Below are 133,096 nucleotides of genomic sequence, written 5' to 3'. Positions count from 1 at the left end.
AAATTTGTTTTTTTAAGATAAATGATTGGTGTGGTCTTTCACACGTCAATGATAGAAAGGGGCAGGATAGATTAAGGGCCGAATTCAGTTAGCCCCATTAATTTACCGGGGGGGGGGGGGGGAGGAGTAGGGCCATTAGCCACGGGCCTGGGGCTATTCATTTTCAGCCCCTTTTTCACCCGAGCCCTTTTTAATGCTTGTTAAAGTAATGCTTTAACGGGTGTTCACATACAAGTCTGTGAACTTATCATGGATTCTATGTGTTAACAAGGCCTTTTAACCCATTAATATGCTCTTTAACGTGGATTTCTTTTCGGGTTGAGTGCAGCCTGTGAGAGCTGCCTTCAGGTCTTATTTAATTGCCCCGGGGGATCTATTAGCTGCTGTAATTTACCGTGGGCTAACTGAATTCTCCCTAAGGAGCCATCAAAGATGGGAAGAGGGTGCCATCTCCTCCAGTGTGCGACTCTGCAGTGGAACTTGCTTGGCAATTCTCTAACCTGTTGTAGTATATACCAGGAAATAGAAAAAAACAAAAACTTATTTTCTAGTAAAGCACATTTCTACTTCAGGGTCCACAGGGTTGACCTTGGGGTATAGGTTGGGGACCAAATCCGGGCACCACGCAGTTAAAGCTTTCAGCTCCCAGGATGCACTGGGTCCACTCTCCCTGTAACACTGCCCCAAACCAGAGGCACCTCAGTTTAAGTTGGTGCCCGGCCGGAGTCGGGTCACCGTTAACGCAGGGGGGGCTGATTAGCAGCCCCTAAGCTTGTTTTTATTGAGAGTTTTTAGTTTTATTTTACTTTTAAAACTCGTCAGAGCAGCAGCGTTGGACGTCCAAGCTGCCGCTCCTCCACCCCGCCGGCGCTGCAACGCCAGTACAGATCTGGGGATTTCGGTGGGACCCCAGAGTCGGTGCTAGCCAGGCGGCTCTGCGGGCGCCCAGGACTGCTGCTGGATCGACAGGGACAGGTAAGGTCACGGATCACTGCTTGCAGTGATCCGCGTATTTATGCAGTCTCTTGCCTCCGGTTGTTGGGGACACACCAGAGGCGTTATCCTATCAGGAGGCATACTCTGCGTGTCCACTAGACCACCAGGGACTTAACGTTCGGCAGCGGGAGCCGGCATCCCGGGGGTTAATAGCCGGCCAGGGGAGGCAGCCTTCCGTTACAACGGCTCCTCCGTTCAGCGCGCCCTTCCAGCGTTAGGTCTGGCCTCCCTGAGCTGCTTCCTCCGTGGGCCTCGCTTCCTCTGAGGTCTCCGGGTGGCCATTTTAATTCTGTGGTGCGGCAGCAGATCTCCTAGGATGACAGTTGGTCCAGTCCCCCTGCGTACCTCACCATTTGGGTGAGTGTACACAGCGCTATAGCCTTCCCAGACACTGAATCTGGGCAGTTGAATGTAGTGCCATTTGCAGAATATTATATGTAATGTTTATGTATATATATTCCTGCATTGCATGTGACGTATGCTAGTGCTGACTGTCTGTGCTGTATTCTCTAACCTGCCAGTGTATATCTATCCCTTTTCTTTACAATCTGCCCTTATACGGGTGTACCTAAGGTGGTTTTGAGACCTCACACACATATATATATATACACACACATACATGTCAATATTTGTGAGGTTGGTCACATACTGTTGCGTGCTGCACGTTGCCATATTTTAGATGGAATTGTGTGTTGCATACGCTGATAATGGGTCCCTGCAGCTAATCTTAGCCACAGTCAGGACCAGTATAGCACTGCTTAATATTTCCACAATGATTGTTAGTCACATATGTCTGACCAGGAAATACAATAAGATACTGCACCCATTTTGGATATCCTGCAAGTCATGTGTTACAGGTTTGAGTACGGAGGATTTGACCCAGGAAGGGTTATGTATAAGGTGCCATCAGGTGCCAGGCCCCTTACAGGACCCCCTTGGGCGGTTTATTTCTCAAGACCCTGGCCTCCATTGCGGATCGCCTGACAGCCCCCATAGTTGTAATTCACTTGGGGTTACTTCAACATGCTACCCTTCCCTCTCAGGGTATCTCGCGGTTCTTGCGGTTTACCCCTGTGACACAGACTATTGCTCCTCACAGTGCATGCCTCAGGTACCACAACAGTCTGTCATTTCCCTTGCAGGGATTACCACAACAGCCACCCTTGTGGATGTTGTTTCTAAGAAACACAGCATGGCGTAATGCTGTCTAACACAGATAGTCAGCCAAGGGTGAACTGGATGATGTATCGGACTCCTATCCCTTTCACACGAGGGGGAGCCTAAATCAAGTATTATTATGCCTGCTTGGGTGCTGGCGGTCAAGTCCATCCTAGTTATAGAGGATGTCGAACCTACACCTAAATCAAATCACCCTCAATTTAAGCATTAAAGTGTTTTCCCCTTCTCTGACCAGTGGGTGGATCACATGGCGGGGGTCTGGCAATCGCCAGATAAGAGGTATCACAAAAGCGTTTGGCCTCATGTTTCCCATTCCCTGAGGGTCATTGCAAGTAATAGGAATCACCTCCTGGGGTGGATTTTCATGTTACTCGTCTGATTTAAGAGCGCTACTACGCCTCCCATCCCTGCCCGGATGTATTCTACGGATCGGTAGGTGGTAACTTGGCCTGAAATCAATATACTCGCTTTCAGGGGCTGTTGCCCATCCAACCATGGCTATCGCATGGGTGGCTAATGCTATGGAGTGCTGGGCTGATGCATTTGTTGAGCTTTTTCCCTCAAAATCTTCTGGGGATCAGATGCCTTTTATTGATCACATTCAAAATGCAGTTTCATATGTTGGAGTAACAACATTGGATGCCAGTCTCCTAACCTTCAGGGTTTCTGCTGCGACTGTATCCGCCGCCATACCCTATGGCTGCGCTCATGGAAGGCAGAGGTGGACTCCCAAGATAGGCCTTCAAATGGATACCCTATATTGGGGAGATCTTGTTTGGTCCTGACCTTGACAAGTTTGTAGCACCATTGGCAGTTTCACTAACGGCAAATTTCCGCCTTCAGCTACTCCCACTACAAGGCCTCGGACTAAGTCTGTTAAGTCTTTTGGACCTCAGGGACAGCCTAACGGCCAGTCTTTTCCTAGGCTGTCGGCCTCCACGAGGGCCGCCATACCCGGTGCTGAGCAGACCTGGACATCCAGACGCCCTGCTTCTAAACCTAAGGATAAACCTTTGGCCTGACTGGACAGGTCTTCATCTGGGGGATCCCAGAGTGAGATAACGACTTTATCAGTTCGCCCAGTGCTGGTGTCAAGTCACCACGGATGCTTGGGAAAGAGTTGAAGTCTCTCACGGGTACACACTCTCATTGCTCAGACTGCCTCCCCACATATTTTGCTACACAGGCCCTTCTTCAGACCCGAACAAGGCCTTACAAATCCAGAACGCTATCCAGTCCTTGCGGTAAGCAGGGGTAATTATGCCAGCCCCACTATCTCAGCGAGGGACTAGTTATTCTACTTTTTCTGGTGCAGAGGCCGAATGGTCTTCATTAGCCTATCCTCTATCTCAAATCCCTGAACCAATTCCTAAAGGTGCCTCGGTTCAGGAGAGAACCCCTACGCTCCATCATCCGAACTATGGAACCTGGGGACTTTATGGTATCACTGGCTATTCAGGACACATACCTACGGGTACCTATAGAGTTCTCTCATCAGCGTTAGCTCAGGTTTGCTGTACCACAGCAACACTTCCAATATTCGGGCTCTGCCCTTTGGACTGTCCACAGCTCCACCGGGGTTTACCAGATTTATGGCTCTTATGACAGCCCATCTGTTCAGGGTATCCGACTGCTCCTGTATCTGGACGGCCTCCTGCTCTTAGCAGGATCACCAAGGTACTTTAACCATTCGTGCTTGTGAAGAAAGCAATGGTTAACTGGAAATGGCTTTAATCAACTGGGAAAAAGTCCTCTGCATCCCTCACAGGGTATGATTCATCTGGGAGCCCTGCTGGATTCTCAGAATCGGAGAATCCTTCTGACAAAAAACAAGATCTACACTCTCCAACTACGAGTGCGCGGATGTCTCCACAGTCGACAAGTATCATTACACTCTGTAATGCAGGTTCTGAAATCCAGGGTGTCTACCTTCGGAAGGGTGGAATATGCTCAGATCCATTCCAGGCCTTTGCAAAAACTAATCCTCTCCAGATGGAACGGGTTTCTCCATTGGATCACTGTTCAGATGATGATTCTCTCTCCGGAAGTGCGTCTGTCTCTATCTGGGTGGCTATGGCCATCTCATCTAGGGTACTCTTTACAACAGACGCCAGTCTCCGGTCCGCACTCCTTTCTGGGCAGTTGGATGTCTGTCGATTCCACCCTGCCAATCAACTTATTGGAACTTCAAGCTGTCTTGGGCCCTCGCTCTGGCCTAACACATACTTCACGGTAAACCTGTAAAGGTTCAGTCCAACAATGTCACAACAGTGGCTTACATCTAGGAGACACTCGTAGTTGGGCAGCAATGACAGAAGTGTCACACATTCTGACATAGCCGAAGATTCTCCTCCCGGCCATCTCTGCAGTGTTCATTCCGAAGTTCTCCATTGGGAAGCGGACTTCCTTAGCCATCACAACGTGCATTCCGGGGACTGGTCTCTTCTCCAAGAGAGGTTTCAACTTCTAGTGAGCAGAGGGGGCCTCCCAGAGGTGGTCCTCATGGCCTCCTGACTATCACACACTGCCGGTGTTAGGGTCCAGAACTAGAGGTACTGAAGCAACCTTCGGTGACGCGTTGTCAGAGAAGTGGACCTTCAAATTTGTGTACCTGTTTCCTCCGGTCTCCCTCCTCGAGTTCTTCGGAAGTTCAATTGAGACGGAGGTACTGTCCTGCTGGTGGCTCCAGATTGACCCAGACGTCACTGGTACTTAGATTTTCGGAGTCCCTCCATCGACACTCCGTTCCTGCTGCCTCAATATCTGGACCTGTTGTCTCAGGGTTCTTGCCTTTCCCTGGACCGTTTGTCTTTGACTGCGTCCTTACTGTGGTCCTAAGGCTTCTCTGGCTCTGTCATCATCGGGATGTTTAGAGCGTGTAGGCCAGCTTTTGCTGGGATCTACCACAGAATGTGGCATACATATTTCTTATGGTATCGTACATGCAGCTACGATCCTCAGATGTTTAGGATTTCCAGAAGTTCTGGCATTTCTTCCAGCTGGCTTGGGTCTAGCCCTCCACCTGGCCTCCCTGAAAGTGCGGGTTTCTGCACTGTCCAAATGGTTCGTATGTGGAATTGCGCCACTTTTGGGTATCCAGACCCTCCTTTAGGGTGTTTTCTGGATTCTACCTCCCTTTATCCCCCCTAGGGGCTCCTTGGGTTTTGGCAGTGGTTCTTCGTGCACTCCTGGGGCCTCCATTTGAACTAGTTTTGATAGCCCTTAAGCGGTTTATGGCTTAGACTCTTTCTTATGGCGTTTGCATCTGCCAGGAGAGTGTCGGAATTGGGAGTGTTCTCATGTGGCTCCCTCTTCTAGATATTTCACCAAGACAGGGTTGTGAGTCGCGCTTGCCCTGTGTCTTCCTAAAGTGGTTTTTAAGTTCCATATTATTCAGGAACTTATTGTATTGACATTTCAGTCTCCAGCTCTCTTGGCTGGGGAGGCCTCATTGACTGTGGTCCGTTCAAGTTCCTTCAGGAAATCAGACTCCTTATTTGTGGTCTATGGATTTCACAGGAAAGGATGGCCAGCCAATAAACAGACATTGGCTGGATGGCTTTGTATGACTATCTCAGGGGCCTACACATAGGAAGGCCTTTTTGTTTCTGTTGATGCTTATTCTACTCGGGCTGTGGGCCCCTCGCTGTGGCACCTCGGCTGTTCTTCCTTGCAAGGTGGCCACGCGATCTTCTGTCCAGACCGTTGTAAGGTTCTATGCATTGGAATCCTTTGCCTCTCAGGATGCTTCCTTTGGGCGACGGATTCTCCTCTCAGGACAGGAGCGTCTCCACCCTTATCAGGACTGCTTTGGGACATCCCCAAGGTCAACCCTGTGGATCCCCTATGGACCCTGAAGTAGAAAACACGAGATATGGTAAGAACTTACCATAGTTATGTTTCTGCGCAGTCCACAGGGCGTCCGCCATGACGTACCTGGCTTCATATGGGCTGTGTGGCTGGTCACCGGTTTCCCGTCTCCTTTACTGTGAGTATGGTTCTTGAGTGTTCTAGTCTTCTCTCTTTCTTTCCTCCTCCGGCCTTTGGCTACTTACAAACTGAGGTGCTCCTGGCTTGGGGGTGGGGTTATAAGGAGAGTGGACCCAGTACATCCTGGGAGCTGAAAGCTTTAACTGCGTGGTGCCCGGATTTGGTACCCAACCTATACCCCAAGGTCAACCCTGTGGACTTCGTAGAAACAGAGATAACAAGAGATAAGGTAAGTTCTTACCTTTGTTATCAGGTTAAAAGAGAAGTTACATTTAGTAGGTATCCTCAAAGGGATAGAATTGTGATATTTTCTCCTGTATGGTGTGTATTAACTACTTCAGAGCACCCATCTCACATAAAAATTGTTTTGACAGTACAAATGATCTATAAGCATAAGGGTAGTGTGAGATTTACTGATATACTTAGTGCTATAGGTATCCTTTCTTTCTGCATTACTGGTCTTGAGGTGATGACTGTCTTCCAATGCTGTAAATGAAGAGACAAAGCTTAGAAAGTGGTGAATCACAATGTAAAAGAAAAAAAACTTCTTGACCTGAAATGCTTCTCACTGAATATTCAAACTATCTAGATACTTAGTATGGCAATAAAGTTAGTGCTACCGGTACCTAATAAGCTGTATCCCACAATGTGGGTGCTATCCTTGGATGTAGGAGACTGGTTATATACCCTAATCACCCTCATAGACAGAGCAGTGGCGGATCGACTTTACTTTTATGGGGGGGTGGGGGGGCGGCGGGCGACTCCCTTCTGTATTCATTACAAAGGCTTCCCCCAGCCCATCATGTGCACCAGACCCTCCCTCCCAACCCAACTGATATACTTCACAGAGACAGACTGACAGCACTCTTCTGAAAAAGTGACAGGCGGGACCAGACCACCCCCAAATAATAATTTGTTGCACAGAGGCTCCCTCCAGCCCCACATGTGCACCAGACCCCACCCCCACTAAAATGCTCCACAAATACTCTCAGAACTCTTCTGAAAACATGACAGTAGGGCCGGTGCTAGTGTGTTTGGCACCCCCTGCAACCTATAAATGTGCACCCTCCTTCAAATTGGAGAGGCAGTGGGTAACATTGGGCAGAGGCAGTAGGGGACACGAAGTGGGTGACACTGGGAAAAGGCGGTGGGTGACACTGGTGAGAGGCAGTAGGTGACAGTAAATAGGTGACAGGCAGTGGGTGACACTGCAGCGAGGCAGTGGTCAATGCTGGGGAGAGGAAGTGGCTGACTAGGAGAGGCAGTGGGTGACAGAGGATGACGGGGAGAGACAGTGGGTAACAGGGAGAGGGTGTGACAGAGAGAGGCAGTGGGTGATGTCAGTAGGTGAAAGGCAGTGGGGTGACAGAGTGTGATGGGGAGATAGTGACACCAAGGAGAATCAGAGGATGAGGCAGTGGATGAGGTAAAAAGATAATGGGAGGTAGTGGGTGACAGGAAGATGCAGAGGGTGTCAGGAAAGAGTGATGGGTAGAGGCAGTGGGCGACCCCAGGGGAACACTAGGCTGAATGAGGGGGGACACCGACAAGACTGTCTGGGTGTTCTTGCCGAGGGGCAGTAAGATGGGGCGATGGGGGCGTGAAGGGAGGAGACACTGGCAGGATGGGAGTCACTGCAATGAGGGGGTCAGTCAGATAGTGGGGAACACTGGGCTGGATGGGGGTCACATTCTGGATAGGGAGACTGGGAAGGGGCAGTGATATAGGAGTGGGAGGTGGCAACACTAGCCTGAATGAGGGGGGATCACTGTGACTGGCTGGGGGTTTTAGGTATGGGGCAGTGGGCTGGTTGGGGAGTGTCAGGCAGCAACAGTTGGTGATTGGCTGGGCTGAGAGTATAGAAGGCGGAGCCTCACTCCAGCTCCGTTTCAGCTTAGGGGCAGAGGCAGACACAGCTCATTGCCTGGCTGCCATACAATTTGACAGCGCAGGCTCAGGCACAGAGAGGGGGGGGAGGGGGCGAGGGGAACAAGATCGGCGGTGCTGGTGGTGGTGAGGAACCGCTTAGCCAGGCAGGCTCAGCCCACTGCCTGGGTGTCATGTCATTTAAGGTTCAGCGCAGCAGGAGGATATGAGGAGAGGAAGGGCCAGGAGAGGGATCAGCAAGGGGTGGGAGTATGTATAAAGAGCCGCTCAGACTCAATCAGCTGCACTTCTCAGGCTGCTGCTGTCTGTCATAGCATTTGACAGGTGCTACTTGATCTGCTGAGCGGGTTCCCCTGGCATTGTGCGACAGGCAGGAGAAGAGTAAGACCCGACCACATTGTCAGCCCATGCAAGGAGGACAGGGGTTGCCAGTCTGCTGATTAAAATGATATGCAGCTTCAATATTCTGTGTGCAACTGTATTTGTATATTTATTAGTGTCACAGCTGCTGATGCTGTAACGTAGCATTTGGCGTGCAGATACACCTGCAGTAGCACACAGAATATAGGCATGCCATATAACATTGTAATCAGCAGAAGCTGCTTGTGCATCCCATTCACATTGCTGTGTAAATAAGATGCATTTGAAAGTAAAAAGTTGCATAAAAAGATGCTCAGCGCTACCAAATTGCATGGCGCTCACGTGTTATGCTTAACATGACTTGTAGCAGACAGAGGTAAAATGTATGTGGACACATCTGTAATAAGATATGACAAAGCAAGAACTCTGCAGCCACTACAAGCATACAAGGTGCGTGATTTAGTGTGCTGCGTTGGTTTGTGTGACTATGTACTTATGTGCTGCCATAGAAGTTGGATTTTTCTTCTTTGTAAGTAATGCCAAAACAGAGGCACATTTTAAGCCTACTAAATGAAGGAATGATTGTGTAAGCACATACATAAAACAGGATATTGTATTTAGCATTGAAGGCACATTCCAAAGAGACCAAATTCAGAAGATTAAAAAAAAAAAAAAAAAAAAAAGAAGTCTTGTCAACAGCTAAATTTGTGTCATTAAATGTTATTTATTTCCCTTGTAACTTCAGTTCTGACATTTCTATTAATGTGCAATGGGTGTCTGACATTAGTCACATGTTCTAGTCAAGTTTAATTGAAAAACCCCAGGGGCTTTATTCAGCAATTTGAGAATTTTTTTTTCAATTTCAACATTTAACAATGCGTAAGTTGGTACATATAGTAGTCTAAAGTTAATATAAACATGTCCCCTGGAAAGTGGCAAAGGCAGCCTCCTGGAGGGGGTCTGAGCTACATCAGCCCAGACCCTCGTGCAGGGGCAAATTGGCCATAGGGCTCTCCAGGAAGATTCCTAGTGGGCTGATGCGCCTGTCGGCCAGGTTTTTAATTTTTCTCGCTGGTGCCTGTTAGGTGAGCAGCTGGCATGGGGCTCTATGATAATACTTGGGTGCATCCAGCAGCAGCTCCAATTGTGCTTATGCACGCTGTGGAAGTTGGATCCTGGCTGCCACTGCAAGCAGCTGTGGAGCAGGCACAAAATTTCACAGAGATATACACTAAAAGACTGCTCCCAGGATGGGTTGTACCATGCTGCACATAAAGGGGATGTTACAAAGGGTTAATTCCTGGCTTCCAAGCAGCTGCCTGATTGCGAGATGACTGAGTCTGAACGCGGTCTTCAAGGCTCCCTAACAGTTTAAGTTTTAGAGAGATCCTTGGTTGTGCACAGGTGACTTAATTAGTACCTCAGTAAATTTGGTTTTACCACCTGCGCTCAACCATGAATTTCGCTAAATTCAGTCCTGTTGGGGAGCCCTGAGGATCGAGTTTGGGAACCTCTGGTGTACAGTCATGGCCCAAAGGTTTGAGAATGACTGAAGTATTGGTTTTCACAAAGTTTGCCGCTTCAGTGTTTTTAGACCTTTTTGTCAGATGTTACTATGGTATACTGAAGTAAAATGACAAGTATTTCATAAGTGTCAAAGGCTTTTATTGAACATTACATAAAGTTTATGCAAAAAGTCAATATTTGCAGTGTTGACCCTTCTTTTTCAAGACCTCTGCAGTTCTCCCTGGCATGCTGTCATTCAACTTCTGGGCCACATACTGACTGATGGCCGCCCATTCTTGCCTAATCAATGCTTGGAGTTTGTCAGAATTTGTGGGGTTTTGTTTGTCCACCGGCTCTTGAGGATTGACCACAAGTTCTCAATGGGATTAAGGGTCTGGGGAGTTTCCTGGCCAAGGATCCAAAATTTCGATGTTTTGTTCCCCAAGCCACTTAGTTATCACTTTTGCCTTATGGCAAGGTGCTCCATCATGCTGGAAAAGGCATTGTTCGTCACCAAACTGTTCTTGGATGGTTGGGAGAAGTTGCTCTTGGAGGATGTTTTGGTACCATTCTTTATTCATGGCTGTGTTCTTAGGCAAAATTGTGAGTACTCCCTTGGCTGAGAAGCAACCCACACATGAATTGTCTCAGGATAAGTGATAACCAAGTGGCTTGGGGAACAAAACATTGACATTTTGGGTCCATGGCCAGGAAACTCCCCAGACCTTAATCCCATTGAGAACTTGTGGTGAATCCTCAAGAGCCGGTGGACAAACAAAACCCCATAAACTCTAAGCATTGATTAGGCAAGAATGGGTGGCCATCACTCAGTATGTGGCCCAGATGTTGATTGACTGCATGCCAGGGCAAATTGCAGAGATCTTGAAGAAGACGGGTCAGCACTGCAAATATTGACTCTTTGCATAAACTTAATGTAACTGTCAATAAAAGCCTTTGACACTTATGAAATGCTTGTAATTTTACCTTAGTATAAAATAGTAACATCTGACAAAAGGTCTAAAAACACTGAAGCAGCAGACTTTGTAAAAACCAATACTTGTATCATTCTCAAACCTTTGGGCCATCGCTGTAGTGAGCGGTGTCATGTCTGTCATACAGAGGTCAAATAGAAGGGAGTGACTTACAAACATGTGGCTAGGAACCCCCATCAGGGAAGGCTGGGTGGAACACGCCGGTGCAGGCTCTCTGGCTGTGGAAGGAGATGTGCAACATGAGGAGAAGCAAGGTGATGGTCCTGTCCACCTCTCTGTGCTCCTTCATACTTGTCATATTCTACTTCCAGAGCAGCCTGAACGTGGGTAAGCATCCCCCCCGTTTGACTCCTTAAAGGTGTGTGATGGGGGTTGGGTGTTACTGCAGGGAGCAGAGGCATGTAGAATGTAAGCTGTGCTGGTCAGTAACCATCCATTCTGCTATTACACCTATTCAGCACAATTCATTTTTATTTTATTGGAGCTTTTGCTGCAGTACATAGGATTGTGTGTGTGTGTGTGTGTGTGTGTGTGTGTCTCACAGTCAGTCACTGAGCTTAAGCTCTTTGGCCCAGGACAGATCCTACTCCCCTTGTGCTAGAATTGTCACTACCCTATTTCTGTATATGGATTCTTTATTATCTGGTTCCTGCTACCCTTTGAAATGACTTTTATATTACAACTGCTCAGGCTGTCCCTATTCCCTCTCTAGCCAATAACTGATTAATCTACTGTATGGAGGTCACTGGGATGCATGTTTTTTTGTTTGTCAGTAACTGGGATGCATTATGTACTGTATAGTGGCCACTGGGATGGTCTTTGTACTGTATGCATACCTCCCAATTTTTGAAGGGCAGGCCCATTTTCTTGGCCCTGTCCCACCACCCCATTTGGGAGGTATGGTGTTCACTGAGATGCTGTTGGTACTTTGGCTAATTGTCTGCTAATCCCACCAACATTGCTTTTGACCATGGTTATATAGGGCAATTATTAGATATTTTAAAGGGCCATTTTAAATTCCCAATCCACCCCTATATAAGTGTAAATGTTGATAGTGATGACTGCATTGCAACTGTGAGAAACACCCTTTTATTAAAATGTAGTAAACAGCAGGAGCAGTGTGTAACAAGTCTTTTTACACTGCAAGTAATACTTGGTTTTCAGCAATAAAGACTGCTTCATGCACAGAAAACCTGCTCATATATTTAGAAGTGTTTTTTTAAACATGCATCTGTTTTGCAGAGCAAGTCTGATGCTCCAAACAACTGGGGTACGTAGTAGCTGCAGAGTCCGGCCATTAACTTCAGTACATATTGTGCACTACAGTAACATTTTTACCATTTTCTGTACGGTCCATGAAGCCAGACCTCCAGCAGCAATACAGTCTCATCTCAGCCAGCTACAGCAAAGGGAGGGGTGTAGCAGCCTGCATTTTGCAGATACACACACAGTGAATAGGCAGGAGGTGTAAAAAAAAATAAAAATAATATATATATATTTTTTTTTTTTCCCACACAAATGGCGATTACATTTTAAGCTGAATAAGGGGTTAATATATCAAGCAGTGAAAAGTAAAGCAAAATAGCCCATAGCAACCAATCAGCTCCCACCTGTCATTCTATAGCCTGTACTTGAGAAACGCTACATCAACACCAGTTGGTTGCTATGAGCGACTTCTTCAGCTTTTCAGTTTGATACATCAACCCCTAAGACTGCTAAACAGTTCATACATTCATCTTAACAGCACAGAAACATGGTTATATGTCAAACTAAATAATTCTGTTGTAGTTGCAGGTTCCATATCAATATGAGAAGGCCTAAAGATTGAACTTTAGCCAAAAGCCTTAAGGTTTAAATCAGTGAATAGTACAGTCTGATTACAGCTTGTGATTTATAGTAGAAAAACATTCACCCAGTTGCAGTAGAAATAATTCAACTTTACAGCATAAACCTGAACTATTCCTTAAACATATTTCAGCTAATTAGATATCTATCTCTAAAGTACCCAGTGTTGCTCTGATTTAAATTGTTAAGTTTCATTATGTTATCCAAATCCATCCAGCGGAAGGCCCAGAACAGACTCCCCGAGTCAAAGTTCTGTTCAGTGTACACCAACGGGAGGTCTGACCAGGACCCTAAGCTACTCAGAGAAATGCAGCACTGCCAGAAGTACAAATATCTGACAGAAAAAGAGTCAGATTTACAACATCCCTCAAAGGACCGGACATCAATCCTACCACAGATGATTGTTTATAATGATGATTTCTTCAAAGAACTTGAACAGGACCTTTCTATAGATAGTTATGTCACTCCTGGATGTATGATCATTCATGCCTTGTGCGTATATCAAAGCGAATGCACACTCAAGAGTGGTATAACTATTACATATTCCACACGTCTTATGGCAGAACTGCACAAGAAATCACTACAAGTTGTTGAAACCAAGAGGATAGATCTTTTTCCATGTTGTGCTTGTGGTTTAGTTTAGGCTTTGCAGCTTGCCCATTAAATATCACACTATGGGGTCAATTCTGCATTTATGTAAAAAAAAAAAAAATGCTGAACTATCATTTCCACATTTTTTTTTTTTTTTTTAAAATGTAAATCCTCTATTCATCAAAGGGATAATGGAGAAGATAATTATCTTCAATAATTCCCATATTGCAGAGAATCGCACTGTAGGAATCAGCCATTGATCTCTACCGTGTTATAATGCTTTTTGCTATTCAGCAAAGGAAAAAGTTGGACTTACCCTCAGCGGTCAACGCAACGCAGAGAGAGACTATTCGCAAGCACATGACTGCGCAGAAGCACAAAGTATTGTTTTAGGAAATCATGCCTTCTGTAACATCGCAGGGACAGCGTGTTACCGCAACCGCAGTCACTGCATTAAAAAAATTGCTGAATAGCAGCAATAAAGTTTAATAATCAATTTAAAAAAATGATGTTGCCTGATAATATTTGGGGCAACATCATCACTGTTACTGAATAGACCCCTATGAAATGCTTGCAAAACATTAAGCTAAGTTGCATGATAAATCTTTGTGAAGTCTCATTAGATAAATTTTGCATTCCTGCTCTACAGTAACCCTCAATGTTTTTTTTGCATACTTGTGTAGTCACTGTGTCCATTATAGCCCATAGACACTTAATACTTTTAAACCTCACGCAATAGTGTTTCAATTACTAAGCACATAAATGTTGCAGATCACCCCCTATGAATCAAGTTGCTGCACAGTAGGCAAACATTTGTGTAGTATACTGTAGCCCTTATGGCATTATGTGTAACCTGACCAAACAAAAAACAGACATGGACAGTAAAGGTACTACAAAGCAGGAAACAGTTATTTCCTGTATTCCCAGCCTTTGGTGTACACCAGTGCTGTCAAACTCAGGCCCTCCAGCTGCTATGGGACTACATATCCCAGCATGCCCTGCCACAGTTTTAGCATGCCCTAATAGCAAAACTCTGGCAATGTATGCTGGGACGTCTAGTTCCACTGCAGCTGAAGGGCCTGAGTTTAACACCACTGGTGTACACAGTATATTAACTTCATACCCTTGTGGTTTGGGCAAAATATTAGAGTTCAGTTTGTAGGAGTTTTCAGAATGGTTTCCTCTACACACCCACACAGAGCAGACTCTTCCCAAAAAAATATTTAAGGGTTTTCTTGAATGCAATTACTAGGTTCTCTTGGCATTCCAAAATCATTAATACCTTTCCATTATGTGTCTATCCATGGACTTCAAGGAAAACATCTACAAAAGTACAAAACAAAACCTACTATAAAACAATACAAATGCAGACAAATCACTAAAAATATTTATACGCTTGGGACAGTTTATAAGGAGTATGACATTTTGCATGAAGCATAAGTTAACCTGATGCCAAGCAATTGATTAGGGTATGTTAAACATGGTATAGTGAACTAACAGTGGCTAAGATACTAATATAGGAGGTAATAATTGCACAAGTTACAATATTATAGAATACACACACAAACAAAACCTTGGTACAGCTGCTTTTAAATTCAGTTGGCAGAATCCTTCATGATCAACAGCTCATCAATAAGCAGCAGTGGTAGCACCAAGTTGGATCAACAAATGAGCACCTGACTGACCTCAATCTGGTAAGGTAATTTAGGCAACATACCACATTCCATGGTATGAGGTGTGGATTTCTCCAGACTCTCCGATGTTACTCAGCAGTACAGAAGCATCTTCTGTTATTCCATCAAGCCCCTCGTGTATGTGCCAGGTCCTGTAATCAGGTCCCAACAGCATCTGCGCTACAAATCTGCCATAGAAGTTGCTCTTCAGAAAAGCATACCTCAACCACATACAAGCTATGCAGACAACATTACGTAACAATGAGTTTCATGTAAAATATCATACTCCTAGGTTTATTGTCAAGCTTATAAATATTTGAATGGTGCCAGTAAAAAAAAAAAAAAAAAAAATTCTATAGAAAGAAAATCCTCTTTATCCGTCATCTAATCTCAGGTTTCATAGCAGGCCAGACATTGATATAAGGAAAACCAACACGTAACCATGATAGTGAGAATTAGAGTGACTGCTGCTGGAGGAGGTATCATGCAAACAGCTGGGGAAAGAAAAGTACAAACCAATTCCAAATATCAGTATCTCCTCTTTTTTTTTTTAAGCAGCACAATTGAGGCAAATCCCTGTATGACGTGTACTTCTAGCTGGAGCGCAGTGAGGGCAGCCAAAGACATAACAGAAACGAAACAGACGCTGCTGGAAATGGAGTCACAGCTCCAGTGTTGAAACCGCATCATACAGTTTATTTATGGACACTTACCCTGGACACATTTTCTTTACTATTTTTTTTTTTTATTATTATTGTTTTTTTGTTTCTTTCTTGATGTTTGGAATTTCTTTCTTTTCTAAGGGGGGACTTTAACAGCAGCCGTTGCCATTTAAACATACACAATATTAAGCAAGATATTTTTTTTGTCTCATTTTTTTTTTTTTTTTTTTAAACCTTAGAAGTAAAAGGGGAAGGGAGGAGGGTGGCAAATGGGTAAATGGGTAAATTAGGCCAGGGCACAGAGATAAGAAGGGAACCAGGAGTTAAGTGCAGCTCTGATCAAAATGGATAGCAGTTTCTTTACAATTTGTTAAATGTCTCTTAGTTTTTTTTTCTTTTTCTTTTCTTCTTCCCAAAAGTCTATTACATGCAATGCTCAAAAGAAGCATTTGATCACCACACATGGTAGGAAAGAAACCCCCCCCCATAAATCTTCGTTCAAAGTATCAGGCTAAAATACAGGGGGAAAAAAAGTGTAACGCGGTTTTTATCTGGACAAATATATAAAATGGTAAATAAAGGGATAAGTGTTGGGGGAAACCAAAACAAACAAACAAAAAAAATCTACATTCAGTTGTTAAAAAAACAAAACAAAATAAAAAACAGACAACCTCACTGAGAACTTTCTTTTGAAGAAAAATGAGAATATGGAAGTAACTGGAAACTCTGAAATGTATGACCCATTTGCATCTCTACCGGAAAAGTAAAAGGTTACATCCGGAAGTGTACAGCAAAACAAATTCACTAGGTAGATAGGACGACCCTTTCACAGCCAAGACATTGGTCTTTGGAGACTTTGAAAGGGTAGAAGTGGAGCTAGCTGCCAATAGTTACCCTTAAAGGAAATACAATTACTTCTAATCCAGTCCACACCAAGCACTCACCATGCTTGCTGCAATAATGTGCTCAGTTCATAAAAAAAAAAAAAAAAAAAAAAGACCATAAATGTCTACTGATTCTTTAAAAGTCATCGATTTCTGCACATGTCCGTACATCTTGGTATGTACTAAAGCAGCAGGAAAAGGGACAACTTTACGATGACCAGGTAAAAAAGAAAAAAAAATGCTTTATTTGTATATTATTTTTTTGAGAGTTGTTAAACGTGGTTTTCTAAGGCCACCTGTGTTAATTCAGTGCTGTTCTAGAAAGTCATTTGTCTTTTCACAGGGCCCCCCTTTTGTAAGATGAGACAGTGTTTGCTTTTGGCACCTTTGAGTTTCCTAAAGGTATGTAACTTCCAGAAACAGGGAAAGAACGAAGAAAAGAAAAAGAAACGGTGCGTGGTTCCTATTTTTGGTTGTCTTGTTTATTTGACGCTGCGGTTCCCTCTGTTTGGGCGTTTTCATTCACAGCTATCACTAGACTCTCTCGCTCTTCTGTTTTGCCTCTCTTGAGGTCCGGCTGATCACTCTGGTCTCCGTTCTGCCGCTTGGTCGGAAGGGAGGCGGATGCAGAGGCGTGTGTAGCCAGCATGTGTAGGGGGCTGGCTGCAGCTGCAAGGGGAGAGGGGCAAAAGATCATGTTAATTGCCAGGTAAAGAGCAGGCTGAATACACGGATTCAACAGGCGCTCACACAAATGATTACATGGCATTCCAGGGATTAATGAGATCAATTTGTGTAATCCAACATTTCAATCAATAGGATTAAAACAAACATGTTCAGGTTAATCTTGTCCCCTACTACCAAGCATAGGTGAACAGAAGTATCTATATCCTACCAGTGTAACAGGACTGCCATGCTCCTGCCTCATTCATACTTTAAACAAATTGCATAATCTTTCCAATGGAGCCTTGTAATGATTAAAGATTTGTAATCCCAAATTAAATTTAACACCACCAAGATATCAAGTTATCATAAAGAAGTGCTCAACCCTTAAATATACAACAGTAAACCACCATTCCACCAAAGAGATACAGGGGTCCGATGCCCAGGACCTGGCGTTGGGAGATACTTGCCTCTGCTGTGGGTGGCAGGAGCATTTTGTACGTCTCCAGTGCTGACACTTGTGTTGAGCTTGATTGCCTCGGCAGGTGAATAAACCATTAGAGACACCTGGAGGTCTCCCGAGCGGCTTGGGTCCCGCACATCGAACCCCCGGCGTTCTGCTAGTTAGGGGGAGGGGGGGTTACTGTAAAAAACCTTTAGTATGGGTAGAGTTCTTCACTCTGGTGCATGTCACATATTTAGGGTACAATCATTTCAAGAAAAACACACGCAAGCTAGTTTCTCCTAACTAGCTGTTCAGTTAAATTGTCAGTGTATTTAAGTCCTTCCTATATGAAAGTGATGAGCATTTCACAGCATTTAAGGAGTGATAATTCTGTCCATATGTACATGCCTTTAGGGGACTATTCTCCTAGCAGTGAAATTGTGTGATAACACGGTGCTGCAGCGTAGAAGGAAAAATTTCATTTTCAAAAATGCTGATGGTTAATAATGGTGAAATATCTATGATATGTTAATTGCAATTCTCACTAAACCTTCTCAGGCATAAAAATTTTGATAAAGTGCTTTGTGTAGTTCTACCGTGTTTCCCCGATAATAAGACACCGTCTTATTTTTTTTTTTTGGTTCCAAAAAACACCATAGGGCTTATTTTCGGGTAGGGCTTATTTTAACTAACATTGACAGCAGTGCCCCTTATGCAGGCCCCCCTGTAGCAGTGACCCTTATGCAGGCCCCCCTGTAGCAGTGCCCCTTATGCAGGCCCCCCTGTAGCAGTGCCCCTTATGCAGGCCCCCCTGTAGCAGTGCCCCTTATGCAGGCCCTCCCCTGTAGCAGTGCCCCTTATGCAGGCCCCCCCTGTAGCAGTGCCCCTTATGCAGGCCCCCCCCTGTAGCAGTGCCCCTTATGCAGGCCCCCCCCTGTAGCAGTGCCCCTTATGCAGGCCCCCCCCTGTAGCAGTGCCCCTTATGCAGGCCCCCCCCTGTAGCAGTGCCCCTTATGCAGGCCCCCCCCTGTAGCAGTGCCCCTTATGCAGGCCCCCCCCTGTAGCAGTGCCCCTTATGCAGGCCCCCCCCTGTAGCAGTGACCCTTATGCAGGCCCCCCTGTAGCAGTGACCCTTATGCAGGCCCCCCCCTGTAGCAGTGCCCCTTATGCAGGCCCCCCCCCTGTAGCAGTGCCCCTTATGCAGGCCCCCCCCTGTAGCAGTGCCCCTTATGCAGGCCCCCCCCTGTAGCAGTGCCCCTTATGCAGGCCCCCCTGTAGCAGTGCCCCTTATGCAGGCCCCCCTGTAGCAGTGCCCCTTATGCAGGCCCCCCTGTAGCAGTGCCCCTTATGCAGGCCCCCCTGTAGCAGTGCCCCTTATGCAGGCCTCCCCCTGTAGCAGTGCCCCTTATGCAGGCCCCCCTGTAGCAGTGCCCCTTATGCAGGCCCCCCTGTAGCAGTGCCCCTTATGCAGGCCTCCCCCTGTAGCAGTGCCCCTTATGCAGGCCTCCCCCTGTAGCAGTGCCCCTTATGCAGCCTCCCTTGTGTAGAAGTGCCCCTTATGCAGGCCCCCCTGTAGCAGTGCCCCTTATGCAGGCCCCCCTGTAGCAGTGCCCCTTATGCAGGCCCCCCTGTAGCAGTGCCCCTTATGCAGGCCTCCCCCTGTAGCAGTGCCCCTTATGCAGCCTCCCTTGTGTAGAAGTGCCCCTTATGCAGGCCTCCCCCTGTAGCAGTGTCCATTATGCAGGCCCCCTTATTGCAGTGCAAGCCCCCCCTGTAATTGATCCCCCACCAGTACAGTACTTACCTGAGTCGCCGCCGTCCGGGATGTAGCTCTCACTTGCGACATCCCGGATCTAACTGGATCTAACATGATCCAGCAGGCGCGGCCGCACAGGATCCTCAGCGCGCGGGTGACGTCATGACGTCACCCGCGCACTGCATGACTGGGAACGCTGGTCTCTGCAGCGTTCCCAGCTCCAAAAGAGATTCCGGTAGGTCTTATTTTCGGGGTAGGGCTTATTTTAGACAGGGCTACAAAAGTAGGGGTAGGGCTTATTTTCAGGGTAGGTCTTATTATCGGGGAAACACGGTAAGTGGCAATAGGAACACTTGTGGGTGCTATATATAAACCAAAAGCTGCAAACCATCCGTGAGCCTACAAATATGTAGCACATCCTCCTCCACCACCTACACTGCCTGACCTCAGTGCTGTCATCCACGTTGCACAGTGGCATCCAATGCAGGGAACCGCAACAGATATTTTTTTATCACAGGGCAAAAAACAACTGGCCAAATACAAAAAATGGTTCATGGAAAACAAAAGGAAGAACAATGTATTGTATGTGAAGGTGGTCATGTAAAAGCAGATACATTCAGATAACCAAATCTGCAGTGCAAATGAACACACTAAACGGGGCGGTACCCACCTTCATCAAAATGGCTGTTTAAGGCAAACACCACACTACATTATACCTATACATACCCTGCAGAATGATCATATTCAGAATTATTACGCTCTTGGATAAAGATAACGACCAACATGCCATGGAGACAACACAACACTGGAACGGAAAACAGACAATGGATCCTACCTCTGGTTCCATTTCCTCTCCACTGCCAGGGGCTCTCAATCAGGGAGTAGCTGGAGTTTGCTGAAAAAAATATCCAGCTAAAGTTTTGGATCTGAAAACGGGACGAATCAGCCGTCCCGGGATACTTATCATATTTTGGAGGGGGTAGGGGGAGTGGGAGGGATTGGACATTTGATATGATATTGACAGACATGCATTGAAAACAGAAATACAAGCCAAGGCTCAATAATTTACTTGTGTTAACGCAGACCTCTGCTAGTTGCACACAAGAGTAACATACATGATGTTGAAGCTGGAGGATGTTGCTCTCCTGCTATTAAATTCACTATTCCCTGTCTATTGATGAAAGTTACAATTAAAAAAAAAAAAAAAAAAAAAACTGTTCCGCAGCTGTTGCGAGGCCTATGCTAATGTAGTGAGGAAACTATTGCTGTACTTCACAAAACCAAGGTAAGGATGAAATGATGCAGAGCAAAATTCCAGCACAGACAACAAGAAAGTAAAAGAGGCAGGCCAGGGGGCCGATAGACAGCGAGGCCGCAGGCCAGGGCAACACACCAGAGAGGAAGTGCATGGACAAGAGGTAGCAAGCAGGGATAGGACAGGAGCGGCAGATTGATGCTGGAAGTCAATGGCTAGGAGCAGTTATCTGAGTAAGCGGAGTTGCTATTAAATCTATAGCTCCATTCACATACATTTTTCCAATTCAGCTTCTATTTCACTTCCCTGCATCTTTCTCATTTCTCACAAATAAGGAATTTAGTCAATAACGAGCTCTTACCTGTGGTGACCTGTCCTTGGATGGTCGTGGTGATGGGCACAACGTGGGTTCCATTCTGTGTTACTGCTTTAATAGGGAGCTGGTGTTGACCTAGAGGAGCCTGCTGAACTATAGTAACTGTCTGGAGGGGAGTAGACGAAGAGGTCTGGATAATCCGACTTGCTGTTGTGAGTGCTGGGTGACTTATTGCAGGAATGGCTTCTACTTTCACTGCAGGAAGATACAAACAAGCAACAGCTGGTAACATGACAGTGATATGCTGAGAGACCAGGCTACATAAATAAAACCACCAACAGCATACACAATTCCCATACGCTGGATAACACAATACATCTGGTTAATGTAAACCGCTGAATGATTCTTGGTATAATGTGTAGCTTAGGCGATATTACCAGTGATTGAGCAATCTACCCACATATACCCATGAGGTCAGTGCCGCCTAGAACCATACTACCTACCTTTCATTTCTTTGTGGTCTCCATTCTCCTGAGGCTCTAGCTTAGGTTGGGCTACCATTGCAGCCTGTGCCACCACTGTCTGCCCAGCGACTGTGTAGGTATTGACAGGAGTCAGGCCCGATACATTTGTGACTGATACTGCTGGGATCTGATGGACCACGTGCACCGTCTGCATGACTGTCTGTGATGTGGAGGTGGTGACGGGGGTGGCCACTGTGTATGTAACCGGTTTTATAGACTGAGGAAGCTGCCGTTGCACAGTGATGAGGACCGGTTGGCTGGATAGGGGGGATACTGCCCAAACAAAAATGGGAGGAAAAAAAAAACCAAATATACAAAACGCTTTAAATTTTTTTAAAAAAAATGTGACATACATATAATTTATTAAGACCAGGATCCCGTATGCCCACCATGATCCACTAGGATCAGTTTCTGAGAATTAGTCCTTACAATAGCATAGCTATAGGGAAAAATATCCATCACCATGTCATCTCTGCTACAATGTAAATTCATATATTTTATTTCAATACATTGAACTGCAATCCTATTGTATGCATACACACCTCGTGCTGGGAGATTGGGAATTTTCCTTTACATCACAAGTGCCAAGATGTATATTGGGCTCAATGTATTTTTTGCATATCAGTCTCCCCCATTGTGTGGTATGTAATGTATTTAGGTTAGCCACATTACATCCAACACACAAGATATTTTAAATATGGTGGCCACTGTAAGGTATGCCATGTGCCGAAATCAGCTCCTATTTTGTGTGATGCTGAAAGATTACAAAATTGCCAATTTGTATATTTAGAGATAAAGAAAAAAAAGATTGTTCTAATCTCTCAAAAACCGGGAGCCATTCCCTTCTTCCCTACCATCTACTGTCACTTATGGCCGAACCCCTCCAGCCTCCTCCAATTTCTATTTACTGTCCACAGAAACATACACACATACAAAAAGTGGTTTACCTGGAGCGCTCTGTGCAAACCGTGCTTCCTGGATCACTGCAAGCTTTGGCTGGATGGTGCTAGGTTCAGGATCCATAGGGACAGGGGAGCCCTCCCGGGACAGGCTTTCTGGGGTCTGGACACCACTTGAGTGTGCAGACAATACACCAGAGTGGTTTGGGGATGCTGGTGCACTCCTGAAAATCAGACTCGCATCAAACATGGATGTCTCCCAAAGTTTAACATTATAAAGAAGTCTAATTAATTCATAGTAGTAAAATAGTGTCAAAGAGTTTCTAGTGCAGTGGTCACCGACCTTAACTGAGGTGTGAGCTACTTTAGTAAAGTGAAACCTCCTGAAGAGCTACTAAAATTGTAAAAAAAAAAATCTGGCTAATAACCAAACAATTGAAGGTCATTTAAGGAAAAAAAAAATAAAAAAAAATGTTTCATAGAAAACAACAATGCATTTAATTATTACAGTGATATTATTGTAGTTTGTTAATAAAATTTAAACACATGCACATTTCAGTTAATTATTACCAGCTCCAAGAAAGTACGAGCAGTAGAGAAGCAAAATATATAGACAGGGCTGCTGTGTGCTTTTCCAGCAGGGCTGGGCGGGAGTCACTCGCTCGGCTATAGCATAGAAGCCGTGGGTGGAAGCACAGCTACGGCAATAACCTGATGTGGTTCCCTGTGGCTCCACCCACTGCGTCGACACCATGGGGGAGCACGCATCAGAGGTTACTTCCTCCTAGTTTACTCAGCAGTACTGCAGGTAGGAGAGCTACCAAAATGAAGACCGCGAGCTACGGGCTGGAAACCACTGTTCTAGTGTATTCAATATGTTGGATGGAGCAGCAGTAAAGCAAAACTTCTATAATGTGCAAATACAGGCCAATATGTCTCCAATTCTAATGCCCACATTCACTGTGGTGGAACCAAGCAATTCATACTTGGTCAAATGGCCTCCATACTACAGTGATTTATCACCATTACAATTATGTAGGAAGTTAATAAGTCATCTGATCAAGGATAGGGTGAGATATAGATATCTATATCTCACCATCTAGTGCAGGCATCACTTCAGTTGAGGTTCCTTTCAAAGCATGTCTAGGAAATCTTAGTGTTATTAGCTGAATCCACCACTAACCATATTTATTCTCCATTTGTATCTGTCTAATGCAAATATTTATGAATTAATATAGGATTAGTATTCTCAGTCTAGTATATTACCTAGATTCTAATGCCGGGTACACACTAGACTGTATGTCATCCAATCCGGCAGATCGGACGACATATAGAGCACATCGACCAGTGTGTACCATCTATGTCGCTGCCAACGCGCGCTCGCACACGTCGTCACCGACACCACCCATTGGACCTGATGCCGGTCAATAATACACACCGGAGTTGATGAAAAAAAAAAAAAAAAGTACACGGGAAATAAAGTGCTATAACCAACTGCAACCAATGAGACATTTACACTCACTGTATTAGAATAAATGGGGCAACTGCAGGACATGGCAGTCTTTCAAGTGCCGTTAGGCAGGTAGTAACCAGTACGGCAGTGGGAAAGTGAGAACGTTATCTGACAAGATACACTGCTGAATGTCATCTGATATTACTGTGTTCTTTAAGTCCAAACGTCTTATATAGAAATAAATTACTTAGTGAATAAGATCTGATGATTTTGATGTTCTGTGAATGAAATGATGCACACCTTCAAAACAATCCATTTTAATTCCAGGTTGTGCGGCAACAAAACATGAAAAATGCAAAGGGGGGTGTGCAAAGGCACTGTGTGTATATATGTATGTGTATATCATACACACACGAATATCACTTCAGCACTCGCTCTGTCAGAGAAGTAATCGTACTCGGGTGCCTCCTGAATGCACTGTTGATGTAGATAGAAAATAACCAGCGGCACTCCGAGATTTGTGAAAATGCAAAATGTTATATTAAGGACCATTTGTCAAAAATAGGCCGACGTTTCGGGGCTCACAAGCCACCTTGACAAAGGGACGTGTGAGCCCTGAAACGTCGGCCTTTTTTTTTAAATCCAATAATTTATTGATTTTAGTTTTGAAATTACATAAACATTTGCATTAATAAAACATTGTAAATTTACATTAATGCATAAACATTAAGAAACAACAAAAGCTGTACATGTGTGGTCTCTCTTCTTACTATTTAATTACAAATGTAGATAACATTCCTTCTTCCGCATACAGGTCAAATGTTGAATCTACTTATTCTGACATATAAAAACATGCTAAAGACATCAATCACAGCACCGCATATACATCTATGTGCTCTTATGTCTTTCTACCGAGTAGATACAAGAATTAAGTCTGCCGCCCCCGTTCGATTATAGGGGGAATCTAGCCATCTATCCCATACTCTATAGTACTTCTGTGTTATGTCCCTAGTGGTATAAATATATTTTTCATGTGTGGCAACCGCACCAACCAGGGATATCCAGGTTTCCATATTTGGCCCTGTGTTAGCCATCCATTCCCTTGCTATACAGACTTTAGCAAGCGTGCAAAGGTTATTAGTATAGCGTATAGCAGGCTTGTCCATAGCATCTACATTTATTACAGCCCATATACATGCTGCAGGGGTAAGAATATCCTGAGGTATGCCTGTAGAGACAATCACCCTAAACACGCTGTGCCGGAAGGAGTTTATTATAGGACATAACCACAGTAGATGCCAAAAATTACCGTCTGGTGAATTGCATTTGGGACACTTTGAATTCGTCCTTCCCCCTATTCTCATTAACCGAACAGGAGTCATGTATACTCTATGTAATGTTGTATCTGCTGATACCTTACAGACATAGTATATAGCCTGACGAGAACTGGCAAGTGCTACACTCCATTCCTCCTCTGACAATACCCCAACATCAATTTCCCATTGCTGTTTTATGGAAACTAAGTCAGACTTATGAGGTTTGTTCAATAAGTTGGTATAAATCACAGATATCAAGCGATGTCGGCCTATTGTTGATAAATGGTCTTAATAGAACAATTAGCATTTTCACAAATCTCGGAGTGCCGCTGGTTATTTCCTATCTATATATATATTACATACACTATTTATATCAGGCATGTCAAACTCAAAATACCAACCGGGCCGAATATCCAAGGTCTACAAGTGTGTGGGCCGCAAAAAAAAAAGTCTTATATGCAATTTTATTAATAAAAACCAATGCAGTGCTCCCTGTAGTAGTGCCCCTTATGCAATACTACCCTGTATTACAGCCCCTTTTGCAATGCCCCCTGAATTTGTGCCCAGCCCAGTATGCAGTGCCCCAGTAATGCCCATTATGTTGTTCCCCCAATAATGTCCTTAGTAGTGTCCCTTTATGCAGAGCCCCCAGTAATGCCCCCTATAATGCCACTTATGCAGAGCCCCTAGTAATGCCCTCATTAATGCCCCTTATGCAGAGCCCCCAGTAATGCCCTTAGTAGTGCCCCCAGTAATGCGTCTTATGCAGAGCCCCCAGTAATGCCCCTTTCTGCAGAGCCCCCTGTAATGCCCCTTTAATGACATCACCCACGCGATGCATCACTGGGAACGCTGGCCTCTGAAGCGATCAGAAGCTTCTGATTGCTTCAGAGACCACTGTTGCCAGCCTGTACTGCCCGATTGGAGCTGTGCTCCGATCGTGGCAGGGGTGTGGGCCGCATATTATATGTATGTGAGCCCACACTCTGGGGCCGCAGAAATTGTTTATTCGGGCCGCATGTCTGATGTGCCTGATTTATATCAATACCATGCAATGCTGGTGCCTTTGTGCAAAAGGGATTCCACTCATACCACTAGGGGTACAGAGATTTAATTCCATGTATGGCTGACTGAGAAATACCAGAGGGGAACAAGAGAACTGCAGGCAATGTGTAGAGCAGCTATGATCAGTTATGACACATACTACTGCAACACTCATCCAAGCAAAATGGTGGCTGGGAGACAAATGTAATCACCATATCTAGGGGTGTACGATTACAATACTTCCTATGCCAGTGTTTACTCAGAGTATTGAGTGTTAAGAATATATAAAATTTAAACACAGACATAACATGTCACTAGTTCTTAGTAAATGGATAGCAGCACCCATAAAAAATGGCTAATGGCTGCCTCCACTATGTACAGCTGACAGATCACCTCACCTGTAATGAGATGGTAAGCAGTCAATATGCAGTCTGGCAGACTGCAGAGCGTACTGTAAGCAGTAAAGCTGGGTACACATCGTGTGAAGGGACCCAGCATCGGCAAGTGCATACACACTTGCCCATGTCGGGAGCGACAGTAGTGAAGGCCTGGTACACAGGGTAAGACAGTACGGCTTTGTCACAAACTTTCAAACTGGAAGAATATGTAACAAGTGTGTAACCTCTGCATGACACAAATAAGCTCTGCTTACCTTGATGAAAGGGGTCCTAAGGGGGTCCTGAAACATGGCACACCCCGGGGCCTTCGTTTCCTAAAAGCTTGCTCTATAAGTTTGCTCTCAGAGGCGGGATCTATCCTCCAAAAAGAACCCTTGCCAGGCTCTTCTTGAGAACGTGGGACTTTGATGAAATATCGGTTGAGAGAGAGGTTGTGCCGGATAGAGTTCTGCAGAAAGAAGTAGTGTTACACACATCAGGGAACTGCACATATGTATCAACATGTTTTCACTACATCACTTCTATGAAGGTCTCTAAGCACCGGTATATATGATTCAGCATTTATCCTCATACGCTGGACCTCCGGGTAAGGAAAAACTTACGACTAAGTTGAACTGAAGTTTTTTGTTGCCCTTAAATAGCACTGGTAGACCCATGTGTACTGTATACAATCGCGTTAGCACAGACCTAATTTAGTAAATCTAAAGACAACATAAATAGCTTTATGCTGGAATGCAATGGCTTCTGGGACTGGAGTTCCCCTTTAATGGTGACCGGAACAAGTCAATACATGTAGGAAGATTTGTCCATTTGCAGTCCAGGTGGAGGAGACCCACCACGTCACAATGAACATGGATGACACGGGGAGACTGAAACACAGTGTTAATGTCTAATCTAGTTGTTCCCAAACTGGGTGCAGTGGTACCCTGGGGAGCCTTGGGGCACTTACAGGTGTGCCAGGGGTTGAAGGTTCAAGACCAAATCAAATTACTAATGGTCAATGTGACAGGCAAAACCAGTGTTGGTAGCTGCCAATGATAAATTATGTGACAAACCGAAGTGGAACCCTGACCACCACCAGATAACTGACCCTAATGGTGACATGTGAGCACAAATTACTTCATTATTTTTTTTCCCCCCCAATATGAAACTTTTGACCTAGGGGTGCCATGAAAAAAGATATGGTAAGAACTTACCCTTGTTATCTCTATTTCTACGAAGTCCATAGGGTTCCACAGGATACCTTGGGGGTATAGGTGTGACGTCAGTCGCAGGGCACCAAAGAGTTAAGCTTTCAGCCTCCCAGGATGCACTAGGTCCCCCTCCTATACCCCGCCCCCGGGCCAAGGCACCTCAGTTAGTTACCAAGCCATAGGCCGGAGGAGGAGAAGGAAGAGAGAGAACAAAGATCTGGACACATACAAGAATCACATTCTCACCAGAGGGAGACGGAAAACCGGTGACCAGAGCAAAGCCCATCTGCAGCACAGGTGCGACAGGGCGGGAGTCCTGTGGAACCCTATGGACTTCGTAGAAATAGAGATAACAAGGGTAAGTTCTTACCATATCTCATATTTTCTACTTCAGGGTCCATAGGGTATCCACAGGATACCTTGGGGATGTCCCAAAGCAGTATCCTTTAAGGGTGGGGACGCTCCTGTGCAGAAAGGAGAATCCGCCGCCCGAAGGAAGCATCCTGAGAGGCGAAGGTGTCAAACCTGTAATACCTCACGAAGGTATGGACAGAAGACCACGTAGCAGCCTTGCAGATCTGAACTGCCGAGGCACCACGTCGAGCTGCCCACGAAGGACCCACAGACCTAGTGGAATGAGCCTTCAGAGAAGGAGGGACCGGTAGGCCTTCATGAAGATAAGCTTCAGAAATAGCCATACGGATCCAGGCTGCCAAAGTTTGCTTTGAAGCAGGCCAACCCTTTTTACGGAAGCCAAAGAGGACAAACAAAGCGTCCGACTTCCTAAACGAAGAAGTGCGGTCAACATAAGTCCTTAAGGCCCGCACAACATCCAAAGAGGCCTCACCCACGGAAAGACCCGGTGAGTTAAAGGCCGGAACAACTATTTCCTCGTTAATATGAAACTGGGAAACAACTTTGGGAAGAAACTCGGGCCGAGTGCGGAGCACTGCCCTGTTCCCATAAAAAACCAAGAAAGGGGGTCTACAAGAAAGAGCCCCTAACTCAGAAACACGTCTGGCCGAAGCAATGGCCAGAAGGAAAACAGTCTTAGCTGTTAGCCATTTAAGATCCACTGAGCCCAGTGGTTCAAACGGCGGTCCTTGGAGAGCCCTCAGGACCACAGCCAAATCCCAAGGCGCCACAGGTGGAACAAAGGGCGGCTGAATGCGGAGAACACCCTGCATAAAGGTGCGCACATCCGGGATTGTAGCAATCCTACGGTGAAACCAGACAGATAGGGCCGAAACCTGTACCTTCAAAGAAGCAAGGCGAAGCCCATGATCTAGTCCCGCTTGCAGGAAGGCGAGAATCCGAGACAGACGAAACTCCCGCGGTGCATAACCTCTCGGTCGACACCTCTGGAAGAACGTATGCCACACGCGATGGTATATCCTCGCGGAAGACGGTTTCCGAGCTCGTAACATGGTACGCACCACAGAGCTGGAAAACCCCCGGGACCTCAGCATGGCCGTCTCAACAGCCACGCCGTCAAAGATAGCCGAGTCAGGTCCGGGTGAAGGCAAGGACCCTGAGACAGAAGGTCCGGTCGTAGCGGCAACCGCAGAGGAATGTCCACGGACAGACCCTGAAGGTCTGAGAACCAGTGCCGTCTGGGCCATGCGGGAGCTATCAACAGGAGCGTCCCTCCTTCCTGTTTGAATTTCCGGATTACCCGTGGAAGAAGGGAGACCGGAGGGAACAGGTATGCGAACCGGAACGTCCACCGGACGGACAGAGCATCCACCAGAGACGCCCCTTCGTCTCTTGTGCGAGACCCGTACACCGGCAACTTGTTGTTGTGCCGGGACGCCATGAGGTCGATTTCTGGAAGACCCCACCTGTCCACCAGTAGTTGAAAAACATCCGGGTGCAGGGACCATTCCCCCGGATGAACGTCCTGGCGACTTAGAAAGTCCGCCTCCCAATTGAGCACTCCCGGGATGAAGACCGCTGATATGGCCGGAAGATTGCGCTCCGCCCAAACCAGGATCCGAGAGACCTCTACGAGAGCCGCCCGACTGCGAGTTCCTCCTTGCCTGTTTATGTAGGCCACGGTGGTAGCGTTGTCCGACTGGACCTGCACCGGGCGACCCTGGAGAAACCGCTGTGCCTGCTGGAGAGCATTGAAGACCGCACGGAGTTCCAAGATATTTATTGGAAGCTCCGCTTCTGTCGGCGTACACCTGCCCTGGAACAAGTGTGGACCCGAAACTGCTCCCCAGCCCCGAAGACTGGCGTCCGTTGTCAACAGGACCCAATTTGGAACCCAGAACGGACGTCCCTTGTTGAGGTGGGTCGTCTGTAACCACCACGTAAGGGATAGGCGAACCTCCTGGGTGAGCACAATCGTCTGGGACTTCAGAGACTGAGTCAGCCCGTTCCACTTGGACAGGATCAGGTGCTGCAGAGGTCTGGAGTGAAACTGGGCGTATTCCACCATGTCGAACACCGACACCATGGAGCCCAGTAACCTCATCGCCGAGTGTAAGGACACCCGGCGGCTGTGCAGACAACTGCGCACCCTTGACTGTAAAGCAGAGATCTTGTCCTCCGTCACGAAGATCCTTTGCTGTCCAGAGACCAATAAGGCTCCAAGATGCAGAATCCTCCGAGACGGGATTAGAGTGGACTTCTGCCAGTTGATTAGCCAGCCGTGCCGTTGCAGCAGTGCAATGGTCAGGTCCAAGTGGCGTAACAGGAGCTCTGGAGATCCTGCCACCAATAACAGGTCGTCCAAATACGGCAACATGCGGACTCCCTGCAGCCGCAGAGAAGCCGCCATGACCGCCATCACCTTGGTGAAAACACGTGGTGCTGTTGCCAGGCCAAAAGGTAACGCCCGAAACTGGAAGTGGTCGCTGCTGATTGCAAACCTGAGGAACTGTTGATGGCGCCAAAGAATAGGGACATGCAGGTAAGCGTCCTGTATGTCCAATGACACCAAGTAGTCCCCAGGTTCCAGCGCCAGAATGATGGACCGTAGGGTCTCCATCCGAAACTTCGGGACCCGCAAAGACTTGTTGAGTGCTTTGAGGTTGAGAATCGGACGATATGACCCATTGGGTTTCTGTACCAAAAATAGATTTGAATAGAAACCCTGGCCCCTCTGGGAGAATGGAACCGCCACTATAACTCCAGCCTGGAGCATAGTGTGCAATACCTTCCGCAGCTCCGTAGCCTTGTTCCGGTCTGATGGGAGACCCGTGGTGAAGAAGCGAGCCGGGGGTCTGTGCCGGAAGGAGAGGGCGTATCCGTGGGAAACCACCTCCAGAACCCAAGTGTCTGTCGTAGTGGTCGACCAACACTGGGCGAACTGTAGCAGGCGGCCTCCCACCCTGGGATCCCCCAAAGGGAGGCCCGGACCGTCAGGCCGCAGGCTTGTCATCTGGCTTGGGGGCCGGACGTCTGGTACTCCATGCCTGCTTCCGGGGCTTGACCGATTTCTTAGGGCCAGCCTGTCGAGGAAACGACTGTGGTTTGGGCCTGCCCTGGGCCCTAGATGACCGAAAGGACGATGGTCCCGAACCAGAAGGAGCAGCGGCCGACGGGAGACAGGCAGATTTGGCTGCCGCCAGCGTGGCCACAATCTTATCCAGATCCGGACCGAAGAGAACTTCTCCGGTAAACGGCAACGCTTCCAGACCTTTCTTGGAATCTGCGTCCGCCTTCCAGGATCGCAGCCACAAGGTGCGACGAGCAGCTACCGCTGCTGAAGAAATTCTAGACACCAGAGTACTAATGTCTAGAGCCGCCTCGTTGATGTAGGTGGCCGAATCACGGAGATTGCCAATCAACTCCGCCTGATCGGCCGGACAGTCGGATTCAAAAGAAGCCTCTAATGAATCCGCCCAGCGCTCCATCGCTCTGGCAACCCAGCAAATGGCCATAGCCGGCCGTGCTGCCCCCCCTGCAAGGGAATAAGCGGACTTCAGGCAGATTTCTACCTTGCGGTCCGTAGCATCCTTAAGGGAGGACATGGATGGCATCGGCAATGTGGCACTACGGACAAGACGGGTCACGTGAGAATCCACCTGTGGAGGGGATTCCCACTTAGCAAAATAATTATCCGCGAACGGATAAGCCACCGCCAGGCGTCTCTGCGGCTGGTATCTTTTGCCAGGTTGTTTCCACGCCTCCTCTAAATGGTCCACCAACTGACCCGAAAGAGGAAAGACTGTGGCATCGCCCTTCACATCTTTGAAAAAGGCATACTTAGATTTAGCCGCTGGGGGAACTTCGTCCTCAATCACCAAGGCTGTGCGGACCGCCCGAATAAGTCCAGGAATATATACTTTGGACTTAGCATCAGCGTCCTTAGTATGGAGAGGTTCCTGATCGTAAGGATCTAGAATCTCCCCATCATCAGACGTCCCTTCGTCATCCTCATAAGGAGCGGACAGAGACGCCACCGGCCTTTTATGAGACCGCATCACAGACTCCCCTTGCAACACATCCGACAAGTGCTGTACAGAACTCGTCAGGGAGTTAACCCACGCTGGCTCCTGAGAACCCGGGAGCGGGGAAATAGGGAGACTATGGGGTACCACCAATTGTCGTGGGAACCCCTGCATGGGTGACGACACCACAGACTGCTGGGACAAACCCATCGGAGTAAACGCGGGCTGCGGAGCTAACTGGCCCACTAAAGCTGTTAACGCCTGAGCGAAACAAGCCCAGGGCGGCTCCTGTACCGGTGCTGTAACCGTAATAGGCCGCGCCATGGACAAACACTGCCGGCAAAGGCCCTCCGCGCTACCCTCCCCCTCCGCTAACGGTACTTTGCACGTGGTACACTGTAGCCGGAGGGGAAAATCACTTTCAGACATGATGGCACCACGTATGTGACCTCTCTCACCAATTAAGTATTAAATAGGCGAGAGACCACCCTGCAGCACCGCACCGCAAGGGCTTTAGCAGAAAGAACAGGGACAGTAATAAAGCTGACAGTTTAGAGAAGAAAAGTTACAGGCAGCAGTGCTAGCACAGTCACATACAATGCAGAGAAATAACAATTCCTGCACTAACAGCGCTGATCACTCAACTACACAGACACAGGGCCTGGTAGGACACAGCGCTGCATACACAGACCTGACCACAGCGGAGGAGAGGTATGCGGGGGGACCCAGACCACGATGCTTCCGTCCAGCGCTTCCAGCAGCGTTCACCATGCGTTCTGGAGAAGATGGCCGCCGAGGAGCAGAGAGGAGGCTGGCCTGGGGGAGGAGCGCTGCCACAGGACCAGTCGGCAGCATGCAGAGAGGGCTGTGTGCAGCGGGGGAGGCGTCGGCTGTGAGACAGGGAAGGCGCGCTCCCCTGGCATGCATTTAACCCCTGGGACGCCGCAGCGCTACCGCTCTGCTGCGGTCCGCTGTCCCAGGGGGTAGTGGAAGCGCAGGTTGGTCGCCTGGCTCCACGCTGCAGCCAGTCCCCAGGGAGCCCCCTGCCTGGGGACTTAGGACCATGTGATCAGCGGGGACCCACCGCGGGACCCCGCTGCTTACCTCTGTCCCCCTTGAATCCGGCCATGGTCCGGAGCATCTGGGGTCACCGCTAGCTGTGACCCCAGACGCCCACCAGCATCCCCGGATCAGTACCGGCGTTCTGGTACCGGCGGGGTGTAGGGAAGACAGCATGGACGTCAGGACTGACTGTCCATGCTGTTCATCCAGATGTGCAGCCACAGCTGCATGAAGAATAAGCTTCAGGGGCTCTTCTAGCCCCCACTCCAACAGGTGCACCCGACTCCGGCCGGGTACCAAACTAAACTGAGGTGCCTTGGCCCGGGGGCGGGGTATAGGAGGGGGACCTAGTGCATCCTGGGAGGCTGAAAGCTTAACTCTTTGGTGCCCTGCGACTGACGTCACACCTATACCCCCAAGGTATCCTGTGGATACCCTATGGACCCTGAAGTAGAAATATACTGACACTCTAGGGTGCCATGATTCAAGAAAGTGTGGGAACCACTGGTCTTATCTAAAACCAATAAAACATGGGCATTATATATGAGAATTTATTACCAAATATGTCAATGACATTTCAAGCATCTTCTCATTCATAAAAACAGAGGAGATTGAAGGGAAGTGAAGCTGGAAAGTGCGGATATATGAGGATTTCACAAGCCTCTACTGGGAGGCTCAGTCGTGCAGCCTGCAAGAGAGAAGCTGTTGGGTTCCCGGTATGTGTGCCCTCCTATCCAATACAGTATCATACAGCTGAAACAAAATTCACTCCCTACATCATCATACATATAGACTGGGGCAAACAGCAACATTATGGAAGTATAATGCTCAGTCAGAATCCAAAATTAGAAACATGACATGGGACCCTTGGAGATATGAAGGGAGGCGGTTAAAGAAATTACACTGTGAAGCTGAGCAGACGATCAGCTAAAATAAACAGTCTTGTCTGTATGTAAACTACATTACGGGAATTACACCATCATAGCTTTGCAGACAGAAGAGACACAGCGTTCTGCTTCCTTATTATAGTAGGTTTCTGGTGCTTCTGGAATTTTACTTTTAGATATAGCATTCACACATTATCCACATGAAGATTTTTTTATAAGGAACATTTTATATGTAATGAGACATTACAAAAACAATGTATATTAACCACTATTCATTATAAATGAACAGACAATGGAAATTCTCAGAAAGATGATCTCACAAAATAATCCCTTTGGTCACCCACTACCCAGCTGCTGAAGTGCTCTAGATTTACAGCAACACTATCAAAAAATAAAGCCAACTTTATTCAAAGAAAAGCATAACATAGCAAAATATTAAATAAAGTAGTAAAAAAAAAATAGTGAATAATGTGTTTAAAATTGGCAAGTAACTGAATATTTAAAATAGGTTACCTAGAGCAGGGTTATATACTACACCAGTGGTTAAGAGATTCACATAGTGTGAGATAGAGATAGAGATATATATATATATACACACACACACACCCCCAATGGACCGGCACTCAATAGGCTGTGCTTTAGCACGTAAATTGCTCCGGTGTGTGTGTGTGTGTGTGTGTGTGTGTGTGTGTATTATATATATATATATATATATATATATATATATATATATATATATATATATGCATACACACACACAATGGTGTGGCACTCAAGGCAGCAAACTAATAATGCAGACACAGGCTCCAACAAGTGGCTTCAACGTTTCAGTTATAATCAACTGTCGTCAGGAAAAACAGTCGACAGTTGATTATAACTGAAACGTTGAAGCCACTTGTTGGAGCCTGTGTCTGCATTATTAGTTTGCTGCCTTGAGTGCCACACCATTGCGTTGTTTGTATTCCCTTTAGTGAGGACACCGGCACGAGTTTGTTTATTTATTGGGAGTGCCTTGCCTAAAGGTGTGTGTGTGTGTGTGTGTGTATATATATATATATATATATATATATATATATATATATATATTATATATATATATATATATATATATATATATATATATATATATATATATATACACACATATACATATACACACACACACACACACATACAGACAATGACCCGGCACTCAATAGGCTGTGCTTTAGCACGTAAATTGCTCCGGTGCCCTCCTTTAGGGTATAGCAAAACTCCAAATATCTGTCCAGGAAGGCGGCACTCAGACTTCAAATCATGGTGAAACAAACTCCAGTTTGGATAATATTGATATATGTTGATTTTTTTGAACATGCTGTTCTTATGATGAGAATATCTTGTTGATGCATTTAGTGATTTTGCGATCATTTACCTTTATGCAGTGTGTGACATATTAGTTGTTAAAATATAAATAAAACAAATCGAAAACAATATCATATGGAAATTATGATTGTTCAATTTGTTGTAATTAACCACACGTTATATGTGGGATTCACTAGTTTACTCCCTAGGACAGATTATGGCATTTCTATTTATTTGTATGTATATGCTTTTTGTGATCATTCCAACAGTATTCAATAACATATTCATGTTTTTTTGTGGGTGTTATATGTATGTGGTTCTGCGGTCTGTGCACATTGGCTCCCGTCTTTTAGATGGTTGATATGAGCACATTCCTAGCGAACTAAGTCATCGGTGAGACACAGGCGCTTCCTTGTGACATCTACGGGGGTGCGGCATTAGGATCAAGCGTCTCTCGCCGGAAGTGCGGCTGGCGTCTCTTGTTTGCGGGGAGGAGGAACTGTGCTGTCTGGTCAGGTATTTAACCAGTATATGTGCATAGAGATGGGTGGATTGTTCCCAAGATGTCAAGTCTCAGAGAAGGCATAAGGAAGGGGCATAGTTTCCTGAGTGACCCCACTCAAGCTGGCTGCAGGCTGCTTGCTTACAACAGTGTGTGCTTATAATCTTAAATAGGACTTTCAGGGGTCATTGATGGGAGACTGAACCGCCCTGCAACACGAGGCCACTCTACAGTAAAGGACAATGGAAGGTCAAATAATGCTTCTATACTACAAGAGTAACACGACTGCCATTCATGTGAAAATCACATATAAATATAAAGAGGTGTACGGCCTTTGGAGCAATATAAGCAAAGCTGCAACAAATCAGGACAGTATTAAGTAATTAAAGTGAAGCTGAACATTGCAGGTACACTCAGAGAATATGCTATCAAACCTAGAATTCTACTTAATTCAACGTCATACTTTTGGTGGGATGGAGTCATTCAGAGAATTAGCCGCTCAGTCAGCAGGGCTGTATATTAAATAAATAAAAATATATATTTTGTTATTGTAGAGCCCCCGCTTACATTTTGTTGCCATTTTCTTTGGACTTTAATCGTGTTAATTCCTCTTATTGGCTGGAGGTATGGCCTGCCTTGTGGGTGATGTAATGATCCAATAGGGTACATATTGGTCCACTGAATATTCCAATGTTCTGACAGGCTTCAGGGGCAGTTCTAATGCTCCGAGTGGAGCATTCTTATGATGCCCACACACTGGATGACTCACTAGAGATGCAATGTCATCAACGATTTCCCTTGAACTCCCCGCGAAGCCACCGGCACTCCTGGACAGACGATATTTTGCTAAACTGGGCAATGTGACTAACGACCTATCGTGCGTCCTTAATGATTCCCAGTGCATCATTAAGGAGATTGCCAGATCTTACCTGCAGTAGGTAAGATCTGAAGATACGACAAATGACCCGTGGGACCGCGCATGGGATAGTTATCGTTCCTGGAAGCTGCACGATTTGCACGTTTTTAAATGAAGTATTTTTCTGATGCATCGTTTTCGTGCAAATGGTGTCTAATATCATCCAGTGTGTGGACACCTTTAGAGCTGGACCAACCTGTAGCCGAAGATCCAGTCGGTGACAGCTTAATTAAGCCTTGGGAACATCATAGCCTGCTCCACTTTGATTAATCAATACTGAAGTACATTCATCTAGCTCTTCCAGTACTAGAAAGAAATACAATGTATGCATACTGAAATGTCTAAAGCTGGGTACACTGTATGCAGTCTTACAACAGGTCTTTCCAACAGGGATTGGAACGATATATAGTGCAGATTGTATAGTGTGTATGCCAAATCGCGTGTGCATGGCTGTCATTCATCTCATCTGCTGTGCAGCTCAACGGATGTGCCAATGCGATGAATGACCGCTGCTGGTTATTATCTACATTAAGGTTTGAGTGATGTGCCAAATGTAACTTTACTTAGTAACCCGGACACCTACCTGCCAGCCTTTGTCTGCTGTCCTGTAGTAAGGGTAGTTTTTCGTTATGTGCGTATAGATTCCATTCAATGTGAGCTGCTTGTCAGGGGCCATTGTAATTGCTTGGACTATAAGTTGTGCATAAGAGTATGGGGGCTTAGAGTCGTCCTGCAAAGAGACAGATATTAGCTGATGTACATATAATTCAAACATATGAAAGCAGGAAAGTTTTAAGTAGCACACAGAGGTAAGAAATAATATGTACCTTGGGGCTGTCTCCACCAGAAGCCTCCTTGTCATTCTCCAACTGGGAATTATCAGCCATTAAGTGTAGGTCTGCAGCGATGACGCGGCCCATCTTATACCCTGATGAGCCGGCTCCGCGTGGACTAGAAGGGCAGGAGTTTGCAGCACTGGTTGAAAAAAAACAAAAAAAAAAAAACATAGCAATTCATGTAGCTTTAATAACACAACTCAGCACGATCATAAACTCACTCACAATCGTACATGACTAATGGGGCTTTGGTTCATGGATTGAGCAGTGCATTTGAACCTGCAGCCCTGTCAATTATCGACAGTCTGCTGCCATTTGTGGGAGGAGACTGCCTCCTTTTCCCAAAATGGAGGCGTGTTGCCGCCGTTGGGGGGGAATTGGAAAGGCCAGGATCTGTGTCGGCTGACGGAGTTATCGTGGCCTCTGCGGCTACCGGTTAGGGTGACCGCATGGGTCACTTAGCCAGCAGATGTTATCGCAGATTGTCTGATGCGGTGTCCTTGGATGCAGCTCGGATAAGTAATGCATGCAGGAGGCATGACACCTCCTGCTGCATTACCATAATAACAAGGACGGGATGGCTAAGCTGCTTGAGTGCAGCATAGAGGTAGGATTCTTACCCAAAGCCCTGATCTCAGTCAAATCGAGAATCTATGGAATGACTTTAAATCACTGATTATGAAGGTCTATATGATGGAACTTCAGTAATCCTGACAAGGATGGTAGGATATTGCTATATGTACAAAACTATCAGAGACTTCCCAAATACAGTCGCATCTGTAATCACAGCTGAAGTGTTTCTATCAGTTATTAAAACTAAGGAGAATAAAGAGGCAAAGCATACTTGTGTAATAGAGTTCCTTCATTTCAAATGAAACCCAAGAACTCAAATCCAGGAAACCCCAATGGTCCAGCACTGCAATCCCTTTCCTTATACAGCTGTGCTGGTGACTGCATACAAGTAGCACCACTGTAGGTGCTTCTCCCTCTGCACATGTTAAGGTAGTATGTTCCCACCTCAGTACTGCACCAGTGGAGCCTTTATGGTGACATGACAGCTGCTGTAATTGACACCAGACTAATGGTAGAATTTAACTTTGCATTTTCTCTTTTCATTAACACCACCCAAAACTAAAATGTAAAAGGTTGCCAATTTGGGATTGTAGGGTTTTCTACATAGGCCTGACTATTAGTATTAAACTTAAAGCATACCACATGCATTATATATTTAGGGCCATATTCAATTAGAGGAGAAAAGTCAGAGGTCGGACTTTTCGCCATCATGGCCGTTTTTCCAGGGGATAAAGTATCGGACGCGTGCCCGCTTATTGCCGTATTCAATTAGGAATCGGCGAAAACTGGACCTGGCGGAAAGGTAAGTATCGAAAAGTCCTGTCACTTTTTGGGGAAATCAGCCTGTCACCCCCCAAAAGATGGCCTGATATGGGGATCACTATGGGTACCCCTGATTTGGCCTGCTGAAGATAATTGGTGCTTTTAAATAGCCGCGGCAGGTGCATTAATGCGTCTTTGAAGTGAAGAATAGCACTTTAGTTTATTTATTTTTTTTAAATAAACTAGTCCCATCAAATTTGGGGCACAAGAAAATGGGTGCAAGCATATTTTTATGTACCTAAAATTATTTTTAAAAATTCTTCAAAAACCACCTGCCGCAACCACCCGCATTCTAGAAAACACCTGCTGCATACTTGGGGACCCCCCCCCCTGAGTCAATTTCGCTAGTTTTTAAGTTTGTCCCCAACTTTTTTTTTCGCCCCCAAAATGAAACCACTTTTTTTTTAGCGGTGTACTATGTTTATTTTAAAAAAAAAAAAAAAAAAAGAAAAAAAAAATTGACACCGATTACTTGAAAGGGAACCATTCCAAAGGCAGCAGGGTACTTTATTTTTTTTTTTTTTTATTCTACCCCCCCAAAACCCCAATTCTGCACTTTGTAAAAAAACGGGGATAAATAAGTTTTCAAAGACTTTTCGCATCTTTGAAATTGAACATGGGGATAAGTGAAAATGGCAAAAATTACGTCATCAGCGATAAATTATCGCTAATGTACTTTTCGCTCCAAATTGAATATGGCCCATAGTGACCAATTGGTAAAGAATGGATACGCATCCAGACTAACGTGTAACGTACAATTAATACTTTATTTCAAAGTAGATTAATTTTAATAAAATATTAGTCACATGGTAATGTGTGCGTCTTATCTGAAAACAAAACTGGTCTGCTTGCCCCTATACATTATTTACTGCCAAAGCATCCGGACAGATCTTCTAGTGAGAAAAACCAGAATAGCCCTTTGGCCTTGCTATGGGAACCTTTCCATATACATTTGCAAGTTTCAAGACAATGGACCAACCTGTGCTGAGTGGTGCTTTGTAAGATGCAACAAGTAGCTTTTAAAATGAAGAAGTACAATCTGTTGCAGCAATACAGAAGTGTTACCTGAAGGAGGAGCCCCATGTAATGGATTTGTACATGCTCTCCTGCAACTTTACTAAACATTTCATCTTCACGTCTGCACCTTTGGCCATGTGCTTACATTATTATTCCTGCCCTGAGATAGAACAGCTCTGGTGCATTCTCTGCATTCCATACAATTGTATCCACAGAGCAGCTTTGTGTCCTATACCATAGCAAAACAAACACACAGTTCTGCCTGTTAAAACATGGCGGACCACAAGTGCAGAAACAGAAACTAAATTACTGTGTGAAATGTGACGAGTGAGGTTGCAAAATACAAACCAATGTGATCAACAGACAAAAAAGAAAGGTTTGGGAAACAGATTTAGATTCGCAACAAGCAACTAATAAGAGCAGGGAGATCGGAGTGCGTAACACCAACTCTTTCTATTTAAACTGGCCTGCATTCAGTCAGTGTACCTCTACCAAGTGGTCATTTCTGTCTAGGAAACCTTGGTGATCATATCACTAGAACTATCCATTTAAGGTCTTCAGAGCAGCTGCCGATTCCCAGTTGCCCCCTAACTTCAGCTTCCTCCAAGTGCACCTCAAGCACTCACTGATCACAATGCTTAAAACACTAGATTTACGGACTCCCACAAACTTGAGAGAGGTGGAAAGAACTGGCTGAAACCTGTTTCATCTAATCATACAATGCACCTCCAGCACACACATGTGCCGCTCTTTGGGGCCCAATTTGAGTTGGGAGCAAAGCAAAAAGAGGAAACAAACAAAACTTTGCAGCTGGACAATGCATGGACTGGGCAGCTTTATTTTTACATTGCAATTTATAATTGAGTTTGGAGGGGTTTGAGGGTTCACATAAAGCGGATTTCTGCTCGCATTTCAGGAAGCTGCAAACAGAAATCAGTGTTAAGTGCACCATCAGGGGTTACTGTGCGTGGAACTACGTAGCTCCGGACACTTAACAAGCCTTACCACACATCAACTGCGAGACTTACTGCAGGCTATAATTCAACAGGTCCGGGTAATTAAACCATCTGCTAAAAGCCCGTGGTAAGCCAAGGCCAATTGAATTTGCCCCAAAGAATGTTTTATATATTAACACACCTGGCCTTAAACACAACAATTTACCCAGTACAGTAAAATAGATAGTAAGATCGCCTAAAGCCGAGTACACACTGGAATGATATCAGCCCAATTGGGCCAAATCGCAGTGGCAAACGCAGGATTTTGAAAGGGGGGTTTCCAAATAATTGTTTAAAGAGCCAATGACAAAAAAAGTCTAACCAGAATAAGCCTGCAACACACTTTATTGTGTACTTCAAGTGTTTTAATATAAATAATAAAAATAACAAGACATCTGGGCATAAAACTTGCACAATGTGATTTTTAGCAACTGCGCATGTGCGAGAACTTCAGAAAGCCAGTACGGCAAATGTGTTACCCTGAGTGTACACACAATGATGCTGGTGCGATCGGATCAGATGGTATTGAAAATGGAGCGGCAAAGTAATGGGAGTTCCTGGGTGGTGACCTGAAGTGAACGCAAAAAGTGTGTCTCATGGGCATGTTATGGGAGTGTTGTGGGGTCATCAGTGACAGCTGCTGTGTTCTCAGATAGCCGCAGCTAGGTCATGTTTAGACTGAGAAACTGTGCCTATCTAGTCAGAATGCAGCAGTGCAGTGGCGTAACTATACATTTTGCTTGCCACCTGCAAAAAAAAAAAAAAAAAAAACCCGTTTTTGGCCCCTCCCCCCCATGGCATTTTGATAATACTAGTGCAGGGCCGTTTGTAGGCAATTTGGCTCCTAGTGCGAACAATTAAAAATGCGCCTCCATCCCCCACAGACAGTTTATATACATTTTTCCAACTTATAGTAATGCCCATTACACATTATGCTACACACAGTACAGCCCATTACATTATGCCACATATAGTTATGCCCCTAACACCATTTTATTTCCCATAGTAAGGCTTCAAATTACTTTTCTATTACCTGCTCGTTGCAAGGGGCCTCATACTCGTTGCCAGGGGTTATACGGGAGAAGATGCAGCTTTCTGCATCTTCTCCCGACTGATATGCACCGTGTTCCCTGGCAGACACCAGAGGTCAAGTAGCACTTCTAGCGTCTGTCTCCTATTAGGCGGCGGCCGCCATTTTTGGAGAGTATTTTCAGCAGATTCTGCAGCCTAGCGTCCCTTACCCGTTTAAGGAAGCTGCGGCTCGGCTATTGAGCAGCCCGGGGGGCACAAGGCACCCGGCCCAGCCCGACACTGGGCCAGGGGGGAGTTTCCAGGTACTCAGAAACCCCCCGTGTGCGCGCCTATATCAGAATTACAAAATTGGGCATATCGTGCAGTGTGTATGCCCAATTTCTGAGCTCCCGCAGTTGCACGCGATATCATGTGATTGGCCGTGCTGCGTGGCAAATCACACAGTATCGCATGCGGCACCATACATATTAATGAAGGAGAGAACGAGTGATCGTTCAGTCGATTAAATCGGGTAATGTGTACCAGCAATCATGCGATGTATAGGGTGAAGGCAAATCGCCCTTAACATCGGACAGATTGCCGATAGCTCCAGTGTGTACCTAGCTTAACACTCTGGGGGAAAAATTCAATTGGGCAGAATGTGTACAAATCCATCAATATAATTTTTCCTGCACACCTATATCGGGTGCATGGAAAATCTAGGGATTTGCAGTTTGTGATGTGCCACGGAAACACGCTTACGTAATGACCCGAAGAGCGATCCCAAGGAGGCTACTGTGCCAGGTTCTCAGGAAGGGACTTCTCTGCTTGATCAATAAGTGTAACGGTGATGTGCTACGGACTTAAAGTCAACTGTCTGCCATCTTGCCAGTATTATAACACTGTACCTGCCTTGAGTGTAAGTGGACAAGGGAAGGTAAGTAGATGTTGATGTTAGATTAATTGATGAACGATTTGGGAGTTTTACATTAATTTTCAGGTACTTAAAGTTATCAATGGGGTTTTTATGTCAATTTTGAAGCATTTAAATGCACTGGCAAAATGAGATTCATGCACTAAAGAGGTGGAGCTTGCAGAGAAGTGGACTTTGTTGGACAGCAGGCGCAATTGAGCAAATTGTGATAATTGTAGACATGGGCTTATTTTGTCACACCTATGCCCCAATAAAGGTTAGCAGAAATGGGAGTTTGGAAAATTAATAGTGGAGCTGAATAATAAGAGTTATGGTATAACATACCTTTGTTAACTTTTTCTTCGAGGTCCATAGGAATGACCTTGGGGTATGTGGTTGGAGTGATCCAGGCACCAAACAGTTACAAGCTTTAGCTCCCAGGATGCACTGGGTCCTCCTCCATATATACCCCGCCCCTGGCTACAGGCATTTAGTTTGTTACCAAGCCCAAGGCAGGAGAAGGAAAAGATTAGAAGGAAGGACAATTGTACCTCAGAAACTCTCTCTAAGAGGGAATCATAGAAATACAAAAGAAAGATTACCCAATAATACCAGGTGCGTCAGGGTGGGTGTCCTGTGGACCCTATGGACGCTCCTGTTTAGTAGAAAGGAGAATCCGACGCCCAAAGGAAGCATCCCAAGACGCAAATGTATCAAACGCATAAAATTTGACAAGAGTGTGGATGGAAGACCACGTGGCTGCCTTGCACAATTGTTCAGCAGAGGCACCACGACGAAACGATCACGATGCTCCCACGGATCGAGTAGAATGTGCCGTCACTGTGTTTGGAACAGAGTGATCAGCTTGTGTGTAAGCTTGAGAAATTGACATACGAAGCCACCTAGCCAGTGTGTTTGTTAGCTGGCCAGCCTCGCTTATGACAGCCATACAACACCAAAAGAGATTTCCTAATGGAGTTGGTACGATCCACGTAAATTCTTAGGGCGCGTACAACATCCAGAGAAACTTCACTTAGAGAGGCCTGAAGATTGGAACCAAAATTTCTTCAGTTACATGAAAACGGGAAATTACCCTAGGAAGGTAACCCGCCCTGGTATGAAGACGAGCTCTGATGAAAAATCAAAAAGGGACAAAGACAAGAAAGGGCTGCCAAATCAGAGACCCTGCAGGCAGAGGAGATAGCAAGAAGAAACTGCTTTTGCTGTCAACCACTTAAGGCCTACTGATTTCAGGGGTTCGAATAGGGGAGTTTGTAGAGCCCTGAGAACCAAAGACAAGTCCCACGGAGCTACCGGAGGTACAAAGGGGAGGCTGAACCCTCAGAAAACCCTGAAAAAAAATGTCCTAACATCAGGCAGTGGGGCGATCCTTTACTGAAACCAGAGTGCCGATGCCTGAACTCTCACGGTGGCCAGGCGGAGACCCCAGTCTAACCCAGCCTGAAGAAAAGCAAGCACTCGAGAGACCATAAAAACTTCAGGATCATATTTTCTATGTTTACACCACTGACAATACAAGTGCCAAACTCTGTAATAAATGCGGGCAGAGGAAGGTTTCTGCGCCCTAGGCTTTGTCTGAATTACAGTACTGGTAAAAACCCTTGGCTCTTAAGATGGAAGATTCAAGAGCCACACCGTCAAAGACAGAGAAGGTCCGGATACAGGCAGGGACCCTGTGTTAACAGGTCCAGCCTTAGAGGAAGAGGCCATGGAGTGTCTATGGAGAGACTCTGAAGGTCGGTGAACCAATAGCGTCTGGGCCAAGCAGAGGCTATCAGTATTACAGTTCCGCCCTCCTGCTTGAATTTCTTGATGACCCTGGGGAGTAGGGAGATCGGGGAAAAAAAAGTTTCACTCCACTGCTAGAGCATCCGCAAACTTGGCTGCGGGATCCCTGGTTTTGGACCCGTACCTGGGGACCCTGTGGTTGTGGCATGAGGCCATAAGGTCTACTTCTGAAAGTCCCCATCTGTCCACTAAGCTCTGAAATTCCTGTGGATGAAAAGCCCACTCCCCGGCATGTATATCCTGCGGACTTAGGAAGTCTGCTTCCCAATTGAGGACTCCTGGTATGAATACTGCAGAGATTGCTGGAGGAGGACGTTCTGCCCAGACCAGAATATTTGACACTTCCGCCATGGCAACCAGACTTCGCGGGCCTTCCTGATGGTTGAGGTAGGCTGCTGCGGTGGTGTTGTCAGACTGTACCTGGACAGGCCTGCCCCTCAGTATATCCTGTGCATGAATGAGTGCTCTGAACACTGCACGCAGTTCCAGGATGTTTATGGACAGGAGACCTCTCAGATTTGGGAAACTCAGCCTTCACAACCTTCTGGCATTTAAACACTGGAGCCTTCCTAAGCTCTGGCTCCTCAATATCTATGTTTAACACAGCTTTGGCAGCCCTAATCCAGGAGGGAACATCTGCTGTAGGCAAATGGTACTCTCCTGAGAGAGACTCTTGAGAGGAACCCTGTATGTCCTCACACTGATCAGAAGATGCATCAGAGTCTGCAGGCTGGATGGAGTGATAGGAGTAAGCAGACATCCTTCAGTTTTTAGGCTGTACCGGCCTAACTGCTTGCATCGTTTGGTTCCTTGCATTGTTTGCTGAAATGCAGCAGGGGACGAAGCCATACTCTGACCTGAGAATGGCATAAACATCCATCCAGGATGGATGCATAGGAGGCATAAACATAGTAGGTTGTAGCTGCTGAGGGTACCCCATAGTAGGGGCCGGCATAGGAGCAGATAACCGGTTTACAACTTGCGCCATGATCAGGGAAAAGGAAGCCCCAAGGGGGTTCCTGCCCAGGAGCTAGTAGATTTGACTGATGTGGTGACTCAGTGACCACATAGTCCATTCTGTATGAAATCCTGAGGGGACAAGCCCGCCTGACAGGCCATACATGAAACCAGCACAGGGGCTTTCGCCTCCTGTTATTCACTTTCTTTGGACATAATATCCCTAATTTGTTATGCAAAGTAAAATAATAGAATGTGACAGTGTTTCACACCCAAAATAACTCACACACCTGTAGCAGAGGGCTTATGAGGCGAAACAGCAGTGATGGCTATAACTGACAGTTATTTTACTGACAGTTATTCAGGAATAAAAAAGGCAGTATACCAGCAGATTTACACAAGTCACATCCAATGCAAAAATACATATACACACACTTATATATCTATATATATATATATCTATATATCTATATATATATCTATATATATATCTATATATATATCTATATATATATCTATATATATATATATATATATATATATAACAGAGAAACTTGCACACTCAAACTAAGTATACCAGTGGGTGCATGACCTTAAACTCGGTTGATAGCAGCAGTCCTGTTAGAGACGATCAGCACACCAAATTGAATGCAAAAAAAGTCTTTATAAAGCACATAGCATGTATCCCATAATCAGTTCCACAAAGCTTCCAAACGTGCACAGACACTGTAATAACTGTATGAAAACAAGGGAAACACTTCCCATATAAATTGAATACTCATCGCTTCATGTTGAGAACAATGATCAGGGTAAGCAAGCCGATGCCCATGCCCGACAGCAGCCGTTTCGGTACATACATGCACCTTCCTCCTGGGGCAGCATAATGCATACAGAGCCAGCTCTATCTGATATACACACCTGGCCATCCGTCAACAACCACAATCATCCACAACAAACGCACTCACCTGTGTAATCCCGCCGGGATCTCACTACATACTGCGTGGTGTTACCGAAAGTGACATTCTGTCCAACTTCCTGTACAATGGAACGCAAGCCATAGCCAGCGTAACTAAGCAACCGCTAAGGCTGCATAACTAGTTCCGTAAACGGAATACAAATAAAGTTGCCATGCAACCATAATGATAACCTTATTTACCTAATGAGAGCGCATAATGTAGGGGACGAAGCGGACTAAAACGGATGAACAGATGTGATCTATCAGTATAATACATGATAATAATCCCACAACCAATACATACAGAATACATAAAAAGAAAAAGTTAAGGCAAAAAACTGATTATAAAAAACAAGAAAGGCTTAATTCCTCATTTAACCCAACTGGAGAAATTGATTTCAAATCATAGATCCATCTAGCCTCACATTGCAACAGACTACTATTTCGATCACCCCTTCCAAAGGGCGATCATTTCCTCCCGGGGGTCGTTGTGTCAGAGGGCCTGATTCAGAGCCGGACGCTCTGACCAGAGCACTCGCTCTGAATCAGGGCCCTCCTGCCTAAAATTGGAGTGGCCTCCTGGCCGCTCGCATAGCTGTGGGTGACCACCCACAGCTTATGCGAGCGGCCAAAAAGATGGTCGCGATGGTCAAGACCATCGCGACCATCGGGCTTGCGACGAGACCCTGCGGTAGGGTCTCTCTGCCACAAGCCCAGGAGTGCTTTTGGCTCTATCAGAGCCAAAAGCACTCCCACTGACGTCACTAGTGAGGTCAGTGGGGCCGGACCCAGACAGTAGGCGTTCCCATGGGAACGCCTCCGTCTGGGCAGCAACGCCCCCGGCACGCCCACCAAAGGGGGCGTGCTGTCACTCACCATCGACAGCACGCCCCTTTTGGTGAGAGACCCATAGCGACGGCTGGCCGTCGCTATGCGGGTCTCGCGCATGCGCACGACGGAGCTCCCTCAGTCGTGTGCATGCGCACTAGGGCACCATCGACCCGCTTGCGAGCGCTCGCCAGCGGGTCTGAATCAGGCCCAGAGTCTCTCGCAATATGTTGATTTTTTGCTTCAGCCTGTGGTCCAGCAGACAGACTTTTACTTAAAGGACACCACTCATTTTTTGAATAAATTAAATGCATTGTCTGTACCCTCCAGTGGCATCTTGTTGGTTACTTTCGATGTTGTTAATTTATATACGAACATCCCGCATGATGAAGGTATGAGTGCTGCGAGAGGCGGTCACCTCCAGTCCACACTACAAGGGTCCACCAGTTGATTTTCTTATGCTTTTGATCCATATTATCTTGCATAAGAATTATTTTTTGTTTAATAATGAATTTTTTTTGCAACCCTGGGGAACCGCGATGGGTTCGAATATGGCCCCGGAGTATGCTAATTTATATATGCAGAATTATGAGTTAAGACATATATTATCACATCCACTATCTAAGTACATTTTGTTCTATGTTCGCTTTATAGATGACCTTTTTGTGGTGTGGTCTGGAGGTGAGAAGGACCTCATCAAGTTTTTCAATGATCTAAATTCCATCGATAGTACCATTAGATTAACCTTGAATTTTAGTACATCTGTGATACACTATTTGGATGTGATGATTAAATTAGAAGATGGTCATTTTGAAACAGTAGTTTATAATAAGGCCACAGACAAGAACACTTTATTGGCAGCAGACAGTTTTCACTCCCTCCCATTGAAGAAAGGGCTTCCATATTCGCAACTGGTGCGGGTTGCCAGGATTACATCAGATAGGTCTAAATTATCGGCAGAACTGAGAAAAATGGGCAACAAGTTTATTCAGAGGGGATATGCCGCATCAGAGGTTCAAGAGGCAATTGATAAGTGCATGAAATTAGACCGGTCCACACTTTTGAGACCAAATGTCAAAATAAAACCTGAACGCATTAGATTTGCAACTACGTATTCCATCAGTTCCACTATACTAAAACGTGCAATTTCAAGACACTGGCATATTATTCAAGCTGACTCTATTTTGGGAGATTTGTGCAAAGAACCACCTATGTTCTGCTATAGACGGAGCAATAATTTGAAAGACTGTATAACTAGATCTGATGTGAATCAGCAGCAGTCTACAAACTGGTTGACAGCCAAGAATGGAGTGTTCCGTTGTCCAGGATGTATTAATTGCAGATTTTTGATTACAGTGGCACCTTTGAAGATCCAGCTTCAAATAAAGTGTACAAGATTAAACATCGCTTAACATGTGAGAGCAAATTCGTAGTATATATGTGATTAAATGCCCATGTAATCCTATCTACGTTGGCAAAACGATTAGAATGCTCAAAGAACGACTAGCTTTACATCGTTCCTCTATTAAAAAAGCCTTTATTAGTATGGACGGCAATACTCCCCCGGTAGCGAGACATTTTGTGGAAATGAAACATAGCCCATTGGACTTTAAAGTCATGCCTATAGATCAAATTCCACCAATGAAAAGAGGGGGTGATCGAAATAGGAGTCTGTTGCAATGTGAGGCTAGATGGATCTATGATTTGAAATCAATTTCTCCAGTTGGTTTAAATGAGGAATTAAGCCTTTCTTGTTTTTTATAATCTTTTTTATAATCAGTTTTTTGCCTTAACTTTTTTTCTTTTTATGTATTCTATATGTATTGGTTGTGGGATTATTAGCATGTATTATACTGATAGATCACATCTGTTCATCCGTTTTAGTCCGCTTCGTCCCCTACATTATGCGCTCTCATTAGGTAAATAAGGTCATCATTATGGTTGCATGGCAACTTTATTTGTATTCCGATTACGGAACTAGTTATGCAGCCTTAGCGGTTGCTTAGTTACGCTGGCTATGGCTTGCGTTCCATTGCACAGGAAGTTGGACAGAATGTCACTTCCGGTAACACCACGCAGTACGTATTGAGATCCCGGCGGGATTACACAGGTGAGCGCGTTTGTTGTGGATTGTGGGTGTTGACGGATGGCCAGGTGTGTATATCAGATAGAGCTGGCTCTGTATGCATTATGCTGCCCCAGAAGGAAGGTGCACGTATGCACCGAAACGGCTGCTGTCTGGCATGTGCATCAGGTTGCTTACCCTGATCATTGTTCTCATTATGAAGCGATGAGTATTCATTTTATATGGGAAGTGTTTCCCTTGTTTTCATACAGTTATTACAGTGTCTGTGCACGTTTGGAAGCTTTGTGGAACTGATTATGGGATACATGCTATGTGCTTTATAAAGACTTTTTTTGCATTCAATTTGGTGTGCTGATCGTCTAACAGGACTGCTGCTATACACACACACATATATATATATATATATATATATACATACACATACACACATATACATACACACACACACATACAATAAGCTCTTCGTCAACTACGAACAGCACACAAGGCTAAGTAGGATATCGAGCTCTGTATAACCTGGCCACCCAAGGAGAGGTATACAAGGAGACTGACCAAACCTCCTGAGATTTGCAGCCACCGAGAGGATCTGAGAGTGGTCTCTGGCCATCTCATATATAGGGAGGCAGGAAGGAGCAACCCAGACGCGGGAACCCTTGACTCTGGACCAGCTTCTGGGTTGGGGGAGGGGCCGCCGGGGAGAGCGTACTTCCCCTAGGCTGTATGGATCTACCGGGCTCACTGACCTATACATGGCCGCCGCAATTATCATTCCTGGCTGTCTGGAGAATCTCATGTCCCAGTGGTCTAGTTAGGGAAGCAGTTTACCTGGTTCCTTACAACAGTGGCCTCTGGCATGTCTCCACTGCTGGAGGTACAGACTGCCACGTAGTTCCCCACCGTCAGCGGCCCGGGGGAAGGCACCTTACCGGCATCCCTGATGTCTCCTGCTGCAGCCCTGGGCTCAGCGCTCACTCCGCTGACGCCCGCAGAAATCACCAGTTCCCTCACTGGTGTTGCGGCCCGGCGGGGGCAGACTGAGCAGCAGCACGGGCTTCCATTCGGACGCCTAGTGCTGCTTACTCATGGGGGGGAAAAAAAAAAACTTGCATGGGACTGCTGAAGCAGTCCCCCAGTCCCCTGTTCACCAGGTGCACTCCTGCGCACCAAACAAAAAACTAAATGCCTGTAGCCAGGGTATATATGGAGGAGGACCCAGTGCATCCTGGGAGCTAAAGCTTGTAACTGTTTGGTGCCTGGATTGCTCCCACCACATACCCCATGGTAATTCCTGTGGACCCCTTATTGACCCTGAAGAAGAAATTTGGACTATTATACAGGCAACTTGGTTGTAGATCGTACTATATATTACATATACTAGTATAAATAAGTCACTGTACATTTTTTATAATAATGGTATACTTCTTACATCATTTTGATAAGAAAATCTATTATAGAAGCTGTCTATGCTAATTGCATGGTTTGTCTTACAGAGAGTGTCAGACACGCATACACACTAAATGAAAATGTTGAGTACCATCCCGAGAGATTTCTTTTCTTGGCTGGAGAACAAAAGGCACTGTTCACCTAAGGCTAGAATAGGTCATGAAACTATGCATACAGAGGTTTCCTCATACACCGAGCACAATATGCCATGTGGCGCTAGACGCCCAACATGAATGGGCTGCGCCAAGTGGTGTAGTGTCTTCCACTCGAATGTGTGTCTTAGACGCAACGCGATGTATCAAAACCGCTTCACAAGACTGCACCGATTCATTTGGACAATGGAACTTGGTGTGAAAAAAAGCTGTGGTCATTGCAACGTAGCACTTTATATGCAGATGTAGACTACGTCACACACACACTGTCGCATAGCAAATCAGTGCAGCCCCGTATAGCTGTTTTGTCGCCTTGCAACTAAGATGTACATTTGAGCTAAAAAGACAATTGGCGCAAGTCGAGTCATGCGGGACCTGGCATGCTGGGAAGGGCTGTTTAGCGCCACTGTGGAGATAGTGTATGTGGACACATATGTACAGTTCTTTGCTACAGCCATGTCAAACAGCCCCTCTTGGCGTTCCTGGTCCCGTGAGACTCTGCTAGTGCCAGGCGTCTTTACATCCTTTGACGAAAATGTGTCAAGAGATGCTGGGCAACTGAAGGGCTACTTCTGAGAAGAATCTCCTGCCCAGAGACCTAGCAAAATGAAAAAAAAAAAACGAACACAACAAATAATTTTCAGAGCACAGATTAGTGAAAATGCTGCCACACACTAGTTACCCAATAATGACTATATGCTACATACTATCTTCAACTCAATTCTGACTCTATGCTACATACCTACACAAACACTGCCACCTACAATACTAAGCACTGACACCCACACAAACCATTCTATCATAATTGAAAACATTCCTGTCACACCCTCACATAAATACCACAATGTTATCCTGCTGTACTAAAGCTGGGTACACACGGATAGTTCCATTGAACGGGTGATATATATCTATAGTGCCACGTCGTATGTGGACAGAGGATATGTCTGAACAACGTAGTTCACAGACATATCCAATCTCCTGTGCTGCACAGCATAGGACTATATATCTGAAAGGTATATAGTCATCTGCTGGTGCATACAGAAGACCCGCCGATCGCCGATACAAATTCTGCAGGGACCTGGCGGTGATTGACAGCTCAATAGGGCAGGTAAATTTAAATACTCACCCAGTTGAGCGGTCAAGCCCAGCACATCAGGCACACTATTGGTAAGTGTGCATACATTTACCAATCTGATAGGACAGCCCTTGCTTACTAAACAGTGTACACATTGTTGTACTCAGCATCTACTCCTCATAAATATGTCTTACAAATACACAGATTACGCTAAACTGGTCCATTATCTGAGTTACAACTAATTTCACCAAATTCACGTGTAACTTCAGCATTCTGCCTAGCATTGCAGCTGCTTAGGGGCCTGATACAGAGATGGAGGCAATGCCGATGGTTACCCAGTTTAGCAATGATCGATCATCTGTGCTGCAGAGTCGCACTGCACATGCTCACTCACAGAGAGGATAAATTTGCACAGTGATTGACAGACAGCTTGTGGGCGGCAAAGGGGTGGGGGAGACTTCTGCGTGACCATAGGGCTACTCTTAAGGCCGATTAGTGACTGATCTACGACTGATGCTGCGTCTTTCAACACAGTCACTTGGATTTGCGAAGCAGCCGGTGGGCGTCTCAATACAAATCCAGGCAGCTGCGACACTGTCGTATTTTCACACAGCTGCAGCATACAAAGTCGCAGCTGCGGTGGAATTAGCGTACAGCTCTGAATCAGGCCTTAAGTCTATAACCAATTGCACCAGCTTTAGTAAGTTGAAGAGTGAGTTGGTATCTGTAACCATTTGCATTTCACAACTTAACAGATTGTACTGTTTACCAGTCCTTAATAAGGTTATATAGTGTTCCCGCTAGGCTGTATTAGTGGGGCGCAGCGCCCTGCCCGATTTTAACTGGGCAAAATGCTCTCGGCTCTTTTAGCAGCGACCTCCTAAAACAGCCTGCTCTGAGCAGTGTCCCGCGGGCGGGAAACGTTGCAGTGACCAATCACCGCCAGATAAATAGACTCCATCTATTCACCGTGGGGGACAGGGTTTTTTTTTTGGGGGGGTAGGGTCACGCTCCTCCCCAATTCGCCTTTTGGGGAACGCTCACGCCTTCTGCACTTTTCATAGGATGCCCTGGCCGCGAGCCTGCGTCCTGCCCTTCCTGGTTCCTAGTGGGAACACTAGTTATATACTAGGTTTCCCTGGTATGTACTTACAGTGCGAGAAACAAATGTGTAAAGAGAGGAAATTGCTAAAAACATGATGAAAGCACAATGTATGTTGCTATATTATGTGCATGCTGCCTTTCCTCCAGAAGATAGACTGATAATGAAAGAAAAGTTTGGACTTCATCAATGCAGCTTAAATATATTTATTATTTATTACCAGTAATGTACACATTCTGCAGTGGTTTACAGAGAATATTTAGTCATTCACATCCACTCATGCCCCAGTAGAGCTTACAGTCTATATTGCCTACCACATGTACACAAATAGTCTGTTACATTTTTGTTAGAAGCCAATTAATCCACTAGCATCTTTTTGGATTGTGAGAGGAAACAAGCACCCGAAGGAAATCCATGCTCGTGATCTCAGCACTGTAAAGCAGTAATGCTAACCACTACCAAAACCGTGCTACCCCCCTCAAAAAAATATATGAATTGTTAAATGCAAACTGACTCATCTAAAGGGGATAAATAGCCACTAATGTTACATTAAAAGTTGATTTACATGAAATTAGTTAGTAACATTCACAATTTCCATTGCCAATCAGAAATAAAGACATGAGCCAAAGCAGTGATTGTGGGGGAAATTATTTATCTATGCAAAGTAGAATGTATTTAACCCTATTTGAAGGACACTGCAATCAGCTACCAGAATAGCAGCTCACACTCAAAGATCTCAGGTCTGTGCTGTACAAGAGCTGGAGACCATAGATGGTGGGTGAGAGAGCAGAATAGGTGTTTGATGACAGACTGCTAAAGCATGCAAGAAAACATCATAAAACCATGCAAATGAGATATATCATAAGAATGGATTAAGGGAAAGCATCAACGCTACTCCTGATTACCAAGATCCAGCAGCTGCAAGCAGTGATCCGTGGTTACGGATAGCGGAGTATCACTATTTTCTAGAGATGGGGTTCAACAGCCCTCCAGCTGTTGAACTACAAGTCCCAGCATGCCTTGCAAGCAGTTTTAGCATGGCCAAATAGCAAAACTGTAGCAGGGCATGCTGGTATGTGTAGTTCTACAACAGCTTGGGGGCCACTTATTACCCACCCCTATTCTAGAGCCACGCTCACTCCCACAAAAGCCAAGCGCACTGCTGCACATTTCATGTTCTGTGTTAGAAACCGATCAACGCATTCTTCTAAATGTTACAACTTATTTTCAAATTGGATGAAATTGCAAATGAGGCCTACTGGCTATTTATAACCAACAAACTCCTAGTAACATCACTATTTGGCCCATGGATGTGATTTTCTATTAAGAGCTCTCCCGAGCCTAAGCTTATACTTTAAATAAACTAAACTGTGTCCCGCTCTCAGAACCGCAGGCGTCTCATATCAAGGGCTGCTAGTTTGTGCTAACACACATACATCAACTGCCTGACAAAGGAACTACAGACAGCACAGTGATGGTCACCATTCCGCCAGTTAGGGTGTGACAGGCTGCTGACAATCTTTCCTGTAAGGCTCATCAGAAGGAATATCCAATTATCACATAATTCATGTTCAATTATTACTAGCACCTACCCAATCTAATGTATTTTACTGCACTACAAAACCCCTTTCTTATTGTGTACAACTGGTCCTATAAGTGACACACTTTAGAAGTATCATGAGGACTGGCAGTACACTTATTTCAAATTTAAGCTGGGCTTAATATAAGTGTTTGAGCTTAAAATCAGTCTCCCGAGTAGCACTGGTTACAGGCCCAGCTGATACCTACCTTATAGTACCGGTTGGAGAAGGCAATGGGCTGATCAGATGAGCCATGTTCTCTGGAATGTTTATGGTCAGGGGGGAGATCTGAGGCTGCACTGGTTTGATGGGGGACTCTGATGCCTCCTGCTTTTCCTTCTTGTCACATGAGAGAGCAGTAAACGTAATCTTGATGTTTGTGCTGGGAAACCTGAAGGTGCATCTGTGGAAAGAGGAAAACAAAGGGTTAAATCACTGAAGGTAGCCGCAAGTGCCAAAATATTTTTAACAGACCTGGACTACGTATACAAAGGGGTGGATGCAATAATGTAGAATTTATGGCACTCTAACTAGTCAAGTCATATAAAGGAGCATGCAATGCACACATCAGCCGCACTTATGACATAAATTGCATACTTTAGTATGTACCACTAGGGGCAGCAAACTACAATGCGTAAATCTAGGGAAGATTTAGGGTGCCAAGGCTTGCGTTACAGCACCTGCAATTTGCCCCTAACTGAATTGACCCCTTAAAGAGCCGATATCCAAAGTAACACACTAGTAGGTATGGTTAGGTGCATATTATATAGTCTACCACAGCCTCACACAGACAATGAGAACAGGCCAGGTCAATATTCAGAGCAGTAAGAAATGGGTCCAGCAACAACATCACCACCTTTTTTGGTCTTTTTCACCCGATAATGTATCTTAGTCCCAATGCCATGTGACTAAGATGTACAATGAGACTGCAGTGATTAATTTGATATGCATCACTTGTATAGCTGTATGCAGCGGAGTCTGAATCTGTATACGAAATGCTACGATGCCGCGGCTTTTTCCCACACAAATTACAGTTGTGCTTCATTTACAGACTCAGTCGTACACAGATATACAAGTGCTGCATATGAAATTAGTCAGTGCAGTCTTCTGGTGCATCTTAGTTGCATCACATTGCAATGCACTCTAGGGTCTATTCAGTTACAGACGGCGGCAGCTTGCAATTAACGTGGATTTCTGTTCAAACATGATGGAGGCTCGATCAGAAATCTGCGGTAAGTGCCCTTAGCACGGGTGCCACAAACATGTTAGCTATGTTCCTTTGGGTTAATGCGCGTTAGCCGCAATTTAACCACGTGAGGAAGAGAGGTTGTAATTGAACAGCCTCGGACGTAAAAGCCAGATACTACCACACTTTTCCTCACGCAGTAAATTACCACGGCTAATTGTATCCGGTCATAAGATGCATTTTCAGGAGAAAAAGACAAAAGAGGACACTCAGCGGTAGCAGAGTCGCAAGGGTGGCTTACTCGCACCGCATGGCAGCTTGAGGCTAGATGTATGAGGACACATCTGTACCTTTATAGAAGTAGAGTATCACAAAAGTATCATTTGAAGCGCAACTATTGCTTAAAATCAGCGCTAATATATTACAAAGAAACATAATAGAGGGAGATATACCCAATATAGTACAGCGGCTGGACTTTTACAGAAGAGCTCCCATATCCGGCAAACACCAGATTGCCAAGTCACACATACTCTATATAACAGTTATAATCTACACTGCATAGATAATACAATTATCCTGTGAACACAACATCTTAGGTGGGTTGGATCTGAAAATTGAAAGCAGCACTCACATTCAGTGTAAAGCCCGATGTGCTTTAGACTGAATGAGAGTGTCGCTTTAAATTTTCAGATTCAACAGCTGAGAAGCCGGGGCTCTTCCTAAATGTCGCCCCTAGGTTTGAGGGTAGAAATGTGAAAATCAATACAGAGGGCCTAAACTGTAAAAAATAAATAAGTAATTTAAGTTCCAGTCCTTATGGTTATTAAGCAAAAATTTAACAGTTCACATGTTCATCTATAGTCAATACGATATTAGAGAATAGAATTAGAAGACTTGAAAGAAAGAAACTGTTGTGTTTGGGATAACTTGTTGTCTACATAGTGCATAGATGTCCTGAGTATTATGAAAATACCACTTGCAGACACTTTGCTGGAGAGTTGGTCAGCGTTAGGCATTATAATGACTATAGGGACACTGCCGGGCAAGGTCACAACCCCCTAATGTGTGAGGCAGAGAAGTTGAAGGAAGTCAGTGCCTGGGAGTTCATGCAATGCAGGGGCCAACATTTGTATATGGAGTGTGTGGTTCTTCCATTCCAAGTAACAGCACAAACAAGACCTTAAGATGGAGATCTTAGATTGTGATGCTATATGTGATTTTTATTTCATAAAGACCAACATGCCATACCAAGCCTGTGCAGTAATAAATAGCTACACATATACACCCACACTGTCTGCACAGAGAGATTTCTGTCATTCAGTTCTCACTTAATTGATTTGCATTATTTCCAAGCACAAACCAAAACGCAAAAAAAGGAGAAAAACAAAACATCAAAACCAATACCAGTTCTGTAAATTAAGTAACAAACTAAAATCTAGACACACCACAAGGCCATAATGATGCTGCTACCTCACTGTATACCTTTCTGCGTTATTTACAGTGATCCACTGATTACTATAGATCCATTCTATAGCACGTAGTGGAATAGTAACATGTGCTGCAGGATGATTCTCTGATCGATGCATAAATTGGCAACAGACCAATGACAGAAGTGAAAATAGCTTTGGGGCACTGGACCAAAGCACAACATGAAGATTACTGCCCAGTGACATCTTATCTAACAGCTAAAATAGAACGGTAGCCTTATTGGGACAGGAGACAGAGAAATGAACACAACCCGTCCTGTGTACAGCAAACACTATACAGACTGCTGTGTCTGGATTGTGAACATGTTGGCAAACAAGTCGCCCCTACTTCTATAACTGGAGAGTGATGGGAAGAAACAGGGTAGGTTCTTTGTGACACTATTTGGCTAGAGGGCACCAACACATTTCTGCTTTTACATCACAGAATGGTATTTAATAGCCAACATGTTCAGCTGCAGCAGTTCCAGCATTTCACAATTAGCAAGTTCTAACAAGTTTCTATATAAAGGTATACAGAATTATGGTATAACATAACTTTGGATAATTCTTTTTCTTCGAGGCCCACAGGAATTACCTTGGGTATCTAGTTGGATATCATCCAATGCACCAAACAGTAAAACTTTGGAGCTCCCAGCATGCACTGGTCCTCCTCCCTATATACCCCGTCCCCAGCAACAGGCACTCAGTTCGTAACCAAGCCTTGCGAAAAAAGATGGAGTGTGGAGAAGGAGGTGTCATGTACACAGGAAACACAACCAACAAAGAGGGAATCTGTGACAAAAAGTTTAGGAACAGATTGCATCTGAGGCCACATCTCAACAGAGGTATAGGACCGCTTAGCGCACGATTCCCCAAAAGGAACAGCTTACCTGACATCTCTGTTCCGACCACGGTCCCAGGCTTCAACAAGAGTTGCCAGCTAAGGCACACTGAAGCCTGCCGAAAACCAGTGGCATAAAGTGGATGCTGGGGTTGCCGGCATCAGTGGAGGTAGTAGGAGTCGCAGTACAAGCGTCTTTCAAGGCCCCTTGTACCACTAAACTCAGAAGTAAAAACAACTAAAGGTAAATCATAAAAAGAAAAAAAAGCTTAGGACTGCCTAGTAGACCTGCTGCATAACAGGTGCTTCTTGCCGCGTACCAAACAAAACAACTGAATGCCTGTGGCTGGGGTATATAGGGAGGACCAGTGCATGCTGGGAGCTCCAAAGCTTTGCTGTTTGGTGCATTGGATGCTATCCAAGTACATACCCCAAGGTAATGCCTGTGGACCCTATCGAACTCGAAGAAAAACTTTTAGAAATTTGTCACCCAGCTCTCCAATCACTTGTCCATTGCTGCCTTAGGCTGGGTATACACTAGATGGTGTAGCCAGCCGACCTCGGCAGCGACGGGACCCGGTGTCAACAAGTGCATGCACACTTGCCGATGTGGGCAGTGATGGCGGAGACCATGCTGCATTTGGCAGCATGGCCCTTGCTAACAACATCTCCCGTTGGCTCTGCATGTAGGTCAGACGGAGAAGGTCGCTGACGACCCGCAGGAGTGCACATTGTCAGCGACATAGCGGGTACACATTAGACTATTTGCCAGATAGGTCGGTCCGATCCACCAGTTCGGACAACATATTTTCTAGTGTGTACCCAACATTCTAGATCACAAAGCTTAGTACAGAGGGATGCATGAGTCCCAACTTTAATGATATACTGTACTTTAGATTGTAAGCTCTCGCGAGCAGGGACCTCTTCCCTCACTTATACCATCATCTTCTCCCAGCTACCTACAATGGCATCAACCCTTTGGGTTTGGCCCCCCTACTACTTATTTGGATCTTGTTGTGGCTGCAGCAATGTTTATAAACCTTGTCCACGTTCTGCAATGTTTTATACTGTAAGGCATTTTTTGTTGGTTTGTTTGCTGCAGACCCCTTGCGGTGCCATATAAAGGATGATAGATCATCGGCCAGGCAATCACTGTGAAGCCTCCCAGCAGCGGACTGCTCATACACCAGATCATTCATAACTCAATCAGACAGGATTGTAACGGTCACTCATGTAAGCCATAATGGTCTTCTGTCCTTTACAAGATGGTTTCCAATGCACAAGCTCACTAAAAAGTACAGTATAGGTAAAATGAAAGTGTTCAAGATAGGAGCTAACATACAGGGCACAATTAAATTCAAAGCAAATTGAATAGTGCCGGGAAGTAGCTCCCAGAGCTATTCAATTCAGTGCACTGTTTTGTCGGAGAATGCCGGTTCTCGCGCCCCAAACATGGTGTTTAGGCGCGAGAACCGGCATTCTCTAACTAAACTCCCAGGCGCGATGCTGTTTCCGTTGCGTTAAGGGCACAAAACAGCATAGTGCCTGTAGTTTTGTCGAATTTCTGCTCGCACCCCTCCAGGCTTAACAGCGCTCTGAAATGAATAGCTCCGGGAGCTCCTTCCCAACGCTATTCAATTTGTGCTGAATAGTTTACTTTGAAAAACTTAATTTAAAAATGCTCAAAAAACATTGACTCAAATTTGTCTGCATTACCATCTATGCAATCATGCCATAATGGAAGATAAACAACAACTGTGGATAAATAGGAGACAGGCGCCTTTGAAAAATGTTAATTCCACCAAAAGATCAGAGACTGTGGGCGCGATTCATTTGTTTAATCGCACCCTCTCCCCTGTTTTGGGTGCCATAAGTACCAACTTATTACACATTTCTGCTTGCCTACCTGGGGGGGGCTTGCGAACACACGTGTGCTCCCGCAGCTGTACGCACCTGAACAGAGCATCATTGAATTGCTCTCGTGGGCAACCGGCACCATCAGCCGTGTGCAAAAACAATTGAATTCCCGCCTGTCAGTAACATCTCAGCAGGTGAGTGATGTAACCCATAACAGCAAGATGCTTTCCCTCATTTTCAAAATGATACAAGAATAACTGCTGTTAGAATCTCATAGGATGCTATAGGTTTGAGCAGATTTTTCCTGTATAGTTATCTACGGGATGTAATGAATATGCCGGCGGACAGGATGCCAGCCGTCGATATACAGATACCGGAATATCACCGCCCAGCAAAACGCCGACATCCCAAAATCGGATCAGGATACCGGTGACGGCTTTCCTACTGCCGGAATCCTGAACGTAGAAACCAGGTAAGTACCCGCGTTAGCCTGGGGAAGGGGGGTTAGGATTAGAGACCCCCTGGGGGAAATTAGGGTTAGGCACCCACCCGGGAAACATAGGTTTAGGGTTAGGCACCACCAGAGGGAGGTTAGGGTTAAGAAAGCCACAATGAGGTTAGTGTTAGGCACCAGGAAGGGAGGGTTAGGTTATTTACCTTCACCTGTCGGGATTCTGCACCTTCGGACTTGCAGCTAGTCAGCCGCCGGAATTTCATACCCAACTTATCTACATACATCACTATATACTTCAATACACATTGTTATGACAATGCCTTTGTCTTTTGCATAAGAATATATACTGTCAATTTGCCAAGGCATATTTTATATAATATACACAGTCTTCACTTGTAACACTCCTTATGCTGACCATACACTAGTACGACCAGCATAAGATGAGGATTCATGGATTTCCCTTGAACTCCCCGGCAGCTCCCTGGCAGTCCCGGCCGCACGATTGACACACGATGTACATACGATTTCACGATACGATCGATCTGCAGTTTAGGAGGGAAGGTAATTGAAAGAATACACACATCTTGAAAATGTAACTCAAATGACGCCGGTCGGACGCACGATGCATTGCATGCACAAATACACAGCAAGATCTGCATACGATTACGATAGATAATATGGGCTGCACATCTGATCATACGATACGTTTAAGAGTGACGGGAGCACGGATCAGATCGTATCCTACATGATTTCGACACAATTAATCGTACAACGCATCTAAAATCGGGCAATCGGCCCGAAATCGCACTAGTGTATGGCCAGCATAACATTCCAAACTGCCCCTGGCAGTAAAATTAGCTAGCGCTTCATGGACTGGCGTATGCCAGAACACCTCCTGCCCAATGTGTAGTGACTACTGTAAAGTGTGGTATAGGAGGAATAATAGTCGGAGGCTATTTTTCATGGATTAGACCAGGCCCCTTAGTTCCAGTGAAGGGAAACTTTAATACTATCGCACACATTGGGCATGATTCTATTCAACGCAAAGTGAATAGCGCCAGGAAACAGCTCCCGGAGCTATTCAATTCATCGCGCTGCTAAGCCAGACTATGGATTTCTTCTCGCATCCCTCCTGTGATGCGAGCAAAAATCCGACAAAAGTCCAGGCGCGATGCTGTTTTTTTGCCCTCAGGGCCGGGAAAACAGCATCGCGGCGGGAAGTTTAGTCGGAGAATGCCCGTTCTCGCGCCTAAACACCCTGTTTAAGGCGCGAGAACAAGCCTTCCCCGATCTAACTTCGCTCAGAATTGAATAGTTTCGGGAGCTCATTCCCGGCACTATTCACTTAGCGTTTAATTGAATCGTGCCCAATGATATTCTAGAGAATTGTGTTCTTCCAACTTTGCGGCAATGGTTTGAGGAGGTGCCCTCTTATTTCACCATGAGTGTGCTGATTTGCGGAACTTGGGAGTGGAAGAACTTCACTGATCTGCACAAAGCCCTAACCCCAACCCCATCCAATACCTCTGGGATGAGTTCTAACATGGACAAGGCCTTATCCACCAATATCTGTGCCCACCGCACTAATTTCTCATAGCAATATGGATACAAACTCCTGCAGTCATGTTCCAAAATATAGGTGTGACTTTCAGGTGACCACTTGGACCTGGAATTTGTCCCACACTGGTTCAGACATGGACAAAAATTGTAGGCTGATGGTAAAAAAATAGGCCATTGTGTAAGCGCGAGTCACATCCAACATGCATGGGGCAGGACTCGGCTCCCACTTTGGGTGCCATGCATGTTATAAATGATGTGACCTTTGCGTGCTGTAGCTGCAATGACAGGACAAAACCACCAGGAGAAGAGGACAGAGAATGGGGTAAGTATAATGGGAAGGAGCAGGACGTGGAGATAACCCGGCAGACGCTCGATCTATTTGGGACTATAGAGAACCGGGAGTAAGAGTAAGTATGATAGGAGGAAGGTGTGTAGGGTACAGCGCAAAGTCAGCTGAAGTGACCCAGCATATGCAGAGTCCACTTACTAATAAAGTTATAAAGTAGTGTGAATGCATGCTGTAATGCAACTCCTGGATTCACACCCTCTCCTGGTCTGAGCAATTAATAGTCTGTCACTCTGCATTAAATACTACCCCCCCTCCTCAGTGACTGGACAATAGGCTGGAGGCAAGCAAACAGATGAAACTTTACAGCTACTGAAATCCTCCTGCAGGGAATCAGGAGAGATTTTGATTTAAAAGGTCTTTTTGCGCAGCACAGATTAATCCTGGAATGGAAAAGACGTAATGAGAAGTCTGCAGGAATATGATATACACCCCCCACCCACATAACCATTTGTTGCACGGCAATATACCCACAGATGCTTAAGCTGAATAATAAGCAGCTGAACCCAGTGGTAAAACACACACAAAACCTACAGGGAGTTGCAATGGGCTTTAAATGATTAGGGGACCAGACTGAGCTGCTATCCCCATATATTAGATGGGCTGACACACCCTTTCCAGAAAGCTGTATAAACAAAGAATACCGTTTGTCCTACCAATGGGCTGCCAAGCATTCAGAGGTGTGTTATGGGTGTCTGTAATAATTCCTCCTTTAACAGCTATTCAAGATCTAGAGAATGCACCTCTGGTAGAACATACAGATGTATTTTAAAGTGTCCATTTAAAACAGCTCCCCCCCCCCCCAATCACTCAGTAACAGTAATTCCTGAATATCAAATTATAACTAAATTATTATATAGTAGTAAGCGGGCCTGGTATCTGCAGGGTTACCTCAGCCGCCCCGCTCCGCCCTGACCCCTCCTGTCAAACTTACCCCTGTTGCTGATCCTCTTCTGTCCCGAATATGCCGGGTCACTTCAGACAGCCTACCTCCCTCCCAATTTACTCACTCCTGTTCAGTACTCTTCTCCTGGTGGTCGTGTCAAATTAAATTCACCAATGGTCGTCTGGGGGAATAGTGCATATTTTCCTATAATAAAATAGCCAAAGGGGGCAGATCCTGAGTGGGATCCATCTCTGTCCGCTTTTACACAAGATTGCAGCATCCTACTTACTAGCTTATGCTAAAATCCAACCGTGTATACCAAACATCCAAAATGTCTGCATGTGGCTTGCCATTATCGCCTACCGTGTTTACGTCTGCAGCTGCAATAGTCATCATTAGTGTCTGGACATGCACCAACTCCATACTGGGTGCAATGGATTCATCTGATACAGGCATGCCATCTCCATCCGCAAGCTACGAGAGTTGGGTTACACGCCCTCGTCACTCCCACTGAACGGAGAAGTTCCGTGTGCCTGCGTGTTCCTGCCCAGTTATCTCCAAGAAACGCCCATTTCACGGAAAGAGTGATCCGATCAATCTGCCTGCACTTATGACCTCAGTTCATGGGCGTATGCCTGATCCAACACATTGTGTAGTCAGATTTCGTACTATGGCACATGCGCCATGTACTGAAATCCCAAACTCACTTTCATAAAACTCAGAATCAGACCCTTTGGAGTTGATTCAAATGGTTTAGCACACCCCATCGCCCGTCACTTTTGACGGGGCAATATTCAATTGTTCCGGCGCCCATTACTTTTTTGCACTGGTCGCGCCCAAATAGACCGGGTTAAGCCGCTTAAAGGCGTTAAACCAGTCGAAAGAGCTGGCAATCGCGGTTTGGGTGCCCAAAACCAGACTTTCTGATGATTTTTGCTCACCACCTCAGGAAGGTCCGAGTAGAAATCTGTGCACCCCCTGGCATTCGCGCCTAAATGGAGCAACAATTGAATTGCTTCATTGGCCACCCATTAGTGGCAGCCGCAAACAATTGCATCCCCCCTTAGATTATTCTTCAAATTTGTATCTTAAAATTAAACTAATATAAAGCAAATGTAATAGACACATCTAGTGAGAAAGAAAAATAATAGTATGGCATAAAATGACATTACACACATGCATTTTTAGCAGTGCTCTACAAAATAAAAAAATCCAAAAAGTAAATTCTCCATGAAATGTAAAATGACCGAGACTGTCACTTCTGGGAAAAATGATTACTGTAGTACATCTGACAATGTCTCAGCACAAATTTGGACATTATGGGGGGATTAAATTGTTAGTGCTGGGAGTCTAATGAGCATCCATTGGAGCAACTCAGTTGTTGCTCTGATCAGATGCCCATTAGCAGCGGCAGTCACATTTTTTCTCGCAGTTTCCAGAGGTGCTGAGCCCCAGTCAATGGTAGTCTTCCCCACAGGCACATTGGGAGAGACGTCATGACGTTTCTCCCATGGTTTCCGAAGAGCGGCAGACGGTAGTGGACACAGGATCCTGGCCTAAAGTATTCTGTTTTTTTTGTGTGTGCGCGGCACACTTAGAGGGGGCTTAGTACTGGGGGCACTATTAGACTGGGCTTAGTACTGGGGGTACTATTGCAGGGGGCTTACTACTAGAGGCACTAATACTGGGGGTACTACTAGAGGGGGCTTACTACTGGTGGAACTATTACAAGGGGCTTACTACTGGGGGCACTATTACAAGGGGCTTACTACTAGGTTGAGGGGCACTGAAAGGGCTTGTGTGGTGGTCTATACAAGCTTTCATAATTTTGGTAATGGACGATGGTCTGGCTCCTAAACTTTGAAGATGGCTCCTAGATTTTACAAAAATTTGTCGAGCCCTGCTTTAGATGCCCAAACAGGATTTTAGACAACGTTCGCATGATTGAGCATCTGGTCAGAGCAACAACTGAATTACTCTGATAGACACCCATTAGTTAGATGCCCAGCACTAACAATTGAATTCAACCAAAAGCATTAGAAATGCCACAAGGTAACTCTAGAGCAGTGGTTCTCAACCCTGTCCTCAGGATCCCACACAGGTCACCCAGCAGGTGCACAGGTGTATTCATTACTCACGACACATTTTAAAAGATCCACAGGTGGAGCTAATTGTTTCACTTGTGATTCTGTGAGGAGACCTGGAAAACATGCACTGTTTGGTGTCCTAAGGACAGAGTTTGAGAGAACCAGTGCTCTAGAGATATTAATAACAAATCCCACATGATTTATAAATGAAGAATTTAAAGCTAGTAAATTGGACTGAAGATAAACCCATTTTTGCCATCAAGCTATTGTTTAGAATTGATATCCAATGTATAAATAAAATCACACTCAAGGCAAGAAAAGTTGGGGGAATTCAATTAGCCGTGGTAATTTACGGTGGGCTAATTGATCCCCGAGGCTATTCAATTAGCCCCAAAGTGCAGCACTTATCGGGGAACTTTTTCACCACTGCACATGCAGTGAAAAAAAATCCCCAATAACTAGGTTAACCAGTGCCTGTGATATTTCATGGATTCTGTGTGTTAACACACAGTTAACTCATCAATTAAATGGAGGTTTCAAACACATTTTGGGTGAAAAAGGGGAGCCTAATTGAACAACATTCGGGCAATAAAGCCCGAGGCTACCTCTTTCACCCGTGAAAACTTATCGGGTGTAAATGAATTCCCCTTATGGATCAGCACTCTTCTATACACCATAAGCTAAATTTATAAAGTGGCTTAGTAAAGCTACCCCATGTCTCACAGCCCTGGAGCCAGGTGTCTATCGGTGTTGAGTTTGTATGTAGTTTAGCTCCCTGTGCTCCTTCCAAAATACTAAAGACCTAATGGTAGTATGTAATATGTAGACAGTAAATGAATAACAGTTTAAAAAAACCTGTTAATGTACATCTCACACACACACACACACACACACACACACACACACACACACACACACACACACACACCTCCTTCAGTGTTTATACAACAGAGAAAATAAATCAAAGTCTTCCAGTTCTTGAATTACAAGCAGAGGGAGGCAGCATTCTGAGACTTGGGATACAAGAAACTATTGATGGAAAACAGAATAGGGAAGAGGAGGACACTTCACACGAACACATTCAGTGAAAGCGAAAGGGAAGCAACTGTAGGGGCCTCTATCGACATTGAGGGAAATATTTGTTAAAAGTGCAGTAAATTTCTTGGATTAAAGAAAGCAACATATTTTAAAGAAAAAAATATGGAAAAAAACAAGTTGATATTTTTGCAAAGTCACATCCATTTGTGACAACATTTTCAACATAAAAAACAGCGACCACCTGTAGCGCTATAAGCATCTTATAGGGGTGGGCAATAAGCGGCCCCCCAGCTGTTGTACAGCTACACATCCCAGCATGCCCAGCCACAGTTCTGCCATTTGACAATTCTAAAACTGTTGCAAGGCATGCTGGGATGTGTAATTCAACAACAGCTGGAGGGCTGCTTATTGCCCACCCCCTAACAGCATATTTGGGAATAGCTTTGTGGTAAGATTTACAGTCTAAACTCAAAACAAGTACTAATGAAAACATTAATGTTAAAGTGAATGTTTTGAAAAATTGTTTATAGGACAGCATAAGTTTTCAAAAAACCTCTGGAAACACTCACATTGCTACAGCATTATATAATTAAATATAAAGCATCATTGTACTGGTGTTTTACACGCATCACATGGTCATTTCATGACGGATGACAGAAGAGAAAGAGGCTTGTAATCACAACATTAATACAGTAGTAGCAGCTTAAACATAAAACACTGCACAAACATAAACGGGACAAAAATAAAATCACTGTAAAACAAATTACTACAGCCTACGAATAAATAGAAGGCCAAATGGAAATTGTGAGTTACCCCACTGTAAACATCACAATGAAGCCTAAAGCTGGGTACACACTAGGTCAACAGTTCGGACCACCTACCTGACGATTGGAAATAGTTTGCACTCACCAATTGTATGCCCGATGTGCTGGGCGTGACAGCTAAAATGGGCGGGCAGTTGAGCTGTCAATCATCGCCGGGTCCCCACAGCATGTGTACAGGCGATCGGCAGGTCGTCCGAACACACCAGCAGATGACATATCTTTAAGACATATCCACTGTACACACCTGACGATGCACTATACATATATTGCCCGTTCAATGGAACAGCGATACATCTATCAGTGTGTAACCAGCTTAACACAGCAATTCAATTGTTTTAGGTGCACATTATCGCACTTGTCACGCCCAAAAGCACTGTGTTTAGCCACGTAAAAAGGCCAAACCAGTCTTACGTCCTGGTTAGGGCATGGGCAACCAAAACAGACTTTTCGCACATTTCTGCTCGCCATCTCAGGAGGCAGCACTCGTGCCCGAGCAGAGCTTCAACTGAATTGCTCAGTCAGGCGGCCATTACTGAGCAGCTCGCTAAATACAATTGAATCGCTAATTTGATAATGAGTGACATTACAGTCTGTGGATGTTTTATTTTACCGACAAAGCCGTACTACAGCTCTCACTTCTCAGGTAACAAATTTAAATAGCTTTACAGAATCACAAGCACACATGAAATATTTAAAGAACATACTAGAAATATACAAATCAAATAAACAATGGTAAATTCACAACATTCCATTCAAAGAACTACTGACATCAGTTATCAGTTCGACATCAGGCATAAAATACCTCAGTTAATTTCCAGATGAATTAATAAATAGGTTATTGGTTCAACATGCAAAACTGCTGAAACAGACCTACCTATGGAAGGCATGGAATTGTTTTTTCGTGCCCAATTTCACGCCTATAGCGACGGCTCTATATTCAATCGTTTGTGACGGCAGGTGCTAGTAACTGGGCACTCCTTACTGATCACGCATGACGGGCCAAATGCACCAGGTTTAGATGGGTAAAACAACTAAATCCATCTAAAGTACTGGGCACGCTGCATTTGTGCACCAAAAAGAAAGACTTTTCATGGGTTGCTGCTTGGTTTCTGCTCGCAGCACTCGCAGCCATAGGCTGAAACATTGAATAGCTCCCATGGGGTGCCCATGAATTATGGGTGCCAAAAAAAGCCAAACAATTAAAATCCCCCATATATATGTGAATTATGTAAAAATCTTTCTATGGCAATGAGCCTAAAGCTGCATATACACGTAAAGATTTTCTATCCAACCAGCTGATTGGTTGCAATGAAAATCTGGTAAGGTATGAAAGTAAATGACAATCAGCAATTTGCTCCCAAATGTCGGAAAATGGACAAAAACTGGTTGAACAAATTGTTTAGATCAAACATTTAACAAACTTGTCTGACGTCCATTTTCATCTGTTTTCTAGCATTTAGGAGCAAATTGCTGATCAGTTACTCCCATACGTTACCAGATTTTCATTCCAACCAACTAGTTGGATGGTTGGACAGAAAATCTTTACGTGTGTACCCAGCTTAAGGCCAGACTGCTACAGGCAATGCATTCGCATTGTTAAACACTAGAGAAGCAACACGTCAAATGGAAATATGTTTATTACTAACATGTGAAGCTCCCCCGTAGGCCTCCACAAAGCATTTACACGCTGTAAAATACTGAATATATAACAGCAGTAATAGGAAGGGTGATGCATGAAACAATGGTTTGTAGTGTCTTACCTATTCAATTTTAATGAAAAGAGGTAAGGTGGGTACACACCTTATCTGCAGATGATGGTTGTTCATACACCCTGAACAAGCATCACCTGCCATCTCCGTGGCCTCTGTAGCAAGTGTATGGGTGGTTGGCTGACTGCCCGTACACACAGCGTGATGTGCAGATATATCTGCCATCAGCAGAGCTGCACAGCCAACGCAATATGTTTCTGAACAACGTCGTTCAGAAACATATCGTCTGTACACACGGGGCGAAGGGCACCCACAATATAACGGCTGTTCAATTGAATGGCCTATATATTGGCCAGTGTGTACCCAGCATTAGCCATTGTATGATCTACCTCACTGAAGGCAACTGCACCCAGCCGTTTTAGGATCAGTACCATACACATCTTATAGGAATTCTACAGGACAAAAGAAAAACCGTGTCGGATTAGATCCTTCTCTGAAACATCTAGTTATACCAATCGCCTAAAACACATCTAATATATATTGCTTATACAGTTTTAATACAAAAAACATACATGCATCCTGTGTTCAGTAGCCCTTTAAGATTAGTGTGTTCTATTTCCATGATAAGGCTTTGATTGGAGCAGCCAATCAGCAGGCAGGATAAGCATGTGGAAAGAGACCCTTAATCACTTCCTCTGAAGATGTCAGATTAAAACAACTATTTATTCAGACTAATCCTGGCTGCTCCTTAGACACTGCAGCTTGTAGACAACCTCTGTCTCAAAACAAAATTAACTCTGTATTGGGTAAAAAATACGATATAGAAGACGCAGAAAAAGTTGATCATATTAAAGGGCAGGCTAAATATAAATTGGCAAGATCAACAAAATAAGCTGGCGCTATACAAGTAAACGTTAATAAATGGTTTGTATGCACTAGCAATGCCACGTGAGCTATCAAATAAATGGTTTACAATTCACTTTTCAATAAAGGTTCAGGTTATTTTTTTTTACCATATGAAGAGTTGCGTTCTCTGTAAGAGCTACCCTAGGCAGATGGCAACCAAATAACAGACTGCCAGTACACTGCAACTAGATGCATCAGGCCATCATCCACATACAGAAAGACCCTCGCCAAGCACACTTCAGCTAGGCACATCAGTCCCTCCACCATGCAATCAGTACGACATCTCCCCCAGCACACTGCAAAGATACAGAAAAACACACCACAGCCGCCACAATTACATAGGACCTCCTACACCCCCCCCAACACACACTGCAACCACAAATAGCCTCCCCAGCATAGAACAAAAACAGACCAAATAGGCCACACCAAGAAATGCTCATCAGTGTTTCTTTAAAAGTAAAAAATGACCAGACTTGAAATACGTATGGCATTTATATAACCGTAGTGTGGTTGACTCAACTAAGCCATAAAGCGGTTAAATACATCTGGCATGGAGCAGCATTAGGACACAGTCAGCACTGGGCAGCTGGAAGCAATAATACAAGGCTAAAGCAATATTTTGCAATGGATGCTCAGGCCCGGATATGTTTACTTCCTTTTTAACCGCACAAACAATGAATAGGATTTTGCTATGTTGAAGTGTTTTAGTGGTTACAGAATAAGCTCACACAGTGCTTGTATTAATCCACAATACAAAGACCAGACAGTAATTTGAAATTTCTATACTTTACACAATGGCCTCTATTAATGTCATCTTGCAACCTACAGCTGAGAACCACCACGTGCAAGTACACTGTACAGAATGTCACCTCCACGGGACTAGGGCACGCTTAGAGGATCTGGTTTTGGGTTGAAGTGCTTTAAAAAAACTTTAGATATAGGGGCTTATTCTTTAATGTATTTACTGTCTAAAATGAAACAGAAACTAAGTCTAGTGTCCTAGACAGCTGGAACGTGATAAAACTCCCTTCTAATGTCAACCTCTCTGCTGGGAGACTTTCCCACTGACACCAATAATAAACTTGGCCCCATAGTCCTAGCACATTCCTCGAAAATGTTCTTACACTGATGGAGTTTGTTTTTTTTGTTTAGTACAAACATTTGTAGTCTGATGTACCCTACAGTAGCCCCAACAGCAGTTAAACCAATATTAAAATAAATGCAGCCTGACAATTCACTATGGGCCTGACTCCAAGTCACGCTTCTGTGACCGCTATTCTCTATGGCCACAGCTCTGTGTCTTTCATTTCCTAATAATCGGAGGGTCCAAGTCACAAATCTGTGCGTCTCGAAGTGTAAGCCTACCCCACCCACTGTTCTAGCATCCGCAGACCAATCGTCATCAATTGTATCGGCACTTGCATCAGCCCCATTCCAGACTGAATTGATTTGTCACAGACTGGCACCCCATATGCACGTCTCAGAATGGCACGGAGCTGTACATGCATGCCCACGTCAGCCCACCACCCCCTTCCCCGTCAAAAAATTGGCTTGATACTTGCAGCTCAGAGACACCAATTTCAAAAAGGTCTCCATTTGCACAGGATGTGGCACATATTTGCAAATTTGGACATAGGGGGCGAGTCAGTGGTTAGCGCCGGCGGCTGTCAGTGACAGGTGCCCGACAGAGCAATTCAATTGTTGCGCTGGGCGACAACAGCTGCTGGCATTTCTTCTCACCCCTCCAGAAGAGGTGAGCAGAAATGTGCTAAAAGTACTCAAACCCGCACTTTAGACAAGTGTAGCCGTTTTATGCGGCTAAACCCAGCCTAATTGGATGAGACAAGCGCGATAATGGGCGCCCACATAATTGAATTGCAACATTGGGCATCCATTAATTAGTGCGACTTAAAAAAACGATTAAATCCCTCCCACCCCCCCTCTATAGTGCAGAACATGTGCATAGCATGTCGTGCTATTGAGACACATGTGCAGTCAGTTTGAAAACTCAAGACAATTCACAGGTCGCCAAAACCATAGTTTAACCCTTTTATTCTTAAAGAGTTCGCACAAAATGATATACTTTGGAGAACGGTGATAGAGGTGTCTGCAAGAAAGGTTAAAATTGATGACCCTTTGCCTTTTTTAACTTTACTATGTAACTATCCAGCCAAATATAGGAGATAATAGAGTGATGTAAAGTAGCCTGAACCTGCATCCTGATATTTACAGTAACTCATTAGCAAAGCAGCTCTGTTTCTCTTACCAGTTTGCCTTGTGAACACTTTTATAAATGAAATAACTCACCCCCTTCCCCAACACACTATAAATGACATAAGAAATCATCTTGGAGATGTGTGACCTGCATAAAAGCACTCTGCAGCCTTGAACTTAGCAAGTTATCCTTTGCTAGTGTGTGTGTGTATATATATATACATACACCCACGCACAGAGGCCTGGACAAATGTTTCTAAAATCTAGGAGCCAGGATGATAGTGTGGGAGCCAGACCAACCCCCCCCCCCCCACACCCCTTCCCCTGGGGAAGCATTACAGAGTACCTACACCCCAGGCAACCAACCCACATGGCCACACCACTAACTGGGTACCCCAGGTAAACCACCCACCGCCACATTACTGAGCAGCTAACCCCTCCTCTCTAGGCAATCAACCCCCAGAAAGACCATCCCTCCGCAGCCAAAAAAAACCCAGGCAAGCAAAGCCACCGCCGGCAGTAGCCGAACTAGAGTGGTGGGCCCAGGTGCAAGAATATGCTTTGGGCACCCCTATGCAGTGCCCACAGTAGTGCCCCATATACAGTAACCCCAGAAGTGGTCCCCCCTATGCATTGCCCCCAGTAGTAGTCTTCCCTATACAGTGCTCCCAGTAGTAGTCCCCACTAGGCATTGCCCCTAGTAGCTCCCCCCCTATACAGTGACCCCAGTAGTGGTCCCCCCTATGCAGTGCCCCTAGTAGTAGGCCCCACCCTGTACAGTGCCCCCAGTAGCGGCCCCCCATACAGTGTCCCCAGTAGCGGCCGACCCCCTATGCAGTGCCCCCTGTAGCAACCTCCCACCTGTGCATGGCCCCTTACACACACAAACCCCCCCCCCCCCCAAAAAAAAAAACACAACAATTTTCCTGATCCCCTCTCCTGCTGACAACCGTCGCTGTCCGCTCCTCCCGGCCAGCTCTGCACTATGAGAGAGACGTAATGACGTGTCTCCCATCACCCGCTGCGGGGGGAGTCGGAAGGCTGAGCTCGAGTGAGCTCCTGCCGGCTCCCTCCGTGGACGATGCAGCAACCAGTGAGTCTGTCTGGCTCTCATCGGCTGCAATAACACACAGCTGCCGCTGGCGGCTGTGTTTGTGTTACTCTGTAGTGTGGACCTAGATCTGCACAACACTAGCGGCGGCAGGGGGTTGCCCTCAAATCTGGTCGCCATGGCAATCTGGCGACTGGGTTTTGTCAAGCTATATCTACACCCCTATATTTAGGCAAGGTCTGGCACTCCCTTAACTGATATACTTGGCCAGGTGCCCGCGGGGATAGACAGTCTTGCTTGGAAAGCGGCAGTCCTGGCACAAACAAACTCCGATCAGCATGTACTAAGTCAACGTTTCAAAGCTTTTAATCTAGCGGTCCTGATGAAAAAGCTAGATAAAGAGCTTGGAAACGTTGACTCAGTACACGCTGTTCGGAGTTCGCTTGTGCCAGGAGTGCCGCTTTCCAAGTAAGACCATCCATCCATACGATGGCACTCAGGTGAAGACAGACAATAATGCAGGTATGTTCCGTTCCAAAGTTTTGGGAGTTCTATTTATTCCTCCATCTTCATGTACCCTGAAGATGGAGGAATAAATAGTACTCAGAAAACTTTGGAACGAACACACCTGTATTATTGTCTCTTCACCTGAGTGCGGCAGTCTCTGTAATGTAATAAAAAAAAATTTTAATATATTACACACACACACACACACACACACACACACACACACACACTATATATATTATATATAAAAAAGCTCTATAGTGCTAGTTTTGTTTTTTTAAACATGAAATGTTTTAGATAGTCATGAAAAAATTTTACATTCACAAGTTTGCAAATTAATTATCCTCTGGACCATATTTTAACCAGATGTCAGTGTCACAATTTGCAGTGAGGTTATTGTTTGAGAGTTTACCATGAATGGTTACATATATACCTAATCAATACAAGATTAGACTTTGCAGTATAACATTTACTACAGTATGTGGTACCCCAGATACTAGGAGTACCACTTATAGTAGTGTGCCCTTGTATCGATGTTAAAACATATATTAGAATTGTATATACTGTAAGTACGGTACTATGGCTGTTATAATATGTCATTGTTTATATTGTTCTTTATTTACTATGTTGGGGCTCTGGACCCCACAAGGGTAACCCAGAGTCAATAGGGAAAGAGAGAGGAGTGAATAAAGCAGTGGGGAGCCAGCAGCAGGTCACATGACAGAACCGGCTGGAGACAGCAGTAGGTCACATGACAGAACCGGCTGGAGCCAGCAGCTGGTGGCTGAGATGGACAGTTAGGGCAGTCGTCCTGAGGATGCTGTCAGATGGAGAGGGGCTGTGCAGCTTTACTTACCGGTGTCCAGTAATCGCTGATCGTGCCCGGGTCGCAGAGTAACGCTAATAACTGGTACGGTGATCTGAAATCATTGGAGCAGTGACCCAGACTACCGGTCTTTTGTTGCGGATGCCGAGGTGGAGGCAGATTGAGGCGGCTACAATCAGACAACGCCCTGCACACTACCCAGTGTACCCAAACATACCCAGAGACCGAGGGTGGTTCCCAGTGAGCAACACTGCAGGAGATGGGTAAGCAGGAGGAGTATTTCCCTGATTCCTCCACCGAGACATACATACCCAGTATAGTACTCTGAGGAAAAGTAATTACCCTATCAGACAGCACAGGAATAACGCTATCTACATAGAGATAATTACTGTACAATATAGCTGCTGCCAGTTACAGAGACTAGTCATCTTATCTTATATGGAGCTAACCAGCACATTGTGTTCAGGAGAGAAGTGGGGTTCTTCACATGCCTTAGAAAAGGATATATTCACTATGCAGCGGTAACCCCATAGTTGCAGGGAGGAAAGAGATACACCACAGATACATTATATACTAATTGAACTTTGGAGTACCAGTTTAAGAGTCATTTCTTTGCTAATGTCACTATCTTACCTAAAGTATCCAGTTTTATTACTAAATGGACAAAAAGTTGCAGAACTTGTTATACAGAGGTAGCAAAGTTTAATACAAGAGGAAGCTAATGTGTCTGAAACTACAATATAAAATATTATCCCGGGCAATGGAAAATAACTATAGTACAAGAATAATTGACTTAAAATCAGGATATAATTCCAGAAAGTGCACCGCCTCTAAAGAATTAACTGGCCAGCAACGTGTGTAATGTTTTGACTTGAACCAGTATACTATACATTGTTTAGGTAGATTATATGTTACAGAGAGCAGGATCTGGTCTGATGTGTTTGAATCGTATTGTATGCCCTGATCTAACCATTTTTGGCTCCATAGACGCATAGCCCAGAGACAAGATTGTTCCAGAACAATAAAACTTTAGTTATTTTGTGTATTTTATGTTCCAAACTGTGATTGAATGTATTGATCTAATTCATATGTTTAGAAAAGTATACGCACACGTGTTCAAACCTTATCTTGTTATCAAAGTAATTGTTAATAAAAGAAATGTTTTAAAGTACCAATTAACTTGTTACATTGGGAGAACAATGTGAGACCGGATACATCATCGAAAAGTAACTTTTAGCAACATTACCAATAGGTGTAGCTGAGAGGAGAGTTGTCAAATTATCAGAAGCTTCGTAATACTCCACAGTTGCGGGGTATTACACAGTATATTGGTCTTATGAGAAGCTGATGTGGATTATGTAATATAAAAGCACTTGGTGAAGAATGAAGGCTTTCAATGCGATAACTGTTTTTCTGGGGGACGTTCAAGGCTCTTTGACAGTGAATACAATATGACAGCAAATAAATCACAAACCACAGGGAAGATACTTTAGATGTACAGACTTTGGCAAGCTAGAACTGATATTGTTTCCAGGGGCTGGTTTATTACGAGAGTGCTAGTCACACAAACATCCTTCACTTATGGTCTTAGGGGGCTATTTACTAAGCAGTGTTCGGAGAAGTGAAAAGTGTAGAGTGAAAAGTGATAAGGTGCCAGCCAATCAGCTCCCAACTGTCATTTTTCAAACACAGCCTGTGAGATTGCAGTTAGGAGCTGATTGGCTGGAACCTTATCACTTTTCAATCTTCACTTCTCCTAACACCGCTTAGTAAATAGACCCCTTAGTCTGATAACTCAACCTTTGGGGGTCACATTTGTTGAGGAACAGTATTTTATGAATACAAAAGTGCTTTAAAAAGCTCACATTCCACTATTCATATTATTCCAGTTAGTTGCAACAGAGGAGCCCAGTCAAAAGCATACTGCTGCTAGTGTGCCACTGAGTACCATGCCTCAGAGCAGCAGATTAGATGACAGCAGCACCTAAGTGAGGTTTAAGGTAATGGAGAAGGCTGGAAGACAATATATTTAAGAGCAGAAAGTATACACTGTGGACATCCCTTTGAAGATGAATGCTGCATTGTGGTTCTGTACAGATGTGTCCTCACATCTTTGCTGCAGTCGAGCCAAACAGCCCCTTCTCAGTGTCAGGTCCTGTGACTGATATGCAAAAAAAAGACGCCTGGCGCTAAGTCGCAATGTGATATGACTAGGACGCACCGGGAGACACTGCTGAATAATTTGACATGTGACACTTGTATATCCGTGTGTGAATGAGTTGCTGAATCTATATTAGAAGTGTCAAGATGTAGCGGCCACAGCTTTTTCCACGCCAAGTTCTGTTTACAGAGTCAGTCGCACACAGATATACAAGAGGCACATATCAAATTAAATCAGTGCAGTCATCTGGTGTACATTGTCGCATCGCTCTGCGACAGACGCATTTTTGTAAAAAAAAAAAAAAAAAAAGTTGCCAGCATAGTTGCACAGTACCTGGCGGCCCACTCATGCCAGGCATCTTACTGCACAGCGTATTGAGGCTAGCTGTACCTGGCGGCCCACTCATGCCAGGCATCTCGCACTGCGTAGCGCTTTGAGGCTAGCTGTACCTGGCGGCCCACTCATGCCAGGCATCTGGCACTGCGTAGCGCAGTGAGGCTAGCTGTACCTGGCGGCCCACTCATGCCAGGCATCTCTCACTGCGCAGCGTATTAAGGCTAGCTGTACCTGGTGGCCCACTCATGCCAGGCATCTCGCACTGCGTAGCGTGTTGAGGCTAGCTGTACCTGGTGGCCCACTCATGCCAGGCATCTCTCACTGCGCAGCGTATTAAGGCTAGCTGTACCTGGTGGCTCACTCATGCCAGGCATCTTGCACTGCGTAGCGTATTGAGGCTAGCTGTAGAAAACATCTCTGTATACTATATAAATATACTAACAGTACAACAATAAAACAGACTAGATCCTTAAAAGATATTTGATAAAGGACTGCAAAACTGAATACAGTTTGCTATAGATATGGATAACTGAGAAACTAAATGATGAAATGTGGAAAATGAGCACCAGACACCATGATCTCTAACAGACATAGCTTTTAAATACAAGTACTTTATAATACAACATGATTTGCTGCCAGCCTCAACTGCATGCTTTCAGTAACCCAGACAAATGTAACGCATAAATGGATTGCTTTCCTGCTGTGCTGAAAAGGTGTAGCTGGATCTAGCTGTTAAATCTTATGTAAGACAATTAAAAGTCTGGTATTTTTCCAGAGAACATTTGTTTCCAGCTCCCTGACATATTACGAAGCCTATGAGAGGAGAAATATTAAAGACTCGTGAAAGGGAGTATAGCTGGCTTGCAGGCTCTCAATATATGGAAACACGGTACAGAAAAACAATGATCCTTTGACACCTTTCCAGTTTAAGCCTAGGTTGCCAATAAAAGTAAATGTGATATAATAATGTCTCAGTTTTTGGATCTTACTTTCAACAGGGTCCAAAAAAGATAGATCTGCAGGCGATGGTTGGTCATACACACTTAATCACTGCCACCTGGCCAGGGGTCGCCTCGCGCCCCCCCAATCAGTCGTCGTGTGCAGGCAGTCGTCTGAATCCCCCGTACACACAGCACAATATGCAGATATATCTGCCATCGGATGTGCTGCACAGCTGATGCGATATGTCTGAACGACATCATTCGCAGACATAGCGCTGGTACACACAGTATATTGGCCGTTCAATTGCATGACCGATATGTCGCCCAGTGTGTACCCAGCATAACAGTGAAGAGAATGACACTGATCTCTCAAACTGGCCATAGCTGTAGAAACTTTGCGCTTTAAAGCAAACTATTTGTTGAATACAGCAAAATTGGTAAAAATTTAATCATGGCGCACATTGGGAATGCATTATTAAAAATTGGATTTTTAAAGAAACAAAAAAGGAATAAATGACTGCGTCAAACACATAACTATACTTGTGTTCACAACTCTGTAAATCTTAAACCCACCAACTCACACACACTATTTATAGGAAATATACATCCAAGTTTACAGTAAAAGTATTAGGGAAAAGATACAGTTGCAGCCATCATCCAACATTGTAGATTCTGAGAATCAATGGATGCATAGAGAGAATGTGTCAATTCACAAAGACAGCAGCAATACAAAGACCCTTAGAAAAAGGAACAAGTAATCCCCCCCAGCAGATTGTGGCCAGTTGCTGTAGAAACCAGCAACCAAGGGACTCTTCACATTACTGATGTGCACCCGCCGGCTCCTCCTCACAGGAGATGGAATACACAAAGGGGAAAACTAGATGGAAACGGCCACACAACGCTGTATCATATCTGCTACTAGAAGCCGACACTCAATTCATTAACATCAATCGTGTAATGCATGAGGAATTTAAATTTCTAGACTAAATACAAAATTTTCCACGGTTCTTCCATTTCCAGAGAAAAAATCTGGGAAAAATTAAGAAACAGCGCCTCCTAGTGTAATCATTTAGTGAAACTAAAAAAGGTGATTCCAAATGCACATGTACCATATACATTAAATGTGCCTTAAAAGGTGTCTTTTATCCAAAGTGATCCATGTCCACGGTGCAGAATATAATCATTAACCACTTCACTTTTTTTCCCCAAAACCGCTCAGAAATTGTCGATTTTTTTTTTTTATGATTGAATTAGGTGAAGAACATTTTTTTTTTTTAATCTTATCCAACTCAATTTTCTAAAAAAAAATTTTTTTACCACAGTATACCATAAAAATTGCAATTTTTATGGTATACTGTAATGATAGCTATTGACAGGTGTACCATCGATTGTATACCTGTTATATATAGTCGCGGCACTTTAAAGCTTGTTGGCAGTTCTAGCCACAACTTAAAATAGTAATATTAAATGTAAATCCAGGCATGTTTTGCATGATTATTATTGCCAGTTTAAAACCCACCACTTAATACTCCTTAGTGTCTAAAAGTAAGAGTGGTGGGGACCTTTAAAATATACCATATTTATAGACCGCTTTATCTACACCATCATTGGGTCTATGCAGAGAAGAACAGGACTCTCCTCTTGGCTCCTGAAGAGAATTGTACACATTTTATCATATGCACAGGAGGCCACATAGCAATGTTGAGATGAACTCATCAGATGCAGTGTAGGCCAACAATTTACGGGCTTAGATAGAAGCCTATACATTTACTAGGAACTGGTGACATGAATTCACCAATGTTATATAGTCAACTCATGAGTGCCTCCACCCTGAACAGTGACCAGGTACATTTAAAATACTCTGCATTTTTCTGCTGCATGTGGAAATGCTAATCCTCACCCCCTCCCCTCTCAAGCTACAAACTGCACTGCAGAGAAAAGAGTCTTTATAGAGAGGAAAAAAAAACTACTTCCAGAAGCCTGGAACAAGCTTGGCTGTTGCTATAGAGACTTCTTTCTCCTAGAAAAACGTCCTTACACACAACAGAAAATTCCAGGATCAGCCCCGGCCTATGTGTGGTGGCATTGTTAGGACTTCAGCAGCCTCACTGAGCAACGATCTACTTGATGAATGAAAAGCAAACGGAAGCTTACACTCAAGGTAATGGGCCACAAATAAATCCAGTAACAGGCAGCCTAGTACATATGAGGGAGGTTCAATAAATACGGTAACGAGACCACTAATTGTGAAAATTTATTCAACTCGCACATAAGGTATAAATCAATCGTATGGCCTTGGTACAGATGTTTCCACAGAGTCCCCATACTTCTCTAAGCATTTGTTCCAATGATACACCAAGACATCACAGCATAGGAGAAATCAGTGTGATACTTATTTGAGTTGCTTCGGTACCCAGAGTGAACACTTTTCTTGTACCCCAGTTTCTCATGTACGCAGTTGTGCACAGTACCCACTGATATGTTCAGTTCATCGGCGATATCACTAACTCTGTTCTCCTGGTTGAGACCTTCAATGCGGCACAAATTGTCATCTGTGGTGGACATTCTTGGCCGGTCGGATTGCTGCTCATCTTGAACTTCTGCCTTGCCGTTATCAAAGGCAGTGCAACAAACCCAAACCCGTTTCTGTGACATGACCTTATCTCTGTACACCTCGACAAGTTGGCAAGGAATTTCAGCTGCTGATGTCCCCTTTACACGCAGAAATCTGATCACACTACGCATCTTAATGTTTGACCATGTTTCCACCAGTCCATCTTACAAATGATGTTGGCACAGTATGACTGATGTGAGGCAGAGTCTAATGGAGGTGAAGCAGTAGTATATCGACTCTGGAAAATTAGAAATAGAGAACATAACACACACGCGAGAGGTTGTTACCTTACTCATTGAAGCACCCTCATATGTTGGGAAGCACAGAATGCATATTTTATACAGACTGATAGGCAGGAAAAGTAGATATAGATGTGCATGGAGCAATCACAGTAAGCCATTCCAGTCAGACTTCATGTGTGGCCTTGTTCATCTCGCATGACACACGCCTACGCAGCCGTCCTCTGAGACGTGCTCTGCTTTTATTCCGGCTAAGGCCACTAAGTGAATTCAGTTTCTAATAAAAAACAACAAATTGGGTCAAACATGATTCAATTGGGACCTGTTAAACCACGCTGCAAGCCATCAGACTGCAGAGGATCAATTAGATGAGGCTTCACATGGCAGACGTCAGTATGTGCACTGCAGTCAATAGGAACTAGGATTAAATCATTAATGCAAAATACAAAACAAAAATTCAAAATACCCCAGACTTGATGCTTGTCAGAGGGAAACGTATATGTTCTAGATAGCTTTACATGATCTGAGCAACTGAGGGAAGTGTGCCTACTGTCATTTTTTTCCATTACAGGACATGGTCACACCTCTTATGGTGACGAAAACTACCTCAAATAATGTCACATCGTCCACCATTTATTCAGCCCACAATCAAGAGGGGATTAAAACACAATTAGATTGCCTTTTATTGTCGAGAAGCCCTAATTGGCAAACAGTAGAACTGTACAAAGTAGTGTGCTCTACTAGCCAACTCATAGAATAGATAGATATATATCTATATTTACAGAGGAAGTTGGAAAAAGCTGTAAATAGTAAATGTCAAGTGGCAACAACTTTCAGGACTAGCGTAGATATGGTCACAGGAGTTGGTGAAGCTGAAATGCTGCTGTTAATGTTGGAATTCTCTGATCGGCAATGGTTAAGCTGAGCAGACCTATTTCATCTTCCTGCAAGTCTATGTGGAACTTTTCTGAAAAATGAATATCATTTTGGGTGATTTCCAATCTGCATATTACTTCATTAGGTTAAAACAATGCAGATTATAGTTAGGAAAGAAACTACAACCTTTCATACTATTAAATATACCAGGTTTGCAGAGGCTTTTACTGTTCAGTAAACAAACTGGATATAGTACATTTTCATAGCAGTCTTGTTCATTTTCCTATTAGCCCTAAGCTTAGAATGCGCTTCCACAGAAAAAAATGCTCGAGTCCTTTCTAGATCAAGTAGATCTAATGGATAAGGTGACCAAGGTTCCTAAATAAGTCATTAAACTACAGAGCTGGAGGAATTTTCTACATTTTCTAGGTCTGATATGGCAACTAATTCAATCGAACGGCCGATATATCGGGACCACATTGGAGTGTGTGTACCCCCTATATGTCTGAACAACAACATTCAGACACATATCAAGTCGACTGTGCAGCACAGTCGATGACAGATGTATTTGCCGATATATCGGCGCATCTGGCTGTGTGCACTGGCAGTCCACCGACCGTCTGTACACTTGATGCAGGGACTGACATCAGAGCTGGATACCTCTGATGAAGGTCTTATGGAGCCCGAAATTCATTAGGCAGGGACTTTGGAAGGACTGCTGCTACTGGGCGATTACCAACCTGGAGACTTTGGGAGCTGTCTGCCAGCGTCGGTTTACCTTATGATCCACTAACATTCTGTTGGACTAGGTGATGTGTAAAACCCTGTGAAGCAAGTCTAGCATTGGATGTTCTCTCCTTATAGTGGAATTATATGCCTGTTATTTTTATTTTTTAATTGTGAGTGCAATGTGTAAATACATTTATCTAATTTTATATGGATACTACACTATTTGAAAAAAAAACCAAAACATTTGCCACAAAGAGTTTATCATCTTTGCCAATGGATGAGGAGTATTATAAGTCTCCCCGAAATCCCATGGTGTATTAACTGAACAGTGAAAATAAAGACTGCATTCTTCTGTATTATATGAAGAGAGTAAGACTATTTTTATTTAAAGGTGGATTGGACTTATATGAGCACCCTGATATTCTCTGTATGTGATCCACAATAGCACCATTCTGGATACTATTAGCTTTTTTGCACTATTACTTTGGAGATTGGTGAAGGCTCCGCAGTATTCACAGCTCAAATTGTGTGTTTTTGTGCAAATATATAGATCTTATTGTTTTGTCACAGCTGGATGGGCAAATTTGAATGCCCACCCAGGTGCGAAGTCAGAACGACATGTCGAGCAGCCGATCGGTAAATGTATATATTTACCGGAATCGGACAGTCAGCCGTCAAGTTGACCTACTGTGTGCCCAAGCTTAAGAAACTAGCATAGTGGCATTAATATACTGTGACCGAACGATCCTGAAAGGTGTGTGCAAGACAGAGAACGGCCAATTTTGCATTTGAAGATTAAAGTTTGCATGTTTTACCAATGGAATCTGTCTCAAATATGATCTCAATCCTAACCTGACAGCATAACAGAATGAATTGTACGAAAAAATTGTAACTCCACATCTCTGTATATTACCTGGTCTATGTCAGTCCTTACTACGGAATTCATAACAGAATTTTATTGTTATTTATAATCCATATTAATATTATAAGAACATTGTGTGTGTCTGTTCCAAGATGGTGCAAAAACTACTGTACTTATTTTCCTGGACTGCATCATTTTGTAGTTGAAACTCCTAGAAATAACCTGCAATTTGATTCATCAAGTTAAAGCCGAGCAGTAACAAAAACTAAATGTATTGACATCAATGCAAGAGATAGGTGTGCCACCATGTGTGCAGCCGGTAAGGGGTGGGGAGAGGTGCTTTGGGCCTGCAGTCACTTGAATAGGATAGGCTACATATCAGTCTCTGCACAGGGCACTCAGTGACATTGGTGTGAGAGGTGGGTGACTAGGATAGGTTACATAGCAGTCTGTGCACAGGGCACACAGTGACATTGGTGTGAGTGGTGGGTGAATATGAAAGGCTACATAGCAGTCTGTGCACAGGGCGCACAGTGACATTGGTGTGAGTGGTGGGTGACTAGGATAGGCTACATAGCAGTCTGTGCACAAGGCACACTGACATTGGTGTGGGTGAATATGATAGGCTACATAGCAGTCTGTGCACAGGGCACACAGTGACATTGGTGTGAGTGGTGGGTGAATAGGACAGGCTACATAGCAGTCTGTGCACAAGGCACTCTGACATTGGTGTGTGTGGTGGGTGAATGCGCTGCTGATCACGAGGGGCACGCCTGCGACAGGAGTCCCTTTGTACGCAAAGCAATACAACCAGTACACCTCACATAAAAAAAAATGTTGGCAGAAGCAATTTCATCATGGGAGGAAGCTGCCGGCAACAGCTAAAAATCTTTATCTGTAATGGTGCTTTAGAAGAGTGCTATTAACATCAGGTTGTCCTCTAACATCTAGCCTCCTTGCGTGTTAGACAGCCCTTCTAATCACGCCATGCCGTGGAGTGACTCGGTAGCGCAGAGCATCTTTTTGTGCCTTCAAATGAGTCTTATTCACACAGTGATGCGAATAGCTTCTGCTGATTAAAAGGATATGCAGCCTGCCTATGCTGTGTGCATCTGCGTGTGTATCTGCATGCAAAGCGCTACATTACAGAGTTACAGCCACTGACATTGTAACGTAGCATTTCACATGCAGATACACCTGTCGCACAGAACATAGGTATATCATTTAAATCAGCAGAAGCTGCTTGTGCTAGCTATTCGCATCACTTTGTGAATAAGACGCATTTGAAGGTAAAAAGTTGCACGGAAGACGCTCGGCGCTACCAAGGCACACAGAGCTCCCATGTTGTGTGGCGCGCAACTTGTGTCCACATATATCTAACCTCCATGCGCTACATCTGTACACATTGGAAACTGGATCCGGTCAATAGATTTACACTAAAAAGTTTCACAATGTCCATGGTAGACCGGGTCAAAAGGTTGACATTGAAATGGTTGACGAATGGTTTTTCTTTGGTTGGTTAGGTACTTACCACAGGGTTAGGCTTAGTCTCTAGGAAGGAAGGTTAGGCACTTACCAGAGGGTTAGGCCCTTACTCAGATGGTTAGGCACCAGGAGGGGTGTTAGGGTTTAATGGTAGACACAAACCATAATATTCAGCCTGTCTATACATGTCAACCTTTAGGGGTCTATATAGACATTGGGCTCGATTCAATTGATCGCGAAGTAAATAGCACCGGGGGCTCCAATTCTGCGTGCTGTTAGGTCGGGGAATGCCCGTTCTCTCACGCCTTAAACAGGGTGTTAGTCGCGAGAACGGACATTCTCCGACTAAATTTCCCGCGCAATGCTATTTTCCCGTCACTAAGGGCAGAAAGCAGCATCGCGCCTGTAGTTTTGCCGGATTTCTGCTCGCACCCCTGGAGGGATGCGAGAAGAAATCCTTAACAGCACGCTGAAATGAATTGCGCTCTTTACTTCGCGATCAATAGAATCGAGCCCAATGTCTATTTTTAATGTAGATCTTTTATACCAAACCTGCTGGAAACCATGCTTTTTGCACTCTTCTCTTCTTTGATAACAAAAGGCTGCATAAAAATGGATTATATACTCCTAAACCAGTGACATCTGTGTAATGTTACACATAAGAGAAACTGTGGGAACTGAACAAGCAAATAGAGAAAGATTTTAGTAAGAATGCTGAATCATTACATTCTAAAATTAAAACAAATGTATTGTTTAGACTTAAGGTGGCCACACACATGGCGATGTGCACACGATCAGCCGATGTGTATGATTTCCCTTGAAACTCTCCCTGATAGCTCTGCACACGATCTCCACACAATTTGGTGTCCAATCTTCAAACGATCTCTCCTGCAGTCAGACTTTCACAGTGTGTCCTAGATTGTCGGATCTGCCCTACAGCACGGCAGATCTGAAGATGCGATGTGCGACCAGAGGGGACGCGCATCGCATCCTGAGAGGGGACTCAAGATTTACTCAGGATTTGGCCATACTTTACATGATCTGTCGTTCCAATGTGTCGGAATCGGCCAGATAGGGTAAAATATCGCTGTGTGTGTGGCCAGCATTATTATCCTGTGATATGACTTTGCTTCTCCCTTGATACATTTGTATTCAAATCAGAGCATCAATAACACTGCCTGATTATATAAATGTGTGAACGAGAAGAATAGGAAAAAACTGGGATAAAGCAATGTGGTATATTTGCAGGTTGGCATTTACAAGCCAGACAAGGAGTAACATCTATATATAAAAGGCAAACACTGCTCCTCTATGGGGAGAATCCAGGTGTGTTGCACGCAGGCGGCCACTAGATGCTCTGTTCGGGCACGCATAGCCGTCTGCGCTGACATATCTACTCCAAGCCGCTTGAGCTGACAACCATAAATAATCATTATCTAGCTCTGTAATATACAGACATATTAACGCTAAGTAGTGGCTCTACTTGTTCTTCGTACTTTAAGCAATGGTGAACAGTAATGGCTTTGTCTTGAATAAAAGATATAAAGCTGAACCTTTTACAACAATTGTAAGCCATTATTTTATAAGCTAATGATTCACTAGGCAAATATGAAATCACCAAGGCAAGAGGCACTGTGCTAACACAATAGCCAAGCAACTACTATCTAGTGAATTGATAGACTGCATTTCCATTTGTTCTGCCTACAAAAAGAAGATTCATGCATCCACTGGTTAGGCAAAGCCAGGAACAATCTAGCAGATGTTTGGATGTACAGTATGCTGTGTTTCTATACAGGCAGACTCTAAAGCACACATTTGGTCACCTTCATTATCTACAGAAGAAGCCACTGCTCCTGAATTATGAATAGCATTTTACTAAGCCAACCACACACAGGCCTACCTGCCTCGCAGCATGAACATTGGGCCATGAGATTTTAGGTTTTATTAGGCGCACACGCATATTATTGCTTGCCAACACTCCCTGACATAGTAGCAATCTCCCTGTCTCCCTGAAGAGTCTAGCAATCTCCCCACTTGCACCTTACACCCTTTAGGAAGCGGTTATAAAATATATATAAATAAAACATAAACATTAAAATGGGATCATTAGTATAATTTCCCTGCATTGGTTATCAGGCACAATGATCCCTATGGCTACATGTATTTTCTGAAAAGTATCAGTGTGTTTTCATCAACAAGTAGATCTTACTAACTGCTTTGTTTACATTTGGATGTAAGGCTGGGTACACACCTAAACGACCGGCAATCGTGCCGATGTTCAGGGCGATTTGTCTTCACCCTGGACATCGAATAATTGCCGGTACACACTTGAAAGATTTAATGAAAGACGGAACAATCACTGTTCCGTCCTTCATTAACATGTACAGGCTCACATGCGATATCGTGTGATTGACTGTGCAGCACAGCCAATTGCACCATATCGCATGCGATCGCAGGTATGCGCAAATTGGGCATACACACTACGATATGCTCGATTTGTCTTTGTTGGCTAAATCGGTCAAAATCGGGCCGATATCATGCAGGTGTGTATGCACCCTAAGTCACATCTAACCTACTTGCACGTTAAACTCCTCTTCTAGTTACACCATGTCGTAGCACAACTCTGTGGTGCATAGTGTCTTTTTGTGCAATTTTTTCCCTTCAAATGCACCTTATTTGCAAAGCGATGTGAATAGGACGCACAAGCAGCTTCTGCTGAACAACATATGAGGCATTCTGGATTTTGATGGTGTTCTAGCTGCATAAAACAACATTTCAAGCTTAAATCCAAGTGTTAATAATTAGAGGGGAATTCAATTCCATGCAACGGACGTGACTTGCCAATTCCAGAATAGGACATCATACCAGTCCAGCGTCACAAGTTTTCCTACGCACCCCATAGAAGTGCAAGGGAAAGCGTGCAACGTTGCTGGATATATATGTCCAGCCAGCCATCGCAGCACATTGTGCTGAATCAGCACCTTCGTTATTTAATGCTCACACATTACGCAGCATTTTACACGGTTACAATGGTCTCTGCCCCAATGGAGCTTACAATTTATTTCCATCATCATACCACACACACTAGGGTTGTCTCAAAAATGTCTTTGGAGTGTGGGGTGAAAATCGGACCACTGGAGGAAACCCATGTAAACACGAGACAAATTCTACTGTAATAGGACTCTGAAAAAGAACCCACGACCCTGTGAGGAAGCAATGCTTACCACTGTTTTACTGTTCACAATGGGAGCACTTGTTATATTTTAAAATAAAAAATGTAAGAAAACAATAGGCAAAGCTCATTATTTATGGAGAACAAACACTGCAGAACTCTGGAGTCTTATGCCGCACATCCACTACCAGATGAGGCAACGACCGTACGATTACGATGTCGTTCAGTGTAGGCACCCTCCATCATCCCCGAACATGGTCAGTCGTTCAGTGTAGGCACCCTCCATCATCCCCGAACATGGTCAGTCGTTCAGTGTAGGCACCCTCCATCATCCCCGAACATGGTCAGTCGTTCAGTGTAGGCACCCTCCATCATCCCCGAACATGGTCAGTCGTTCAGTGTAGGCACCCTCCATCATCCCCGAACATGGTCAGTCGTTCAGTGTAGGCACCCCCATCATCCCCGAACATGGTCAGTCGTTCAGTGTAGGCACCCTCCATCATCCCCGAACATGGTCCATCTGTTATCGGCAAATTGACCGGCATGTTCGGGTGATGATTGAAGTCAGAAATGACCTGCTGAAGAACGCATCGCTGGTCGTTTCCGACATTTTAGTGCCCGATTCATACATGATTAATGGACGACTGAACGATAACGTTGTCGTTCACTCATCCATTAATATCTGCTAGTGGATGTACGCCTTTATAAAATATTACACACCATCAGTAAACTACTGCTTTATCAGCAGGTTAATGCCACTTGTAGCCTTACTATGGCTATCATTAGAGGAACAGATTCTCCAGGCACCGAAACAAAACAAGCAACAGCTCGGGACAACACCCACATGTGTACAATGCTAAAGAGAAAGCTATAAACAAAGGGGAGGAGGGAGGCTCCTATTATGTAACGTGGCCCCAGGCATATGTCCTGTTGCCACATTTCCCAAAACAAAACATGCAAGAGTGTGCATGTGCAGTATCACTAGCTCAACAGAACACACCAGAGAGGCGTGAATATAAATACACACATGCTGAAGTGCAGATAGGGCAGGGCTCATTATCTCCGTTTTCTGAACAACCACAGGAGAAACCAGACATCCTCTGCAGAAGATCTAAATAGCATCATATAATATATCTATATATCTCAAGCAAATGGGCACTGTCAACGCAAAAATAGAGATGTTTTAAAACATTTCTATTTTTGCATTGAGAGTGCCCATTTGCTGGAAATTTGTGTGTTTTGGTCCATTTGTTTGGCCCTTAGTGGAGCACCTCACTGTTGCAAGCTGGAGTACAGTTGTTAATGCAAATAAAAATCTAGGCCTCAAAACATATACAAAATATGAACGCATTGCATATTTGCATGAAGATTGAAACAACTATTTCACCAGAGCACAACTGACTGCCTAATCCAGCCACACTGTATGAGCCTGCCGCTGTACACAAGGACGGAGTGACAGGATCAGAGTAGATGAAGGAGCCACATCTGGCATCACTGGGGCCCGGTATGCTGCTCAGTCGATGATCGCACGCAGAGACAAGCAGCAGCCATGTGACATCCTCTGACCACATGTACAAACATAAGCTAATCCATCTATAAAGCAAACTAAACTTTGCTGAGCACTATGAAAGAAAATGCATATGTAAAACATAAGCACACCCATACTTACACACAAGTTCACGTGTAAAAATGATTCTCTAACCACAAGACTGTATGGTAACATTTTACAGTAGATATCAAGCAGTATTGACAACAATGTGAGGGGTCAGCCAGGCAATAGACCTTTATTAAACAGTGATCAAATCCCCACGAAATGCCTTTCTGTAAGGGCAGTCCCATCCCTGCTCCTGAATAAAGTTATGTAATATAGCCTTATGGTTTATGTTTACATTTGTTGATGTAAGTGGAGAACTGAAGATGTTTAAAGAAAAGAAACAAATTAAGAAAAACTGTACAAAAAACAAGTTTTCAGAATGCATGGGACAAAACCACAGCTAAACATATCATGGAGAGAACAGTGTTAGGATACTTTCCATCAGCTGTCTGATTTCGACCCGTCGGGCTGCCGCTGTCGGCATTGCATACAGATTCCCATACAGCCATATGACTGCCTATTCAACTAGAAGACAGCTCTTCAGGCTAAAAACTATTTTAGTAGTCTACAGCTTTTATTATACAGTGCATCTGGAAAGTATTCACAGCGCTTCACTTTTTTCACATTTTGTTATGTTACAGCCTTATTCCATAATGGAATAAATTCATTTTTGTCCTCAAAATTCCACACACAATAACCCACATTATGGGTTATTGTGACGTGTAAAAAGTTTTTTTGAGATTTTTGCAAATTTAATTAAAAATAAATAAATAAATAAAGCTAAGAAATCACATGTACATATTCACAGCCTTTGGTCAATACTTTGTTGATGCACCTTACAGCCTCAAGTCTTTTTGAATATGATGCCACAAGCTTGGAACACCTATCTTTGGGCAGTTTCGCCCTTTCCTCTTTGCAGCACCTCTCAAGCTCCATCAGGTTGGATGGGAAGCGTCGGTGCACAGCCATTTTCAGATCTCTCCAGAGATGTTCAATCGGATTCAAGTCTGGGCTCTGGCTGGGCCACTCAAGGACATTCAGAGTTGTCCTGAAGCCACTCCTTTGATATCTTGGCTGTGTGCTTAGGGTCGTTGTCCTGCTGGAAGATGGATGACCCATCGCTCCAGTCTGAGGTCAAGAGCGCTCTGGTGCAGGTTTTCATCCAGGATGTGTCTGTACATTGCTGCATTCATCTTTCCCTCTATCCTGACTAGTCTCCCAGCTCCTGCCACTGAAAAACATCCCCACAGCATGATGCTGCCACCACCATGCTTCACTGTAGGGATGGTATTGGCCTGGTGATGAGCGGTGCCTGGTTTCCACCAAACAACGCCTGGCATTCACACCAAAGAGTTCAATCTTTGTCTCATCAGACCAGAGAATTTTGTTTCTCATGGTCTGAGAGTCCTTCAGGTGCATTTTGGCAAACTCCAGGCAGGCTGCCATGTGCTTTTTACTAAGGAGTGGCTTTCGTCTGACCACTCTACCATACCAGCCTGATTGGTGGATTGCTGCAGAGATGGTTGATCTTCTGGAAGGTTCTCCTCTCTCCACAGAGGAATGCTGTAGCTCTGACAGAGTGACCATCGGGTTCTTGGTCACCTCCCTGACTGGGGCCTTCTCCCCCGAACGCTCAGTTTAGATGGCTGGCCAACTTTAGGAAGAGTCCTGGTGGTTCCGAACTTCTTCCATTTACGGATGATGGAGGCCACTGTGCTCATTGAGACCTTTAAAGCAGCAGATATTTTTCTGTACCCTTCCTCAGATTTGTGCCTTGAGACAATTCTGTCTCAAAGGTCTACAGACAATTCCTTGGACTTCACGCTTGGTTTGTGCTCTGACATGCACTGTCAAGTGTTTGACCTTATATAGACAGGTGTATGCCTTTCAAAATCATGTCCAATCAACTGAATTTACCACAGGTGGACTCCAATTAAGCTGTAGGAACATCTCAAGGATGATCAGTGGAAACAGGATGCACCTGAGCTCAATTTTGAGCTTCATGGCAAAGGCTGTGAATACTTATGTACATGCGATTTCTTTTTTTTTTTTTTTTTATTAAATTTGCAAAAATCTCAAATTTTTTTTACACATTGTCATTATGGGGTATTGTGTGTAGAATTTTGAGGACACAAATGAATTTATTCCATTTTGGAAAAGGGCTGTAACAGGGGTGGGGAACCTTTTCTCTGCTGAGGGCCATTTTGATATATATAACATTATTTGCGGGCCTGGTGCAGGACACGCCCCTTCCGTGTGACGTCACAATTGCCAGTGATTACAATGCCCGGAGCATCCTGAGGATGCTCGGGGCAGCTGTGTGACAGTCTGAAGCGTCCTAAGGACGCTCCAGGCGGCACTACTGCACAGATTCTGACTGCAGGGTGCCATTCTAGGCACCCTGCTAGCCAGATGAGGCTAGCAGAAAAAAGCTCAGAGGGCCAGACCAAAATGATTCCGAGGGCCTTATACAGCCCCCGGGCAGGAGGTTCCCCATCCCTGCTGTAACATAACAAAATGTGAAGCGCTGTGAATGCTTTCTGGATGCACTGTATATAACATTTTCTTACACAGTAGGGCTAATGCAGAGTTGCACAGAAGTCTGGTTTGCCCGTTTTTGCACTGTGCAAGCTCTGGAGCCAGGTGTATACATCTACAGGCTATTTAGCGTCGTAAGCAACTCAAATGCAGCTACACTGGTGGCTGAAGGGGTGTAACTGGCTGGTAAAGGGACATTTGCAGAAGTTTTCTGATGAGGACATGTAGTCAGAACTGAGGTCTATACAGTCTTGTGCGTACACAGAGATCTGCCTGCTTTCAGGTTGGTGTCTTGCACAAGGTATTGACTGGTGCCAAGTACGCACTGATTATGACAGCTATAACAGAGTGTGCAGTTAGGGGTGCAGCCATATAAACGTGCATTGGCATATGGGTGAATTTAGTTCCATACAATATGTGTTCAATAATCGGCAGCTTGTGTAAAACCCTGAAGCAGCCCTTTGTGTGTGCAATACTGGACACATTTACTATGATACAGTGGGCAATATTGAGCAATTGGACAGAAATCAGTGCGTACGGCATGAACTAACTAAATGTCCAACAATATTCAGATTGAGATCATCATCAGACACACTGGTAAACAGATAGCAGATGACCGTAAAGAGTGGCTAACAGGCCCCACCGATGCTGGAAGTGACCGACCCCTTTGGGCCAACAGGGTATGGCAGCAAGATCTTTGTCTAGACCTAGAAGTAATTTGGTTACAGAGCAACATGTTTAGCCTGTGGGGCCAATATACATATCATACACTCTTAACATAGCATACCTAACTAGAGCATATGTTTCAACATGGGAATTTGCACAGCAGACTGAATAAGGCAGCGAGTTGTTACACAGGGCAGAGGGCCACAAAACAAGACTTGCTGTGGTCACCAACACAGCAACAACCACAGTATAACAGTCAGTCTTACAAACATCCACACTATCCCCTATTTATACACAAGTATATTCCATCTATTCAGTGTATACTCCACCCCCCACCAGCAGTGACTGTCAGGAACAGCTGGAGAGAGGTGTAAGCAACCAAGGTACTTACTCAGGGCCCGGGGTACTTAAATAGTTCATGGCGATAATTTTACAATACTGGTTACAAGAAGTGTGTGCTGCTAATCACTAAAGGCGATACCAGACATGCTGCATTACAGAGCACCTTGAAAAGACTTAGAGGGGTATTCAATATGAAACGTTAACTTCACTGTCGAAGTTAACGTTTCATATCAGAGTTTTTACCTGCGTTAAAGTATCGGGCACGCTCCCGCTTATCCCCGTATTCAATATAAAATTAACGAAAACGGGAAACTCCGAAGTTGGATTTGCGTAAAGTTACGAATTTTTCCTTAAAAAAATTGTAAGACCTCCCTAAAGTTGTAAAAACATGGGGGATCACTATGGGTACCTCCGTTTTAGCCTTTAATTGAAAGTCGGGGATTTAAATAGCCGCAGCAGGTGTTTTTTTCCCGACATTGAAGTGTTGCAGAAGAGCACTTAGGTTACTTTTTTTCGTTTTTTTAAGTGGTCCCATCAAAATGGGTACTAGCATATTTTTAAGTCCCTAAAGTAAATTTTTAAAAATTCAGCATTTGTGCACCTGCCGCTATAATTCTATTCTTCAAAACACCTGCCGCATACTTGCAGAATAGCCCTGAACCTATTTCCCTATTGTTAAACAATTTTTTCCTTTTTTTTTTTACCCCAATTTTTTAAATAATTTTTTGGGGTGTCCCTATTTTTTTTTCAACTTTTTTTGACACAGTTCTTTTTTAAATGTCATTCCCAGGGCTGCAGGTTATTTTTTTTAAGCCTGCACCCCTAAAACCCAATTCTGCACTTTTTTTCGACACCTATTCAATGGTGAAAAGTTATCCCCGTCTTTTATCAAAGACTTTTCAAAACTGCGATAAGTCTTTGAAATTGAATTCGGTGTAAAAGTAAAACCTGCGATAATGACGTCATACCTCCGATATTAACGCAAAAACGATGTTTTCGCTCCCATATTGAATACCCCTGTATGCCTGCACAAAGTAACAAACATCAGGTGTCCCAATCATCATACACTACATGCCAGTCACACTGATAAAAGAGTAGTAGTCTCAATGGCCACCCACAGTTTTACACAGTATCAGCGGATAGTTGCCATTCATTTACCACAGCTCATGTAGTGCTAAACATTACCAACCAATGACAGCCAGCTAAAGGTCACAATGTCAGGAAAGCTGAAGGCCAGAGTACGTGACTGAATAAGCATCACACAGTGCAGTCCCAGAAAATCTGGTTCAATGGCAAAGGGTTAATGTATTGAACTCTCATTTTTTTGTATTTTGTTGGTTTTTTTAACTGTCTGAATGTTTTTGTGAAACAATAATACCAAGAAATCTTTAGTACGTCAATAATTTACAACCTGTGGCTAAAATAAAAAGCTCTCCATCTACTTCTTGTAAACGGGGTCTATTTTTGGCTTTGTTCCTGTGGTGTAGGCCCTTCTGTGTGCTTGTATTTAGCACCAATACACAGAACTAGGCCATGTGCAAACAATGTAGAGGAACAAATCATAAATGAAACACCCCACATTAGGTGAAGCCACAGCAGGAAGGAAAGACAACGACACTCAGCTCTGCACAGAAACCCACACAGTATTCATGCTTTCCAATAATGTTCTTCGAAGTCAAAAAGTCCTTAGAACAGATCTCTCCCTGTTACTGCTGCATGAGAAAACGTTTTTTGTTTTTTTTTGTGAACATTTTAAAGCAAAGTGTTTTACCCCCCCCCCCAAAAAAAAAACTTTTCAAAGTCAGTTTTTACTGCAAAGAACTTCTGGAACAGGGCCTTACAAGACCTATAATTTATCATAAATTAATAGGGATAACAAACAAAATTTATAATCAGCAATAAGTTATATCATTCCATTTCAAAATCTACTTGCAATAAAAATGTTCCCAGCTGTATTGGCAAGCCTCATGTACAACATCTAATAACTAAATCTAAGAAAAGACAAGCACACTGACAGGTGAATATTGCCAGTTTGCAAACAATTTTAATCACTAAACCAGTGGTTCCCAAACTGTGCCGTGGCACCCTGGGGTGCCTCAGGGCACTTGGCAGGGGTGCCTCAAGTTGGTGGTCAAGCACCAAATAAAATTATTTATGGTCAATGTAATGTAAATATGTGGATAAACTTATTCAAACCTGTCCACTACCACATAACGGAACGCAAGGATGACAGGTAACACAATTTACTACTTTACTATATTTTTCCGAATTTCTCAACAAACTTTTAGGTTAGGGGTGCCGTGAAAACAATGCTGTTACTCTAGGGCGCCGTGATTCAAAAAAGTTTGGGAGCCACTGCTCTAAACCCTTCATATACAATGAAAACCATAGAACATTGGAATTTCAGTCTTATGCTATGCCATAAAACAGGGAGCTGATAGGATAACAGGAAGTGGCATCAGCCAATAAAAATATTTTGCATAAAATTATATCCATTAAGATGATCAGGTGTCAAAAACTGCTGCATATAAAATAATGTATTCAGGTTTTGGCAGTGGCGTAACTAGGGCAGGGCGAGCAGGGGGGACTACTACTGGGGGCACTGCATCAAGGGTGACTCCTACTGGGGCACTATATAAGGGGCTTACTACTGGGGGCACTGCACAGGGGGGACCACTACAGGGGGCACTGCATAGGGGGGATAACTACTGGGTCCTGCATAAGGGGGACAACTACTGGGGGCACTGAATAAGGGGCACTACTGGGGGCCTGCATAAGGGGGGATCACTCCTAGGGGCCCTGTATAAAGGCTGCTGCATATGGGGGATCACTACTGGGGGCCTGTATAAGGGAGACCACTACTGGGGGTACTGTATAACGAGCACTACTGGGGGCCTGCATAAGAGGCACCACTACTGGGGGCACTGCATATGGGGGATCACTACTGGGGGCACTGTATATGGTGGACCACTACTGGGGGCCTGTATAAGAGGAACTAATCGGGGGCTGCATAAGGGGGACCACTACTGGGGGTACCACTGGGGGCCTGCATAAGGGGGACCACTACTAGGGGCACTGCATAGGGGGGACTGTATAAGGGGCACTGCATTAAGGTGCAAATGAAAAGAAATGTTCCCAGTGACAAGAAAGGTGTGTGAGTCATGTTGACACGCCCCATTTTTCAGTGGCCACATAGGGCTGGATGCTCCATTTTAAAATTTGCCCTGGGCTCCAAATACCCTAGTTACACCACTGGGTTTTGGGAATACACCAGTGGAATATGTAACATTACTAAATTCAACAAGCCTCAGTAAAAATGGAATACAGGTTTAATTCTCAAACATGAAGCAGCTGAGTGATGTCACCGATTCACTAAGAGGATATCAACTGCACACAGTGCAACTGTGTATGGACTGGGTTCTAACATATATTTTATTTTTTTTTAGCCTTATTAGATCTGCCAACAGGGTAAAAACCACTATTTTAAACTCTTGAATTAAAAAAAAATTGGGAGCTTTAAAATTAAAAATACTTAGGGCCTGATTCAGCATGGATCGCAATTGCGATCGCAGCTGCGTAGCCACATACAATGCAGCTGCGAAAATATGCTAAATGCCTGCCACCGCTGAGCCAGCATAGAGATGCCCACTACTGCTTTCTCACATTCGTAATACCTTGCAGTTCTGCGTATAAATCGGTAACACCGAAGCACATCAGCCCGTCACGCAAATTGCAAGTCCCGTTGCACGCAGAAGGCTCTCATGCTGCGTATGCAATGGCAGTGGCTAATTTATGCACACCCATGCAAGGGCATTCAAATGTACAGGCACGCCAGAGTTTCTGAAAGCACTGCCCCCAGTCACATCCAAATGCTCACGACCTGTCACACTCTGCGATGGATTCCTGTCTGCGTGTGTGATCGCAGTGCATACACAATGGCTAACAATCGCTCGATCTGCGTACGTAGTTGCAATTGCGATCAGTGCTGAATCAGGCCCTTTATTTGGAAGTCCTCCCAAAACTTACTGTCTGATACAGCTGCCCCATTGCAGAAAAGCAACGAAGGCCAACCAAAGCAGTGAGTTTATCTGGAAGTTATTATAAATAATGGCATAATTCCAGGGATTATGCAAGATCTACAGACTACTGCACAGACACGCACTGCAAGTATTTACACACAAAGCTCCATTCTCAAAATTAAACTCTCAACTCATGCATATCTTCAGCTTTCTATGTAGCGTTGGGCGATATTTGAATGTCTCCACCCATCTCAGACTCACATACACTGATTGGAATACATTTTACAACATTTTTAAATATAATTTTATCATCAATAGGATTATTTGCAATGCCATGCTCCTTTAAATCCTGTTTCTGTATTCTGGTCACAACACCACAATAGAAGGTTCTTACTGTACAGTATCTAGCACAAAATACAGTTCTAAATAGTTATAAAAACTGGTGAAGTCAAAATTTCTACTACTTGACAACATTTTTGGATCAATCTGTACAATCAGCAATGGTGTACATGGCATACCATACCAGCTCTGTGTTTTGAAGCCAGGTGTTAATTGTCAAAGTAGTTTGGAAGGTATAGACACCTTCAAATTATATGGAGGTTGGAGGCTATTTGCTGTGTGGGGGTGATTCAATTGTTTGCGCTCCTATAAGCTTCCGTCTAAAGTGGCAGGGAGCCAATTCAATTGTTTTGGGCACTCAGTACTTATCGCGGCTATCGGTTTGCACCCTCTTGAGGTGCAAGCAGAAATCTGCGTAAAATGCGGGATTTGCGGCAGGGTGCAGCTAAAGTTGGTGTATGTGGTAGAACTTCCAAGAAACAAATATACATACAAAAGTTTTAGGACTTTGGCAAAGTTACTCAAAATGTGCGTTTCAAAAGGGAATGGAGGGCTGTTGGCATTTTCTATGCATACTAGACTTTAGACTTAGGGGGGGAGGAATTCAATTGTTTTAGCACTGGAGCTATTCAGTTGTTTTGGGCACCCATCATTATCGAGATAGCGGCACCCAAAATGCAGGGAATTGGCCGCATAAAGCAGTTAGGGCGCCCCAAAACCAGGCAAGATATGGTTAATGAGCCATACTTTCGCAGAATTTACGCTCGCATCTCAGGAGGCTGCAAGCAGAAATGTGCGATAGTTAATTAGCGCTCACAGTACTCACTAACTTTATATGGGAGCTGCGCCCGCAAAAAAAAAAAAACACCTCTCATTCCCCCCCCTTAGGGGCAGATTCAATTAAGCGCGAGGTACAGTTGTCATGCATACAATTCAGGTAACTACGAGAAGGAATACACAAACAAATGTGGACCGATGCATGTAGACTATAGAATATAAATAAAATTATATATATATATATATATATATATATATATATACACACATACATACATATACATATATACACACATACACACATATATACATACACACACATATACACACTAAGAGGGAGACATACACTTCATTGGACTGAAGAGTGTGTTACCGTTTGTTTGGCACTAGGACTCATCGTTTTTACACATTCGGAGTATATGATACGTCTTCATATTTAAATTTCTATTAAGGAATCTGGTTACATTTATCGGTTGAGAAACATCCATCTAATTGTTCCAGTAAAATCGTTATAATAACTACTTGGCTTCTAAGAGCCTTTCTAGGAATTCTTGATTTCCCTACCAAGGGATGAAAAATAAGCTTTTACCACTGAGTGTTATAAGCAGTTCCATATCATCAAGTGTTTATTCAGACCGGTTCCATTTTTGTATTTACCTCTGATGAAGTCCCGTATGTGGACGAATTGTGTTACAGGGTCATCGCTTTGAGAAACCTGCACCTACCACATGAGAGGTTCTGTTGGGATGTGCACAATGCAGGTAAGTACAATAGACACACCCCCCACTTGTGTTTGCTTGTAGCACTATGGGACGTGAGCATAAACTAGCAAGATTATCCTGCCCAGATCACCAGTGTTATGGTTTTGCAACTTATTACCTATAGCCAATCTATTTGGGGGTAAACACTCTGAGGATAATGATACCAAATTCCAGTCACACAACATCAGCACTGATTGCAAAAAGAAAGAGTGGTGTTACCACTAGTAGTAAAACTGGGAGGTGCAGTTATGGTGGCTCCAGAATTGACAGAGGCCAACTTGATCAGAAGCCATGTGCATTCATCATTACTTCATCAAAGCCTTCTAGCTCTCATCCTAACTTGCTGCTCTACATTCTCCTTCCTCCCTGTCTACCCCATCTGTGCCATGCCTGTGTCTGCCCCTCCCCTTTAGAATGTAAGCTATGAGCAGGGCCCACTACCCTCTTGTGATTTTCTTTACTTTCATCTACTCCTTAGTTCCCACTAGGGCACCTAACACTTGGTTGCTTATGCTGTTGCTATTTGGGTGTTACACATTGCTACATTAGCGATCATATTATTCATGTCCTTGTCCTGCATGTAAGTCACTGGTCACTTATTTGTTTATGTACTTTGTAAGGTGGCTCCATTATAAACAATAATAATAATAATCCACCCATGCCTCTCCACACTACCTCCATTCATACCAAACACTTTCTTCTGCTCTGAATAATAATTTAGTGCTACTACTTTGATACCAACCTCTCTAAGGTTGACATCTAAAGTTTCTTTAGAGAAATACTACAAATTTAAAAGAGAACACTTTAAAATAAAAAAGGATGCAGCCACTGCGCTAGGATTAGTGGGTTCAGCAGTAAAGAAAACGCAATTCCCTCACCATCTAAAAAAAAAAAAAAACACCATAACTCCAAGAACATGATGCAAGACTCAGTTTTTCCAAGAAAAAGAGAAAGTTTGAAGATTGGCCATAATGCACACACAGAGCACTTTGTGTACACTAATCCGCAGAGCGTTACAGAGCTGAAGCAGCAGGAAAGGTTCAGACAGGAAGAAATAAGTCACTGGAACCACAGTTATGCTGCATATTCCAGATCTTCCATCACTCGTAACAGGCCTGTCATCACCACGCAGTGAGGGGACTTCTGGGAAAGCGTTGCTGGGAGAGAAGGGCTATTCAATTCAGGATTTGTTACATATAAATAGGTTTTCACTAAATGATTAAATATTGTTGAATTTCAACATTTGATCATTGAACAAACCTCTTAGGTCCAATTGCAATCTAAATGTGATGTGAGAAATTCAAACAGAACGTGCAGAAATAACGTTAACTATCATGTCCCGCGATTATCAAACACAAATCATCCAGAACATGAAGATCTGTTGTCAGTTTTGTGTGTTATCGTTTTATTTTAATAAGTGGAATTACTACTGCAATGCTGGAAAGTTATTTTAAAACCAGGTTGTGAGACTACAGGTCACAGCAAGTCCTGTCATCTGAAACAGTTTAGTTGCACAACATCTGAAGAGCCATAGTTTGCCTAAGACTTATATGAAGTAGAACGTAGTATTATATAAAGTGTACGAGTATACACACGTCTCTGCTGAGCTTCACTTTCACTCTTTTGGCACGGATGGCATTAATGCACAACAAGCTGGCTCTGTCTCAACCACTAACACTCCCTTGCTTTGACTGGGTGAAACAAAGATTGCTCAAGCCAAAGGAATGGATGTGGTGCCAAAGGAAAAGCGCAGGCTGAGACCAGTACAAACAGCTTGTATACACAAGTTCTGCTGTTACTTAGAGCAGACATAACAGGCAATGTTTCACAGACATTCATGGTGTATACTGATGAGATAATGCTTCTTATAATCAGTACTTTTTCCTATTACACATTGCTAATTGTTACACACACATTAAGGGTGACTAGCTGCAGTAAGGGAAGAACAGACGTTACAAAACGCAAAACTAATTTAGCAGCAACAACGCAAATAAAATCTAATTTCTAAGTGTACAGAATGATTGTAGCGCAGTGACCAACATTGCTGCCTCACAGGTATAGTGTCACGGGTTTGAATGAGACAAAAACTCTGTGTGGAGTTTATATGTTCTCCCTGTGCTTTTATGGTTTCCTCTGGATGTTCAGACTTCCTCCAACAATCCAAAAACATACTGGGGTACTGAGTGATTTATCAGTAAATATTCACAAAACATTATGACACAATATAAAAAAATTATAGATATATATGGTGAAGATCGTTCCATAAAAAAAAAGTCAGTAGCTAGACAAGTGGTTTTATGTACAAGTGAAGAGAAGAAAACGGGGGAGACAGAAATTTTAAATACACCACTGGTGAAAATAAAAAAAGAACAGCAGAAAAAGTACAAACTGACTATTTGCAAGAGTATAAACAAAATAATAATGAGACACACCCAAAAGTGTTTAAGTGTAATAAATTAAAAATGAGACTGATTAACACAAAACTAGGAGCTATAAAAAAAAAAAAAAAAAAAAAAAAAAAGGAAAACAAGGAAAATCCATTTATCATAAAAGTATATGTAATAGATGTTTGTAGTCTTATTCTTGTTCTTCTTGACTTCATTTTGTTGTTGTGCCCATAGAACATGTGGAATAAGAATTAAAAGATTGTATCATTTAATAAAATAAAATAATGATAAAGGTGTGCAGCACAAAATGGTCCCATAGCTTATGCTGGGCATACACTACAATTATTGTCAGATATCTGTCCAATCTGCTTTATACCCTGACTTTGACATTGGCACTTGTCCATTTGGACGTCAGCTACTTCACCTTCCTATTGGAACACCGTACTTAGGATTTGGGACTTTGTGCAGCACTTCCACTACCGGTTATCAGAGGCTGTATCCATTTGCGTTTGGACTATTGCTGATTGTGATACCACCGCTAAGTAAGGATCCTCTTCATCTTGACAAATTCCAGTAATATACAAACAAGCTGGGTTTTCAACTACCACGTATTTCCCTATCTGGTGTTTTCCATTCTATTAGCTGACCCAACCAGTGTCCACAGGGACTCAAGTTTTGTGCTTTTAGATTGCACTATGCACTCATTGATTTTATATACCTACAATTGACATCAATCTTTTATTGGCTATATACCCAGTACTGGTGTTTTATTGTGTTATTATTTATGATTATTATTCAATATTGTAATAAATTGTTTATACCTTTATTAGCGCTGCTCATTGTAAATTTATATAGTCTTGTTAGAGGTTAACCACCTCTTTTCTCAGCAGTGGCTTGGACAAGTGACACATGACAGCGCCCTCATACTATATATATTCTTTATAGTGATCTTCATCTGTCCAATCTGGCTGGATGGAATGAAAACCTGGTAATGTATGGGAGCAAATGAATCAACGGAATCGGTATGAAATACCGCCGGCTGCAAGGTGCCTAACCCTAAGCCCCCCCTGGGAGCCCTAAACCTAACCCTCTACCCCCGCGGCTGTGCGCATGCGGCGCCTGGCATCCCTTCGATCGGGATGTTTGGCACCGGTCTCCCGGCGTCGGGGAAATGAGCGGCGTCTACATCTAGATGCCGGGCATGTCACCCTCACTGGGATATGTCAGTCGGGTAGCCGGCTGTCTGTATAATGTCAGCAGGCTTCCCGATTGCATCCCCAATCAACTATTTGCTCACTAACACTGGAAACAGACAAAAATGGTTCTTCAGACAAACTGGTTAAATCAAATGAATTTAACCAATTTGAAGGTACAATTGTTTTTGTCCGTTTTCCAACATTTAATACCATATGGTTGATGGTCATTTGCTCCCATATATTACCAGGTTTTCATTCCAACCAGCCAGATTGGACAGATAATTGTATAGTGTATGCCCAGCATTAGTATTTTATTGTTGTATTGCCCATTAAGTAATTATTGGTTAGCAGGGAGCAAAATCCAAATCAACAATTTTCTGAATGGAAAAAAATACAAGGTAGAGTACAAACATGTTATCTAACAACAGGCTTACATAGAAGGAAGCACATACGCTCAGTTACAATGAATAAGATGACATTTCAACTAAACCACATTAATGCCCCTTTCATACAGAAAAGCAAATTGCCAGGTCAAGCATGAGGCCCTGGTAATTTGCGGATCAATAAGAGTCCTTTTTCTTTGTGAAAGCGTCAACCCGGGTCAAAATTACCAGGACTTCAATCCTGATTTTTTTTACCAGAGTCAAAGTCCAGAGAATTGTAACCCGGGTTGACACTTTCACACAGAAGAAATACCCGGGTAGATTTTCAAATTATCAGGTCCAACTTCTTAACCCGGCAACTTGATTTGGTGTATGAATGGGGTATTAATGTGGATTAGTTGAAACGTCTTCTCATTCATTGTAACTGCGCGTATGTGCTACCTTATATGTAAGGGTGTGCGTTCAAGCATCCCGGCGCCAGAATACAGACTCTGATCAGAATCCCGGTACCGGAATCCCGACAGTAAGTAAAGGGGTGGGGTGTGGGGTTAGATTTTAGTGCGGAAAGGGGGAGGATAGGTTCAGGCACTAGGGGTAGGTTAGGCACCAAAGAGGGAGGGTTGGGGTAGGCAGAGGGTTAGCATACTGACCAACAAGTGTTGGTATGTTAACCCTGTCAGGATCCCGGCGTTGTATTTTTTTTCCATTCAGAAAATTGTTGATTGGACTTTGCCACTCGCAAATTTTAAACCCTGGTTGCCCAATGATGGGGGAAGTCTTACCACAAAATAGAAAAGCCTTGCCTTTTGGTCCTAGCTCCTGGCTCCAATACAGAGCTTCCATGATGTTGTGGTCCAGAAGTGCAACACAATGCATACATACATACAGCGTATCTCCTTCACTCTCCTCTACCAGACACTCAAGTTTTAGAACTCTATACTCTAGAATGGTTTGCAAACTCAATACATGAATATGACCAAGTTAAAATTGTACAGATTAAATTCTATAAAAAAAAAAAAAAAAACAACTCTTCAGGATACTGTACAACAGTCTCCATTTCGGAAAGGTTCTGAAACAGTAACGGAACATCATCCCACCACATACTATTCTTCCAGACTTGATTACAGTCTATCTATGCATGGAAACCTCATCTCCCTGGCAATGGGAAAGTCAAACTGTTTAAGAGAAAACATTACACTGCTGTTCTTCCCAGTAAACAGACTCCTGAGTATACCCTGGAGTATTTCTGTCTAGCTCAGTCAGCAGGTAAGGCTAAAGAGGCAATGAGGAGGTGTAGGATGATAATCAGGATTCATTTAACTAGCTAATGACAAAAGGCCTGCTTCTGAGAAAACACAGCACTCAAGTGTATTCGTGTATTCTCTATTATTTTGTATTTTTGCCAGTTTCTGCTATGTGCACTGTGTGAGTATGTTTCGGTTTTATTTTAAATTTCAATTTTCATTCTACAGGTTGTTTATGCTGTCCTGGAAGCTACCATGTTTCTCAAATTAATCAGCACAATGCGTTATATATATGGATATCAAACAAAATGATAACGGCAGAAAAATCTTCATCTGATAAATCTATTCTTCTTAGCTAGATGTGACCTATAATGAGGTAAAACATTTATTTATTCAAGTTTATCACATCAACATATTTTTCAATCATCTGAAATGGTGCAGAGCTAGGAGGACGCTGTGAAATAAAGACCATGATCCACAGAGCACTGCTTGCAGCTTACATCTGGAAATTTCCACTCCTCCAGTACAAGTGAAAACACTGCTGTTATAAATATAGAGTTATCTGTGCTGATTGGTGAGCATCAGATGTAATTTTCCTGCAGAGTCACACATCAGACACACAGAGCACCAATCCCCTGGGCTCTGCTCAGCATTGTATATAAACAGTACCATTGTTCCCGGAACTGCTGCTATATTTCAGGGATTGGTGTAAAAGACAAGCAGTATATATGGTGCTGGAGGGTGTATATATTGGCATATTCTTCTGCTTACTGCAGTCCAATGTTCGTATCAGACATATGACTGTATTCACAAGTTGCTACCTAGAAAATTCTTCACCCATTGCCATTGGCACACTCCAAAGGAACAGAGCTGTATTTTGGCGTGCTTACTCGCTGGAAGGCTTAAACAATCATAATGGCAACTAACAGTCACCACACATTGCTCCTTATGGTCACTCATCACGAGCGCCAGGATAACCATCCAATATGGCTAGTTAGCAAAAGTGGAGAGTCATCCATTCTGCATTTCAGTATAGTAATAGCTTATACTGAAGTCACTGGACCTGATACATCATCAATGTTTCCAGGTCTGCATCTGCACAGGACCCGTTCTGCGCATGTGCAGAATGGGTTCTGCGATTACACTTGCAGACCCCGAAGCCACAGCTTGTCAGGAATTTTTCGGGAGGGACAAGGTCAGGGTCTGTGTTGGCAGACATGAATTCCTGGCCTCTTACGTGACCAGCAACCAGTCAGGCTGCGGGAAGCTTCAGCTGCTTACAGGGGACTTGCTGGCTTGTGGGCGGGGGTTGCAGAAGACCTTTGCAGCATGAAAACGACAAGCTTGCACAAAAGGCAAGTAAACAAAACTTGACCCAGGGCATTACTGCCTACCTCATAGGAATAGAAAGCTACAAAATATTCTACTTCACTTATCTCAGCAGAGAGGTTACTACTCCTAATAAAACATGTATCCCTATACTTTCTAAGGGTGGGTACAAGATGCCAGCGGTCAGAATCCCAACGCTGGCATCCCGACAGGGTTAGGATACAGACACCTGTCGCCAAGTATCCTTACCCCTACCTCTCCCCCTGGTGCCTAACCCTAATCCCTATCCGCAGCCTAAAACTAGCCCCCCTCCCACCCTGCAGCCAATCCTTAACCCTCGACCCCTCTTGCAGCCTAACCCTCCTCCTTAACCCAGATACTTACCGTGAGGCTGCCGGTGGTCGGGATGTTGGCACCGGATTTCTGACTGCTATCGGGATTCCGGCACAGGCAATTAACCGCCAGCCTCCTGACAGCCGGGATATGAACCACATCCCACTTTCTAACACTCATTCGTTGTGAACAAAATCTAAATAGTGCTAAAATCTGAACAGATCCACTTTGAATTTATCAGTAGGAGTAAGAAGCGCTACAGTGGCTAAGGTACATTAAAATAAAACAAATGCCACCAGTATAGTTAAGGGACAATTGCTCCTGTGTTAATACTCTCCCCACGGCGCAACCTTTCTAGAAAGAATCTCCCAAAAATTAAAAAAAGGTATCCAATAAGCTTTCCTTATAATGGCTTTGTATAAATAGCTGCACGTACAGTATTCTTAGTGTTCCCGCTAGGTTGTTTTAGCGGGGCACCGCAGCCTGCCCGATTTCTAAAAGGCACAATGCGCCCTCCTGATGATGCAAGGAGAAATCAGACTAAAGTGCAGGCCGCGGGGCAGTTTTCCGGCTTAGCATGGCACTAACAGCCTTGCTGCTGGCACTTTCGTCAGAGAATGCCGGTTCTCGCAACTAAACACCCAGGTTAAGTTGCAATATCCAGCATTCTCCGACTTGAACGTCTGTCGGACTAAACAGCGCACTGAATTGAATAGCTCTGGGAGCTCCCTCCCGGCACTACCAACAGTGCACTGAATTGAATTCCCCCCAAAGAAGGAGTTTACATGAAAGGCATAGGGGTTTATTTACGAAGTGTCAGGTTATAAAACCTGGAGCTTTTGATCGTGTTAATGCCCGATATTTAAAAGGGCAATGTTTTCACTAGCTCTTTTTAAATATCGGGCATTAACACGATCATAAGCACCAGGTTTTACAACCCAACACTTCGTAAATAAACCCCATAGGGGGCAAATTCAGTTTAATGTGAAGTTGACTAGCACCGTGAATGAGTTCTCAAAGTTATTCAATTGACCACGCTGTTAACACAGAGTAGAGGATTCCTGCTTGCACCCTCCTGAGGTGTGAGCAGGAATCCGACTAAACTAGTGCTGCAATACTGTTTTCGGGCTTAGCGCATACGCTAACAGCATCTCAGACGGCACATAAGTCAGAATACAGGTTACAGCGACTAAACACCTAGCTTAAGGCACGGTAACCTGCATCCCCAAACTTAAATGTAGGGCGCGATGGGGACAATTGAATAGCTCCGGGAACTCTGGGGATATCGTTAACAATGCCAGGCTGCTCCCCCCACGCTGTCGTTCGTCGTTGCCGGCATTGGCAAGAGTGTACAGACTTGCCGTTGACTGCTCTGTCGCGGTCAAGGTCGGCTCCTACACACATCATCTAGTGTGTATGAGTTTTTACATCACAAAATACCAAGAGGCAAGTCGCAGGTACTACACAAAATCAACAGAAAACTGCTGGTATAGGAAAACATTTATTGATAAAAGCAAATACAAAAAAAAAAGGAAACTGCAAACCTGCTGTTGTGCTATTAGAAAACCCCTCACATCTTATTTTCAAAGTGATTTGACAGAAAACATGTTATATCATGTATATGTTACCTCTCACTATTACACAGGGTTCAGTGAAAAACAAAAAAAAAAAAACAACAATATGTTGTTCTCTGATAGGCACAGATGGCATTAATGTGTCTCCCGAACATGATAATCTGCCCAACTACATTTTAAAGACCTTGGATGTGGTCCATTACAAGGACAAAACAGACCTTTAAAAGCGGTATTCAACTGTTTTATCGCGGCCAATATCCCATTTAAAGTGATGGGAGATCACGATATTTAATTGATTCCGATTAATGCACCCAAAGAGGTAGGATTTAGCCGCGTTAAACCGATAAACCTGACCAAAGTGCTGGGTGTGATCGAGAAAAGTGCTATTTTGGGCACCCAAACGGGTCACTTTTTGCACATTTCAGCTTGCCACCCCCAGGGGGGTGCAAGCTGAAATGCCAGCGCCGGCAGCTATTTGCGCCCAACAAGATCAACAATTGTATAGCTCTGTCGGGCGCGAAGGGGGGACAGCTGCCGGCGCCAACAATTGAATAACGCCCTAAGAAAGCTGTGTGCTTTAGGTATAACCATCAGCTTCCATATAAGCACATGTATTCAGGATGCTAGTGAGAAAGCTCGGCTATTCAGCACGTGAGCTGCCTGCATCCTTATCTATAAGAGGAGACACAGAGGAAGGCATGCTTATTCACAACTCACCGCTTCCTGTTGGCACGTTGATATTAATCACAGTGGCTCACAAATAATAAAGTTATGTACAAATTCAATCTGACCTCTATAGCAGTGAGTAGTCACTGGCATACCTGCATTACAACCCTCTTTTTTTTTTTTTTTAAAGGGGATTCTTCTTCTTCACAGTGGAAGTTAACCTAGAAGAGGATGAACATGCAGTAGAGCTAATGTGTACGGCTTTAGTTTTTCTTTGAATGCCTGAAAAGCGCTCACTTTGGAGAATACTGCAGAAGTTCATCACCACCCACTGACATTTACATGAAACCAAATATGGTTCATTTAATAACTTTGCCAACAATGCATGCCAGACCTTACACTCTCCTCTTTACCTTACTCATTACAGAGCTACAGACAGTTTTTGGCATCTTATACATAAATGATAATAATGAAATGATCACTTTAAGATAAGAGCAAAGCATTCCAGGCACAACCATTTTTTTGTCTATAACTTGTATACCTCCTTTTACAAAGATTTTCAGGGCAGCACCAGCCCAACAATAAAGGGATATTGCAGGACAGTGGGAATTGCATTTCTTTCTGTTTAGGACTAGATGCATCTCAGTTTGTTTATATAGTAAGTTCTTATATATTTAAAAGTCAGTGCATTCTGGTTATTATAAGACCACTAAACCAAAGTTACAAGTTGACAATGTTGACATCATAACTGTTGACATTGTGGTGTCAAAATTATGAATGTCGACATTGTCACTGTCAACCTTTTGACTACAGACCATTGAGATGCATGACATTGTATTTATATACACTATACAGCTGATTACAAGCTATTGCTCTACATCAATAATATTTGGCTATTGGTAGCTAAAATAAACTGGCAAAGGAATCTGAGTGTTATATACGGATGAGCAAAAGACTGAAGAATAAAGAGAACATGAAAACTCAGGCTTTAGCCACGTCTTAGTGGCACCCTTTCCATGAATTGCGCTTGGGGAAAATGCTGCAGCCCTACATATGCATTAGTTTTGGAGTAATTCCATATCCATATGCTTTTGTTTCCATCACTGTGCGCTTCAGTAATGGACATGTGCCTGTACTAAACACACAACAGCAATACAATTCTAAAGGTGCCCACACAACGATTTTTTTTTCCCAATCTGGCTGATTCCGACACATTGGAACGACAGATCGGGTAAAAAATGCCCAAATCATGAGTCCCCACTCACGATCATGATGCGCGCCTCCGCAGGTCGCACATGGCATCTTCAGATCTGACGTGCAGTACGGCACATCTGACAATCTAGGACACAATGCACTATAAAAAAGTCTGGCTGCAGGAGATTGGATGAAGATTGGACAGCATATCGTGTGCTGCCGGGGAGAATTTCAAGGGAAATCAGACACATCGTTGGATCGTAAGTATATATCGGTATGTGTGTGGGCACCTTTATAAATCGCTTTAAAAAAAAAAAAAAAGAGAAAATTAAAAAACATTCCACTATCTGCTGGCACTTACTGGTTTTAAAAATGTAACCATTTAAAGAGCTTATAGAGACATGTTGAGGTTTATGTTACTTCTCTTAACAACTGAAACCTATATTTTTGACAAGCTACTGCCCTAATGTCTCCTCATTTACAAGTAAACTGTACAATACAGGGAAAATGTATCAAATCTAACTAAATAAAAGTCAGACGAAAAAAAAAAAAGAAGGTTGATCTCTATGGGGCTCATTTAGAGCTGGAAGTAAACAATGCGCTGTCTCTTTACCCCAACTCTTTTTTTTCCCCCCTCTGTCCAGACCAAAAAAAAATAAATTACTATATTGGATGAATGGTGTACTGAAGAATATATTACTAACATTTTCAATACATACCGTGGTGTAAACAAGGCCCAGGTCCCACTGTCCCCTCTGGGCGTAAAAAAGGCCCAGGTCCCACTGTCCCCTCTGGGCGTAAAAAAGGCCCAGGTCCCACTGTCCCCTCTGGGCGTAAAAAAGGCCCAGGTCCCACTGTCCCCTCTGGGCGTAAAAAAGGCCCAGGTCCCACTGTCCCCTCTGGGCGTAAAAAAGGCCCAGGTCCCACTGTCCCCTCTGGGCGTAAAAAAGGCCCAGGTCCCACTGTCCCCTCTGGGCGTAAAAAAGGCCCAGGTCCCACTGTCCCCTCTGGGCGTAAAAAAGGCCCAGGTCCCACTGTCCCCTCTGGGCGTAAAAAAGGCCCAGGTCCCACTGTCCCCTCTGGGCGTAAAAAAGGCCCAGGTCCCACTGTCCCCTCTGGGCGTAAAAAAGGCCCAGGTCCCACTGTCCCCTCTGGGCGTAAAAAAGGCCCAGGTCCCACTGTCCCCTCTGGGCGTAAAAAAGGCCCAGGTCCCACTGTCCCCTCTGGGCGTAAAAAAGGCCCAGGTCCCACTGTCCCCTCTGGGCGTAAAAAAGGCCCAGGTCCCACTGTCCCCTCTGGGCGTAAAAAAGGCCCAGGTCCCACTGTCCCCTCTGGGCGTAAAAAAGGCCCAGGTCCCACTGTCCCCTCTGGGCGTAAAAAAGGCCCAGGTCCCACTGTCCCCTCTGGGCGTAAAAAAGGCCCAGGTCCCACTGTCCCCTCTGGGCGTAAAAAAGGCCCAGGTCCCACTGTCCCCTCTGGGCGTAAAAAAGGCCCAGGTCCCACTGTCCCCTCTGGGCGTAAAAAAGGCCCAGGTCCCACTGTCCCCTCTGGGCGTAAAAAAGGCCCAGGTCCCACTGTCCCCTCTGGGCGTAAAAAAGGCCCAGGTCCCACTGTCCCCTCTGGGCGTAAAAAAGGCCCAGGTCCCACTGTCCCCTCTGGGCGTAAAAAAGGCCCAGGTCCCACTGTCCCCTCTGGGCGTAAAAAAGGCCCAGGTCCCACTGTCCCCTCTGGGCGTAAAAAAGGCCCAGGTCCCACTGTCCCCTCTGGGCGTAAAAAAGGCCCAGGTCCCACTGTCCCCTCTGGGCGTAAAAAAGGCCCAGGTCCCACTGTCCCCTCTGGGCGTAAAAAAGGCCCAGGTCCCACTGTCCCCTCTGGGCGTAAAAAAGGCCCAGGTCCCACTGTCCCCTCTGGGCGTAAAAAAGGCCCAGGTCCCACTGTCCCCTCTGGGCGTAAAAAAGGCCCAGGTCCCACTGTCCCCTCTGGGCGTAAAAAAGGCCCAGGTCCCACTGTCCCCTCTGGGCGTAAAAAAGGCCCAGGTCCCACTGTCCCCTCTGGGCGTAAAAAAGGCCCAGGTCCCACTGTCCCCTCTGGGCGTAAAAAAGGCCCAGGTCCCACTGTCCCCTCTGGGCGTAAAAAAGGCCCAGGTCCCACTGTCCCCTCTGGGCGTAAAAAAGGCCCAGGTCCCACTGTCCCCTCTGGGCGTAAAAAAGGCCCAGGTCCCACTGTCCCCTCTGGGCGTAAAAAAGGCCCAGGTCCCACTGTCCCCTCTGGGCGTAAAAAAGGCCCAGGTCCCACTGTCCCCTCTGGGCGTAAAAAAGGCCCAGGTCCCACTGTCCCCTCTGGGCGTAAAAAAGGCCCAGGTCCCACTGTCCCCTCTGGGCGTAAAAAAGGCCCAGGTCCCACTGTCCCCTCTGGGCGTAAAAAAGGCCCAGGTCCCACTGTCCCCTCTGGGCGTAAAAAAGGCCCAGGTCCCACTGTCCCCTCTGGGCGTAAAAAAGGCCCAGGTCCCACTGTCCCCTCTGGGCGTAAAAAAGGCCCAGGTCCCACTGTCCCCTCTGGGCGTAAAAAAGGCCCAGGTCCCACTGTCCCCTCTGGGCGTAAAAAAGGCCCAGGTCCCACTGTCCCCTCTGGGCGTAAAAAAGGCCCAGGTCCCACTGTCCCCTCTGGGCGTAAAAAAGGCCCAGGTCCCACTGTCCCCTCTGGGCGTAAAAAAGGCCCAGGTCCCACTGTCCCCTCTGGGCGTAAAAAAGGCCCAGGTCCCACTGTCCCCTCTGGGCGTAAAAAAGGCCCAGGTCCCACTGTCCCCTCTGGGCGTAAAAAAGGCCCAGGTCCCACTGTCCCCTCTGGGCGTAAAAAAGGCCCAGGTCCCACTGTCCCCTCTGGGCGTAAAAAAGGCCCAGGTCCCACTGTCCCCTCTGGGCGTAAAAAAGGCCCAGGTCCCACTGTCCCCTCTGGGCGTAAAAAAGGCCCAGGTCCCACTGTCCCCTCTGGGCGTAAAAAAGGCCCAGGTCCCACTGTCCCCTCTGGGCGTAAAAAAGGCCCAGGTCCCACTGTCCCCTCTGGGCGTAAAAAAGGCCCAGGTCCCACTGTCCCCTCTGGGCGTAAAAAAGGCCCAGGTCCCACTGTCCCCTCTGGGCGTAAAAAAGGCCCAGGTCCCACTGTCCCCTCTGGGCGTAAAAAAGGCCCAGGTCCCACTGTCCCCTCTGGGCGTAAAAAAGGCCCAGGTCCCACTGTCCCCTCTGGGCGTAAAAAAGGCCCAGGTCCCACTGTCCCCTCTGGGCGTAAAAAAGGCCCAGGTCCCACTGTCCCCTCTGGGCGTAAAAAAGGCCCAGGTCCCACTGTCCCCTCTGGGCGTAAAAAAGGCCCAGGTCCCACTGTCCCCTCTGGGCGTAAAAAAGGCCCAGGTCCCACTGTCCCCTCTGGGCGTAAAAAAGGCCCAGGTCCCACTGTCCCCTCTGGGCGTAAAAAAGGCCCAGGTCCCACTGTCCCCTCTGGGCGTAAAAAAGGCCCAGGTCCCACTGTCCCCTCTGGGCGTAAAAAAGGCCCAGGTCCCACTGTCCCCTCTGGGCGTAAAAAAGGCCCAGGTCCCACTGTCCCCTCTGGGCGTAAAAAAGGCCCAGGTCCCACTGTCCCCTCTGGGCGTAAAAAAGGCCCAGGTCCCACTGTCCCCTCTGGGCGTAAAAAAGGCCCAGGTCCCACTGTCCCCTCTGGGCGTAAAAAAGGCCCAGGTCCCACTGTCCCCTCTGGGCGTAAAAAAGGCCCAGGTCCCACTGTCCCCTCTGGGCGAAAAAAAGGCCCAGGTCCCACTGTCCCCTCTGGGCGAAAAAAAGGCCCAGGTCCCACTGTCCCCTCTGGGCGTAAAAAAGGCCCAGGTCCCACTGTCCCCTCTGGGCGTAAAAAAGGCCCAGGTCCCACTGTCCCCTCTGGGCGTAAAAAAGGCCCAGGTCCCACTGTCCCCTCTGGGCGTAAAAAAGGCCCAGGTCCCACTGTCCCCTCTGGGCGTAAAAAAGGCCCAGGTCCCACTGTCCCCTCTGGGCGTAAAAAAGGCCCAGGTCCCACTGTCCCCTCTGGGCGTAAAAAAGGCCCAGGTCCCACTGTCCCCTCTGGGCGTAAAAAAGGCCCAGGTCCCACTGTCCCCTCTGGGCGTAAAAAAGGCCCAGGTCCCACTGTCCCCTCTGGGCGTAAAAAAGGCCCAGGTCCCACTGTCCCCTCTGGGCGTAAAAAAGGCCCAGGTCCCACTGTCCCCTCTGGGCGTAAAAAAGGCCCAGGTCCCACTGTCCCCTCTGGGCGTAAAAAAGGCCCAGGTCCCACTGTCCCCTCTGGGCGTAAAAAAGGCCCAGGTCCCACTGTCCCCTCTGGGCGTAAAAAAGGCCCAGGTCCCACTGTCCCCTCTGGGCGTAAAAAAGGCCCAGGTCCCACTGTCCCCTCTGGGCGTAAAAAAGGCCCAGGTCCCACTGTCCCCTCTGGGCGTAAAAAAGGCCCAGGTCCCACTGTCCCCTCTGGGCGTAAAAAAGGCCCAGGTCCCACTGTCCCCTCTGGGCGTAAAAAAGGCCCAGGTCCCACTGTCCCCTCTGGGCGTAAAAAAGGCCCAGGTCCCACTGTCCCCTCTGGGCGTAAAAAAGGCCCAGGTCCCACTGTCCCCTCTGGGCGTAAAAAAGGCCCAGGTCCCACTGTCCCCTCTGGGCGTAAAAAAGGCCCAGGTCCCACTGTCCCCTCTGGGCGTAAAAAAGGCCCAGGTCCCACTGTCCCCTCTGGGCGTAAAAAAGGCCCAGGTCCCACTGTCCCCTCTGGGCGTAAAAAAGGCCCAGGTCCCACTGTCCCCTCTGGGCGTAAAAAAGGCCCAGGTCCCACTGTCCCCTCTGGGCGTAAAAAAGGCCCAGGTCCCACTGTCCCCTCTGGGCGTAAAAAAGGCCCAGGTCCCACTGTCCCCTCTGGGCGTAAAAAAGGCCCAGGTCCCACTGTCCCCTCTGGGCGTAAAAAAGGCCCAGGTCCCACTGTCCCCTCTGGGCGTAAAAAAGGCCCAGGTCCCACTGTCCCCTCTGGGCGTAAAAAAGGCCCAGGTCCCACTGTCCCCTCTGGGCGTAAAAAAGGCCCAGGTCCCACTGTCCCCTCTGGGCGTAAAAAAGGCCCAGGTCCCACTGTCCCCTCTGGGCGTAAAAAAGGCCCAGGTCCCACTGTCCCCTCTGGGCGTAAAAAAGGCCCAGGTCCCACTGTCCCCTCTGGGCGTAAAAAAGGCCCAGGTCCCACTGTCCCCTCTGGGCGTAAAAAAGGCCCAGGTCCCACTGTCCCCTCTGGGCGTAAAAAAGGCCCAGGTCCCACTGTCCCCTCTGGGCGTAAAAAAGGCCCAGGTCCCACTGTCCCCTCTGGGCGTAAAAAAGGCCCAGGTCCCACTGTCCCCTCTGGGCGTAAAAAAGGCCCAGGTCCCACTGTCCCCTCTGGGCGTAAAAAAGGCCCAGGTCCCACTGTCCCCTCTGGGCGTAAAAAAGGCCCAGGTCCCACTGTCCCCTCTGGGCGTAAAAAAGGCCCAGGTCCCACTGTCCCCTCTGGGCGTAAAAAAGGCCCAGGTCCCACTGTCCCCTCTGGGCGTAAAAAAGGCCCAGGTCCCACTGTCCCCTCTGGGCGTAAAAAAGGCCCAGGTCCCACTGTCCCCTCTGGGCGTAAAAAAGGCCCAGGTCCCACTGTCCCCTCTGGGCGTAAAAAAGGCCCAGGTCCCACTGTCCCCTCTGGGCGTAAAAAAGGCCCAGGTCCCACTGTCCCCTCTGGGCGTAAAAAAGGCCCAGGTCCCACTGTCCCCTCTGGGCGTAAAAAAGGCCCAGGTCCCACTGTCCCCTCTGGGCGTAAAAAAGGCCCAGGTCCCACTGTCCCCTCTGGGCGTAAAAAAGGCCCAGGTCCCACTGTCCCCTCTGGGCGTAAAAAAGGCCCAGGTCCCACTGTCCCCTCTGGGCGTAAAAAAGGCCCAGGTCCCACTGTCCCCTCTGGGCGTAAAAAAGGCCCAGGTCCCACTGTCCCCTCTGGGCGTAAAAAAGGCCCAGGTCCCACTGTCCCCTCTGGGCGTAAAAAAGGCCCAGGTCCCACTGTCCCCTCTGGGCGTAAAAAAGGCCCAGGTCCCACTGTCCCCTCTGGGCGTAAAAAAGGCCCAGGTCCCACTGTCCCCTCTGGGCGTAAAAAAGGCCCAGGTCCCACTGTCCCCTCTGGGCGTAAAAAAGGCCCAGGTCCCACTGTCCCCTCTGGGCGTAAAAAAGGCCCAGGTCCCACTGTCCCCTCTGGGCGTAAAAAAGGCCCAGGTCCCACTGTCCCCTCTGGGCGTAAAAAAGGCCCAGGTCCCACTGTCCCCTCTGGGCGTAAAAAAGGCCCAGGTCCCACTGTCCCCTCTGGGCGTAAAAAAGGCCCAGGTCCCACTGTCCCCTCTGGGCGTAAAAAAGGCCCAGGTCCCACTGTCCCCTCTGGGCGTAAAAAAGGCCCAGGTCCCACTGTCCCCTCTGGGCGTAAAAAAGGCCCAGGTCCCACTGTCCCCTCTGGGCGTAAAAAAGGCCCAGGTCCCACTGTCCCCTCTGGGCGTAAAAAAGGCCCAGGTCCCACTGTCCCCTCTGGGCGTAAAAAAGGCCCAGGTCCCACTGTCCCCTCTGGGCGTAAAAAAGGCCCAGGTCCCACTGTCCCCTCTGGGCGTAAAAAAGGCCCAGGTCCCACTGTCCCCTCTGGGCGTAAAAAAGGCCCAGGTCCCACTGTCCCCTCTGGGCGTAAAAAAGGCCCAGGTCCCACTGTCCCCTCTGGGCGTAAAAAAGGCCCAGGTCCCACTGTCCCCTCTGGGCGTAAAAAAGGCCCAGGTCCCACTGTCCCCTCTGGGCGTAAAAAAGGCCCAGGTCCCACTGTCCCCTCTGGGCGTAAAAAAGGCCCAGGTCCCACTGTCCCCTCTGGGCGTAAAAAAGGCCCAGGTCCCACTGTCCCCTCTGGGCGTAAAAAAGGCCCAGGTCCCACTGTCCCCTCTGGGCGTAAAAAAGGCCCAGGTCCCACTGTCCCCTCTGGGCGTAAAAAAGGCCCAGGTCCCACTGTCCCCTCTGGGCGTAAAAAAGGCCCAGGTCCCACTGTCCCCTCTGGGCGTAAAAAAGGCCCAGGTCCCACTGTCCCCTCTGGGCGTAAAAAAGGCCCAGGTCCCACTGTCCCCTCTGGGCGTAAAAAAGGCCCAGGTCCCACTGTCCCCTCTGGGCGTAAAAAAGGCCCAGGTCCCACTGTCCCCTCTGGGCGTAAAAAAGGCCCAGGTCCCACTGTCCCCTCTGGGCGTAAAAAAGGCCCAGGTCCCACTGTCCCCTCTGGGCGTAAAAAAGGCCCAGGTCCCACTGTCCCCTCTGGGCGTAAAAAAGGCACAGGTCCCACTGTCCCCTCTGGGCGTAAAAAAGGCACAGGTCCCACTGTCCCCTCTGGGCGTAAAAAAGGCACAGGTCCCACTGTCCCCTCTGGGTGTAAAAAAGGCACAGGTCCCACTGTCCCCTCTGGGCGTAAAAAAGGCACAGGTCCCACTGTCCCCTCTGGGCGTAAAAAAGGCACAGGTCCCACTGTCCCCTCTGGGCGTAAAAAAGGCACAGGTCCCACTGTCCCCTCTGGGCGTAAAAAAGGCACAGGTCCCACTGTCCCCTCTGGGCGTAAAAAAGGCACAGGTCCCACTGTCCCCTCTGGGCGTAAAAAAGGCACAGGTCCCACTGTCCCCTCTGGGCGTAAAAAAGGCACAGGTCCCACTGTCCCCTCTGGGCGTAAAAAAGGCACAGGTCCCACTGTCCCCTCTGGGCGTAAAAAAGGCACAGGTCCCACTGTCCCCTCTGGGCGTAAAAAAGGCACAGGTCCCACTGTCCCCTCTGGGCGTAAAAAAGGCACAGGTCCCACTGTCCCCTCTGGGCGTAAAAAAGGCACAGGTCCCACTGTCCCCTCTGGGCGTAAAAAAGGCACAGGTCCCACTGTCCCCTCTGGGCGTAAAAAAGGCACAGGTCCCACTGTCCCCTCTGGGCGTAAAAAAGGCACAGGTCCCACTGTCCCCTCTGGGCGTAAAAAAGGCACAGGTCCCACTGTCCCCTCTGGGCGTAAAAAAGGCACAGGTCCCACTGTCCCCTCTGGGCGTAAAAAAGGCACAGGTCCCACTGTCCCCTCTGGGCGTAAAAAAGGCACAGGTCCCACTGTCCCCTCTGGGCGTAAAAAAGGCACAGGTCCCACTGTCCCCTCTGGGCGTAAAAAAGGCACAGGTCCCACTGTCCCCTCTGGGCGTAAAAAAGGCACAGGTCCCACTGTCCCCTCTGGGCGTAAAAAAGGCACAGGTCCCACTGTCCCCTCTGGGCGTAAAAAAGGCACAGGTCCCACTGTCCCCTCTGGGCGTAAAAAAGGCACAGGTCCCACTGTCCCAATCGTGGTGTATACAAGGCCCAGGTCCAACCCGGGTGAGGGTGACCAGGGCCCACTGACCCTCTGGGCAAAAACAAGGCCCATATTCCACTGTTACTACTGGTGTATACAAGGTGCATATGCTACCCATGCTGATCTGCCCACCCTGAAAACTAAGCACAATATGCCTTCTTGCAGGGCACATTTTATACTTGCAATATAGACACGAGTTACATTCAACTCAGGCAGGCGAGCCAAATCGCTTGTACAGGTTAGCGGCTTTTAACCCTATGCATTTGGGCGCGACCTACGTCATAAGTAATGAGAGCCCGCGGCACTCATGTCCATCCGCTAAACAGTTGAATATAGCCCGTCGGGTGCCCATTACTTACTGGCATGAGAAAACAATTGAATTCTCCCCCAAGGAGTCATTTACTTGCCTTATGTCATAAGTAGATGAACCAGAAGTCATTTTAATTTGTAGACTCCTGTTGATGGCTCGCCTTATTTAATGGTAAGGAATTGCGGAATTAAGTTACTATAGAATCCAGGTTTGTTTTTAGGAAATATGTAGCTTAATGTTGTTGGCTTCAAATAAATGAACTTGGATAAGTTAGACATAAATGGACATTCATATCCTCTATACATAGCTGAATTGCAAAAAGTTTTTTTTTTTTTTTTTTTTTTTTTTTTAAGATTTAGATCATTGCACTGCGAACCAGACAATTGCTGTACTTTACAGTAATATAGCCAGGAGATGCTCAGTATCAAAACAGCAGGGGATCCTGTGATGCTTTCTCTACTTTGAACACAAACATCCTTCTTCATACAGTAAAATACAGTTATGGCTTTTTGTACGGGGAATTATTTAACAAAGTTATACAAATCAGCACAGAGTCACGCGGAGAAAGCAATATGGCCCATCCAATGCAAACACATGCAGTTCCCAAGGCAAGTTTTCATCAGTAAAGGATACCTGTTTAATAGTGAGGTGCAGTACTGTAGAAATAAAGTTAATACAATAAAAACACTATCATTAGTTGAAGAAGACTGCCAAAATCTATAGTAATTAATAAAGGACATGTTAAAAGGCCAGAATACTCTCTTTATATGTGCAGGGTTAAATCTTCAGGTCATAAAAAGGCAATTAAACCTAAGAACAGATCTTTGCCTATGACCCCTTCCACCAAACATGCAGAACCACGGATGTCCGTGTCTCGGATACCTACAGTCTCCAATGCCCCAAAGAAACAGCAGCATGTTGCAGTGATCTTATAGTTTCTACAATTGCTAGTGAATTAACAGTCTGGATATTGGCTCTGCATAACCATAGCCACCACCAACAGATAAGACATTTCAGGGTTTTTTTTTTCTTATGGGGTGGTATTTTATTTAATAGAAATACCAATGATGGAACAAAGTACCCTGGAGCAGTTACTGCTGTGTCAGTGACATGGTTACAGTTTTGCCATTCAACTCAAGCCTCAAACTAAAACCACTGAAAGTAACAGAATATTCAGAGAAACAATATACCTAGCATTATGACTCATGTCCAACGGTAAGCTACACTGACAGGTGTAATTAGAGTGTGCTTTTATGGTACACAAATGGTGGCCAGCTAGCGCTCTATAAATATTGGAGCACAGTCAGGGTGAGCATGTGACTGGAGAGTATATATAATTGTACAGAAATGAAGACGGACTTCTGCACAGAAAAGAGTGGGAATCAAAAACTCTCAGCAGGGCACCTCCAAGTGTGTCTTGACATAGTATTAGTTTTAATTGCGATGTTCTCTCTCATAAATTAAAAATCTCTGCGTGGAAAGCTTGTTTGTTAAATATATTATATATAATTTTAGTATGGAGCCAGTCCATCTTACACACCAATAGTTATTAGGGTAAAGTGTTTAATGGTGCATACACACGGTCAGATTTTTCTTCAGATCTGAACGATGACTATTTCAAAAATCGTTCATATCTGAAGGAAATCTGACATGTCTGAACGATGAACATTCCCGATGGTCAGATAACTATATCTGACGTGTTTGCAGTCAGATTTGGACGATTCCATTCATTTTAATGCAGTCAAAAATAGTTTATACAGGTTGAGTCTCCCATATCCAAAATGCTTGGGACCAGAGGTATTTTGGATAATGGAATATTCCGTATTTTGGAATATTTGCATATCAATTAAATATCTTGGGAATGGGACCCAAATATGGATAATGGAATATTCCGTATTTTGGAATATTTGCATATCAATTAAATATCTTGGGAATGGGACCCAAATATACACACAGAATGCATTTATGTGTTATATACACCTTATACACACAGCCGGCAGGTAATTTTATACAATATTTTCAATAATATTGTGGCTCGAGCAAAGTTTGTGTACAGAAATGAAATTCATTTATGTTGCATATACACCTTATACACACAGCCTGAAGGTAATTTTATACAATATTTTTAATAATTTGTGCCTTAGACAAAGTTTGTGTACATTGAACCATCAAAAAATCAAAGGTTTCATTATCTCAGTCATGCCAAAATAATTCCATATTTCGGAATATTTGGATATGGGAGACTCAACCTGTAGCTCAAATCGTTCAATCATACATCTGACAAATCTGACCGTGTGTATGCACCTTAACGCATTTATCAAAAAAGAGTGCACACATATACTTGCATACATTTAAATCTTAAATATATTGACAAATATACTGGTTAGCCCCAGTATTTTTAATACTACATTCATGACACTTTATTCTCATCTTCATATTTAACATGTTGCGCTGAATTTACCAATTATGGAGTTTCTTTTTAATGTATGTTTAGTAAAAGTATGGATGTGCAGGCTCGGATAGGTTCGAATTTGCACGCCGAGTTCGGATTTTTCCCTCCAAAAAACGGGACTCAGAAAGAGGCAAAAAATCATCTTGCATGGACAATCATCATCATTCCTGGACTTTTGTCCAGGAACGATGATGTTTGTCCATGCAAGATGACGTTTTGCCTCTTTCCGAGTCCGGCTTTTTGGAGGGAAAAATCCATAACCGAGCCTGCACATCCCTAATTAAAAGAAAATTTTTATAATCGTTCATTCTTGTACCCCATCCCCAAGACAACACTTTCTCCCCATTTAACTCCTTTATACAAGACATGGATGTGAGAAGTAGCAGAAATTTGTGACCAAACTATGTATGAATTAAGGTTTCATATCATTACAGCAGACACCAAACTAAGTATCAGATTGACAAGAGACTCGCAACAAAACTATATGCTTGGACTGGCTACATGCAGACTTGGCTCCTTCCGTAAGGTGGGTACACACCTGGCCGACCTACCAAATGATTGGAAAGTGCATACACACTTACCAATAGCACGGCCGATGTGTCTATGCCGACATCCAGTTGAGATGTCAATCACTGGCAGTCCCTGAAGCAAGTGTGCGAGCGGTCAGCGGTTTACACATACACAGCGCCATATGTGCCGATATATCTGTAAGGGGTTGGGTACGGGATGCTAGCGCTCGGGATCCCGGCGGTCAAAAGGATTAGGTTACAAACACCGGACGGTCAGTATCCTAACAAACTCCCTCTCCCTAACCACTGCCTAATCCTAACACCCCCCCTAGTGCCGAAACCTAACCTCTCTCCACTCAGTGCCTAACCCTAATCCCTAACCATTCACCTATCCACAGTACTTACAGTCGGGATGCTGGCGCCGGGATTCTGACAGGTGTTGGGACACCGGCGTCGGCATTCTAAGCTCCAGAATCTTGTCGGTATTATGACCGCATCCCCATCTGCAAGATATATTAGAATTGGCTGTCCCGCAGGACAAATGCGATATGTCTTGACGTTGTTCACAAACATTTAGGGGGAAATTCTATTGTATTATAGGAAATCTAAACTAATTGGCAACAGACGGAGCAATTCAAGTGTTGTTCTGTACGGCACATGCTTAGCAGCGGTTAAATACATTTCTGCTCGCAGCCTCCTAAGGTGATGAGCAAAAATGTGCAATAAGTCGGCTGTTTGGGCGCCCAAAGCAGGACTTTAGACAAAGTTAGCTGCTATACGCGGCTAAACTCTGTGCTTTTAGACGCTCCCAAACATAGCAACAATTGAATTGCTCACTTGGGCGCCTAAAAAACAATTACCCCCATTGTCTGTACACACCTGCTGATGCACTACAGACAAATTGCCCATTCAATGGAACAGGCGATATACATATCAGTGTGTACCCAGAAAAACTTTCCGTTAAGCTGTGACACTGTGACCCGCGGGTGGAGACAGAACTCGCAAGCTGTCTCGGTGGGGCACCGCGCTGGAGGACGGTGTGTTTTCTACCCTTCAGAAATAGGGCAGGGTGCGGTGCCCCGCTAAAACAGCCTAGTGGGAATGCTACATTGCCAAGATATTTCATTATGGCATGCAAATATTCCCATATCCAAAATACCCCTGGTCCCAAGCATTTTTGGATATGGGAGACTCAACCTGTACATCATAGCAACACATAATACAGAAAAGACTAGAAGATGCCTTACCTCAGGCTGTACAACTGCTAGAACGTAAGCTGCAAGCTCTCCTTGGGACAGGAAATGTGGGGTTATTAGCATTTACATTACAAAATGTAAACATTCAGCTCTAAAAGGGGACTTGTCAAGTTTTACTAACTTAATTCATGTATATACTCTTATTTTTAGCTCACTTATGAAACACTGCATTTAAATACATTTTCTATTTTTGTGTGTCCATTAGAACACACAAAAACTGTACTATGTCAGTGCCTTTCCAGTATTGCAGTAAGCTCCAGAAACCACCTGACATTTTAAGCCTGTACCAAGAATATAGTAATCAAAATTTAAGGTACTCAAGAACTTCAAAGATAAAAAGAAAATCTTATACTCCTGTACTGAATGAAGCATACTTAAAAACCATTGAAAAACGGTAAACTGCCAACCCATTTGCAGCCCCAAAACAAGTTTAGTAAGATCAGTAAGTCCACCATCTGCAATTGGTAAACAAATAGGACTGATATCAGTCCTGTGTCTGGTTATACTCTGTCCGCACTAACAGGCCAGAAGCGATCGAACTGCTTCACCTGAGAAAACATCATGAGTGGTAAAGAATGTCAGCGGGACAGACATATGCACGGCCCATACTACTCTTAGACAAAAGAGAAACCACCAAAAATTTATTTCGCTATTTATATAGTGCACACATTACAGGACTTTGAAATTTTCTCTGTAGTTACAACACCAATGGAGCTTACAATCTAAATTCCGTTTCAAATGGACACACACGTACATACTCAGATTAATTTGTCAGCAGTCAATTAACATACCAGTACATTTTTGGAGTATGGGAAGAAAACCAAGCAAACATGGGGAGAAAATACAAACTACACACATTCGCCATCCACATACATAGCCTCTTATTAAAAGTAGTTATACTATTACTTTTTTCTGCCAGTTATCAGAATGAATATTTCAAAAGCATCTGCAGCTAATGTCCTTGCACATTTCCATCTGTCCGCTTTGTGACTGACCAGTTTCCAGCACTCTTATTACTTACATAAAATAAATGAGACCAGGAGACTTATGACCCCTTACACACTGACTAGACTATATTTGAAACAATTTGGCCAATTGAGATGCATAGGAATGACAAATTGTCAAGTGTGTGCGCACTATGCACGCTCCCACTGCGTCATTTGTCACATCTTCAAATCTTTTGTACATGCAGGAAGATCTGTCGGTCTCGTTAACGATTCCCCTCAGATCATGCAGTGTGTACGCACTACCAAACGACCAGGCGATATAGTTACATTATATAGTTAACGATCTAACCAAACAATGCAAGATATATCGTTTGGTCGTTTATTAGATTGCACAGTGTGAATGCTTTAGATAGTTTGCCCGGGAGTTCAAGGGAAATAGTTGACGACATTGCATCTTCTGTAAGTCGTCTAGGGTGCACCCAGCTTTAGCACAAGGTCTCTGAGAAACACCAAGTGTAAGTACAGCAGCCACCATTCAGTGCAGAATCAGCGCCACAAGAGTCCTAGCAAGTATGCACACCAGGTGACTAGCATCTATTTCTACAAAGGAGAGCTGCGCTGTTATTCCCCAAATGTGAAGAACTGCCATGTGTAGAACTGCTCCCCCCTTGCTTTATTTTTCAGGCGGTCCATCCTGTAAGATTCCCCTGCCACAGTGACGCGGCCAAAAGTAGCGCTGCACTGACTTCATATAGAAATGTCAACAATGCTCAGTTGCATCAGACTGAAGGGCAGAGCAGATTCCTCCCCAGTGTTAAATGAAGAGGGTGCAGTTGCCAGCAGGAACAGTCACTGAAGAATAGTGGAGTGAGGTCCGTCTGCGTTCCACACTCTGTATCAGCTGCTGCATGTTTGTTACAGAAGGGCTTTCTGTGTAGACAGCAACTTGGGCCCACATCTGGGCTGGCTATTAGTACAAACAGCAAGTGGCACAGTACCTGGGCAGTCCTGCCATCTTTGCCCAGCCAGCATGTTTGTTATTGGGCCTTCTGTGTAGCCAGCAAGTGGGACAGTATCTGGGCAGCACTGCCATCTGTACCCAGATAGCAAGTGGGGTAATATTTGGTCAGTTCTTAAAAAAATGTATTTGTGCCCAAAAAGCAAGTGGGCAGTATATGGTTAGCTCTAAGGATATTCTGCTCTAAAACGAATTAGAATCTACTTACGGAATCGCATGAAGCAGAGCACACTTATACCCCTTTTACACCACAGCTAAAACTCAGGTTATTGCAGGGTTAACCCAGGTTGCTGCTAGGTGTAAAAGGGGCAAGGGTTGGAATCTTGGGTCTAGTTACCCAGCAATCTAAGCTGGGTATCTTGCATGGGTTAATACAGGAACGACCCGTGAAACCCTGCAGTGTAAACGGGTAACCCGGGTCATCCAACCTGGGTCCCTTTTACAGCATGGGGCACCCCCGGGGTTTCTTGGCGCTTGTAGATATCTCCAGCGCCGGGAGAGCGCTCCACTGCACCCATGTGCAATGTGAACGGCGCCGATCCAGGAATAACCCAGATCAGCACCACAGTAGAAAAGGGGTCTGGCCCTGACCTGTTTTGGAACTATGTTCCAAATCTCAGGTCAGACCCAGGATTTAGGTGGAAAAGCAGTATAAGTAATCTGCCGCTAATTTCATTAGAGGGTCCACATCCTACAGACTTTGATTATGAAAAAGCTGCAGTTAACATTAACTCTAAGAAGAAGAGAAAAATATATAAAATGTTAATCTTGAGTATAAATATGGAATCGGTATGAAATACCGCCGGCCGCCTGGCAGCGGAAGCCCGTCAGCGCTGGAAATCCTGATCGTCGCTAAGGTAAGTATAAACTAACCTAACCCTCCTTAGGGTTGCCTACCCCTAACCTCCCCAAATGCCTAACCCTAATCCCCCCCTTCCCCGCTGCCTAACCCCAAGTCCCCCCGAGGGGTGCCTAACCCTCCCGGGGGGGGGGTGCCTACCCCTAAGTCCCCCCCGGGTGCCCTAAACCTAACCCTCCCCCCAGCGGCTGTCCGCTCACGGCGCCCAGCATCCCTTCGATGGGATGCCGGGCGCCTGTCTCCCGGCGTCAGGGAAATGCTATATAGATAGATATAGACGCCCGGCTTTTCACCCTCGCCGGGATATGACAGTCGGGAAGCCGGCTGTCGGTATTAAGGCAGCCGATTTCCCGATTGTATACCATCAATATAAGGTCATGATTTCAACATTTCATTATTGTGAAGGTCCCCACCCGACTACTTCTTGATGCCACCCGGTTGAACATTTTCTGGGTAGAACATTGAGTATTCCGTGAAAAATAAGTAGACATTTGTAGTGCATGCTAGAAACTATTTATACAGACTTCTTAGTTGCTTTATACAACTGAAAATTTTATTTTCTTAACATGAGATCATTTCTTTTATTCACATTTTTCCACAAAATGAAGTGATTAGACATTGAAGAAAAATGGGGTTTCAGAAAAATATTTAATAATTGAATTTTATAGTTCCAGTTAAAATACAAAATTTGTGGAGCAACAAACGTGACTATCAAAGCACAATTTGAAATCCCTTTGCATTAATCAACTTTATAAAGGAAGCCCTTTGGTCAACTAGCATTTTGCGTGGGGGGGAGGGGGGAATCTCTTCTGCATAAATAATCTATTTCAGTGCACACGGAAACAAACATTAAGTTCCTCATATGTAATATCCCTTTCAGCATACTAAAGCAGATGACATTAAACAATTCAATAATAAAACATTCACACATGCTGTCAGGAAGTTAAATACAAGGCAAGAACCAACATGCAGAGGAAACGTGTATGTGCCTCTAGATATGCACAATGATATAACAGAGGCAGGGCACAAAGCATTATGGGAGAGGGAATTGTAAACATTGCTTTGCCTACTATTTTGCTGTCTCGCCATGTGATGCAGTCAATGAATGGACTAGTTTAGTGCAGAGAGCCTGCCAAGGTCCGATCCAAACAAAATGTTTGCGACATCCCTTTCAGAACAGTTTTGTTGATTGAACATGTGAAGGATTGAAAATTCCTTCTCCAAAAAATATGCAGCAACCAAGTCAAACCCCTAAGGATGAGGCCAAGGCAACTATGCAGGCATAATGAAACCAGAAATCTTCCTCAGATTGACAAGCACTTATGAAACCAACAATTTAGGAGGGTCTGTATTAATGGCAGAATACCCTCTTCTATCCGCACAGCCACGTGTACATGGGGTACATTCAAAAGAATGCTTAGACAATTAAAAAAAAGAAGCCTGTTTACTATCATAAACTTGCTTTACAGATTAACCAAGAGCACTAAATAGCAAAAGAACAGCAGCAACACAACCCCTATTTCATACTGTTTGTGTCCTACTGTATACCAGGTTACTCCAGCTTCACACATCTGAATAACTAGCAACCATGTGTTTCCGGACTGTGGTTTACCTAGTAGCAGCAGCCCTGTATCTTAGGAACAGCACTGTAGTAAAGTAAATTTTAGCAGAGCTCTTAATGAAAAGAACATTGCTAACAAATAAACTGCCCATCACTTCAATACCAAAGCCACTAGTACCATTGCTTCCATGTTTAAAAACAAAGGTCATATTAAACAGATTCAATCAATTACACAGCATTAAAATTAGCTGTCTGTCAAACCTCCTTCACCAACATTGCCAGCCTTTGCACCCAACTCATAAAACCAGCATAAGCAAACATATCACCATAACTCAATGACGACAATACATTATACCACCTTATATTGAACTGAACATCTAACATTATCAAAGACAATACATTTTCTCCATCAGACCATTCTTCACAACTCCTATTTTCCTCTACAGCCCCCCTCCCCTTCCCCATTGTATCAACCCTTCACTGAATTGCTCCAATTCCTATAACCCATGGCAACACTATCTGTTCCCTATGTCAATATAGACCCCATGACTACACATTTTCCCCAATCCTGCCTGGGCTACCAAGTCAGCTACCCCACTTTACTTATGTATGGCCCTTCACTGTCAGTCCCCCATAGTTGCAATATCTCCCCAAAATAGTACCCCTCTTGCAGTGACAGTATAAACGGGGTGTCACTGATCACATCCCACCTCCCCCATGTCCACTCCCCCCCACCTCATGCAGTGACTGTATAACCGGGGTGTAACAGATCACACCCCCTCTCCCCAAAAAGCCCCCCTCATGCAGTGATAGTGTAGACGAGTTGTCACAGATCTCACCCCCCCCCAGCCCCCTCCCCCACCTGTCACCGGCTTCCCCTCCCCCTCTGCTTACAAGCAGCCCATGTGTCAACCCGCCCCACGCCCCTGTACTCACACTCGGGGGAGCTGGAGCGGCGGGGCCCCCCTCCTCTGAAACACGCCGTCCACGAAGACCCCGTTCTTGCCCAGACAGCGGAGGTAGAACTCCCCCCCGCCCTCCTCGTCCCCGGCGGTGAAGATCTCCAGGTGGCGGCGGGAGATGAAGCTGGAGTGGCCCATGCTCACGTCCACCGAGCCCTGCGACGAGTTGCGGCCTATGGTCACCGAACGCTTCTTCATCAGGTACTCAAACTCGCGGCCCTCCAGCCGGGCCACCACCGACACCCCGCCGCTCAACACCACCGCCGCCATCTTGTCTGCACACGGGGAGGTGGAAGGACGGACGCACGCCCGGGGCGGGTGACGGGAGCTCCGGGGACCGGCGGCGGCGGCCAGCGAGAGAAAAGGAAAGGGGGAGGCGCAGCCTAACCTGAAGCGCACGCAGCCGACGGGCGGCAGCCAATAGGAGGAGCCGTCTGGAAGAGACGTCACTGATAGCGGCTGAAGGCGTGGCTTCAGCGACTCGGGGGAGATGTGTGGCGATTGGGAAGAGGTCATTCTAGGGCGGAGTTTAGGGTTAGGTTGAGGCGTGCAGAAGAGCTGCTAATGACAGCAATGGGCGGTGCTAGCTCAGTTAGGTTGTAGCAGGAATGGGGTTGGTTGTGGCTGAGAGCGGCCGGGCCTGCTGCTGCTGCAATGTGCACGGCAGAACGGAAGGGGGCTGTGCTGTGGGCAGCGTGGTCGGGCCGCTCTCACCACAGCAGCAGCGGTCACAACAATAACAACACCTCACTGAGATGCGCTCAGCTTGGGATCAGCAGTGCACACCCGCCGTACTGTGACATGAGGGGGACGTCTCCCAGCAGCACAGAGAGGCAACATGCAGCTCCCACATAATCAGCCACATACTGTAGATATTATTTGTTTATATGGCGCCACAAGTGTTCCGCAGCGTGTTACACAGTACATAAACGTGTGAACAAGAAACCAGTGACTTGCAGTACAATACAATGCAGGACAAGGACATGGTTTAATTTGCTGTATAAGTGACCATGACACTCAAAATAAGCAACTAGGCGTTAGCAACAAAGTGTTATGTGCCCTTGTGGGGAGTAAGGAGTAGATGAAAGAATGAGTAAGGAGAAGCACATTAGGGAAGAGGGCCCTGCTCGTGAGAGCTTACATTCTAAAGGGGAGGGGCAGACAAACAGATGACAGATGAGTGGAAGGAGCACATGTAGCAGCAGGTTAGGAAGAGAGCTGGAAGGAATGCAGTGAGGCCAGATAGGAGGAGGTTACAGTAGTCTAATCTGGAGATGAACAGTGAATGGATGAGGGTTTCAGCATCCTGGGTGAGAAAGGGTCCGAACTAGGAAATATTTTTGAGATGGAAATGGCAGAACTGCAAGACGTGCTGAATGTGTGGTTTTAAGGAGAGGGAGGAGTCCAGGTTAACTCCCACGGCAGCACACTTGGGGGCTAGAAAAGATGGTTGTGCCATCAATAGATAATGAAATTGTGGGCACTGTGGTTAATACGAGTGAGGGGAGAGTTCAGGGGAGGCAAGGTAGATATGAGTGTTATCAGTATAGAGATGATAATGGAGGTTAAAAGAGCTGATGAGGTCACCTAGAGAGGACATATGGAGGGAGTACAGGAGAGGTCCAAGAACAGAACCTTGGGGACTACCTACTGGAAGTGGGGGGGGAGAGGAATCAGAAGGAATAGTCAGGTAGGAGGACAGCCAGGAGAGGGCAGTGTCACGTAGGCCAAGAGAGTGAAGGATTTGCAGAAGGAGAGGGTGGTCCAGTGTCAAAAGCAGCAGAGAGGTCAAGGAGAATGAGAGAAGACTAGGGCCCCTGGATACGGCAGCAAGGAGGTCATTGCTGACTTTCATGAGGACAGTTTCAATGGAGTGGTGTGAACAGAAGCCAGACTGAAATGGGTCAAGGATCAAGTGGGAGGAAAGAAAGGCGATGAGGCGGTTGTAAACAATACACTCCTTGGAGGCAAAAGGTAGGAGAGAGATAGGCCTCTAGTTGGAGAGTGTGTTAGGATCAAGGGAAGTTTTTTGGGGAGAAAAGGGCATGTTTGAACGCAGAAGGGACAGTGCCAGATGAGAGGGAGAGATTGAGGAGGTGGGCAAGATGGGAACAGGCAGAAGGAGAGGGGTAGCGGAGGGGATAGGGTCAAAGGAGAGAGGGCCATGACTTCCTCTCCAGATACAGGGGTGAAGGATGTCAGAGTTCTTAAGATGGATGGGGAGGGGTGACCTGGGAAGGAGGGGGTGGAGTGCTGAGGGTCTAGTGGGATATGATGTCCTGACGTATGTAGTCAATTCTAGATGTAAAGGAGGTGGCAAAGTAAAGGGCAGAGAGCGAGAAGGAGTTGGGAAGAGGACAGAGTTGAAAGTGGCAAAGAGACAATGGGCTTTTGAGGATTGGGAGGAGATTCGGTTTTTGAATATGAGGGAAAGGGCAGCACTGTAGGATGAGAGCATACATTTGAAATGGAGGAAGTCTGGAGTTGATTTCCTGCACTGTGTCTCAGTGGTTTGTGAATATACAGTCAGGTGCATAAATATTGGGACATTGACAGAATTTTCATATTTTGGCCTCTATTCACCGCCACAATGGCTTTGAAATGAAACAAACAAGATGTGCTTTAACTGCAGACTTTCAGATTTAATTTTAGGGCAATTACATCCAAATCAGGTGAACGGTGTAGAAAATTCTGTCAATGTCCCAATATTTATGCACCTGACTGTATATATTCATCAGGTTGCACCTCCCTCCGAGTCCTAGCTTCCAGCATGTATAGTAGAGAGAGGAGACCGTGCCGGAGCACACTGCTCTCTAACACCCCCACTCGCTCTGGGCTGTCTCCGGGTTACATAAAAACATATATCACACTACTCAATAGTCTTGGCTGTCCTACTTTTCTGACCGCTCTTTCTCAGACTCCTCTCATGACTGCTCCCCCCACCCCACTTCCATTAACAGTAGATGTCCTCAAGGTTCTGTTATGGGTCCTCTCCTACCTCTATATGTCCGCTTTAGGGAGCCCATTTATCATTGTATATTTGCGTCTTAATCCCCGAAAACACACGTTTTTGGGGGTTAACTGCAAATATTAAGTTTCCCCCAGATGCAGGGCCGGATTAACAATGGGGCGGGTGGAGCTGCAGCTCTAGGCCTCCCATTGAAAATAGGCCCACAGGATACACTGCAGACAGGAGAAAATAACAAATTCCTGTCACCACCAATGGACCAGCTCACTCACCTCCCGGGTGCCTGAAGCTCTGCTGCTTTGCCCATTCTCACACCCCCTCCACTCGGCTGGTCGGCAAAAGCTCCACCATCAAGTCATCCAAAGCTCCACCCCCATGCGACTGAAGCTCCGCCTTCTGTACCGTTCTACTTCAAAGCTGTGAGGTTCTGAATTTGTTGTGGACCCGGGGTGGTGATAGGAGCAGACACAGAAGCAGACTTAACTGCAAAAGTGGAGTTTTTAATAAGTGACTTAGAAGACATGGGAATGGCAAATGAAAAAGTCCAGGTATAGCACTAAAGTGCACTTGATAACTGTAGTGGGAGTAAATAAGAAAATGTCCGGATAGTGACAGGCAGGAACAGTCCAGTATACAAGTAAGGTGAGCTGAAAACAGAATGCAGGTATGATGAGCTGTAACTAAATGCAGGCTTGATGAGCTGTAACTGAATGCAGGTTTGGTGAGCTGTAACTGATGCAGGCAGAGGTAGTGAAGTCCAGCTGGGAGTGAAATGAAGCAAGGGAAATAGGTTCAGGTACACAGGCAGGTAATAAGGTATATGGAGGGTGCAGGGTAAGTCCAGCAGGTTGAAGCAGGCAAGGTTCAGGCTTATTAGCATAACAGGCAGGCAGGTACGGCACAGGTACTCTCAGCCGCAGCTGAGAAACACGTTGCACTGGCAAAGGAAGGAAGGCTCTGGACCTTCCTAAATACTCAGTGCCGCGCTGTGACTGGCTGGAATGAGCACATGACCTTCCAGGATTGGACAGCCGGAATCACATGGATGCAGGCAAGATGGCGGCGCCCATGCCAATGGAATGGAAACACTGCCGGACTCACCAGGCCTAGTGACAATGTGCCCGCACAGAACCACGTGCAGCCAATGCCCCCACCAAACACCAGCACCGCTGCCAGAGACCCCCCACCATAACGACCTCACAGGTAATACCCGGTGAGTACCATGACGAGAAACCATGGCCGTCACAGTACCTCCCCCCCTTATGGGTGGCCTCAGGACACTCACCAGGCTTCTCCGAATGGGCAGCATGGAACCTCTTGATGGGTGCAGGTGCATGGACATCTTTTGCATCAGTCCAACAATGTTCCTCTGGGCCGTAGCCCATCCAGTCCAGTAGGTACTGCAAATGTCCTCTGCGGAGACGGGAATCCAAGACCTGGGAGACTTCAAACTATGCCCCTTTCAGTCTGGACACGGGGAGAAGCAGGCAGGACTCTGAAATTTGTTTAGCACCAGGGCTTTCAACAGGGAGACATGAAGGAATTGTGAATTTTCAGATAAAGGGGTAGTTGAAGGTGATAAGCCATGGGGTTAATGACTTCTACGATGGAGAAGGGCCCGATGAAGCGTGGAGCAAATTTCGTGGATGGCACTCAAAGTTGTAGGTTCCGGGTGGACAACCGGACCTGGCCTCCAACTTGCATACGTGGTATTTTCCTACGCTTCTTATCAGCTTCAAATTTGTAATGGGAGGACACCTCCATGTGAGTACGAACTGAGACCAGATTGAAGCAAATTTACGTACAGTGTCTTCTACAGCTGGGACATCAAAGACGGGCAGGCTTTGAAATTCAGGGACCCGAGGATGAAGGCCGTAGACCACTTGGAATGGTGTTTGGTTCGTGGAAGAGTGGTAGGAGGCATAATGAGCAAATTCAGCCCATGGCAGCAATGCAGACCAATTGTCTTGGGAAGATGTCATAAAAATCCTCAGGAAGGTCTCAAGGTCTTGATTAACCCTCTCAGTGGAACCGTTGCTTTGTGGGTGATAAGCCGTAGAAAAATTTAGCTTTACTTGCAATACAGAACATAAGGCTCTCCAAAATTTTGCTGTGAACTGAACACCACAGTCAGAGACTGTAAGCTGGAAGACCATGGAGACGGAAAATATGTTGAACTAACAAGTGAGCCAGGTCAGGGGCAGAAGGCAATTTCTTTAGTGCTACCCAGATGGTAGTGAACCCTTGAGAATT

General features: G+C 45.2%; 1 protein-coding gene across 5 annotated transcripts; it reads right to left on the bottom strand.

Annotated features, from left to right (window-relative positions):
* Positions 1 to 15,285: 15,285 nt before the first annotated feature.
* Positions 15,286 to 128,303, bottom strand: FOXK2 (forkhead box K2). 5 transcript variants are annotated; one of them, XM_088468623.1, is made up of 11 exons: positions 127,850 to 128,303; positions 55,298 to 55,492; positions 37,763 to 37,910; positions 37,519 to 37,665; positions 26,889 to 27,082; positions 22,472 to 22,647; positions 21,504 to 21,797; positions 21,046 to 21,255; positions 20,265 to 20,324; positions 17,699 to 17,848; positions 15,286 to 17,234 (listed from the first exon to the last, which is right to left on the bottom strand). In XM_088468623.1, exons 1-11 carry the CDS (start codon positions 128,143 to 128,145, stop codon positions 17,029 to 17,031), a joined length of 2,076 nt encoding a protein of 691 aa, XP_088324749.1. In that variant the 5' UTR covers positions 128,146 to 128,303; the 3' UTR covers positions 15,286 to 17,028. The 5 variants fall into 5 exon arrangements, with proteins under 5 accessions (XP_088324749.1, XP_088324750.1, XP_088324752.1 ...); XM_088468624.1 differs by having other exon boundaries at positions 17,699 to 17,845; XM_088468626.1 differs by lacking the exon at positions 17,699 to 17,848 and having other exon boundaries at positions 127,850 to 128,302.
* Between the last annotated feature and the right edge of the window lie 4,793 nt (positions 128,304 to 133,096).

This window comes from Taudactylus pleione, unplaced genomic scaffold, assembly GCF_031769625.1.
Source record: "Taudactylus pleione unplaced genomic scaffold, aTauple2 ptg000012l, whole genome shotgun sequence".
Classification (NCBI taxonomy): domain Eukaryota; kingdom Metazoa; phylum Chordata; class Amphibia; order Anura; family Myobatrachidae; genus Taudactylus; species Taudactylus pleione.
This window is presented reverse-complemented; position numbering and strand designations above follow the sequence as displayed.

Bases quoted from the DNA above. Each gene is read 5' to 3' on its own strand.
- FOXK2 (XM_088468623.1), bottom strand. From the start codon at position 128,145: ATGGCGGCGGTGGTGTTGAGCGGCGGGGTGTCGGTGGTGGCCCGGCTG. The intron at 20,325-21,045 runs GTAAGAGCTCGT...TATTTTTTTCAG, and splicing joins CCAAGGACAGGTCACCACAG to CAAACTCCAGCTACTCCCTG. The intron at 17,235-17,698 runs GCAAGTATCTCC...CTCCCCTTGCAG, and splicing joins TCCTGCCACCCACAGCAGAG to CTGCAGCCAGCCCCCTACAC.